Source organism: Engystomops pustulosus, chromosome 2, assembly GCF_040894005.1.
Source record: "Engystomops pustulosus chromosome 2, aEngPut4.maternal, whole genome shotgun sequence".
Lineage (NCBI taxonomy): Eukaryota > Metazoa > Chordata > Amphibia > Anura > Leptodactylidae > Engystomops > Engystomops pustulosus.
Window position 1 is genome coordinate 205,807,024 of NC_092412.1, and position 116,966 is coordinate 205,923,989.

General features: G+C 42.9%; 3 protein-coding genes across 5 annotated transcripts; 1 reads left to right on the forward strand and 2 right to left on the reverse strand.

Annotated features, from left to right (window-relative positions):
• Positions 1-5,076: 5,076 nt before the first annotated feature.
• Positions 5,077-26,596, reverse strand: LOC140117088 (uncharacterized). The gene is made up of 5 exons (XM_072133521.1): positions 26,144-26,596; positions 6,589-6,666; positions 6,446-6,505; positions 5,983-6,350; positions 5,077-5,436 (listed from the first exon to the last, which is right to left on the reverse strand). The coding sequence occupies exons 1-5, from the start codon at positions 26,594-26,596 to the stop codon at positions 5,238-5,240; spliced, it is 1,158 nt and encodes a 385-aa protein (XP_071989622.1). The 3' UTR covers positions 5,077-5,237.
• Positions 26,597-31,850: 5,254 nt separating this feature from the next.
• Positions 31,851-65,624, reverse strand: ASMT (acetylserotonin O-methyltransferase). Of its 2 annotated transcripts, XM_072137900.1 has the most exons (8): positions 65,471-65,624; positions 44,097-44,271; positions 42,970-43,099; positions 41,797-41,865; positions 38,809-38,927; positions 36,969-37,109; positions 34,685-34,807; positions 31,851-32,442 (listed from the first exon to the last, which is right to left on the reverse strand). In XM_072137900.1, exons 1-8 carry the CDS (start codon positions 65,540-65,542, stop codon positions 32,231-32,233), a joined length of 1,041 nt encoding a protein of 346 aa, XP_071994001.1. In that variant the 5' UTR covers positions 65,543-65,624; the 3' UTR covers positions 31,851-32,230. The 2 variants fall into 2 exon arrangements, with proteins under 2 accessions (XP_071994001.1, XP_071994002.1); XM_072137901.1 differs by lacking the exon at positions 44,097-44,271 and having other exon boundaries at positions 65,471-65,609.
• A 22,632-nt stretch (positions 65,625-88,256) lies between these two features.
• On the forward strand, positions 88,257-96,857 carry AKAP17A (A-kinase anchoring protein 17A). Of its 2 annotated transcripts, XM_072137903.1 has the most exons (5): positions 88,257-88,402; positions 89,516-90,292; positions 92,324-92,472; positions 92,547-92,787; positions 93,391-96,856. In XM_072137903.1, the coding sequence occupies exons 2-5, from the start codon at positions 89,531-89,533 to the stop codon at positions 94,219-94,221; spliced, it is 1,983 nt and encodes a 660-aa protein (XP_071994004.1). In that variant the 5' UTR covers positions 88,257-88,402; positions 89,516-89,530; the 3' UTR covers positions 94,222-96,856. The 2 variants fall into 2 exon arrangements, with proteins under 2 accessions (XP_071994004.1, XP_071994003.1); XM_072137902.1 differs by lacking the exon at positions 88,257-88,402 and having other exon boundaries at positions 93,391-96,857.
• The last annotated feature ends 20,109 nt before the right edge of the window (positions 96,858-116,966 follow it).

A 116,966-nucleotide genomic window follows, 5' to 3' on the forward strand; every position in this document is an offset into this window, starting at 1 on the left:
CTTACAGTCTATGTGCATGAGGAGGTGCCACAAGAGCTTACAGTCTATGAGCATGAGTGGGAGACAAGAGCTTACAGTCTGAGGATGAAGGGGTGACACAAGAACTTACAGTCTATGTGCATGAGGAGGTGACACAAGAGCTTACAGTCTATGAGGATGAGGGGGACACAAGAGCTTACAGTCTATGAGGATGAGGGGGTGACACAAGAGCTTACAGTCTATGAGGATGAGGGGGTGACACAAGAGCTTACATTCTATGAGGATGAAGAAGTGACAATACAGATAACACAGGCGTGTGATGATGTAGAAAATTATTTTTATACTCGAGTATAAGCCGACCGAGTTTAATTTGAGACCCCTAATTTTACCACCAAAAACTGGGAAAATCTATTGACTCGAGTATAAGCCGAGGGTGGGAAATGCATTGGTCACAGACCCCCCCAGTATATAGCCAGCCAGCCCCCTATAATATACAGCACTGCCCACAGTAGTATACAGCTTGCCCCCAGTAGTATACAGCCTGCCCCAGCCTGCCCCCAGTAGTATACAGCACTGCCCAGCCTGCCCCCAGTAGTATACAGCACTGCCCAGCCTGTCCCCAGTTGTATACAGCTGTGCCCCCAGTAGTATACAGCACAGCCCAGAATAAAAAGATAAACTTATATACTAACCCTCCGGTGGCCCCGATGCGCAGCGCTGCTCCCCCGATGTCATCGCGGCTCATCTTCTGACTTCCCGGCTGCTGTTCTTGCTTCAGCGTGCTGTTCGCCGCCATTGTTCTTTCCCGGGCGGCGCCTAGTATAAGAAGAGCAGCTGGGAAGCCAGAAGAGGAGCCGCGCTGACATTGGGGGAATAGCACTGCGCATCGGGGCCACCGGAGGGTGAGTATATAAGTTTATTATTTTTTTAGTCCATTTTTAATAAATTTTTGGTAGTATTGACTCATGTATAACCGAGGGGACGTTTTTCAGCACATTTTTTGTGCTGAAAAACTCGGCTTGTACACGAGTATATAGGGTAATTACTTTTTTTGCAGAACACGGTGATGATAAAAAATATATATAAATAATAGCATATTGAATTCTACAGAATTATCTTTTGCAATACGCAGTATTAGGTTCTGTCCTGTCAAGACCAACGTTTTTTACTTTTTGCAGACCTTTGTGCTCACCACGTTGGTGCATTTGGCGATTCAGACAGTTTTTTCCGTCATCTGATTCAGAAAATACGTCAAAGAACTTGAAGACAGTTTTCAGGTAAATGGGAAAGGATAACAGATATTGCCTGCGCTGCACTCTCTTCTCTGTGTCTCTGTCCGTATAGAGTAGGGGAAATAAGTATTTGATTACAGGCTTGTTTAGCAAGTGTTCTCACCCACAAAGCATAGAATCACTCTGTCAGACACTAGCCTTCCACCGCCACTAGATATAAGCTCAGTCCATGCCATCATAATGAAGACCAACGGTTTTTTACTTTTTGCAGACCTTTGTGCTGTTTGTGATCACCACGTTGGTGCATTTGGCGAATCAGGCAGTTTTTTCCGTCATCTGATTCAGAAAATACGTCAAAGAACTAGAAGACAGTTTTCAGGTAAATGGGAAAGGATAATTGCCTGTGCTTCACTCTCTTATCTGTATGAAAAAACGGAGCCGCAATCCATTGTGCAAAAAACTATTTATTTTATTCCACCATAAAAAAACATCAATAAATATTCCACCACAAAAAACAAGCATTGAGTATTGCTTCTTTTTAATTTTTCCAGAAGTTCATTTGTGCTTTGGCACCCACCAATAATTTGTTCAAGAGACCTGCTCCGTTTTTTCTATTGTTTGACGTCTATTTTCTCTGTGTCTCTCTCTCTCTACATAGAGTGAAGAAAATCAGTATTTGATCTAATACTTATAGTAATACAAATAAACATGTATTTCATGCAATAAAATGCTTATTATTTTACAATAATACAATGTGATTTCTGCATTTTTTTTAGATTCTGTCTCTCACACCGTTGAAGTACACCTAAAATAAAATCGATTGCTAGATTATTTGAAGGTGAGAAAACTTGACATATATTGCATGAATTGTCAAAATTATTAGGATTTAAGTTGGTTATAAATTAATAGGGTTCTAATATATTTTTTTTGCATTCTAGTTATTACATTGCAGAATGCCATCCTGCATTGTGAAGGGTTGTAGAAGAAGTTGGAGAAAACGAGATCCCAACGTTAGTCTTCATGTGTTTCCAAGACAACCTGAAAAAATAAGGCAGTGGCTCATGCAAACTGGACAATATGCTGACGATCTTGAAACCATGGTCAAGAAAGTCCATGATGGCAAAATCTATGATATATATAGAATGTGTTCGTTACATTTTGCACATGATGCTTATACTTACCATGAAGATCGACGTACCCTAAGGCCTAATGCACTTCCGACAATATTTCCCACTGCTGAATATAGACCTCAGCTTACAGAAGCAGCCAATGTTTCAGAAAATATAATGGTAGATCACCATAAAGCTTATTTCTCCAAAGTTGATCTAATTGCACCATGTGTAACTGACATGACTGTTTCCACCACCAGCGTGTCATATACAACATCCTCATTATCAACCAATGTCACTACAACAACAGCAGTGGGTTCACAAGTGTTCTGTTCGACAATCAATGTCGTTCCAAGGCTTCCTGTCCCAGAAAGCTCAGAAATTGTTTTTGGCAAACGTAAAAATAAAACACATCACATTGTGGAAAAAAAGAGATGTGAACTCTCTACCGGAGCCTTTGCCAGCACCTCTCATTTGGGTGTCCCTTCTAAAATATTTTCAGACAAAGGAACCAACACTGAAGAAATCATAAAGAAAAGACACTTTGCTGTGAACACGGATCATTGGAAACACAAAAAAAATAGTCACACTCAAACCCATATCAACAAAAGGCATAGGAAAGTGCAATGTGATATAAAAACAAAACTGGAATTTGCTGTGGATCACGAAGCTACAATTTCAATTTTCAACCCATCTAATCTTACCTGCGAATCCAGCAGTAATTCTGAGGATGAAGATAATGTAATGGAAGTCAACACTACTTCACAACTTGAAAGTGGTCCAATATGGAGCTCTACTCCAATCAAAAAAACCAAAACAGCATCCATTCCCAGTGCACTGGTAGATCATGATTATGCCTGCCAAAAACATCATTTTAGAGAACATCCAAGTTCAGGTGAAGAATGTCACGATATACCTTTATCTCCAATAGAAGACAGCATGGCTCCAATTTTAGAAGAGTCTGAGCAGCCATCAAAAGGACCATCAAATGAAGCATTACAGGAGGTTTCACAAGTGACGGAACCAACTACCACAATAGGAATGGAAACGTCAGATGAAACTTTTCAAATATCAGAAAGTGAGGAAGAGGAGGATGAAGATTTAAGTGACCAAGAGTTGCTAACTGAAAGAGAATTTCAACCGTTATACTTTGGCTGCAGTGACCATGCAACAGAGGAGAAGTTTATAGTGTTTGAATGCTCATTTAGAAAACTGTTAGCTCTCATTCCGTGTCAAGCCCGAAAAAATTGCAAAGCTTCAATTGTGGCATACAAAAAACTGTATATAGGAAGCATGATCTCTTTTCACGTAAAGTGTGAGAATGGCCACGAATCTAAATTATGGGAAACACAGCCGAAACAAGGAATGCAGCCATTGGGCAATCTCCTAATTTCTGCTGCAGTTTTGCTAAGTGGATCCAGCTTTTTAAAAATGATGTCGTTCTTCAGGATTTTAAACCTGAAAGCAATTGGTAAATCAACATTTTTTAAAAATCAAACTCGTTATTTATTTCCAGCTATTGAATACACATGGAAAAAAGAGCAAAGTATCGTTCTTTCTGAGATAAGCAATAGACCAGTTTGTTTGATAGGGGATGGTCAAATGGACAGCCCAGGCTTCTCTGCCAAATATTGTGTTTATTCCCTAATGGATCATGACAGCAAAAAAATTGTTGCTTTTTCAGTGGAGCAGCTTGTGCCTACAGTGTCATCAGTGGGATTAGAAAAAATTGCCTTTGAAAAAACACTTCAGTTTTTGCTGCAAAGCGGAATTAACATTGAGATAATTGCAACTGATCGCCATGTCTCGATTAGGAAGCTAATGCGGGAAAAATATGGATCGATCATGCATCAATTTGATGTCTGGCACATGGCAAAATCCATCGGAAACAAGCTTTTGAATGCCTCCAAGACCAAAAACGGGGCCATTCTTTCGCACTGGATACAGCCCATTAAGAACCATGTGTGGTGGTGCTCTCGTACATGTAATGATGATCCGGACCAACTTGTACAGAAATGGAAATCAGTCATCCATCATGTACAAAATGTCCATGAGTGGGAAACAGAGGAGCCATACCAGGCCTGTCTCCACCCACCATTAACCCCTGAAAAATTACAGGATACAAAATGGCTTCATCCACTTTCCCCAGCTTTGGATGATTTGAAAGATATTGTCCTTAACAAGAATTTTTTGAAAGATTTGCGTCAAATAAGCAAATTCTGCCACACTGGGGAGCTAGAAATATACCACAGTGTATGTTTAAAATACCGTCAAAAACGTATTCATTACTTCATTGATGGGATGGTGGCCAGGAGTCAACTGGCAGCTCTAGACCACAACCGTAATGTAAATCGAGTGCATGCCGTGGTCAAGCAAGCCACCATGTCCGGAGCTCCTGTGGGTACACGTCGTCACAGAATTGAATTTTCAAAAGCAAGAAAAACTTGGGTGGTGAAAGCCATCTACGAGCCCACCACAAATGAATTTTCTAATGAAATTCTCATGGAAGTGATGAACGTACTTTATATTAAAACTCACCCATCTTGGAAGTCTCGTAGGGATTCTGTACCTGCAAATATTGCCACTGTTCCAAGACCACCACGAGAAGAAATGATCCGTGAGCATGAAAGCCGTTTCTAGGGAGACCATATCAACTAACCTACTTGGGACGATCGTACAGGATTTGCTATATGTTATGTTTGTTCCTGTTAATTGTTTTGTTAAACTGTTAAAAAAAATTTTTTCATCCACATGTACATGACTATTTGTGTTTTTTGGTCTCTTCAATTTTTAAAAAAAATGAAATACGATTTTGTTTATTATGCAAAATAACTTTATAACTTACACAAGAATACAAACAATATACATAACAACATTGTTCAAAATAGTGCAACTTGAAGTGTTTTCAGTAATCCGATTAGAAGTTCAAATTGGTGGGCAGGTCTCCAAACACATAATCAGGAAACCATTTAAATCCAGTATATGTGGCATTGGGGTCTGGATAAATATCTCTAATTTTATTCACCACACAAGATGGTAAAGGTATCCTATTTCCTTGTCCAAGAAATCCATAAACCAGATTGGTAACCTTGACATAACAGGCCCAACGTAAAAATCTGTGGAAAGATTAATGAAAATATTTATATTGCTTTCATTGGACCTAAAACCCTAAATTATCTACTACAGTATTAGCGCAGAAATAAGACAGTGCCTTATATTTATTTTTGCGCTTGCATAGGCACTAGGTCTTATTATCTGGGAATGTCTTAAATTCCCATTAACAAGAATACACATTTATTGTTGATCAAAAAATCTACTTCTAAAGCATCCTAAAATAACTATACAAACTCTGAATTTCATGCTGTATTCCTTATGACGCCATTTCTATTGTAACCATTGGCCCCAATCTCTCATGTTTAGTAATCCCACTTTCCTTCAATGATTCCTTTTTGTCCGACTAGCTTCTTGTATTTGCAGCGCAAAAGTCAGTGAAATCAGCATAAGCGTAAATGGGGGAGAATAAATCACAGCTGTTTTCAGGCATAAGAGATGTGATAAAGTTGGTACAATATTGAAAAAAATATAAATATAACCTATGAATAAGTAACAAGAAGCTAAAGGGCAACTAATGTTTTGAAATAGCATGTACTTGATTTACTTACCTATTTTCCTGTCGCTCAAACTGGCGTTGAGTCACGCGTAAGGAGAACTGTAGCAGTTCGATAAGAAAATCTCTAGAATAAATCCTTGAGGTAAAGTCAGGATGCTGAGTAACGCAGGTAATATTGTGGCGCAGTCTATCCATTGCCTGAAATTCACAGCAACAGATGCTTTCCTCAACTGTAGTCATCTTCTTGCAACTGCCACATTTGCACCACTGATTATTTTGTAGCCTGCCCTCTGTGTCCTCCATTAGTTGGGGACGTTCCTCGTCAGGACCCCACTGAGGGTCGTCCTGAAAACACCACGGGTTAAGACGATTCTCCTCATCAATAGGCTCTCTTAAGCGTTGCAATAGGGCTTGGAAACTCTAGAAAGAAAAATGGAGAATAGCTGTGAATTATGATGATATATTTGAGTTGCATTGCTATGTACATAAGAAATAAAAAACACCCTCATACTTACCACTGGGTTGGTACTCACAGCTGCAGTAGCACCATCTGCTGATTCATCTTCTGAGCTTTCCTAAAGTAGAGAATAAATCTTTTTCATTTACCATTTCTAAAAAAAAAAGCATGCAAAGAGTGTAAAATTGTAAAGAGACTAACCTCTTGATTTTGTTCGAATTCAACATCAGACTCTGGAAGCACAACTTCTTCATAAAGTAAGTCATCTACTTCATGGGCCTAAGAGGATGAATATAGAGTAATATATATATATTATATAGAAAAAATCAGGGGCATAAGTACAGTAGTAGTAGCCATAGCAGCTGCTATGGGGCCAGCTGTGTCATGGGCCCCAGCATCTGGCCTGGCACATGGTCTTGCTGCGGCAGGGTACCACCAGGTCGTTCCGCAGATGCGACTAGCCAGTGGTGGCTGCCAAGGTAGTAATGCAGGAGACAATCTGTACCCGAGGTGATGGCAGGAGAATAGCACAGGAAGGCACAGTAGGACACTAGGAATCGCAGGAGCTGGAACATGGATCAGGAATACAGGAACGGAGGAACGCAGGTCGGAGGAACGGACTGGCACACAGGAACGCAGGTACAGAGGAACGGACTGGCACACAGGAACGCAGGTACAGAGGAACGGACTGGCACACAGGAACGCAGGTACAGAGGAACGGACTGGCACACAGGAACGCAGGTACAGAGGAACGGACTGGCACACCGGAACGCATGTACAGAGGAACGGACTGGCACACCCGAACGCAGGTACAGAGGAACGAACTGGCACACCGGAACGCAGGTACAGAGGAACGGACTGGCACACCGGAACGCAGGTACAGAGGAACGGACTGGCACACAGGAACGCATGTACAGAGGAACGGACTGGCACACAGGAACGCAGGATACACAGGAATGGACTGGCACACGGGAACGCAGGATACACAGGAGCGGCCTGGCACACAGGAACGCAGGATACACAGGAACGGACTGGCACACAGGAACGCAGGATACACAAGAAGGACTGGCACACAGGAACGCAGGATACACAAGAACGGACTGGCACACAGGAACGCAGGATACACAGGAACGGACTGGCACATGGGAACGCAGGATAAATAGGGGAGCTTTCTCTTCAGGAGAAGGCTTGAAGATCCGACAAGGGTCACAGGAAAGGGCAGGAATTTATATGAGACCAGCTACAATTATCCTAGGAGACGGACTTGGCATGATCAAAAGACTATTGCGGTGCCAGGGACAGAATGCATCATATCATGGAAGATGATTTCTGCTTCACAAAATGTTGCAGAGGCAGCACTAGAATGATTAGAGTGTCAGCTCTTCTACAAATGCATCAGATATTGAATTCTGTCCCCGTTAGTGCATTTAGCACTTTACACTGCACTTTTCACGTTCTGTCCCTTGATAAATAGAATATACATATACATAATTTGATAAAAACAGCAGATTGATATACAATACCTAGATATAAATATATAGGAGTCATCAAGACTCCTCTTACATAGATGTGTAGTAGGATGCATATCATATAGCAGTGATGGCGAACCTTTTCGAGACCGAGTGCCCAAACTACAGTCAAAATCCACGTATTTACCGTGAAGTGCCAACATGGAATTTTAAGTAGTAACTTATTGGTCGAGCAGGATGACCTCCAAAGACATTGCAGTTCTTTCAACAGTACTCAGTTTCCCCGCAGTTCTAAACAGCCAATCTAGTGTCGCTGTAAAATAGCACTGAGAGCAGCATTTCTTAAGTTGCCTGGGACTGCAAGATTTGGTGGATTTGATCCATATTCTGTCCTGGGGTGATGGCCCGAGTGCCCACAGAAATGGCTCTGAGTGCCACCTCTGGCACCCGTGCCATAGGTTCGCCACCACTGTCATATAGCATAGAACTAAGAGATAAAGCCCTGCAGTTACAGATACTAATTTATAGTATAGTATTACAGTATCATTCATAACACTTTGCTATCATTACCATTATTTTATTGTGTGAGGGATCTATTGCCTTTGCCTTGAAAATCTGACTGACACTTTGCTGAGGAGAGAGGCAGTAGCTGGACAGGATGGAATATTCTCTGTGCACTGTGTAGGAAACAGGAAGGTGTAGTGGGCGGGATGCAGCAGAGCCTGGAAGGTGTAGTGGGTGGGGTTGCCAGCACCGTGTAGGCTGGAATGGGTGGATACATTCCCTGCTGTGTTTACAGTACAATGCACTGTGGGGAGTGTAGTTTCTGCAGCACAAAAAACGTCCATACAGGAAGCTGAGATTGTAAACATTTGCAGGCTGATGTGTAACCCCATATGCAGGGGGGATTCAAAGTTTGAATAAAGGTAAGGCATGGTCATTAGGGTGATGATTGATGACTACTGGGAACATCTGGTGAATTTTTATAGTCCCGGATAACCCCTTTAATATTGTTTGTGTAATGAAAAGTTATACAATTTTCCAACATACTTGATCATTTCCTCACAGTGTTCTAGATCTCTGCTTTCTGTCATTCTATTGAAAGCTTCTTGGTTTACACCGTACTTCCCATGGATAGAAATCTATCCATGGTCATGTGATGTCACACACTCGTTATAACACACAGCTCTGATTACTCTCTGTGATACTGATGAGACGACCACCTGAGAATCTGCTGCTCTTTCTTTAATAATAAGATTCAACCTCTGACAACTGGACAATGTGGACAGTCACAATACCATAAAAAGTCTTCCTGGAGGGATTCTAACATAAACATTCCTTTATGACTTCATCAAATACATTTGGGAAAACTTTACAATACGTGGATTGAGAGCTGCTAATTTCCAGCTTCCCGCTATGGTGAATTGAATAGAATTCAATACTGAAAACATCAAACAATATCAGAGCATAGAAATAAACTGGAATTGTGTGGGTGTGCTAAGAAAGATGCATTTAACTTTCAGCTCTTCTCATTCTTCCGCAACCTGTTGTCCTTTCCGTTCAATAGAAAGGAAGCATGAGGATGGCTAACCGAGGAGAAGGCATACAATAGAAAAAATAATATGCAGTAATTTGGCAGTGTCCATTAGACAGGAAATGTACTGGAAATCACATATATTTGCTGGCGCTGTTCTTATCAACTGTTTTAGTCCTAAAATCCATCGTTTTATAGCAGTGTATTTAAGCATTCCAGAGGCTTTTAGTAGCACATCGAAATGGTTCACAGGCATATAGAAAACTCTGCTATCCAAATCTGAAAAGCCAAGAAAATGTAGCAATCAACACTAATTGCTCCGTAACTTTTATAAGAGGCCTGTGCCTAACACATAAGCCAAATATTTCCTCAACACCTGGTCTAACAGGGCACTGAAAGTACAGATTGCACTCAGCTAACAAACATACATGACATCTTGCAATAAGCTTTGTAATATTTAGTCTCAATACATGAGAATATGACCACTGAGATGAACAATATATTTCTTTGTGTATTTCTCCTTTTTAAAGCAAAACAACCACTTTGTTTAACAAAAAAACAAACTATAAATACTCAACTGCACCCCTCTTTATCCCGATCCCGACAGTGTTCTTCTTTAATCTTAAAGAAAAACAACCAAGAACAAAAAACAAACTAAAAATACTCACCTACGCTCCACTTCATGTTTATCCCGGTGGTGTTCTTCTTGACACACCGGAATCACCTAGAAAAGAGACTTATAATTAGCAGCCAGGACAGTGGGGACGAGATGTTGTTCAGTGCTCTCAGCTACTAATTATGCACACCCATGCCACCTCCCTCTCCCGCACTGTGAGCATGTTTTTTGATTTTGCTGGGAGCATTGGAGAGGCAGGTGCAAGGGACGTACATAATTAGCAGCCTGGAGAACCGGACATCTCGTCCCCACTGTCCTGACTGCTAATTATAAGTCTCTTTTCTAGGTGATTCCGGTGTGTCAAGAAGAACACCACCGGGATCAACATCAAATGGAGCGTAGGTGAGTATTTTTAGTTTGTTTTTTTGTACTTGGTTGTTTTTCTTAAACTGTGATGAGATGAAGGGCAGGGATGTTAACAGAAAAGACATTTTATTGGTGGGTAACTATAAAGATGGCAATTTAATTTTCCTGCTGGTACATTCCTCCCTTGATTGGCTTCTCAGAGGGTGGAGATTGTGCTGGGTTGATGGAATCACTCTCACATTTGTCTTGTGGAGATTCTTTCATCTGAAATTCCAGCTCCTCCTCTTTATCAGAACAACAGGAAGATCCATCTCAGTCACACAGGACACGGGAACATACGGGAACACAGGATACACAGGAACACACAAGTACGCAGGAGACACAGGAACGCAGGAGACACAGGAACGCAGGAATATTGCTGGGAAGCTTTTTCTAAGGCAAGAAGTACAAAGATCCGGCGGGGAATGCAGGAAGTGGCAGGCTTTTATAAAATTCCTGGAAATGGCCAGCATCAATTAGTGGTGTGCTGGACCTTTCAATCTTCGAGCGCTGACGCGCGGGTGCCGTAGGTGGAGGGTACATGCGAGCAGCACTGCTGGATGCTTGAGTGTGGAGAGGTAAGACAACAGGGGGGGAAGCTGGGGGCCGTGTAGGAGCCGGGGACCAGAGCGAGGCACCCATAACTTACTGCACATTGTGCATGTATTGAGTAAGGTAAAGTCAATTAAACGGTTAAATAAAGATGAACATTTGTCCCAAATTTATCATAGTGCTATCAAAAGTGCTTTCTGTTTGTTAGGTCTATTTCTATTTAAAGGGGTCTTGCAGTAAGATTAGGGTAAAAAGTAGTCTGCATTATACCCAGTCAAATCCCTGGATGAGACCATGGCCCTGTGACCAGGAAAATCCCATATATATGTTGGAATATGTCAGTTTCTGGATTTAATACAGCATTTTACACACATAAAAATCTGCAAAATTCCCTCTGCACATTTCTGCTATGCAAATTGAAATATGTTCTAATTATGAACACATAGAGGCACACTTACTAAGAGCTTTGCGCCAGTTTTCTGGTGGACTTTGCACTTTCTTTTAGGTTTAAACTGCTTGCACAGGTATTTAAGAAGTGTTTGCACCACAAATGTGTTGCACGCAACCGTTTTGTGGTGCAGCTGCAACACAAATTAGGGGGCGTTCCACTACCGCCATGTAGTATAAAATACATACAGGGTGCTGCCATGTAGTGTAGAACGCATGCAGCGTACCGCCATGTAGTATAAAATGCATACAGTGTACCACCATTTAGTATAAAATGCATACAGTGTACCGCAGTATAGTATAAAATATATACAGGGTGCTGCCATGTAGTATAAAATGCATACAGCATACCGCCATGTAGTATAAAATTCATATAGTGTACCGCCATGTAGTATAAAATGCATACAAGGTACCTCAATATAGTATAAAATACATACAGGGTGCTGCCATGTAGTATAAAATGCATACAGCATACCGCCATGTAGTATAAAATGCATACAGCGTGCCGCCATGTAGTATAAAATGCATACAACATACCGCAATATAGTATAAAATACATACAGGGTGCTGCCATGTAGTATAAAATGCATACAGCATACCGCCATGTAGTACAAAATGCATACAGCATGCCGCCATGTAGTATAAAATACATACAGGGTGCTGCCATGAAGTATAAAATGCATACAGCATACCGCCATGTAGTATAAAATAGATACAGCATGCCGCCATGTAATATAAGATAGATACAGTGCACTGCCATGTAGTATAAAATGCATACAGCATACCGCCATGTAGTACGATCATACATACATCCCCAATACCTCAAATTCAGCAGCACTTTACAAATAAACAAAAAAACTTTACAAGAAAAAATAATATAGTTACTTGCTCTTTTGGTGTCCGGGTGGCAGCGCTGGTGGCTGGCAAAGTCGTCAGGTCGCTGAGTCGAAGGGTGGCCGGCCAGGCTGCAGCACCGGCGGGCAGCCCCGTAGCAGCCGCTGCTGCACGATCAGGCGCACTGCCGGAGGCGAAGTACTCAACTCGTATCAAGGCAGGTGCGCTCCTGGATACAGCTGTCCAAATGAGACCATTGATTGACTGCAACAGTGACCTGCCACTCCTACCTACAGCATAACTGGCTCAGACTGGCAGTGCAAATATAAAGGGTTGAGGTGTCATATTTTTAAACCCGCTGATGTACATTTAAGACAACTCCTGTAAGAAAGAGTTCTAAAAATGTAATAATATGATGTAAGCTTCTTACAGTAATTTTATTTGTGCAATTTGTGGATTTCATAACAGCTTTACCAACACAATAAGTGACTAGTTAGAAACATTCAATTACGCAGCTGCACGTATTCTTTATAATGTTAAATCCCTGATTTATTTACTTGTAAAATAACATGGCATTAAAAGGAACTATAATTAACGGCTTGGTTTCAGATAGTGAGTTACACATTACGTGCACAAGTTTGTGTGAATGGTAAGTAAATAACTAATAACAAATTATGATCATTATACTAGATGAATAGGCATGTACAATCTTATGACACTGAATACATCCTGCTACAGGAGTAGGAAGCAATACGGTACCTCATGAAACAGAGCAATAACTACACTTCAGTAGTTTGCATTGTAATATATTTGTCCTATACATTTCAGAGGCAGGTTCCAAAATGATAGAATTCCTTAGAATTGATTTAAAATATGTGTCGTGACTATTCTTGACATAGCACATAGGGCCACATTTACTAAAAACAATGTGCAGTTTGCCTTTGTATTGTGCAGGGGGCGCCAGATTCAGGAAATGTTGCGTACATTCTGCATATTTCTGGCTCTCCCTGCACTGCTCCGACAGAGTGCACCACCTTTTTTAGATGCACCTTTAACAATGTGGTGCATGGTCTGACTGATCACCGGAACACCCCTTTTACTGACGAAATATGTGACTCGCCAGGAATAGTGCAGCCTTGACACAAATGAGTCGCGCATGGACACTTTTTAAATACATGTGCAAGCAGTTTGCACAAAAAAATAATGTGCAAAGTCGGACCGAAAACTGACACGGGGGCTTGAGTAAATCTGGCCCAGTGTGATTATGAGGCCTGAAATGCCCTTTTTGCACTTGACTGCTGCATATTAAGGCAGGGAATAGTTACCTAGCTCCTTTCAGTGAGTGGTGAGTCCTGGGAAAATGGGGGCCGCTGCAGAGGCTGTGTGCCTATGTCTCAGTCTCCTCTCCTCCACAATCATGTGTCTTCCTTCCTACTTCCTGTCATGTGCAATGAGCAGGCAGGGAAGGATGGGGGATGGTGTGGAGTAGAGGAAGAGTGCATGAGGAGAGTGAGACACATACTCCTGGCAGGGAGCCAGGTAATGCGAAATAAAGTTTTATAAAGTGCTAAAAAGATTCAGAATGCTGACAAAGGCATTTTTAAAATAAGAAAAGCATAGGATATTGGAACTTGTCACCAGCTAAATATCACATTCCTGGTGACAGGTATGCTTTAAAGTATTACAGGTTATCAACTCCCATTTTATGCCACTACTAAAAACATTCCTGTGTTGGGAACTTTTTCAGCTTTACCATTTCATTTATCTTTAATTTTAGATAAAATGATTCAAATGAGCTGGGTGTTTGGCTTTCCCACTGGTGCATTTGTTTAGTTTTTTGTTTTTACTTTTCTACATGGTGTATCAATCATCATGTAAACTGGCCTATGTAGAAAGAAGATGAAGGGCAAGATCCTAATTTAACCCCTTAGCGCTCTGCGCCGTAGCTGTACTGCGCTGAGTCCCGCGAATAGCGCTCAGCGCAGTACAGCTACTGCGCAGAGACGATGCCGGTTCAGCGCTGCACAGCAGCCGAACCGGCATCGTTAGCCGCGGGATTTCAGCGGTAATTTACCGCTGACATCCCCGGCTAACACCTGCGGTCGGAGTGGGCTCCGATCGCGGGTGTTTAACCCGTTAAATGCCACGGTCAACGCGACCGCGGCATTTAACATGCCTTCTGGGGGTCTTTACCCCACGATCGCCCCCCCCCCCCCCCCCCCGGACCGTATTCGGCTAGGCTGGCACTGCCGCATAGGCTGGCACTGCTAATACCCTGCAATACATTAGTATTGCAAAGTATTATCAAGAACAAGCAATCAGATGATTTCTTGTTCATATCCCATGGTGGATCATGTAAAAAAATGTAAAAAAAAAGTTTTTCAATAAAAAATTACTTTATAAATCACTAAAAATGCCCATAAGCCTCAAAACATATAAAGAGACATATAACGCTCAAAAAAGTCTAAATCATAACACAAACCCCACATATATAGTATCACCGCGTCCGTAACAATCCATAGAATAAAACTAAATAACTATTGAACCCATATGATGAACGCCGTAAAAAAAAAACGTTAAAAACCCCCCAAAATTATTATTTTTACCTATTATATCCCACTAATAAAAAGTGATCAACAAAACATATGTACTCCAGAATGATACTGTTGCAAAGAACAACATGTCCCGCAAAAAACAAGCCATCAACCAGCTCTGTAGCCAAAAACGTAACAATGTTATGCCACTTGGAAGGCGGCGATGCAAAAATGATAGATTTTTCCCCACATTAGGGTTTTATTTGGCAAATTTAGTAAAACATAAGAAAAAATATTCATGTCTGGTATCCCCGTAATCGTATCGACCCATAGAATGAAGATAATATGATTATTAGTCTATACGGTGAACACGAAAAAAAAAAAAGTAAAAAATCCAGTACAGAATTGATGCTTTTCTACTCATGACCTCAAAAAAAGTTCCTAAATTTTCAACAATAGGTGATACCAACCCCAAAATGGTAACACTGGAAAAAGCATCTCGTCCCGCAAAAAAAATACCGTCACATGGCCCAAATAACGGAAAAGCGAAAATTTTATAGCCTTCAAAAGGGGGCAACGAGAAAACTAAAATCCTGGCAGCTGCAGGGTGCTCCTTCCCTTCTGCGCCTCGCTATGCCCCCATAACACAAGTAACGGCCACGTGTGGGGGGTCGCTGCACTCAGGAGAAATTGTAGAACAAATTTTATGGTGAGTTTTCTCTTTTTATCTTTTGGAAATGTGTAAATTTTGGTGCTAAATGAACGTATAACCGACAAAATTTGACCATTCTGACCATTTGGCCATTTTGATTCAATTACTATGAAGATCTCAAGGGGTTAACAATCTTTGTAAATGCTGTTTCTGATAGTTTGAGGGGTGCAGATTTGAAAATGGGTTGGTTATATAGGGTTTTTTTGTTGCTAAATATGTAAAATTTGATTTCAAACAGTATTTATCCCCAAAATAGTCAATTCTGAAAATACGGAAAATCGCTATTCGATTTGTAGGCCGCGTGACGTCAAAATAAATTATCCAAACATTTCAAAAATTATGAAAATGTAAAGTAGACAAATGGGAAATGTTATTCTGCAAGTTATTAAGGTGGTAAATCGATCTGCCTGAAAACGCGGTGATTTTGAATTTCGAAAATGGCAAATTTTTCTAAAAATTCATCATTTTTTTCTTTTTTTTGTAAATAAATGCAAAACTTATCAGCCAAAATTTACCACTAAAATGAAGTACAACATGTGGGGAAAAAACAATCTCAGAATCGCTTTGATAAGTAACAGTGTTCAAATGTTCAAAAGTTATAACCATATAAAGAGACGCAGGTCAGAATCTAAAAAATGGGACTGAGCCTTAAGCTGTAAAATGGCTGCGTCCTTAAGGGGTTAAAGACAAAATAATTGATAACAAAAAAGGAAAATGACTGGAAAGCTTTATTATTTTCTATTTTTTTAATAATATATTAAGGAGTTTCTCAATGAGTTTGAAGGGTCTTGTAATAGTGATGATTTAGTAAATACCATCAGTTAAATAATTTAATTACGGTATAAGTTACAGAGGTCATGTCACAGTTTAAAGTTCATTTAAAGTTCATTAAAGGTTTGTAAGGATACAGAACCTAAATCCTTCCATTATCTAAAGCTTTTGTCAGGTCTTGTAGTCACAGATTGTAAATCTCTTACTGAGAACACGATGTTACAGCCAGAACTTTTACTAATTTCGAAAAATATGAGAAATTAACAAATCCTTTGTTCTTCTTTAACTGTGCTTCTTTCAGCATTGAGGGGGCTAATAATGTCCAAAGGCCATCTACTAAGCCAACTGTCTAATTTATTACTATGCAAATATCATGGCTGCTGCCTGTAGCAAAAAGTTTAGGGGCATCTTCCTAATGTGACAGAAGTAGCATGTATTGTTGGAAGTTAGCTGAGAACAGATATTGAAGGCCTATTTTTAGGATAAGGCATCAATATTAGATCAGTGTTCATGAAACACCTGACACTTCACCCATACAAACTCGTTGAAAATCTAACCCTCATTAAAGTGGTTGGACCGTTTCTACTACCCATATCCACATGTCATTTCCAGACTTATGGATGTCACAGAAAGGAATAATACTGGGAAAGTGCAAAGAGTTATTCGATCTACTGATCACAACTATTTATTGCAGTATTGCCAATGAAGGAAAAATTAATGATTGCAAGGAGTATCTCTAGAATTATGGGATTTGTAGAATATCAATATTTGAAAGTAAATATTCCTAAGATCAACTCTTTGCCAAATAGGAATTTTCCTTCTGAGGCAGCTCCATTTAGTGGTATTAAAAATTCAGGATACTAGAAATTTTCTTTTTAGGTGACCTAGTTAATTGGGGAAAACAGATTAATGCAATTGTAGATGGATAACATTTGTTATAAAAAACAGTTACAAAGCTACAAATAAACCAATAGGCTAGCTTACCATTTACAGCTCCTCAGTTTTGGAACCAGCAGCTCAATTGGCAGTGTTACCATGTGTAATGACATCTTCTTGTGAAATAAAAGCGTAACTTTAAAGTTATACTAATTTTACCAAATTATTATACATGATTCTCCCTTTGGAAACAAACAGAACAATGTCTACCTTTTCTTTCTAAAGTTATAGCATTTTCTGTTCTGAAAGTATTTGATAAAAATTTTTCTCACCAGAGGTGAAGTGGGCAGGGACTAATATCTGTCAGTCTATGCCCTCAAGCTGAGGCCAGTTAGCTTGCCCACAGATCCCATGATGCCTTGTGTTCTTTTTCAGGATTAAATGCATTTAGTTTCCCACAAGTAAATCCACTGAGCACTGCACAGTGCACATACAGGATATGGTGACACCCTGGCAGCTTCCATCACATGGAGGAGCAGGGAACATGTAATACGTGGTAGTAATCATTAGTACTTGAAGTCTATAGCTTGTGCTGTGTGAGGACTAAGGGTTAATATTTTATCTGCACAGAGCTGATTTTGCGGATGACAAGGTGGGGGAAGGGAGCAGAGAAAGACAGAGAAATTTCTGTAGAATCACAGACTGGGGTGGAGGAACTGAGAGGGAATAGAGGAGATCTTGTACCTCACAATTCTGTGCAGGAGACATCTGTATCCACAGTCTTGGACACATCCAGCTCTGCTACATTCACTGTAACATGACCTCCTCCTCTGTCAGCAGGGAGCAGCAGGCCCTCGCCTCCCATGAAATGAACAACAGATAAACAAATCTATGGACTCCAGGGCTTATCAGCAGAGAGACAGGAAGCAACTATTGCAGCTCTGAGGTAATCTGAGGTAAAGCAACTGCTGGATATATGTAACAAAGATAATAGGCAAAGTTGTTTTACATCCCAAGAACTCTTTTTAAATTTATGAGCAAGTCAACACCACAGCATGTCTTTGATGAAACTGCATGTGACCAACTAGCCTCAGCAGTGCCGGGCCATCAGTTAAGAGGTGCAGTTGTCACTTCATATAGTGACATGGTTATTTTTACATTAAAGCAAATATATAGTTTAAGGTAAAATACAAATAAATTGGATAACAATTAATATCTTCTTATATTAGCCACTGTGCACAACATATAGAAAATTTACAGGAGAATGGAAGTGTCTATTTGTCTATTTTTGACAATTACCAAATGACAAAACGCCCCGATGCAGAGAACCTTGGAGATCAGCTGTAATCAAGAACAAAGTCATTTATCTAAAATATGGAATACAATGAAGAGAAATGTGAAGAGAAAGGTCCTAAAATATAAAAATTGTCTGAATAGACGCTAAATTTGAAACAAGATAAAAGAGTGACCTTTGTGTTATCTGTGTGAGATTTAATAGCTTGAAACCACAGCTCCATCACTAGTAGAAAGGAAGGAGAGAAAGGCGACAACCTTCACCTTTACCATTGAACACTCAGTACAGGAGAACATTTGAGCCCAGTTTGGTGTAATATGTTTTTGAAAAGTCCAAGGAACTTGCCCTGATTTTCTGATATTTTCTATATGTATTGCTTCACGTACTCCTGCATAACATAATCAAATGTCTTTTCAATGTCAGGGTTTGATATTAAGATTCAGATCCTAATGTTATCAGCAGCTTACCTAATGTGAATAAATCCTGTTTGTTCCGGGGACATAAAGGAAAGCAGATTCCTAGCAAACAAGTTTTTAATCTGTTTAACACAGATATAAGGATCAGTGCTTGTCTTTTCTATTTTCCATGTTACAGGATTGTTAATAAGATGTGATATTGTTATTCCTGGAATGGAAATGGAAAAACTCAAAGGTAGAAAAAACTTCACTTTAGCACAAGTGTGAAAAGGGCCACAGTAACAGTAAGTAACACACTGCACACACATCTCTGTGTACATATGTGATCTCTATAACGCATGCACTGATTAATCCTGTGATGAAAGCACTTTTGTTTCTAACTAGAGATGAGCGAACATACTCGTCCGAGCTTGATGCTCGTTCGAGCATTAGCGTACTCGAAACTGCTCGTTGCTCGGACAAATACTTCGCCCGCTCGAGAAAATACCCTCTTTGCCATTTTTGGCAGCCAGAAACAGAGCCAATCACAAGCCAGGAGACTCTGCACTCCACCCAGCATGACGTGGTACCCTTACACGTCGATAGCAGTGGTTGGCTGGCCTGATCAGGTGACCCTGGAATAGACTAGCCCCTGCCCGCGCTGCTCGGATCATTCTCTGTCTGGATGCCGCTAGGGAGAGAGCTGCTGCTGGTCAGGGAAAGCGTTAGGGTGTTCTATTAGAATAGTGTTAGGCAGGAGTGATTCTACAAGAACCCAACAGCCCTTCTTAGGGCTACAATAACGTCTTATTTTACTTTTTTTTGGTTTGCCTGTGGCTGGGCCTGCTGCCATTAGTAGTGCAGCTAGTACCATATTGTGAGGAATTTGCAGGGGGACTTGCGACCGTTGTGTTTAGCTCTTAGTGACACACATATCCACCTCAAACACCGAAGTGGGACAATTTATTAGGGGTTTGATTTGAATTAGGCAGAGTCTGCTGATTTATTTTTGTTTACGTTTATTTCTTTTTATAACTCAAAGTAATCTGGCAAAGCAGTGTGCTTTCAATGTAGGCTAGAAAATAGCCATAGCAATAGGATAGCATCGTTTTGTTTAAAAAAACTAAACAAAAAAAAAATTTAAAGTTTACACTTTAATTTGGAAAATGTTTAACCCAAGGGCTAGGGGTAGAAGACGAGGGCGTGGACGTGGGCGTCCAACTACTGCAGGGGTCAGAGGCCGTGGTCCTGGGTGGGGTGAGACACCACCTGCTGATGAGGGAGCAGGGGAACGCCGCAGAGCTACACTCCCTAGGTTCATCATGTCTCAAGTTACTGGGACTCGTGGTAGAGCACTGTTGAGGCCAGAACAGTGCAAAGAGGTGATGTCGTGGATTGCGGACAATGCTTCTAGCCATTTGTCCACCAGTCAGTCTTCCACGCAGTCCACCCATGTTACCAAAATCAGCACTTCTGCAGCTCCTCCACCTCAGCCTCCTTCCCCCCAGTCTGCCCCCTCCCAGCAAAATTTGGCATTTGAACCGGCATACTCTGAGGAACTGTTTTCTGGACCCTTCCCACAGTAACAAACCACTTGTCCGGTTGCTGCTGAGCTATTTTCCGATGCCCAGGTTTTCCACCGGTCGCAGTCTGTGGGTGATGATGACATTATTGAGGTAGTGGAAGAAGTGTGTAAAGAGGTGTCGGACGATGAGGAGGCACGGTTGTCAGACAGTGGTGAAGTTGTTGTCAGGGCAGGAAGTCCGAGGGGGGAGCAGACTAAGGGATCGGAGGATGATGAGGTGACAGACCCAAGCTGGGTTGATAGGCCAGGTGAACACAGTGCTTCTGAGACGGAGGAGAGTCCTATAGCAGAACAGGTTGGAAGAGGCAGTGGTGGGGCCAGGCGGAGAGGCAGGGCCAGAGCTGGTGCATCAGCACCAAATGTTTCACGTAGTCAAGCTCCCGTGGCGAGGGCTAGATTTTCAGAAGTCTGGAGGTTCTTTAAAGAAACACCATATGACCGACGGACTGTGGTGTGCAAACTGTGCCAAACCAGGATCAGCAGGGGTTCCACCACTACCAGCTTAACTACCTCCAGTATGCGCAGGCATATGAATGCTAAACACCCCACTCAATGGCACCAAGCCCGTTCACCTCCGGCCGGGCACACCACTGCTCCTTCCCCTGTGTCATCTGATAGTCAGCCCCCTGCCCAGGACCCCGGCCAAAACACCTCCCGTGCGAAAACCCCATCTTCGCCTCCACGATCCTCCACAGTATCCACCAGCGTTCAGCTCTCCATACCCCAGACGCTGGAGCGCAAAAGGAAGTATAGTGCAACCCACCCACACGCCCAAGCCCTCAATGTCCACATCTCCAAACTGCTTAGCCTGGAGATGCTGCCCTATAGGCTGGTAGAGACCGAGGCCTTTCGAAACCTTGTGGCGGCAGCTGCCCCTCGGTATTCGGTCCCCAGCCGCCACTACTTTTCCCAATGTGCCGTCCCAGCCCTGTACAAGCACGTGTCAGACAACATCATCCGTGCCCAACGCCGTTTCTGACAAGGTCCACCTGACCACGGACACATGGACGAGTGCTGCCGGGCAGGGCCACTATATATAGCTGATGGCACATTGGGTTAACTTGGTGGAGGCTGGGACCGAGTCTGACCCTGGGGCTGGTCATATACTGCCGACGCCGAGGATTGCGGGGCCTACCTCGGTCCAGGTCTCAAAGGCCTACTATGCCTCCGACCTCCTCCCACCCCTCCTCCACCTCCTCCACCTCTTCCTCCGAATTACCATCCGTGGGCATGACACCATCAGTCGGTAGCTCTAGGCACAGCAGCAGTGCCATCGCTAAGCTCCTGGCAGTGGAGTGCCAGCTCCATCCCAAGATCCAACTAACATAGTTTTAATTGCAGCACCTTTAATCTACTACTACTTCACTGCCTCCATACATCATCCCCTTATCAAACGAGCTGTGTCAGGCAGAATTTTGGGTTGTTTTCATGGCTTCCACATCAAACTTGTTAACTTTGTCGCCACCCTGCTGTGTAATCCACAAAATATACTGGCAAACTTTTATCATTTACCAATATTATTTCAGCGCTTCTTGCGCATCTGTTTACATTCCCCTCACCCGCCATATCCCAAACTTATAAGAACGCTACTACACTTGATCTTATACAAAAGGTTCTTAGAAGTCCTGTTTGGGGAGGAGCCGAGAGACAGGGGCTTGAATTGGCGAAAGTTCGCCTGGCAGCGGAGCGCCAGCTCCATCCCAAGATCCAACTAACATAGTTTTAACTGCAGCACCTTTAATCTACTACTACTTCACTGCCTCCATACATCATCCCCTTATCAAACGAGCTGTGTCAGGCAGAATTTTGGGTTGTTTTCATGGCTTCCACATCAAACTTGTTAACTTTGTCGCCACCCTGCTGTGTAATCCACAAAATATACTGGCAAACTTTTATCATTTTCCGATATTATTTCAGCGCTTCTTGCGCATCTGTTTACATTCCTCTCACCCGCCATAGCCCAAACTTATAAGAACACTACTGCACTTGATCTTATACAAAAGGTTCTTAGAAGTGCTGTTTGGGGAGGTGCCGAGAGACAGGGGCTTGGATAGGCAAAAGCTCGCCTGGCAGCGGAGCGCCAGCTCCTTCCCAAGATCCAACTAACATAGTTTTAACTGCAGCACCTTTAATCTACTACTATTTCACTGCCTCCATACATCGTCCCCTTATCAAACGAGCTGTGTCAGGCAGAATTTTCAGGTGTTTCACCAGATACATAGTGGAACTCGGCCCATCTGTCGCCGCCATGCTGGAGACCTGAAGTTGCAATCATAGCAGCGCAATATGGATGCCCCATACTGTCGCTCTTAATCATGGAACCATTTCCGAAAAAACAATAAAAAATAGAACCACTATGCTATTCCATTATTCCTAGGTGAAATATTCAAATGACCCGGCCTGCTTTGAAAATTATAATTTTTTCAAAGTAAACGCTTCTGGCCCCCAGGCCCATTTTGGGTGGGGAGGACCCGAGAGACAGGTGCTTGGACAGGCGAAAGCTCGCCTGGCAGCGGACCGCCAGCTCCATCCCAAGATTAGGCAGCCTCAGAGGCATCCATGCATGCTGCCCCTGCTGTTTCCTGTCCATTTTGCCTCCACAGCGTCCACCAATGTCTCCATGCGCAACTTTTAACTCTCTATACCCCAGACGCTGGAGCACGAGAGGATATGCAGCACATCATCCCCTTATCAAACGAGCTGTGTCAGGCAGAATTTTCAGGTGTTTCACCAGATACATAGTGGAACTTGGCCCATCTGTCGTCATCATGCTGGAGACCTGAAGTTGCAATCATAGCAGCGCAATATGAATGCCCCATACTGTCGCTCTTAATCATGGAAGTTGTCTCCATGGCTGCCTCCACATGTCGTCCCCTTATCAAAAGAGCTGTGTCAGGCTAATTTTTCGGGTGTTTCACCAGATACGTTATGGAACTTGTTCACTATGTCGCCACCATGCTGTGTTATCGACTAAATATACCGTCAACCTTTTGTTCACATAGGAAATCATTTCAGCGCTTCTTGCTCACCTCCTTTGGTGAAGCCTGAGTCCATTTGGGGTATGTTGCCATAACATTCTCTAGCCTGCCACTGCTGCTGCTGCCTCTCCATGCCATCCCCTATAGTGTCAGGGTCAATTATTGCATGTTTTAGATGCTATCTAGCCTCATTCAGTCACTCTGTCATGGCCATGCTGTTGCCCATAATTTTGGCATAATGGTGCGATTAAGCAGCCTCAGAGGCATCCATGCATGCTGCCCCTGTTGTTTCCTGTCCATTTCCATGGTGTTTCCATCCTTTTCTGAGGTTCCCAGGTGTTTGGCCAAGCTTCCCTGTACAGAGCCTTGGTCCCCTTGAAAAAGCATCGGGAAAAGTTTGTCTCGAATAACGAGTACCCGAGCATTTTAGTGCTCGCTCATCTCTATTTCTAACCCATCCACCATCAGTTTCATTTCAAGTGCCATGTTGCATTCAGAGTGCCTTTTTCCTCTGTGCTGTAATGCTCGAGAGCTTGTGACACACCGGCTGAGAGATGTGGTGTTCTGAAGTGTCCTGTGAAGTTGTTTCCTCCGTCAACAGGCTGGTCTGCAATGGTTCCTCTCATGGTCACCAGCACCAAGTCACTTGAAGCTGCGGAAAGATGATGGCAAGAAATACTGAACAATCATTTATTCTACTCACAAAAAAACAATATAAAAAGCCAAATATAAAAATCAGTTCTCCTACTGGGTGGTTGGAATAACGGGTGCACCAGATGAAGCCGACAAGGCAAAACTCGAAAGAAGAACATATTTTAACTATAAGGCTGTTTTATATTGGATTTTTGTGCGTAATTTTATACTTATTTGGATTTGCACAGAGTGCACTATTGTTTTGTTGCCATCATCTTTCCTGATCTCTGACTCTTGCAATGTAGGTATTGTTTCTATGTACCAGTAGGGTGGGCCCCCATCATTTTCTCCGGGGGCCCCAGGCACCCCAGTACGACCTTGCAGGCTATTTGCCTTCTAATTTTACATGAAAAAGTATAGATGTTAGCGGTGAAGATTGGAGTAAGTGCCAGGGTGCAGGTGAGAGGGGCTTTACGCACTTAACTGTGAGACTCTCTAGTGTAAGTGCAAGTGTGGTTTAATCACAGGCCCCACACACATGACTGTATGGAGGCCGGTGATGCAACCGCATAATTTGGGCCTTAAATTAGTCTATGGTACCGGATCATGGCACAGTGCGCTCTGCCACTTGGGTATCTATGGAGAGGGGAAGCGCTCACCACTCCTTCTCCTGGCTGTGTGCTATGCCTGAGTTATGGGGTGTATAAAAAATCTGGAGATATGACTTTGTCTTGAATTTGTCACCTTAAAGCTACATTTATGTAAGTGTAAGGCCCGTTACACACTTGTGAGTGTGATGCGATGAACTTGCATCATGCTCACAATGCGTGCTGCCGGGATCTCCCGGCCCGAACTCTGCAAACCGGGACTGAACTGACATGCTGAGTTCAGTTCCGGTTTGCAGCGTTTGGGCTGGGACATCCCGGCAGCACGCGTTGCTAGTGTGATGCGAGTTAAGATTTTCATGTTCATGTGTTACTATTAGCCTCAGTGTTTCCAAAGAAAATACCCTTGAGATTAACAAGGTCCAAAAGTATGTTGTGTGAGGAAACTATATTTTGTCTGTCATTATATGAAAATTCCAAATGCATTTGCCAATGACAGTGCCCAACTCTTTCATTTTACTTGTTTCCTGAACGGCAGACAATTTTAGCTGTATAGATCGAATTGCTTCTTGTTGCCTTATAACTAAAATGACAGAAGACAAATTCTTCATATTTATGTTAAAAAAGGAAACCGGAATCCTTCCACAAAAATCAGTCAAATGTAAATCTGACATTTCCCTAAGGCAAATAAAATGCAATGGGCACAATTCCTGTTTATGAAGTTCAAATTTCATACCAAATCTGACTCAACTGATTTACAAGGGCTGTAAAGTTCTATTCTTACAACTCAATGCAAGTCAAATAAATTCAAAAAATAAATGAAATATAATTCTATATAGAGCATTTGACTTCTTAAGCCTGTCATGTACCTAAAAAGTACAAGATGTTATGATTTCAGCGAGATAAACAGAGACCAAAGGGAAATTATAGGGTCAGCGGCACAACCAATATGACCTTTGCTTTTATGTGCAGGTAAATCAAATCTGGTTACTTTGACCAAGTCTTTGTTTAATCAGTTTTATTTTTATTTGTCTATTGCCATCATAGTATATTGCAGAGCTCATTAGATCACATTTATAAAGGAAATTAATCATGAAGTAAATATTTATCATTATAGTCTCTTTTATTTGTGTCGATCTGAATTCTTGAATTGTTAGAATTCTGCATAAGTTACATGTTTAAAGTATAACTTATATACCAGATACCCAACATATCACTCTTATTGTGCAGATTTTTTTCTTTTTTTGTTAATAAACGCGAAACTTATCAGCCAAAATTTACCACTAAATGAAGTACAACATGTGGGGAAAAAGCAATCTCAGAATCACTTAGATAAGTAACAGTGTTCAAAAGTTATAACCACATAAAGCGACGCAAGTCAGAATCCTTAAAAATGGGGCTGAGCCTTAAGCTACAAAATGGCTGTGTCCTTAAGGGGTTAAAGAGAAAGAAAAATTTGTTGCAAACAAAACACAGAAAAACAAGGAACAAGAAACAAAAAACAAAATCTGGATACTGGATAACAGATAATTGGATGGTGCAGAGTCTGCTGGTGGGATGGTGTGGGTGCAGAGTCCCAGAGCCGCTGGTGGGATGCTGCTAGTGCAGAGTCCCGGAGCTGCTGGCGGGATGGTGCTAGTGCAGAGTCCCGGAGCTGCTGGCGGGATAGCACGGATGCAATGTCTCGGGGCTGCTGGCCGGATGGTGTGGGTGCAGAGTCCCGGAGCCGCTGGTGGAATGGTGCCAGTGCAGAGTCCCGTAGCTGCTGGCGGGATAGCACGGATGCAGAGTCCCGGAGCTGCTGGCCGGATGGTGCCAGTGCAGAGTCCCATAGCTGCTGGTAGGATAGCATGGATGCAGAGTCCTGGGCTGCTGGCGGGATGGTGCCAGTGCAGAGTCCCGTAGCTGCTGGCAGGATAACACGGGATAACATTGGGTTGTTTTCTGATTGAACTCTGGGGTCCAGCATTGGGTTGAACCAGGGCCCACCAGAGAATCCGCTAAAACTCTGGTGGGCCAGTCTGACACTGCTGACAACATACCTAACAATAGGCCACAATCAAAAGATAGATGTGGCGCTATTTCACAGTCTAGAAGGTTAATCATTGACTACAATTTAACAGTTTCCTTTCCATATCCAGATCTTTCCATGTCTTGATGTTTTGTACAATATATATGTAATTGTCGTTGGGGGATGTTGAATCCATAGTTGCAAATTTATATGGTGAATAATCTGTTTCACTACTACTTATAATGACAAACTTTTTATATACAGCTTTATATAATAATTACTGAATACCTGGAGCCTTCCCATCAGGTGACTTTGCTTCCCCTAAATTTTATTTTATCTTGTTTCATGTAGAGGGGAATACGCTCCCTTATATTACTCAGCCCACCACTGAAGAGTTATTAGATCTATGAGCAGAACATGGATATTTAACTCCTAGTTAATATAAAGCACCCATGTTTTCCTTTGACTAATCTGATTTTCAGCCATGTGTTAAATATGGTCAGATAGACGGCTGATGATAAACGCTCAAAAAAATTGCTATTTGACCTTTTCATGGCACAACAAATGTGCATCAGCTAATGACATGTTTCATAACAATAATAAGACTTGTCATATAACGCAGTGAGTCATAAGATTTTAATGTTTTTACTTTTATCTTTCCTTGAGATAAATAAAAAGTTTTTGAGTCAAAATTCTATGCAGTAATTTGAGATGATTGTATAATGTGTTAGAAAGAATCACTGTAAACAGCAATAAAATATGAAAAACAAAAATGAAAAGCTCTCCTTCTGTTCCCCTAATAAACCATTACCACTATGGTGTCAAGCAACTTGACATCTTCCAGATCATGTTTGGCATCATCTAGAAAATCAATTTTGTAGTAACATGTAATTTGTTTGCATGAAGTCACAGAGGTGGAGAGTTCTGTGGGGAAGTCATGTCTTGCCTTGCCTTTTGCTTTATTTGTGGCCATTACAAAAGTTTCCTGATATACCTCAATAGTTTCATGAAGCCTGATCACCTTGCCCCATACCTTTCGTCCTCGGACGGTGAGAGGTTTTAGGAGGACTTGATGGTTAATCCCATATATCTAAACAGTGGCTATTGCTGCCACCCTATGGATGGTATTGTATTTTGTTGAGATGTGTTTTACAAGCTTGCTTTTACCAACACTGCAAAGTTTAGGGTGTCTACGCAATTATGGAATTGTTTTACTTCAGCATTATTGCAAAGATTGATTTCTGCACTGGCATCTGCAGGAATAATGACATGTAATTTATTTGCTGTGGATAAAAAAACAGCAGCAGAAAGATGTTTCTGCTGCAGATTATTTCTGTAACACTAATGTAAACTGCTGCGGGTTTGAGATGTGAAAATCTGCAAGTAATACGTGACCTGTGCAGTTATGCTTTGCCTATTCAGAATATAAAAGGAAACCTGTGACCAGGTTCCAATAGCCTATTGCATATTCATTTAATGAATACATTCAGTGTTTTTAATTGCTTATTTTACATTACCTGGCTCCCTGCCAGCAGCTCGTGGTGAGTCCCAGGGAGGTGACAGTTCAAATTCAGTCGTCTTCTCAATCCCTCATCTTCTCCTCCTCACTCAGGGAGCACGGGAGAGAGTGAGGGAGGGTCAGGAGGGAAAAAGGAGCCAGGTAAGTAAAATGATTCATTAAAAAGCACTGGATTTATATATATTGCTGGCAAAGGTATTTCCAAAATGAACATGCCATAGGCTATTGGAACCTGTCTTCAGGTAAAAATTACCTCCCTGATGATAGGTTCCCTTAAATTATAAGTGTGGATTATGTAGGCGGAATGCACACATATAATTTCAATGATTGCAATACAAAGGTTGAGCAAAGGTTGAGCTCCTATTCCCTGCTGCTGCAAAATCGCATGCACACAGATGATGTTTTTATCCATGTACTATCTGCTCACAGCCTCTAGTATTTCATATTTTTTTAAGATTTCTTTATTAAATAGTGTTAACAATTTAAAATGCCAGTTGAAAACATTCAACAAAAGAGGAAGGGGGGAGGGAACAGGGTGACAGAAAAGGGGATGGCAGGACCTATAGTTGTGTACAAAGAGCAAGTAGGAGTCAAAAGTCCTACGGGTATAGAGGCAGGCCAGTAGGAACACGGTAATAGGTCCATACAGCATAGTCAACACATAAATCTGGTTCTGATTGTTGTACAGAAAGCTGCAGATATGCTGAACAATAGATTCTTGTGTAGCAGAAGTACTTCCTGAGCAGCAAACTAAAGTATAGAGCAGGTCCTATTCCTGCTATTGTTTGCGGCTCAGGCAGTCTCTTTCTATTGTCATTGGTGCCTAAGTGGACCTCACACGTTGATGACACACAGGCTGCAAACAATTGTTGATCCATTGACAATTGATCCATTGTTTGTGGCTTGTAATTGCAGAGTTCATGTACAGGTAACCTCAAGCTGCATGAGAAATGTGCTGTTTTGGCTGCTTTCTACCGCTCTTGGAATCAATCTACCTACATGCTGAACTGTCTCCCTCTGGCCAATAGTGTATTATGAGTATTGTTTTCTTTAGGTGCAAAATGTTAGAGGAAATCCAAACTTGGCCCACCGCAAAAATGTACAGTATAAATTGTTTGCAGATTTTTTATGGATTACACAGATGAAATATACTATGCTGCAGTTGTAAATTGGTTACTCCAAACTAACCCTGTGCCTTAGTAAAGGAAAAGCTTCAAACACACATGACAGATGAAATATACATGAACTGGATTTGAATACATGAAGGATATAGTACTATATTAGTCTTCTGAGGCAAACACTTATTATAGAGAGGTTAATCACCAAACATCTCACAATATAGTTTTACAGCTAAAATTGTGATTTCAAGGACAGATATTGTATCTTTGCTGAATCAACACTTCTGACACATGTGAAAGGCATCATTTGTGATGTCTCTAGGTCACCTGGGGGAGGGGGTAGGTGTAAACGCCAGGAGGTATATGGACATTTGGGAATTCATTTAAATGGTGAATAGAGACGTAAAGCAATATACAGTAAAACTGATTTGCATAGAGAGTGATCTAGGGTGAAGTGAAAATTGTCCTTGAAAATGTGTCTAACCTGATGATTGGATTTGCCAACAAAAAGAAATCAGTTTACAAAAAAAAAATAAAAAAATCATGCTGAAATATATGTTAAGGCTAATACAGATGGCTGCAACATTCACATATTTTACCAGTGGAATTCCATTGGTGTTATTGGTTCAACCATTTAAAGGGAGCGTCATCAGGATAACAAATTCTCACCTAATAAGAGGTTCCAAAAACCTTTTAAAAATGAATTCCCAATGTGTTTTTATAATTAACATAACTTCATCTGTATCCCCTCTGCTCTGGTAGCTCTCTCCCTCCTACAGACGTGATCTAGTGATGGGTTGTTGAAGAGCGATCCAGTTCTTAGAGGACAGAGGAAGGAGGGAGAGAACTAGCAGAGCAGAGAGGAGGAGATGATGATGATGATGATGATTGCAGTCTTATACCAGATGCCCCTGTGACCCGATGCAGTTTGCTGGAAGGGAATAAGGTGAAAATGTGTGATCTTGATAACAGGTTCCCTTTACTTTATTTCAGGAAAAATTCAGGAAATTTACAAAAATTTGAATGGTTAGGATCTGACTGCTGGGACCCCGACCAATCTAAGAATTACACCTCCAGAAATGTTGAAAATGGGAGTTCTAACTAACTGATGAAGTGGCATGTCTAGCATGAATCCTGACACTCCATTGATACTTTGAACACTGTACTCTTTCTCTGGCACTCCCATTGGCGTCTACTGGAGAAAGCTGGGGGCTGTGTCTGAAATTTGCAACACTCCCTTAAAATTTAATGGAATAGTACAATGCTATTTTTTCTGCTATTAACCCCTTACCGGCATGTGACATATTAGGCTGAGCCCTCTCCATACAAGGTAGGTGTTTGCTGCAAAACACCCACAAGTAACACCTGCATATGGTTGCCGCCATCTTGCCTTAGATGCCCATCACGGCATCGGGGAGCCGCAGTCTGTTGCTATGACAGCCTAGGGCCAGGCTGTATAGTTTCTGATCATTTGTTACAATGTGCCAGTGGCACATTTTAACACATGATAAGTAAGGTCCCCATATACTGCCATATTGTAGTACGGCAGTAAATGGTAGGATCAATAAGACAACCTAAAAAGTACCTAAAAAATGGCAAAAAAAAAAAATTCACCCCTTTTCCTAGAACTGATATAAAAAAAAAATACACAGTAACAATCATAAACATGTTAGGTATTGCTACATCCCAAAATGTCAGATCAAAATATAATAACAGTTATTCCGAACATTTAACCCCATAACATAAAATAGCTCCCAAATGTCCAAAACGTAACCTTTTCGCAACATATAAAAATATTTAGTAAAAAAATGATCAAAAAAAGTCATACAGACCTCAAAATGGTAGTAGTGAAAATCAACTTGCAAAAAATGTCACACGGCTCCATACACCGAAGTATGCAAAAGTTATTAGTGGCAGAAGATGGCAACATTTTTTGTACAGAATGTTTACATTTTTCTAAATTTATTAAACACAATAAAACCTAATTTCACTGCATTTGGATTTTTTTCCTGATTCCCAGTACATGGCATGGAATATAAAATACCATCACTATGAAGTGCAATTTGTTAAGCAGAAAATAAGCCCTCACACAGCTCTTCACATGTAAAAATAAAAATTACATATTTTTGAAGATGAGGTGTAAAAAATGCAAACGCGAAAACGAAAAAGGGTCTGGTCGTTAAGGGGTTAATACGGGAAATTCATAATGGTACCTTCTGGATACAGATGTAAACTTAGCCTTAGGGGTCGTAGCTTCGGTTACACATTATTTTTCCACGGACAACGGATAAGTGAAAATACAAGCCAATGTGACAACTACATAGAAATTATTGGCTTAGTAAGACATCTGTGGAGATCAAGGAATCACGGACGTGAAAAACAATGCCAATGTGAATGAGCCCTTAGTCTTAGCCATCAGTTATTGTTAGAAATGAGATGTAATAGAACACAAGTGTGTTTACATTTGTTATTGTTAGAAAAGTTACAATGTGAACTTGCCCTTACAAGGATGGCCATTTATCTAGGTGATGGCATGTAATACGATTCTGGACACACAGTAACATTCTAATCATAATTGCTTCTTTACTTTAAACATTTAGTCAATCCTTTTGATATTCGAATGGAATAGTGAAATGTGACAGAAAGATATGTATCATATGTATGCAAATGGCTGTATTCTATAGCTAGATAATAGCAATACAACAACACTAGTGACACCTACTGGATATTTCCAGTAGGAAATCAGAAAAAATAATTGGACTGAATTGAAAGCGATAAGTTTTATTACCAGAACAAGCCATTAGTATCATTAGTACGATTAAAATAGGTCGCAATCTAAAAGTAATAACATAGAGGAATAAATGTTCCACTATTAATAATCAGGCAGCACTAACACCATAAGCGACTCATTAGTAATAAATGGCAGTCAGTTTCATAAGAAAATAAGACTGCAATCTACTTTCTGGCTAGTATTACATCATACAGCTTTCCAGTTACTTTGGCTTCAATGTCCCTGAAGCCAGAATCTGCAAGGAGCTTGGTATATTCTGTTGGCGTCCGCTCTCTGCCTTCTGTCTGGATCAACATGTTCAGGGAGAACAGCTGGGAAGTCAGTGGACCACTTCTGTCTTCATTTAAGAGGACTTCAACAAGCAGCACTCCACCTCCTCCATATCACCAAGAGAAAAGAATATATGTTACAATTAGAAGCAGGAATCTTATGATTTTCTGCATGAATCTGATAGTAAGCCTTTTAAAACTTCCCAAACCATTCATATTATTGATAAAATATCATTTTAAACAGTGCTAAAACATTGCTGCGAGAGTTGAAGGTTGAGAGCGGTAATGGTCAGCCGTAATTCCTAAGAACATAAAATGACTGCAATAACAAATCACCGTTATGTCACAGGGAATCCCATTGTGTATGTCCCTGACTAATAAAAATGTTGATGAATGCTCAGGATATCTTAACAATAGTGTAACTTATGTGTCTATATTAGTACCTCCTTACATTCCCCATGAAAATAAAACAACTGTGCATCATGTTTCATCACATTGTGCAATTCTTATTGGAAGTGTCTGAATAATTCTACAAATGGATATTCCTCTTGCTAAAGCAATTTGTTTGTCATTGGTAGTTCTGAATAATCCCTTTTATTCTTAGAGGACCTGTCACCCCAAAATAGCCCCCCACCAATGTGCCCGCCCCATAACCCTCTCCTTAGCCCCTTTCTCCCCAGCAATTTTTTTTTTAATTTATGGTCGGAATGGTGGTTTAAACAGATCCGAACTCTTACAAAATAAGCGGTCGGATCCTCATATCTCGTGGGCTGCAGTTGGTGTTATTCTTAAGGGGGGGCGACACTCCCCCAGTACGCCCCTGTCAGCTAGGACCTATAGGAGAAGCCGGCAGCATCGCATATATTGCGTTATATATTCATCCAGCACTGTCAATAAGCCCGGCGCGGCCGCAGCCGCTGTCAGTGCAGCACGGCGGGGCCATGTAAATAAGCCCCACGCCTCTGTTAGTGCGGCGCGGCCGCATCGTGGACAGCCGACAGCGATTATGCAATATATGCGATGCTGACGGCTTCTCCTATAGGTCCTAGCTGACAGGGGTGTGCTGGGGGAGTGTCGGCCCCCTTATGAATAACGCAGACTTCAGCCTACGAGATCCAACCTCTTATTTTGTAAGAGTTCGGATCTGTTTAAACCACCATTCCGACCATAAATTGAAAAAATAATTGCTGGGGAGGAAGGGGCTAGGGAGAGGATTGTGGGGCGGGCACATTGGTGGGGGGCTATTTCGGGGTGACAGGTCCTCTTTAAGAATAAAAGGGATTATTCAGAACTACCAATGACAAACAAATTACTTTAGCAAGAGGAGTATCCATTTGTAGAATTAGTCAGACACTTCCAATAAGAATTGCACAATGTGATGAAACTTGATGCACAGTTGTTTTATTTTCATGGGGAATGTAAGGAGGTAAGGGGAGAAAGGGGCTAGGGAGGGGGTTATGGGGGGGCACATTTGGTGGGGGACTATTTTGGGTTGACAGGTCCTCTTTGAGTCTAAAACATTCATAGAGATAGTTTTGTTATGTCTATGTATAGTTTTTCCCAGATGCTTCAGATGTAGCATCACAGTAGTGCCCTCTCAGTCAATGTGTCAATGGAGGTTGAGGAGGCATACATTGGGGCTCATTTACTAAGGGTCGCGCTGCTCACTTTCGTCGAACTGTATGCCTTTTTGGGGGGATTACGTGGCTTGCACAGGTATTTAACAAGTGTCTGCGCTGTGATTTTGGCACACCAATAGTTTTTTTACGCAGCTGCACTGGCTTCCATGCAACACAAATTAGGGCATGTGCATTGGGGTCGGACAATGCACTTTCGGTGAACTCTGGGGACTGGGTAAGTAAATGGTCGCCATTGTGTTATAATATGCCAAACATTAGAGTTTCGGGTCCCAGAGTTTAGCCAGAAGTTAGGGGTTTCATTAGGCTCAATCCTGCCTGAACACTCCACCAGCAAGAGCCGCGATCAGCACTGGCACTGATCATGAGTGTTGACTCTATAAATGTCGACGGACATTTTTCTCTGGATGGTCACTCCCAGATAACGTTACAGCATTTATATGGTAACACCTGAACCCGAGCTGCAATGGGTCTGCTCATCCATGGTAATGATTTTTTTTCAGGACAAGCTGACATTTATTGATGTAATGTGCATGAGCTGACTGCCCAAGACGCAAAACTCAGAAGGTCCTTTTCCTGCCCAAGTTTATGTTGCAAGCTTACACTCTCATGACACACAGGCCACAAGCAAACATCGGGCTCCTTATTTGCAACCTGCAAAATACACATGTGCAAGAGGCTTTAGACTTTTTCCTACAAATGATGAGCTCACCAGGTCTACAAGACTGGTAAATCTTCCTCAACAGATTAAGGCATTTTTCTTCTGTCCAGTCATGAATAATCCTGGCCAAAACAAATAGATCTGCCTCAGGAATGGGATCATTAAAGAAGTCTCCTTTATCAAAGAAGTAAAAAGACAAATTAAGGTCACACAAACATAAAATAACAATAAATGTCAAAATGAAATAATATTCTAATGGAAAGCATTACAGTAATTACAAGTAAACAGTCCACGGTTCAATGAATCATAGCACATTCCGGTGATCACACTAAAGAAGATGTCAGTTCATTCCCAACAAGACATTTTAAATTTTAAAGGAGAGTTCACATTGGAACCTGTTCACATTGCAGAGAGATGGTGACATCAGGGACCAGGAGGGACTGGAAGAATGAATAAATTATCAGCAAGGTGCACCAGTGACAAGTAATTATATTTATAACTCTATATTGCCGAAATTGCTGCATACAAGGTTAGAATAAAAAGTCCTAAGAAGAAGGATTCCTTAGGATCTTGTAAGAATGCAAATACATTTTCGAAGGGGATACATGGAAAACAATGGGGCACATTTACTTGTCGACATGTCCTGTCGCAATCCCCAATCCGGACTGTCCGACGAGGATGAAATCTGGCACGATTCCCCAAGATCTGGCGCCCGATATCCTGTATGTGTCGCTTCCCCGCTGAGGTCCGCCAAAGTTCACGTTCTTCTTCCCGGTGCATGTGAGTGCATTGTCTTGCGACACAATTTGAATTTTAAATCCTGCGCTCAGTCCGAATCAGTCGGGTTATCCGACGGCCACGCCCCCCGATTTGTGTCCCATGAAAGTTGGCACGATTCCATCAAAATCCGATCACGTGCACCAAAAACCCCTGTTAAATGTGCCGCAAATCGGAAATAGTCGGGAAACCAGACGGGAATGCGGTGTGCGGACCCTTAGTAAATGTGTCCCAATGTCTCCTTTTGCTACCTTGAAAGGCAGCCCCCAACTATGACCTACAAGACGTCTAATAACACTATGTGGGATTAAGCCAAACCAGTATATCTATTCCAGAAGGAGCAGACTCCCACATCATCTTATTAGATTTGTTGTAGGTCATACTTGGTGTTAAGTGGCTGCCTTTTAAGGTAGCAAAAGGAGGCATTGTTTTCCATGTAATGCCTTGGAAAACGTATTTGCATTCTTCCCAGAATTCACTGGTGAAGCATCTAAGGCTTTAAGTCTCCACACGCCTATAAGGCAGTCTTAATTGGCAAACTCTCCATAAGGAGAACTCTTACTTTCTGACCATAGGAGCTTGTAAGAAAGACTAGTCAGCCATCAGTAAACCTGATGGTAAAGGTCCTTCAAAGGCTACTAAGCATCTCCTAAATCACCCCATGAGTGACACCATCTTTGCAAGGGCACTTTTTAAGCTTCCTTGTCTCCTAGCAATCTGGTATTTGAGAGAAAATTATACATTTTCTGAAAACAAGCAAATAAGTGCTAAAAAGAATTAGCTGAAAATACTAGGAAACTGGTAGGCTCCAAAGTATAAAGATTTCTCAGAAATTTTGTATGGTCTTTGAAGCGCCATCCAGTAAAACATTAAGCGAGGTTCTCAACTGACTTCAAATTGTCAAGTATACCATGGTCATTCTCAGTCACCAATATATTATATTAATAATTCTTTAACAGTATAAAACTGCATGAATCCTGGAAAACCCTGGCTTGTCTGTCAGTGCCAAGGTCTCAAGACCTACTTTGAGAAAAATCAGTGGACTATGTGTCATAACTTCCTCTTATTTCCCAAATGGTGTCCTGTGGTCCAACGAGGCCACAGGTCGGATGACCCTTGGCACTTCCATCCATGCTTAAGTGCAGAAGACTGGCAGATCTGCAAAATGCAGGAACCAGAAGACAGAGTGGGGCAAGTACAGTTTCTGGCACCCATGCCCTGGCTCCCACAGGATTTTATTTAGGATTCCTGCAAAACTCACATAATGTGACTCATTGTAGGTTATTAACACTGTGGCACAGAGTGTTAAGGCGGCCCTTATAATACATTTTTAAAAGCTTTTGTTACTGTTTTGTACACCAAAATCATGTCGCATAAGACATCATGATGCAGAAAGTCTGGGTGCTACATGAGAAAGTTAAGGTGCTAGATCAGTAAATACAATATATACTAGAGAACTACATTACCAGCAAATACATATGAAGAAAAGGAAAACAATACATATTTTGATCTTTGCTCATGCTTTATCCTTTCTATCATCATTACATTTTTCATGCACCTTCAAGGAAATGTATACGTTGCTCCTCATCGGTTACAAATTTTTTCTTAGCTGTTTGTACAACTGAAGGCAGGTCCATAATAGTGACTGTTGTCTCGTTGTATGTAGATACAAAATGTTTTGCAAGACCTCCAGTGCATCCTAAAATAGAAACAAATCATTTGTTTTATGTAAATTGACTAGAAAACAACACGAAAAATAAGCAATGCCACTAATATTCAGGTACAGAAAATATCTGCATTGGCATTCAATAAAAAAGGTTTTCACAAATAGGCTGACTGTTTTATCATACAACTTCCATTATTTCATGGGGAAATTCTTAAGCTTAGGGCTCATTCACAAGAACATGAACATTTTGCGGGTCGCAATCAATGAGATGCGTGCTGTTTCTTGTGGCCCGTTTGACATCAATGTCCAAAGTTAATGAGGGGCAGGAAAAAGGACCTGCACTGTCTTTTGTAGACCGCAACATGAACGTGCCCTATAGAAACGAAGATTTCTGGCCAAAGCAGGCAGTCATGTGCATGAGGTTTTACACATATACTGTGCATCACTGGATACGTATTTAAAACACTGAACACCCAGGAGGTTACTAAACACATTAGCGACGAATTTATGAAAAGTGTGCTAAGGTTAGACAGTGCAGAGTATGACTAGACAGTCTTATTCTTCACCAGATTTATATAAGTGTCTAACCCTTGATGATAAATCTCTCCTAGTATAAGACGGTCTAGTGGTACTCTGCACCTCCTATTAGTTGGCTTATTTTTCACCAGAAAATTAGGACAAAATACTGTCGGGTCAGCAGTATTTTTGGCGAATGGACCTTTTTGGTGTGGAAAATAACTACCAGTCATCCAATGGTAGTAAACATAGAAGCTTTTTATAGAATTCCAGCAAGCAGAGATCTAAAAAAAACTGTGAAGAATTGATACAGAAAGAATATTAGAAAATCGTATAACTTTTTATAATACAAACAATAACATGAATTTGCCATAATGGGAATACCCCTTTCAGTGACCTTACAAAAGCACACTACATCAGTCATTTATAATAGACAATACAATATTCATAATAATAGCTGCTGCAGAACTTGATTAGAGAGATGATTTAAGTTTAAAATTAAAAAAACAAACAAAAAAACACTAGTATCATGGCTCACGTCACTGGGCTGATGCAAACAATACAACACAAGTTTGCTGCAGCCCACCGCACTCTGCTGCCTCTCTGCAGGGCAGGACTATAAGGGAGAGCATGACCGGCTGAATCAGGCGGTCGCATAAATGCTGAACCGCCCGCGGTATATTGGGATCCGGCTCTATGGTCTATGTGGCGGCGCTACCATCTTAATATACCTCCCATGGTATCCTGACATTGCGAGGGAAGAAGATTAGGTCAGCGCACATCAGAGGAACTGAGAAATGTGAGTACAATTTTATTATTTTACCAAGGACTGGATATAGTTATTATGAGGGATGTATATAGTTATTGTAGGGGGCCTGTATATAGTTATTATCGGGAGGCTGTATATAGTTTCTTTATACAATAGGTTGTAAGAACAACAGAAGTGCTGCACTAGCCCTAGTTCATGGCAAAATTAGGGGTTAGTATTTATGGTTAACTCACAGAAAAACTTCCTGTAGAAGCAATTAAATGAATATCTACATACATAGAGGGGCTACCTGTACAAAAGCTTTATATTGTATTTGAGTATTGTCTTGTACGTTTCTCCCATTTCAGACCTCTATACAATGTGAGTTTTATAGATATAGTAAATACATGTATGTAGATACAATTCTATAGGTCTGTGAAATAAACTATTACAAACATTTTGTTTTACCTCCAAGATCATAGACTGAGCGGAACACAGAGAGATCAAAAGCTTGGATGATATCTTTTCCACAAATAGTCCATATTGTATCCATATGGTACATAAATTTCAGCATCTCCTCTTCTGATCTAATATAATAAAATCAAAGAAATTGGTTACCTGAAAAACAGCCTAAGTTTTTTCATACATGCAATTTTAGGGAAACCTGTCACCAATCTGAGGCCAAAAGGAACTAGCATAATGGTGACCCCAAACCTCAGCTGCATAATGACCAGTCAATGACCTACCAGTCAGTCTTGTTGCATAGGGATTGTTTACCACTGTAACAGATGCTGGCAAAGATCCAGTTACTGTAGAAAACTAGACACTAGAATAAAAAATGTAAAATTTGAATGCCCATTGGGCTCCTTCATGCAAGCAGTCACAATCTCTTTACACTTAGCTCCCCCAAGTGGCACCTGCGATGAAGTGCATGGATCTATGTAGCAGAAGGAGGCTCTCGTCAGTGCTCCTCATACCCTTGACGGTTGTGTGGTGGCTGCTCCTTTGTTTAGCTATATAAGTTAAGTGGTTATTGCATTAGATTATTTTTTATGGGATATGATTAATATTTTTTACGTTAGCATCCGGTTGCACCAATGCTGTCTTCTATTGTATAAGAAAAGAAAATTGTCCAATTGGGACATAAATAACCACTTGTCACTACAATGTAGCTTTTATTAGTACATATAAAAGATGGATATAACTTCATCCAAGATATATCTGGTTTTAAACTAATAGACAGTGATAAACTGTAGCTTCTAATTCACAGAGGGGGATAGTTTATATCACTATAGTCAGTGTTTGTCTTTACATATATATTCTTGGTGCTGTCAGAGTGTTATTATAGCAGTAGGACCAACATTAATTGTTCCTGGACTCAAAAAAGGAGAATACAGGCAGTCCCCGGGTTACATAAAAGGCAGGGTCCTTGGGTTTGTACTTAAGTCAGAACTGTATATTTTATAATTGGAGCTCCAGACAATAAAGCTTCATTACACCTGACAGCTGATCACTGCAGCATGGGACTAAAGAAAAGTATCCAGAGAGCTTCACCAGAGGTCCACCCTCAACAGATTTGTAAGGGAAGTGACTTTATACAATACTAACATTCAGACTGATATTTTCTCTATCCACCATCCACTGACTAAATAGGTGATATTAACTCTCATTCCCTAACTGAGCTCTTTGTCACCACTGCTGATCTAAAAACACTAACACAGTAGCCCCCCGATATGTTTCGCCACATATCCTCAGGGGTACCGGGGTACAATAATTATTGTAGACTTTGACACCCTTATGACCCACTAATATACCATTACCCACCACGCCTCCACTTTTGTAAACATATGATCCCCATCCCTCCACTCCTATACATTATGAGACACCTCTGAGTAAAGATAAGTGGGTTGGTCAAAATTCAGGCTTGATGGGTTCATCAGAGTTTTGCATTAAAATTTGGTTGGAGTCAATGGGCACCTGGAATCTACACCCAAAATGGTTGTAAACTAATGGTAGTAAGGATTAGAGGGAAGGAATATCAGGGCAGTTACCATGCTCACAGTGGGCTACAGAAAGTACTTAAAAAAATCTAACATTTTATTTGATGCATTATGAAGCCAACAAACATTGAGAATGCTGTTCGTACACGGATGCAGTAACATAGCTTGGTTAATCCCTGAGCTGAGTGGTTTTGCTTATAAAACAATTATAAATTTATGAAGCTCTGTCGCTCCTTTGCCTGGGATCGGCACTTTCCTAACACATTAGCTATGCACTGCTCACAGGATGATGTCATCACTGTTTTGTGCCTGAAGGCAGAATAATCAACTGCTGCACCATCCCCCAACTGCTGTGCATGAGTGACCCAGTTCAGGTTGATTAGTCATGTCTTGACTAAACTCTGTGTGTAATGTATTTATCTAGGAATCCAGCCTGACCCAGCTTTCCCAAGGTCCTGAATTTTATAATTGTTTTTTCAGCCAAACTACTCAGCTCAGGGATTAAACAAGATATGATCCTGCATCACTGTAGCTACAGCATTCTCAAGGTAATCAACTCCATAAAGGGCGAAGACACAGCACTCACCGATGCAGGTAACGTAGACAACTTTATTTGGACGAACACAGGACAGGGGCGATGCACGCTACGACTAGGCGACGGGGTATGTCTACGTTACCTGCATCGGTGAGTGCCATGTCTTCGCCCTTTATGGAATTGATTGACTTACTTCGTTATTGCATGGGCACCTCTGTGGAACAGATGTCTTGATGCCAGTTCACACACACAACCGTTACTGGGTCGGAGCCCTTGCCGTGTGGAGCTGGTGGTGCCGGTCCTGCTGCTTCTTTGCATTCTGAACGTATGTTTGCTTCATAATGCATCAAATCAAATAGTAGGTTTCCTTTAACAACATTTTGCTTTAACTGTAGTGAGGAAGGGTTTGTGGTTTTCCTATTGTTTCTTTAACCACACAGAGAATAACTGATTTTAAACACCCCATCTCTCTCTCTCTCTCTCTCTCTCTCTCTCTCTATATATATATATATATATGTATATTGTCATAGCCCTGAATTAGGTCCAAATACAGGTGTGAACTGGGCCGTAGCGCTTGGACTTTCAGGCAGGTTTCCAATGCTGGGTTAGTATACCAGTTATAGCAGAATATTTGCATAATAAATTTGCACACTTTTTCAGATTTTATACATGAGAAACATAGAATAGAGTTGTATATTTATTAATGCAATAGAATAATGGTCAGGCTTGTTTACATCGTCTCTTAAAATTTCTGATGAGTTTAAAGTTTTTAGAAATGTTCACACAGTTATCTTAGAATATTTACATAACAAAACCAGGCTCTCGGTGTTTATGCAACTTACATATACAATAGACTGGGAAGCTTCAATTTATTTCAAAAGCCTCATTCTAAAATGCTGAAAAGCAATGTTTTCTACTTACCTGTAAATAGCTTCAAATACTTCTTTAGAGGATATCCCAAAACCCCTTTCATACTGACTTTTTCCTTCTCTGAAACACAATGAATAACATAATTTCGTTATTCTAGAATTATTATTTTGTTAGATCTATGGTTGACAAAACATTTCATTATTCACATTTTTCATGTCCAATTTTTCCTGGCTTTAATTCCTGTACCATTGCTAGATTGAAGTTTCATCTTCTGCACAAAATAATGAATGTTCTCAATAATGTGACATTATTTTGTATAAACATTCTTGGAACTGCTAAAAGTAGTTTTAGATAGTAATGTCCTTTAAATAGGATAGGTCAGTGGTGGCAAACCTTTTACAGTGCCCAAACTAAAACAAAAACCCACTGTCAACATGGCCGTTTAAGCGATAACGTATTGCTTTCTGCTTTGTCAAAGCTTTCAATCTCATTGGCGTCCTGAGGACATCAATACAGTAGAAAGATGAGAAATTCAGATTATTATTGTAGTTTCCCTCCAGGGTCCCTTGTACAGGAAGAATTGCCCATGGCAGGAGCTCAAATTATTATCCATCAGTATCCACATCTTCTCACTTCTCCTGCAGTCCCAGGCAGCCAAGGATGCACTGAGTGCACAATGTCCTGTGTGGCTTGGGACTGCAGGAGGAAGCCATGGGTCCTGTCTTATTAACTCTATGCTGAGGATCTGGGTGCCCACAGAAAGGGCTATGAGTGCCACCTCTGGCACCACTAGGTTTGCCACCACTGGGATAGGTCATCAATATCCATTAGGAGAAAAATTCCAATTTAGGATGAACTCCACTTAGATATTTATAAGATATTTATATGTTTCTTTTCGGAAAGTTTACTTTCTTATGATAACTTAATGTTGTTTAGTAAAAATAGAATCTGAATAGATTTAAGGGGAAAGTATTGCTCAATGTAAACCTGCACCAGATATAACTAGCTGCTCCATCCTTCTGATGTACTCAACTGCTGATGTGCAGCCAGAAATTCTACTACAACAGGCAGGACCTTGCGAATTGCACTCTAACCGATGTTAGTTCATAGAAAAAGAAGGTTCAGGGTGGATCAACATCAACTTGTACAACAGATCAGATTCATACTATTCATAAACTAGCACAAATTTAACATTATAAAAGTGAATTCTTAACCAGACAGTACCTTACAGCTTCTGGCAAGAAGTGCCAGAGCTTATAGGTGGTTTGCGAGTAGTATGTGATCATGTGATAAAGCGTCTTAGGGCTGGACTTTACCAAGTATAGAGTGGAAACATCAGTATTGGAATAATGACCTTAAAAGAAAAATAAAATCAATCAGTATGACAGCATCAGACATGGGAAATATCAATCATATACAAAACAGATGCATTCTGAAATGAGAAAAGCGAAATTAAGGCCCCTTTCACAATTGCATTTTTCAGGTGCGAGTTCTGCGCATGTTTTTGATGTCAAAATTCAAATTGCATTCTGACCCATTGGGGCTCATTTACTAAGGGTCCGCACTATCGTTGGAATACATGATTTCTGATGTGCGCAGCATTTTGAAAGGGTTTTGGCGCATGCGATCGGATTTTGCCGCATCAGCACCGGCTTTCATGTGACACAAATCGGGGGGGCGGGCATCGGACAATCCCACGGATTCGGACTACACATCGAATTTAACAAAGCAATTTGTGTCACAAGACATGCACTTACATGCACCAGGAAGAAGAAGGTGAACTCCGGCGCACCTTATTGGGGAAGCGACACATGCAGGAACTCTTAGTGATCTTAGTGAATCACGGCAGATGTGGATTCCGGAGGACAACGCACCTTGGGGATAGGTAAGTAAATGTGCCCCAATGTATTCAATGAGTTTTTACAGGCACATTTTTTTCACACACACTTTTTATTGCAATGCCCATGAAACTCTTTGCATGTTCTACTTTTGCAATTCAACAAAGACGCATCAAAATACATTGCACTCTGAGAATTCACTGATCAATTGCAATAGAAAAGATGCGATCATTGGAGCGCATGAAAAACACATTGAAAACACCCCAAAACACAGGTGAAAAACAGACACTGAACAAACAGACTAAAAACTGATTGAACTCTGATAAAAAATGTCAGTTTTTCACCGACCAAACCCTTATTGCTCTCTGATAAGACTCTGACGTGATCTGCAACACAAGTGTGAAAGAGGCCTTAGAATTGGAAAGTTTGGAGAAGTTGAACTGCACAAAGCAAAATAGATGTGGATGCCTGGAAGAAGAGGTGAGTTTGCATTGTAGGTTTTCTGGAAGTTACCTTCATTATTTTTCAATTCAACTTTCAAAAGCTTCAGTCCAACACAGGCATCAAGCAACCGCTCCATTCCGTCTACACTGGTACTCAAGCGAGAAGCAATGGTTGTAGCCGCAATTGGTTCCTGTACTTCATGTAGCAAATCAAAAACTCCCAGTTCACATGCCGTAAACATGGTCTACAAAGAGTAAGCAATAAATTGTTTTACAATGTTTACTACTAGAGATGAGCGAACACTAAAATGCTCGGGTACTCGTTATTCGAGACGAACTTTTCCCGATGCTCGAGTGCTCGTCTCGAATAACGAACCCCATTGAAGTCAATGGGAGACTCGAGCATTTTTCAAGGGGACCAAGGCTCTGCACAGGGAAGCTTGGCCAAACACCTGGGAACCTCAGAAAAGGATGGAAACACCACGGAAATGGACAGGAAACAGCAGGGGCAGCATGCATGGATGCCTCTGAGGCTGCTTAATCGCACCATTATGCCGAAATTATGGGCAACAGCATGGCCATGACAGAGTGACAGAATGAAGCTAGATAGCATCTAAAACATCCAATAATTGACCCTGACACTATAGGGGACGGCATGCAGAGGCAGAGGCAGCGGCAGCAGGCTAGAGAGTGGCATGGCGACATACCCTAATTGGACTCAGGCTTCAAACCAATGGGTGTCAGAGAGGAACCAAAGGAGGTGAGCAAGAAGCGCTCAAATAATATCGGTACATGATAAAAGTTTGCCAGTATATTTTGTGGATTACACAGCAGGGTGGCGACAAAGTTAACATGGAAGCCATGAAAACAACCCAAAATTCTGCCTGACACAGCTCGTTTGATAAGGGGACCATGTATGCTTACAGTTCATGCCAGTCGCTGCACTGGCTGCCAGTCTCCTTTCGAATACAGTTTAAAATAATAATAACCCTCATCCATAAAGCTCTGTATAATGCTGCACCCCCCTACCTCTCCTCTCTTATCTCAGTCTATCGCCCAACCCGTGCTCTTAGATCCGCCAGTGATCTTAGATTAACCTCTACCCTAGTGCGGACCTCCCACTCGCGTCTCCAAGACTTCTCTAGAGCTGCACCAATTCTATGGAATGCTCTGCCCTGGACTATCAGACTAATACCTAACCTCCAAAGTTTCAAACGTGCTCTTAAAACCCATTTCTTTAGGCAAGCCTATAACACTCATTAACTGCATGAAGTTTTAACTCTTCTACTAACCCGTCCTGTGTCGTCCTCCCATCTGTTATCCAGCAACCAAGAGGCACCAGACTTCTCTGCAGTCCCATTCACCCTGGACCTGGTATATAAGATGACGGCTGAGTGGTTCAAGCGACAGCAATTCCATTTATTATATTTTGTTCTATTCCCTAAGAAGAATGGCTTGACCGTTAAATATTCTTTTACCTCGTGTTACCCCATCATCTTCATAAACCGTAAGCTCTGGCGAGCAGGGACCTCACTCCTGTTGTTCCATACAAATGTTGTGCTCTGTTACAATACATTTGTATTTGTTTCCTATGATTTGTAAAGCGCTACGGAATATGATGGCGCTATATAAATAAAGATTATTATTATTATTATTATGGAGGCAGTGAACTAGTAGTAGATTAAAGGTGCTGCAACTATGTTAGTTGGATCTTGGGATGGAGCTGGCGCTCTGCAGCCAGGCGAGCTTTTGCCAATCCAAGCCCCTGTCTCTAGGCTACTCCCCAAACAGCACTTCTAAGAACCTTTTGTATAAGATCAAGTGTAGTAGCGTTCTTATAAGTTTAGGATATGGCGGGTGAGGGGAATGTAAACAGATGCGCAAGAAGCGCTGAAATAATATCCCTAAATGGTAAAAGTTTGCAAGTATATTTTGTGGATTACACAGCAGGGTGGCGACAAAGTTAACAACTTTGATGTGGAATGCCCTGTAATAGCTCTTGGGCGGTGTGCCTTTTATCGCCTAGGCTCAGCAGTTTCAGCACCGCCTGCTGTCGCTTAGCGACGGCACTGCTGCTGTGCCTAGAGCTACCGACTGATGGCGCCATGCCCACGGATGGTAATTCGGAGGAGGAGGAGGTGGAGGAGGGGTGGGAGGAGGTATAGTAGGCCTTTGAGACCTGGACCGAGGTAGGCCCCGCAATTCTCTGCGTCGGCAGTATATGACCAGCCCCAGGGTCAGACTCGGTCCCAGCCTGCACCAAGTTAAGTGTAGTAGCGTTCTTATAAGTTTGGGATATGGCGGGTGAGGGGAATGTAAACAGATGCGCAAGAAGCGCATGATGCGCATGGAGCTGGCGCTCCGCTGCCAGGCGAGCTTTCGCCAATTCAAGCCCCTGTCTCTAGGCTACTCCCCAAACAGCACTTCTAAGAACCTTTTGTATAAGATCAAGTGTAGTAGCGTTCTTATAAGTTTAGGATATGCCGGGTGAGGGGAATGTAAACAGATGCGCAAGAAGCGCTGAAATAATATCCCTAAATGGTAAAAGTTTGCCAGTATATTTTGTGGATAACACAGCAGGGTGGCGACAAAGTTAACAACTTTGATGTGGAATCCATGAAAACAACCCAAATTTCTGCCTGACACACCTCGTTTGATAAAGGGACGATGTATGGAGGCAGCTATATGGACGACTTTTGGAGGTAGCAATGGAGACAACGTGTGGAGGCTGCTATGGAGACAATTTAATTTGGATAGTGCCTGTATGTGGCAGTCCCAAACATTTTTCAAACCAGAGGAGCAGGTAGGTGGCCCTCCAGTAAAATGGAATAGATTGAGTGCCTGTATGTGGCAGTCCCAAAAATGTTTCAAACCAGAGGAGCAGGTAGGTGGCCCTGCAGTAAAATGGAATAGATTGAGTGCCTGTATGTGGCAGTCCCAAAAATTTTTCAAACCAGAGGAGCAGGTAGGTGGCCCTCCAGTAAAATGGAATAGATTGAGTGCCTGTATGTGGCAGTCCCAAAAATGTTTCAAACCAGAGGAGCAGGTAGGTGGCCCTGCAGTAAAATGGAATAGATTGAGTGCCTGTATGTGGCAGTCCCAAAAATTTTTCAAACCAGAGGAGCAGGTAGGTGGCCCTCCAGTAAAATGGAATAGATTGAGTGCCTGTATGTGGCAGTCCCAAAAATGTTTCAAACCAGAGGAGCAGGTAGGTGGCCCTGCAGTAAAATGGAATAGATTGAGTGCCTGTATGTGGCAGTCCCAAAAATTTTTCAAACCAGAGGAGCAGGTAGGTGGCCCTCCAGTAAAATGGAATAGATTGAGTGCCTGTATGTGGCACTCACAAAAATTGTTTCAAACAGAGGACCGGGTAGGTGGCCCTCCAGAAAAATTAAATGCATGAAGTACTATAGCAAGAGCCAGTGGGCCCTGTCAAAAAATAGCCATTTTCCTCTGCTTTACTGTACAAAGAGGAGGAGAAGGAGGAAAATGAGGAGGAGGAGGAGTGGATCAATTATTCAGGTTGAGCTTCCTTCACCTGGTGGAGATTGGAAATTCTGAGAAATCCAGCCTTTATTCATTTTAATAAGCGTCAGCCTGTCAGCGCTGTCAGTCGACAGGCGTGTACGCTTATCGGTGATGATGCCACCAGCTGCACTGAAAACCCGCTCGGACAAGACGCTAGCGGCAGGGCAGGCAAGAACCTCCAAGGCGTACAGCGCCAGTTCGTGCCACATGTCCAGCTTTGAAACCCAGTAGTTGTAGGGAGCTGTGTGATCATTTAGGACGATGGTATGGTCAGCTACGTACTCCCTCACCATCTTTCTGTAAAGATCAGCCCTACTCTGCCGAGACTGGGGACAGGTGACAGTGTCTTGCTGGGGTGACATAAAGCTGGCAAAAGCCTTGTAAAGCGTACCCTTGCCAGTGCTGGACAAGCTGCCTGCTCGCCTACTCTCCCTCGCTACTTGTCCCGCAGAACTACGCACTCTGCCGCTAGCGCTGTCAGAAGGGAAATACTGTTTCAGCTTGTGCACCAGGGCCTGCTGGTATTCATGCATTCTCACACTCCTTTCCTCTCCAGGGATGAGAGTGGAAAGATTTTGCTTGTACCGTGGGTCCAGGAGAGTGAACACCCAGTAATCGGTGCTGGAATAAATTCTTTGAACGCGAGGGTCACGGGATAGGCAGCCTAGCATGAAATCTGCCATATGCGCCAGAGTACCAACGCGTAAGAATTCACTCCCCTCACTGGCCTGACTGTCCATTTCCTCCTCCTCCAACTCCTCCAACTCCTCTTCTTCTGCCCATACACGCTGAACAGTAAAGGACTCAACAATGGTCCCCTCTTGTGTCTCACCAACATTCTCCTCCTCTTCCTCCTCATCCTCCTCCACCTCCACCTCCTCCGATATGCGCTGAGAAACAGACCTGAGGGTGCTTTGGCTATCAACAAGGGAATATTCTTCCCCTGTCTCTTGTGACGAGCGCAAAGCTTCCGACTTCATGCTGACCAGAGAGTTTTTCAACAGGCCAAGCAGCGGGATGGTGAGGCTGATGATGGCGGCATCGCCACTGACCATCTGTGTTGACTCCTCAAAGTTACTCAGCACCTGACAGATATCAGACATCCACGTCCACTCCTCATTGTAGACTTGAGGAAGCTGACTGACCTGACTACCAGTTCTGGTGGAAGTTGACATCTGGCAGTCTACAATCGCTCTGCGCTGCTGGTAAACTCTGGATAACATGGTCAGTGTTGAATTCCACCTCGTGGGCACGTCGCACAACAGTCGGTGAGCGGGCAGTTGGAGGCGGCGCTGCGCTGCCCTGAGAGTGGCAGCATCTGGGCTGGACTTCCTGAAATGCGCACAGATGCGGCGCACCTTCGTGAGCAAATCAGACAGATTGGGGTATGTCTTGAGGAAACGCTGAACTATCAGATTTAACACATGGGCCAGGCATGGCACATGTGTCAGTCTGCCGAGTTGCAGAGCCGCCACCAGGTTACGGCCGTTGTCACACACAACCATTCCCGGCTTGAGGTTCAGCGGTGCCAGCCACAGATCAGTCTGCGCCGTGATGCCCTGTAATAGCTCTTGGGCGGTGTGCCTTTTGTCGCCTAGGCTCAGCAGTTTGAGCACCGCCTGCTGTCGCTTAGCGACGGCACTGCTGCTGTGCCTAGAGCTACCGACTGATGGCGCCGTGCCCACGGATGGTAGTTCGGAGGAGGAGGTGGAGGAGGGGTGGGAGGAGGAGGAGGCATAGTAGGCCTGAAACACCTGGACCGAGGTAGGCCCCGCAATCCTCGGCGTCGGCAGTATATGAGCAGCCCCAGTGTCAGTGTCAGACTCGGTCCCAGCCTCCACCAAGTTAACCCAATGTGCCGTCAGCGATATATAGTGGCCCTGCCCGGCAGCACTCGTCCACGTGTCCGTGGTCAGGTGGACCTTGTCAGAAACGGCGTTGGTCAGGGCACGGATGATGTTGTCTGACACGTGCTGGTGCAGGGCTGGGACGGCACATCGGGAAAAGTAGTGGCGGCTGGGGACCGAATACCGAGGGGCGGCCGCCGCCATGAGGTTGCGAAAGGCCTCGGTCTCTACTAGCCTATAGGGCAGCATCTCCAGGCTAAGCAATCTGGAGATGTGCACATTAAGGGCTTGGGCGTGCGGGTGGGTTGCACTATATTTGCGTTTCCGCTCCAGCGTCTGGGGTATGGAGAGCTGAACGCTGGTGGATGCTGTGGAGGATCGTGGAGGCGACGATGGGGTTTTTGTGGCAGGGTCCTGGGCAGGGGGCTGACTAGCAGCTGACACAGGGGAAGGAGCAGTGGTGTGCACGGCCGGAGGTGAACGGGCTTGTTGCCACTGAGTGGGGTGTTTAGCATTCATATGCCTGCGCATACTGGTGGTAGTTAAGCTAGTAGTGGTGGAACCCCTGCTGAGCCTGGTTTGGCAAATGTTGCACACCACAGTCCGTCGGTCATCCGGTGTTTCCTTAAAGAACCTCCAGACTTCTGAAGATCTAGCCCTCGCCGCAGGAGCCCTCGCCACGGGAGCTTCACTAGTTGACACATTTGGCGCTGATGCACTAGCTCTGGCCCTGCCTCTCCGTCTGGCCCCACCACTGCCTCTTCCAACCTGTTCTGGTCGAGGACTCTCCTCCGTCTCAGAAGCACTGTGTTCACCCGGCCTCTCAACCCAGCTTGGGTCTGTCACCTCATCATCCTCCGATCCCTCAGTCTGCTCCCCCCTCGGACTTCCTGCCCTGACAACAACTTCCCCACTGTCTGACAACCGTGTCTCCTCATCGTCGGACACCTCTTTACACACTTCCACTACGTCAAGAAGGTCATCATCACCCACAGACTGTGACTGTTGGAAAACCTGGGCATCGGAAAATTGCTCAGCAGCAACCGGACAAGTGGTTTGTGACTGTGGGAAGGGTCCAGAAAACAGTTCCTCAGAGTATGCCGGTTCAAATGCCAAATTTTCCTGGGAGGGGGCAGACTGGGGGGGAGGAGGCTGAGGTGCAGGAGCTGGAGGAGTGGCGATTTCGGTGACATGGGTGGACTGCGTGGAAGACTGACTGGTGGTGGACAAATTGCTCGAAGCATTGTCAGCAATCCACGACATCACCTGTTCGCACTGTTCTGGCCTCAACAGTGCTCTACCACGAGTCCCAGTAACTTCAGACATGAACCTAGGGAGTGTAGCTCTGCGGCGTTCCCCTGCTCCCTCATCAGCAGGTGGTGTCTCACCCCGCCCAGGACCACGGCCTCTGACCCCTGCAGTAGTTGGACGCCCACGTCCCCGCCCTCGTCCTCTACCCCTAGCCCTCGGGTTAAACATTTTTAAAATGAGAGTTATAACTTTATTTTTTTTTTTACTTTTTTTGTTTTTTTTTGTGTTTTTTTTTTTTTTTTGTGTTTTTTGTTTTTTTTTGAGTTTTTAAAACCAAACAATGCTATCCTATTGCTATGGCTATTTTCTAGCCAAGTATCAAAGCACACTACTATGCCAGATGAGATGACACTGAGTTAGTGCCTAATTGAAATCCAACCCCTACTAAATTTTCCCACTTCGGTCTTTGCTATGGATATGTGCGTCACTAAGCGCAGAACACAGCGGTCGCAAGTCTCACTACAAATTGCTCAGAATTGGCTAGTACATGCACTGCAGAAAGTACAGCCACCAGCAGATCAACCAGAAATCAAATATATAGAACGCTACTGTATGCGTAAGTAAGCTCTTTGTATTCTCCTATGGCTATTTTCTAGCCAAGTATCAAAGCACACTACTATGCCAGATGAGATGACACTGAGTTAGTGCCTAATTGAAATCCAACCCCTACTAAATTTTCCCACTTCGGTCTTTGCTATGGATATGTGCGTCACTAAGCGCAGAACACAGCGGTCGCAAGTCTCACTACAAATTGCTCAGAATTGGCTAGTACATGCACTGCAGAAAGTACAGCCACCAGCAGATCAACCAGAAATCAAATATATAGAACGCTACTGTATGCGTAAGTAAGCTCTTTGTATTCTCCTATGGCTATTTTCTAGCCAAGTATCAAAGCACACTACTATGCCAGATGAGATGACACTGAGTTAGTGCTTAATTGAAATCCAACCCCTACTAAATTTTCCCACTTCGGTCTTTGCTATGGATATGTGCGTCACTAAGCGCAGAACACAGCGGTCGCAAGTCTCACTACAAATTGCTCAGAATTGGCTAGTACATGCACTGCAGAAAGTACAGCCACCAGCAGATCAACCAGAAATCAAATATATAGAACGCTACTGTATGCGTAAGTAAGCTCTTTGTATTCTCCTATGGCTATTTTCTAGCCAAGTATCAAAGCACACTACTATGCCAGATGAGATGACACTGAGTTAGTGCCTAATTGAAATCCAACCCCTACTAAATTTTCCCACTTCGGTCTTTGCTATGGATATGTGCGTCACTAAGCGCAGAACACAGCGGTCGCAAGTCTCACTACAAATTGCTCAGAATTGGCTAGTACATGCACTGCAGAAAGTACAGCCACCAGCAGATCAACCAGAAATCAAATATATAGAACGCTACTGTATGCGTAAGTAAGCTCTTTGTATTCTCCTATGGCTATTTTCTAGCCAAGTATCAAAGCACACTACTATGCCAGATGAGATGACACTGAGTTAGTGCCTAATTGAAATCCAACCCCTACTAAATTTTCCCACTTCGGTCTTTGCTATGGATATGTGCGTCACTAAGCGCAGAACACAGCGGTCGCAAGTCTCACTACAAATTGCTCAGAATTGGCTAGTACATGCACTGCAGAAAGTACAGCCACCAGCAGATCAACCAGAAATCAAATATATAGAACGCTACTGTATGCGTAAGTAAGCTCTTTGTATTCTCCTATGGCTATTTTCTAGCCAAGTATCAAAGCACACTACTATGCCAGATGAGATGACACTGAGTTAGTGCCTAATTGAAATCCAACCCCTACTAAATTTTCCCACTTCGGTCTTTGCTATGGATATGTGCGTCACTAAGCGCAGAACACAGCGGTCGCAAGTCTCACTACAAATTGCTCAGAATTGGCTAGTACATGCACTGCAGAAAGTACAGCCACCAGCAGATCAACCAGAAATCAAATATATAGAACGCTACTGTATGCGTAAGTAAGCTCTTTGTATTCTCCTATGGCTATTTTCTAGCCAAGTATCAAAGCACACTACTATGCCAGATAAGATGACACTGAGTTAGTGCCTAATTGAAATCCAACCCCTACTAAATTTTCCCACTTCGGTCTTTGCTATGGATATGTGCGTCACTAAGCGCAGAACACAGCGGTCGCAAGTCTCACTACAAATTGCTCAGAATTGGCTAGTACATGCACTGCAGAAAGTACAGCCACCAGCAGATCAACCAGAAATCAAATATATAGAACGCTACTGTATGCGTAAGTAAGCTCTTTGTATTCTCCTATGGCTATTTTCTAGCCAAGTATCAAAGCACACTACTATGCCAGATGAGATGACACTGAGTTAGTGCCTAATTGAAATCCAACCCCTACTAAATTTTCCCACTTCGGTCTTTGCTATGGATATGTGTGCCACTAAGAGCTAAACACAACGGTAGCAAGTCCCCCTGCTAATTCCTCACAAAATGGTACTAGATGCAAATTAAAATAAAAAAAGTAGAACGTTATTGTAGCCCTAAGAAGGGCTGTTGGGTTCTTTGAGAATCACTCCTGCCTAACAGTAAGCTAATAGAACACCCTAACGCTTTCCCTGACCAGCAGCAGCTCTCTCCCTAGCGGCATCCAGACACAGAATGATCCGAGCAGCGCGGGCAGCGGCTAGTCTATCCCAGGGTCACCTGATCTGGCCAGCCAACCACTGCTATCGACGTGTAAGGGTACCACGTCATGCTGGGTGGAGTGCAGAGTCTCCTGGCTTGTGATTGGCTCTGTTTCTGGCCGCCAAAAAGCAAAACGGCGGGAGCTGCCATTTTCTCGAGCGGGCGAAGTATTCGTCCGAGCAACGAGCAGTTTCGAGTACCCTAATGCTCGACCGAGCATCAAGCTCGGACGAGCATGTTCGCTCATCTCTATTTACTACACATCAGCACCTGAATTATGGCCTCAGATATTGCCCTTAGAAGTTATATCATTATATAATTAACCTTTTCAACAACTAACCAACATAAAAATATGTAGTTGAAGTGGTATGTGTGGTTGGGTGCCACACTGAAACCTGACCACGGTATGTAGCAGCACTGCAGATGTGTGCAGAGGGCGTCAATGACAGTTGAGAAACAATATTGTGACACAGTTTACAGTTGAGATGCAAATAATTGGCCATTTTAGCCTGGGACTATATATGTTGTGTTTGGTGGGTTTCCTCTGGGTCGTCCGGTTTGCTCCCCCACTTCAAAACATACTGGTAGGATGATTAGATTGTGAGCCCCATTGGGGGCAGGGACCAATTTGGCAAGCTCTGTGCAGTGATGTGTTATCTGTGTGCTCTATACCAGTGAATTTCAACCAGTGTGCCGTGGCACACTAGTGTGCCGCGACACATGGTCGGGTGTGCCGCGGGGAAAGTTCCCCAAGCTATGGTGCCCCCTGTGTTTTGTTTCCCGGCAATGCGCAGCGATGCGCAGTCACGGCTTTTTACAATGTAGGAGACGTTTACAATAACACATGCGCAAGCTTTGAACCTTGCACAACAAAATGACGTCACCGAGGCCGGCGCATCATCCTGAGAGCGGAGAGACTCTCGCATTTGCCCACCGCCAAGGTAATGCCCACCAATAATGCTGACTATATGAGCATGCAGGATACTCAGCATATGAGCTGGTACTTTTAGTAATCCAGCAGTATACTGCATATAACAATGAGAAATGTAAAATGAGAAATACTATAGTTATGAGGCTGGAGTACTACAAGTACCAGCTCATATGCTGAGTATACGAGCTGGCATTTGTACTCTGGCCTCATGGCCATAGTACTTCTCATTGTACCTCTTTATATTGCAGTATATGAGCCACATAATAATCAGCACCATATACTAAAAACAGGGAGAAACTGAGAACTGTTGAGGAAGAGCTTCGTGTGTGTCTTTCCACCATTCCTGCCAGGATTTCCCTTTTGTGTTTATCGAAACAGGCCCAGGTTTCACACTGTGAGTGAGTAAAATAAATTTAGAATCTATATTATTAACTATATGTATAATATGACTGTTTTAGTGTCATTTTGTGCTATTTTGGTTGGTGGTGTGCCCCAGGATTTTCTAAGTATAAAAAGTGTGCCGCGGCTCAAAAAAGGCTGAAAAGCACTGCTGTATACAAATAAAGGAATTATTATTATTATAATAAACTGTGAAGTAGAGAGCTTCACCAGAGGAAAAAGTGGGCAGAGAGGTCCATTTGTATGTTTGATGTTCCACAAGTCGGGGACTGCCCGTTTACTGCCTCCTTTTTGTTCCAGTGCATTAATGCGGCTATAGGAATTGCAGGCTGAATGCAGGAATGTGACCTCATTTTTTTTTTAATTTGGGGGACTTTGTACTCTAGGAGAAGTTTAACAGAATGCGGATGTAAAAATGCTTTTTGGCAATTGCTAAGACACCTATTACTAAAGTAATGGAGGAATGCCAATGGGTGGACTTCTGGAAGAATACTCCAGAGGGTATTTTGTAGACACCAACCGAGTTATAGGAAATGACCAGGCATATTAGATGACAAGAAACATTGTATTTGAGAAGAGATTTATATTTGATCACAAGGTCATAATTTCAGAGCTAATAACAAATGTTTTAACTTCTTTCAAGTTAACAGTCACATGTTTCGTTTATTAAACATGCATAAGGATGTAAAGAAGGAGTTAAAAGGGAACCTGTCACCATATTTTCACAAATACAGCTATGGGTTCCCATAGAACCCTATTAAGTATCTGACACCCTTCTTTTAACTAAAAATGGTTTCCGTCACATCCTCAAAAATCATCTTTATCTTATATTACCTGTCATCAGAGGGGGCACGTCCTGCCATCCGGCCCCTCCCATCTACTCCTCCCTATGTCCCATGCCTCTTCTAAGCATGTCATGTGACCAGGGTGATGTCAGCTAGAGTCCTTTATCCAGTTACGTTTGCAACATCTACCCCATGTATGCATCTGATCACATGGCAGTTTTATGGCATGGTCACAGCATGCCGCTATGGACTTACTCCTCCCCATGCTGTAATTTCATGTGATAAGATACATACAGGGGGTGAACATTTCAATGTAACAGGATCTTAGATGACATCACTCTGGCCACAAGAAAAAGTACTCAATGATGTAACAAAGCTCTCTCTCAATGTTCCACATAGCAGCTTGTCCTAGCAGTGAGAAATGTCAATCAGGAACAAGGAAGCAGGGTAATGCAGTGATTCATATACAGTGAGTTTCATATATACGTTAACAAACTGAGTTTAATAACATTCCAGCCATAGAAGGAACCATTTAGGGATATGGGCAATGTTTTTCATCATAGTTTTTTTTTTATATCATATTTATTTTGGGTGGGTCTAAATGGCAGATTTTGTTTTTAAGCTGAATAACCATCATGTAGAAATTGTTTTGGAAACTGGTAAGCCTTTCTTGAGGGAAATTATGCTGAGAGAAATTAAAGATAAAAAAAAGTTTGCTCTGGAAAAAGTTGGATAGGGGAGAGAGAAACTAAGAACGGCAGTTTAGATGGGAATAGAATATCTAGGGAACAGGACAAAAATAGAATTGAAAGTATATACAGTATGGACAAGAAAAGTATGTACCTTATATACTCGAGTATAAGCCTAGTTTTTCAGCACAAAATTTGTGCTCAAAAACCCTAACTCGGCTTATAATTGAGTCAACTAAAAAAATAAAGACAAAACTCACCTTTCTGACGTCACCCATAGGTCCTCTTCTGTCTGAGACAGTCTGAGACAGAAGAGGACCTATGGGGGACATCGGAAAGATGAGTACAGTGTTATTTTTTTTCCTACTACAGGGGTTGGGCAGGCTGTATGCTACAGGGGCTGGCAGACTATATACTGGGAGGCATTTGCATTTCCCACCCTCGGCTTATACTCGAGTCAATAGGTTTTCCCAGTTTTTTGTGTTGAAATTGGGGGTCTCGGCTTGTACTCGGGTCGGCTTATACTCGAGTATATACGGTAATAGTGTCCAGGAGCTCTCTAACCTCTCCGGATATAGGGATTATAATAATAAAGATGGGACAATTGTTAAAACTAAATGAGAGTAAGTGTCAGATTTTTCTTATTAATGGTGAGACAAATTTTTTTTAAAAATTAAAAAGTTAATAGTTAAATTGTACTATTACTTACTTACTATTAGTAAGTCAATTTAAAGAGATCCAATAGTGACCAAATTGTGTGGATCGTGGTTAGAAAAAACTTCCACCGATGCCCTTTTTTCGTTTCCGCGTTTCCATTTTTTGTTACCCTTCTTTAAAAAAAAATGTACTTTTCCATGTAGAGCTGTATGAGGGCTTGTTTTCTGCATAACAAATTGTACCTCCTAGTGAGAGTAGTTAAAAGCGTAAATCCAAAGTCATAAGGATTTTACCAAATTCTCTTATGCGATTTCCCCCTTTTACAACAAACAGAATGATGCCCATATTGTGTTACTCGCAATGTTCTTTCCAAATTGATGGAATTTTCTATGCTGAAAAATCTTTCTTACCAGCGGTGAAGTGGGCGGAGACTAACCCCTGATGATGTCACTGGGAGTGCCAATTGAAGCCAATATGCCGTGCACACATGCCACTGGGTTTTAAATGCCTCTGGTAGCATGATATATGCTACAAATGTATACCAGCAGATCAGGAAAATGAATCCACATCTAGCAATCTCAGAGAGGGAAAACAAGAAAATATTTTAGGCAAACAGTCTATCAGTACTAGGTCTGTATTTTATTGGCAGTTAGTGATATAAGTGAATGGCACCCTAAGCTCCTTGATAACCCCCCTTCCCCAACATTTCTCTGAAACGCGTGTGGTCAGTATTATCTTGGCATGCCAGCTGTGGTCAGTATTATTGGTTGCTCTCATTTCTTTTTTCTTGATCGGCTAGTATCTATTTATTGCCGGTATCATGAGTGTAGTTTGAATAATCCAGGCATGTTACTTTGAATATTAATACAAATGATCTCCCAATCATATACCACTGGGGGGGGCTGCTGTTTTTTTACTTTGCTTTGTTTTTTATGCAATATATTAGTAATAAAGATTGGAAAATATACATTTGCATCTGAACATCTCTGTTGCTATTCATGCTAGAACAATCCAATAATTTGGTTTGTTCCCTCTAATAGGATATCATGTACTTGGAGAATATGTAATTAGCATTGGTAGTCTGTATTGGAAGAAATTGGGATTATGGTACACAACACAATTTTTGTAGGATGGAGAGTTCTAAAGTAGGTAGCATTTGGCACAAGAAGTAAGAAAAGAAGTTAGTATCGAGAAATACAATCAATTGCACAGGCTATGTAACAAAATAAAATCCAAAGAAAAGACAGTAAGCGAACATGTCACAAGGAATGTAATTTTTAGCTGATGACAGATTTCAATATCCTATCCACTGCTGATTTAAAAAATGCAAAAATGCCTTTGCCAGCATTCTGAATATTGTCACTTTTTTTTAAATAAAACTTTATTTTACATTATCTGGCTCCCTGCCAACAGCATGTGGGAAGTAACCAGGGGTGGGGTAGGAGTGGGGGTGTATTGTCATGTGCATTGAGCAGGCAGGGGTATGGTGTGAAGGAGAGAAGAAATGCATGGAGGAGACCGAGACACAGGCTGCTGAAGCTGTGCAAACCTCACTACACACTGCTGGCAGGGAGCCAAGTAATGTGAAATTAAGTTTTATAAAGTAGTGACAGTATTCAAAATCAGCATAGTATAGGCTACTGGAACCCATCAACTAAAAATGAAATTTCATGGAGACAGGTTCACTTTAATAGTGGAGGATAACAAAATGGTGCTATTCTTAAAGGCAGTTTCACAGGGAAGGAAAGGTGAATAAAATAATGGCAATAATTTATTAAAGCACAAGAAAGGTCTGGGTTCAAATGATTAAATTAAGGAAAGTTTATAAATGGATGGAAGTAATTAGTAGTAAGGAGCAGGATTTTTGGGGGACAACTTAGCTAAATGGGGCAAAATACCTTATTGTGCATAGGGTCACACAATGGGGCAAATTTACTTATCTGGTCCATTCGCGATCCAGCGGCGCGTTCTCTGCACTGGATTCGGGTCTGGCTGGGATTTATTAAGGCAGTTACTCCGATGTCCACAGGTGGCGCTGCTGCGCTGAAGTTCCCTGGAACGCACTGGAATACACCGAGCCGGGCTGAGTGAAGGTAAGTGCAAGCTCCGCGACACATTTTTTGTTTTAAATGCGGCTGTTTTTCCGAATCCGTCGGGTTTTCGTTCGGCCACGTCCCCCCATTTCCGTCACGTGCATGCCAGCACCGATGCGCCACAATCCGATCTGTCTGGGATCACATGTGGTGGGATTATACTTTTCGGTTAGAATTAAGGGAAGCAATCCTATAAGCATACAGTTGGAGTTGGAATATGGATATAGAAATGCTGATTGTAGGTCACACACCAGAGCCCATTAAACATTATGAAGTGAGAGAGAGGTTGTACAAATTACTATTTGCTGCCAGATTATTGTCAGAAAATGAAGAAAAACCAAGCATAAATGAGTGGACAAACCTAGTGCCACAAATAGGATTATATGAAAAGCTAAAAGGGAAGAAAAAGGGGAAAAGTAAATGAAAACTCTTCTCAACTTGGGACCAACATATATGGCTGTCCTAGATCAGTGACCACAGGTAGGGAGAGTGGGAGGGCGAGTTGGATAGAGAATAATGGGAGGGCAATAGTATTTTATTTATTTTTGTCTTTTTGTTTTTAGTCTGTTTTTATGCTGTTATAAGTCCCCATGTTCCAGAATTGGCTTTATTTATTATTTGAGTTTAAGTGGCTGATGCCATTGTCGGTGAGCCGCCAGCACACACGGACCCATTACTGCTGCACAGAGGAATCAAGAGAACTTGCATGGTGCTTTGGAAAAGCTTTTTTATGTGATGGGCATACTGGGAGCAAGGGGCTGACAGGCTATATACTCATGCCAGGGGGATGGCAGACTATATACCAGGGGCATGAGCTGGCTGCCAGGGGGCTGACCGGCTATACACTGGGGGCAGGCAAGGGGCTGGCCAGCTATACATTGAGGGAAGGCAAAGTGCTGGCCGGCTGTACACTGGGGGCAGGGAAGGTTCTGGCTGGCTATACACTGGGGGCAGGCAAGGGGCTGGCCGGCTATACACTGGGGGCAGGCAAAGGGCTGGCCGGCTATGCGCTGGGGGCAGGCAAGGTGCTGGCTGGTTATACACTGGGGGCAGGCAAGGTGCTGGGCAGCTAAACACTGGGGGGCAGGGAACTGGCTATATACTAGGAGGCTAGCCAGCTAGGCACTGGGGGCGCAGGGAACTGGCTATATACTAGGAGGTTAGCCAGCTATACACTAGGGGGGGCAGGGAACTGACTATATACTAGGAGGCTAGCCAGCTATACACTGGGGGGCAGGGAACTGGCTATATACTAGGAGACTAGCAGGCTATACACTGGGGGCAAGGAACTGGCTATATACTTGAGAGTAGGCTGTGACCGATGCATTTCCCACCATAGGCTTATGCTTGAGGCAATAGGGTTTCCCACAGTTTTTACTTTAAAATCTGATACATGTATGACAAAATGTCTTTAAGAAAAGTGTAATCTGGCACATGAATGTGCTGAGCTTTTTGCTTTTAATGTAAAAAATGGAACCTGAATATGATACTTGATAAAACAGGAATTAAGTTAAAGGGGTATTCTCATCTGGGCATTCACATTCAGTTTCATTAATTTGCCATTTGTAAACATTTCTTCAATTGGATGTTATTAAAAAAAATGTTCCTGTGTGAAGAAAATTTCCCATAAATGTAGTCATATGGTCCCTTAGAAACGAGATAGCTTCCTCGGATATGGCCACCTCTGCTGGAGGGATTGCACAAAGAAACAAAAGGTTATTGCATATGAAATATCCGGGAGTTACTGCATGTCGCACAGCCGTCCTGTGGTAATGATTGCGGAATCCTGGTGGTCCGGATGGACTCTATAGCGCAAGTCTGGCCACCGCTGCCAGAGTATGACGTGGTCGTATCCGAGGAAGCCATCTCGTTTCTAAGGGACAACATGGCTACATTTATGAGAAATTATCTTCACACAGGAACATTTTTTTAATTAACATCCAATTGAAGAAATGTTTACATAAGGCAAATGAATTTATTTTAATGTAAATGCCCAGATGAGAATACCCCTTTAAGATGTGTAAACATGTCTATTTTCAGCTAGGATAACACTTGGGTATGATTTTTTCCTGTTATATGCACATTTTTTATAAATGGTAGTTGAGAATATAGTCAATAGCTAGTAGACATACCGGTACTAGCAATATGTACTTGTTTTCTTTATCACTTTTGGGGTAGATTTAGGCGACAGCAAGTTATGTGAGGATTGCTTGAAACATGACTGTGATGCACCAGAGGGGTACCCTAAAGAAGGCTCCCTTTCACACCCCTCCTTGGCATTGAGATGACATAAGGAGAGGCTTAATTCCTAGGGGCTTGTATGCCAGTTTTCGAGTGTAAAAGCCCAGATAAATATGGCCCTTTGACTCTTTTCCATGGTTTTGGAGAGACTTCAGTCCACTTTATTATATTACTGGGTGTTTAGACGGCTTACAGGCTAAGCTCCCTCCATACAGAGGAGTCTGTTTTATTTTACAGCAGTCACCTTCCATTTACTGCAGCAGTTTACCTGTTAGGTCAAACCAGACAGTGGCACCTAAACAGCAGTATTAGCACTAGTGACATCATTAAGGGGGATATTGGTTGCCGTGGTCAGCAAAAAGTCTGCATGACAACATAATGGTTACGTTCACCACCGAGATTTCGGCTTATACACGAGTCAATAAAAATAATAAACTTATACTCACCCTCTGGCGTCCCCGATGGTTTGCGCGGCTCTCGATGTTTGCGGCTCCTCTTCTATCTTCTGCAACAGCCGACTGGGGGCGGCCATGTTATCTCCCAGGAGGCGCTTACTATGATGCGGCTGCTGCTGATGTCATAGTATGCGCCTGCCGGGAGATTACTTGGCTGCGCCCAGCCAGCTGTTACAGAAGATAGAAGAGGAGCCGCAGGGAAGAAAGAAGCAGATCCGCGCCGACATCGGGAGCCGCCCTGACCATCGGGGGCCCCCGGAGGGTGAGTATATAAGTTTTTTTTATTTTCAAGTGCTGGCTGGCAGGGTATATTCTACAGGGGGGAGGCTGGGCTGGCTGTATTCTACAGGTGGCAGGCTGGGCTGGCAGGGTATATTCTACAGGGGGCAGGCTGGGCTGGCTGTATTCTACAGGGGGCAGGCTGGGCTGGCAGGGTATATTCTACAGGGGGCAGGCTGGGCTGGCAGGGTATATTCTACAGGGGGCAGGCTGGGCTGGATGTATATTACAGTGGGCAGGCTGGGCTGGCTGTATAATATTGGGGGCAGGCTGGGCTTGCTGTATACTATTATGGGCAGGCTGGGCTTGCTGTATACTATTGGGGGCAGGCTGGGCTGGCTGTATACTACTAGGGGCAGGCTGGGCTGGCTGTATACTACTGGGGGCAGGCTGGGCTGGCTGTATACTACTGGGGGCACGCTGGGCTGGCTGTATACTACTGGGGGAAGGCTGGCTGTATACTACAGGGGGCAGGCTGGCTGTATACTACAGGAGGCAGACTGGCTGTATACTACGGGAGGCAGGCTGGTTTTATACTAGAGGGGGCAGGCTGGCTATATACTGGGAGGCTTTGACCAATGCATTTCCCACCCTCGACTTATACTCGAGTCAATAGGTTTTCCTAGTTTGTGGTGGTAAAATTAGGGGTCTCGGCTTATACCTGGGTCAGCTTATACTGGAGTATATACAGTATTTATAATTCTCACAATACAACTTTGTTAAAAACATACAATCCTACTCCTCATGCATGGGAGTGATGCGGCTATAGACTTAAAGCCTGACTTAAGATCTGCCACAAAACGACTTCATCTGGCACATAGCCACATCCTATTTTTAACATTTTGAAATACCTTTTAAATAAATGTTAGTGTACTAGTGTTGGTTCCTTTTCTCTTTGAGTGATAAGCAGGACTAAGTGAACGACTGAAGACGGAGGAACTTTGGGATTAGGTGTTTCATTTCTGAGAGATCTGCTTCTTGACAGCACACTCAGTGTTGTGACACGTACAATCTTGGTGCTGTTCTGTAGCAGTGGACTTCACGATTCTTCTTTTGTTTCTCTCTAAAGTTGTGGTGCTTGAAGGTCCCAGTATCAGAAAGGTGTTTATATTTTGGATTTTAGACTTTTTGGCAATTGGGACTATTATCTACCTTTTTCCTTTCCGGCCCTGTCATATTGTAAAAAAGTTATACCTGTGATTGCACACTGCATAGTAGACTAAGTTTGTCTCTACTGTCCATTGAAGGGAGTAAAATATATGGATTTAGTATTTCTCATTTAACTGCCCTCACCCCTCACAATTGTTACAATTTTTCATGGGGAATACAAAAATGTAATAAAATAGATATAGATATCTCACCATAGTAATAGGTGACTACATTAAGTACAGTCTAATGACCAATATGTCTAGATTGTATATTCCTGTTGCACTATGGTCACTCCTGTATTGGGGTATTTGGATGGAAAAAAATTGTGTTAAAAATATTGAAAGAATTTGAATGTACAGGTGGTCCCCTACTTGAGAACACCCAACTTACAGGCGACTCAAAGGTAGTGAATTTACTGTTTTGTTATATGGAAATTTGATTTGGTAAGAAACAAGAACATAACACAATTGAAGTGACATCCTGAGGTATTTATTATTTTCTAATAGTTTTTTTTCTATTATTAAGATAGACATTTTCATTTTCGAGATCTGCTGAAATAGAGAACATTTTTGAAACTGCAAAAAAATAAAATAAAATTGTGTATATGCTTATAGACTGTGGAAGTGAGGGGCATAAATATTATGGGATATCTGCAGCTGAACAGCCGCTATCTTATAGAGATTTTACACTGCAGTTCAATCATTCCACCACATTGGACTTGCACAACGTTGGCATCATGGGCCAGGGATGCTAGGGGATCAAATTTTTAAGGTTGCGTTAACAATGTGTTCACATTGTAGTCATTTTACATTTATGTAAACATTAATGTGATGTAAATGCAATGTTAACGTTGTTTACATTTTGTGAAAGCAACTGAATTGCATTTATAATGGGTTAATAGTCACAATGGGGGATATTTATCAAGACGAGCGCCAGCGTATGATAAATATCCCCCAATGTGTGAATGCACCCACAAAATCTCCTAGAATATGTGCAAGTCATTAATGAACAGCAAGGCTGTGTTCAGCTTTTTAGATGCAGTCTATGATGTCCAAACCAGGAATGGAGGGAGAGGAGCAATGATATGTGCTCACCTGCTTTTGGCTTCAAAAATTGCATCTGAACATTTGCACCCGTGTTTTTCCTTGTTGGAAGAGGAGGTGGTTGAGTTTGTTTTTAAGATGCAGTTTTCAACTCAAAAGCAAGTATGGATAATAATGGGTGCGGTCACATGTGGCATTTAAAACTGCATCGCAATCAGTTATGAGGTAGTTAATTGAGTAGTTGTTAATTTAACATGTTAAAGACATGAAATTAATGATTTATTTGATTTTGAAGGGGAAACTTGTTCCACAAATGTCTTTCACCTGTTAAATTAACAAAACTGCACCTAATACCCCCTCAAAACTGATTGCGATGCAGTTTTAACTGCAACGTGTGACCACAACCTGAGGGTGCAGTCACACGTTGTAGTAACAACTGCATCGCAATCAGTTTTGAGGGGGTTTTAGGTGCAGTTTTGTTAATTCAACAGATGAAAGACATTAACTGAACGGGTGAATTTGATTTTGAAGAGGAAACCTGTTCCACCTGTTAAATTAACAAAATTGCACCTAAAACGACCGCAAAGCTGATTGTGATGCACTTTTAATTGCAATGTCCAACAGCACCCTCAGGGTGCGGTCACACGTCGCGTTTACCGCATGCGTTAAAAAACGCATTGGAATAGCTGGAGAGTGATTTGCCTAATTAAACACCTCTTAACACTTGTGTTTACAAAACGCATGCGTTAACCGCGATGTTAACGCATGCGTTAACAACCGCATGCGTTAACCGCGATGTTAACGCATGCGTTAACAATGCGTTAACGGTTGCGTTTTGTAAACACAGGTGTTAGCAGCTGTTTAATTAGGCAAATCACTCTCCAGCTATTGCAATGCGTTTTTAAACACATGCGGTAAACGCGACGTGTGACAGCACCCTCAGAGGTGCTACCCCACTCCCGCTTTTGTTTTTTACTCCACTCCTGGTTTGGACATTGAAAATTGCATCTGAAAATCTGCATGTGTGAAAGCACCCTTAGAGGATCTTAAATCGGGTATACGAGTGTAAAGTTGTACATCAACGTATCTTTTTCCTATGCCTGCAGGGGAGAGGAGTTTTGTGCAAATATTTTCAAATCATGGTAACAATTCTAGGATTCCAAAGATAAATTGGATCCACCAAAATTGGATTTAAGATTGCGTTCAGTTTTTGAGATGCAGATTTTGATGTCCAAACCAGGAGTGAAGTGAAGAAACATAGAAGTTGCACACTTCTCGATTATACGTATATGTGTTATAAAAATCAGCCAGAGGTTAGACTAATGTTCCATGAAATTGAAGAATGTACATCAGTAAAACAGAGCTCTTACCTTGGAGACTAAAAATCCACATTGATAGTCAAGAAGTTTTTGTGGATATTCGAGTTCTTCAGAGGAGCACATGTTGGTGTGATATGCAAAAGCTCAGTCAGCCCTTATAAGCTGCTTTCCTACGAGAGAGGTGTTACTCCAGAGGACTTATCAGGGCTCAGACAATTGCTTTCTCATCTGACCTACTTATGAGGCACTTGGAGCTTTAAGAACCTTTAGCATATGGGATATATAAATTACTTGATTACTTTTAGATGAATTCATTTGCAATTAAATTATAAGTACATGGGGGACATTTATCTTAAGTCTGGGAACGTTTTGTGGTATTTTTGTAAGGCTGCATTCAGATGTGGCGTTTTTTTATGCATTTTCTGATACTTTTTTTTTTAGATGCGTTTTAGACGCTGCCCTGTTTTTTACTTTCAAGGTATGGTCACACATACCACTTGTGCTGTGTTAACAAGCCCAACGCTAGCATAATGGGGTCGTGCCTCAGCCCAAATGCATTTACAATTGGTAAGTAATTGCATGTGTTCCCCTGGAAACGCTAATGAGATCTGGCCTAGGCATGGCACCCTGCACTAGCGTTACGTGCGACCATACCCTGAGGCTACATTCACATGCTGCGTTTTGTTTGCGTTAAAGCATGTGTTTTAAAATGCATCATGACAGTTGAGAAAAGGAGATTTGCCTAATTACATTGCTGTCAACGTTAACATTACGCATGCACGTGTTAACATTATTTTATAGTTTTCTTTAGTTGTTGTTATTGTTTTCTGATGGTAGGTTTCCTTTAAGCATTTTTTTCCTTTTTGCAGCCTAAATGAGGCTTTCATTTGGTTTACAGACAAAGGAGGTTGTACTGGTTTCGGACGCCATCTCGACCACTGTCCGCCATTTTAAGTATTAGCCAGGGGTCACACCGGGGTCAAGCACTGTCCAGTTAATGTCAGGATTCAAACTTAATTTTATGTAACTGGTTTGCTCGACTGCCTACTAATTCCCTTTGACATTTAATGAGAAGCCAGTCTGTCCTTCATCTTTTGTTATCTATCTTGGTTCTACCGCCAGCTTATCTTCTTCTTCTCAGGGAAATTAGTATAAACATGTCTGTGAACAAGGCCTATTAACCTTTTCTGAGAATTTGCTGGTAAATTCATTATGGCCAATAGCATTACAGTATTCTTATCTCCTTTTCCACGCCTCCCCCCAATGCTGCTTTTTCTGTTTTTTGATATATGACTGTGTTTTTGGAAATAAACTGTGTGATTTGAGTGCAGCTGAAGACGGTGTCTGTGTATTGGGTTTGTTCTCTCCTCCCTGGTACCGGGAGCCATGAAAAATTTAATTTGAAACTCACCATGCAGTTGGGGGGGGGGGGGGATGGTTGAGCCCCAGATAAAAATCTCTAACATCAATTGGCCTCCCTTGGGTTGGGCATGCTATTATGGACATCTGACCATCGAGGTGACCTCCACAGCAGTCCAGGCGGCCAGTGACCAGAACTGCCAATGAGCGTTCGGGGTCTATTTTTTCTATTTTTTTGTCTGCCTTGAAAGTCACTTCTGTTTCACTGGCTGGATGGATTGGGGTAAGGTCATCTCCTTGTGTGATATTATGTACTTTGCCTTTAAATGTCCATATATAACAGTATGCTTAATATGTGGCAAAGGATCACTTGCATGGTGCCCGACAGTGACTGGATAGTGACGGATGGTCAGACAGTCTGTGATGTTAGCTGAAGCTGTGAGATGGGAAGGATTAACCCTTAGATGTCTGCAATGCTAGAGTGGGGAGTATTCTGTTGCGATTATCATAGTGTCAGTGATACAGTTTTGTCATTAAAGGTTGCCCACAGAAGTGAGTCTCAGAGATTTGTAGAGACTCGCCCTGGCCAGGTGTGCATTCGACTCCCTCCGGGGAGTGTAAACGGTCTCGTATGACTGCAAGAACTAGTCGAGTCTGAAGGAGAGCGACTTGGAGACTCAGTCTGAGGGCAGTGACTTGAGAGTCAATCTAGTCAGGCAGTGATCCAGTGTAGAGTCCCTTGTGGACTTGGAGGGTCAGCCTGAGGGCAGTGACTTGGTGTAGGGTCAGTCCAGTCAGGCAGTAACTCAGTGTAGGGTCCTTTGTGGAAGACTCAGGTACCTAGTTTCTTTGGGGTCAGTAAATTGAGGTGTCGGCATCTGTTGTGAAACCCTCTTGAGTCTGTGGGGATAGGTTCCTTTGACATTATTGTGGTTGTGGACACTTATGATGAGTAGTGAATTGGAATTGAGCCAAGTTTATTGCAGACAAGGAAGGAGATTGTTTTTCACATGAAGGGAAAAGAAAAGTAGTAGTGAAGGTTTTGGGATGTGTTAGATGATCTTATGATTGTACAAGTGAGAAAACGTGATCAGATTTGCAAACAGACACTTAGAGCCTCTGACTTTGACGGACGGACCAGGACAGAGTGACAGAAATCCTTCAGAGTGCCCATTGAGAAAGAGACAGGCGATATGGGACATTTCAAAGTTTTTGATGTGGAAATAATTTGAGAAAAAGAGATTTTATTATATTTAATCGGGAGGGAAAGATGACGCCTGGAATGCAGACTCCACCCCTGTATCTGGTGGTTAGAGAAGATGACACGCCCTACCATCCTTCAGTGGCAGCCATATTAAGACCATTATATTCCCTTCAAGTCCCTGAAAGTTAATTGCCTATGACTCTACTCTTTTGGCAGCCATAAAGGCTGGTTGAGGATAGCAGCAGAGCACCCTTGAAGCGTCTTGGCAGATGTCTGAAATAAATGCCGGCTTAAGGTGATATTTCATCTAGATTTCAGACTTCTGCTAGAGATCTTGAGAGTGAGACGTTGTTTTTTGGTTTATTATGGTCCAGTTAAAACTTATTTGATCCTGACGATTAGAGAAAAATTACTAGAAAAAGTGTTGCAATGTCTCTGGTACCTGCTCTCTGGCGTTTAAAGGGTTAACCAGGTAGAGAACGGGTGGGGGATAAATCTGCGTTTTGCTGTGTACAGAACTGACATGCAAGTGGCTCTCCACCTTCAAAAGTCCATAACTTTTTCATTCTTCCGTTTACAATATTGTATGAGGGCTTCTTTTCTGTGTAACCAATTTTACTTCTCAGTGATGTTATTTATTATTCCATTCTGTGTACTGGGAAGTTGGAAACAAAAATTCCAAGTGTGATAAAATAGGCAAAAAATGTTTGCGCAGTATTTTCCGTTATGGAGTTCACCTTTGGCAATAACCATTTTGATAGATAGGTATTGTCACATCCCAAAATGCCCTAACATGTTTGTGATTTTTACTGTTTGTCAATTCTAGGCAAAGGGGTGTGATTTGAAATTTTAGTTTTTTAAAATTATATATTTCTTTTGAGACTTTGAAACTTTTTTTTTATTACTATTTTTAGACCCTCTAGGGTATACATTAACCCTAGATGGGCTGATCGTTCCTACCATATACTGCAATACTACTGTATTTCAATATATGCCATTTTTACATAGTATTCTTTACTGTCATGGCAACCGATAGCTGCCCCTGATGACGTTCTAGGAAGAGATGCTCAGAACCAAGATGGCAGGGCCCACACAATGCTGTCTTTTAAATGCCACCAGTGGTTTCAGGTTAATACCCGTGATCAGTGCTAACATAGACCGCAGGAATTAGCGGTGGGTGTTTGCTGCAATATGCAGCAAACCCCACCCTTGTATGAAGAGGGCTCACTCCATGAGCCCTCTTCATACAGCACCTGCACCTGTGTGCCGTTATGTACGGCGCTGAGCGTGAACGGGTTAAAGTTATCATTCTTATTCAATTCCCCCAATCTTTTGGAAATCTCACATGTTTTAATATGTTACTTCCTGAATATTTCTTGCTTGAGTGTTTTCCCAGCAAAACTTGCCTTGTTAGCACATCAAGTAGCACGTCAGTATCATAATGTGAAAAACACTCAGCAAGAAATATTCGGGAAGTATCATGTAGAAATTAGCTTATGACATAACAATGTATCCAAAATATCACGTTTTACCACCGAGATATATGAGATCAGATTAAGCTTAGTAACAGCAATTATATGTAATTTAGTTTCAGAGAATGACAGGTCGGTTAAAGCCAAATGCGATAAAATATGATAAAAGACAATCTGATTATGTGAAATAACACACATCATATACAGAGTCATTCCTTCTGGAATTTCTGATTTATTTGAATTTTAATTAAATATTGCTATTTTCCCCACACATACTGTTTATAATTCAGACCATCTAACAAATAGAAATGATAAATTATAAAATAGTTTAAACATATGTTCATTATACTATGACACTTGATATTTTTATATATATATTATTCAACTTTTTGTTATCTTTGTTTATCTATATGTATGGTAAGTGTTTTCCCAGTAGGGTTTATTTTCAGACTTTTTTTTCATGACATGTTGTACTGCACTTTAAAGCTATATTTTAGTTTAAAATTTTAAAAAATTTGAGATTTTTTGTTTTCAAAATGTTATGCTCATCATACAGTTATCATCAAATCAGGGCTGGCGTCAGCATCCGACATATCCGGGCAAGTGATAGGGCCCACTTGTGCTGGCAGGTCCCACTGGAGGCAGGGGAGGTGGAAGGATATAATAATGATGCAGAGAGCAGTCACTCTCTGCGTCATCAGTGCATGTGCAGTGTTTGCCCGGGTTCCTGAAGGAGGCATGCACATGCAAACCTCCACCGTTCAGGGGTCGGCCGGCCGCAGTATAAGGAATTGCATGGAGGAAGACAGGCTGGACGCAGACAAAGGCAACATGTGCTGAACTTGTCATCTCTGTACACTGCGATGTAGTGACCCTGTGTGAGAAGGCTCCGGAGGACAGCATGGTAGGAGCCAAGCCGCTGTCTGTTCAATTAACCCTTTGCTGTCTTGTCCCTGACAGTCAGTTAAGGTTCACATGCCATTTCTTAGCTTCTTACTTTTGTAGTCCATCCATGCAAGGTAGTCTAAAAGGGTTTGTGTCATTACACCCTGCTGATGTCTGCCAATCATTTTCTTGTAAAATATTGCCCACTTTCTGCTACCTGCCATTTTAATTGTGTGTCCACCTCTTTTCCAATGTCTCCCTTCCTGTTCATCCCCTCCCTCTCCTTTGAAACAATAACCCTGAAGGTGCGTTAACACATGGGCCACATATATTAAAGCGCTTACGCCAGTTTACTGTCTGAACGTCAAAACTGCTTGCACGTGTATTTATAACGTCTGCACCAGTTTTGTGCGGCAGCTGCTCTATGTCCGCCGCACCACAAAATTCTGCACATAAAAGGGCGTTCCAGTGCATAGTCGGACCCTCCACCACATTTATTACTGCAACTCGACAGAATTGCGTTGCATGCTCTATGTTAACAGTGCACCAAAAAAAGGTTGGTGACACTTCCCGAAAAGTGCAGGGGGTGCCAGATTAATGAAGACCGTGTGGCAGCATTCTATAATATGCCGTATATTGCACTCTCCACAGGCATAAATGTGGCCCACAGTGTTTTGGGCATGCGTTTGCATAACAACACGTGTGTTTGGCTGCTTAGAAAACATTTTCTTTCATTTTCTTTCATTGCTAGAAGTGTAAGCAGGTGTGAAAATATAAACACAGCAACTTCCATCACTGAAGAAAAGGGCTTTAAAAGCAGCCAAACACATGGTAACATGAAAAACATATGGTGGGGTAACAGGAGGGAGCTAAAGCAGGCCGTAGGTTTCTCTGACTCAAGGAGGCATAGCAAAGGGGCCCACTGAAGCACTGGCGCCCAGGGGCGTTCTTAAACCTGGAGCTGGCCTGACCAAAATGTTTGCTTTATGTTGACATAATTTTTATATGTTAATTTATTTTCTTAGGACGTTAGGAGGTTTATAGTTTGCACTGTGATTTTTCATATTTGTAAGTAAATTTCAGATCCATTTTTTTAGATGACGATTAGAGATGAGCGAACATGCTCGTCCGAGCTTGATGCTCGGTCGAGCATTAGGGTACTCGAAACTGCTCGTTACTCGGACGAATACTTCGCCCGCTCGAGAAAATGGCAGCTCCCGCCGTTTTGCTTTTTGGCGGCCAGAAACAGAGCCAATCACAAGCCAGGAGACTCTGCACTCCACCCAGCATGACGTGGTACCCTTACACGTCGATAGCAGTGGTTGGCTGGCCAGATCAGGTGACCCTGGGATAGACTAGCCGCTGGCCGCGCTGCTCGGATCATTCTGTCTCTGGATGCCGCTAGGGAGAGAGCTGCTGCTGCTCAGGGAAAGCGTTAGGGTGTTCTATTAGCTTACTGTTAGGCAGGAGTGATTCTCAAAGAACCCAACAGCCCTTCTTAGGGCTACAATAACGTTCTACTTTTTTTATTTTAATTTGCATATTTTACCATTTTGTGAGGAATTAGCAGGGGGACTTGCTACCGTTGTGTTTAGCTCTTAGTGGCACACATATCCATAGCAAAGACCGAAGTGGGAAAATTCAGTAGGGGTTGGATTTCTATTAGGCAATAACTCAGTGTCATCTCATCTGGCATAGTACTGTGCTTCCTTTGATACTTGGCTAGAAAATAGCCATAGGAGAATACAAACAGCTTCTTGAAGCCTACAGTAGCGTTCTATATATTTGATTTCTGGTTGATCTGCTGGTGGCTGTAGTTTCTGCAGTGCATGTACTTGCCAATTCTGAGCAATTTGTAGTGAGACTTGCGACCGCTGTGTTCTGCGCTTAGTGGCGCACATATCCATAGCAAAGGCTGAAGTGGCAAAATTCAGTAGGGGTTGGATTTCTATTAGGCAATAACTCAGTGTCATCTCATCCGGCATAGTACTGTGCTTCCTTTGATACTTGGCTAGAAAATAGCCATAGGAGAATACAAACAGCTTCTTGATCTTGAAGCCTACAGTAGCGTTCTATATATTTGATTTCTGGTTGATCTGCTGGTGGCTGTAGTTTCTGCAGTGCATGTACTTGCCAATTCTGAGCAATTTGTAGTGGGACTTGCGACCGCTGTGTTCTGCGCTTAGTGGCGCACATATCCATAGCAAAGGCCGAAGTGGCAAAATTCAGTAGGGGTTGGATTTCTATTAGGCAATAACTCAGTGTCATCTCATCCGGCATAGTACTGTGCTTCCTTTGATACTTGGCTAGAAAATAGCCATAGGAGAATACAAACAGCTTCTTGAAGCCTACAGTAGCGTTCTATATATTTGATTTCTGGTTGATCTGCTGGTGGCTGTAGTTTCTGCAGTGCATGTACTTGCCAATTCTGAGCAATTTGTAGTGAGACTTGCGACCGCTGTGTTCTGCGCTTAGTGGCGCACATATCCATAGCAAAGGCTGAAGTGGCAAAATTCAGTAGGGGTTGGATTTCTATTAGGCAATAACTCAGTGTCATCTCATCCGGCATAGTACTGTGCTTCCTTTGATACTTGGCTAGAAAATAGCCATAGGAGAATACAAACAGCTTCTTGATCTTGAAGCCTACAGTAGCGTTCTATATATTTGATTTCTGGTTGATCTGCTGGTGGCTGTAGTTTCTGCAGTGCATGTACTTGCCAATTCTGAGCAATTTGTAGTGGGACTTGCGACCGCTGTGTTCTGCGCTTAGTGGCGCACATATCCATAGCAAAGGCCGAAGTGGCAAAATTCAGTAGGGGTTGGATTTCTATTAGGCAATAACTCAGTGTCATCTCATCCGGCATAGTACTGTGCTTCCTTTGATACTTGGCTAGAAAATAGCCATAGGAGAATACAAACAGCTTCTTGAAGCCTACAGTAGCGTTCTATATATTTGATTTCTGGTTGATCTGCTGGTGGCTGTAGTTTCTGCAGTGCATGTACTTGCCAATTCTGAGCAATTTGTAGTGAGACTTGCGACCGCTGTGTTCTGCGCTTAGTGGCGCACATATCCATAGCAAAGGCTGAAGTGGCAAAATTCAGTAGGGGTTGGATTTCTATTAGGCAATAACTCAGTGTCATCTCATCCGGCATAGTACTGTGCTTCCTTTGATACTTGGCTAGAAAATAGCCATAGGAGAATACAAACAGCTTCTTGATCTTGAAGCCTACAGTAGCGTTCTATATATTTGATTTCTGGTTGATCTGCTGGTGGCTGTAGTTTCTGCAGTGCATGTACTTGCCAATTCTGAGCAATTTGTAGTGGGACTTGCGACCGCTGTGTTCTGCGCTTAGTGGCGCACATATCCATAGCAAAGGCCGAAGTGGCAAAATTCAGTAGGGGTTGGATTTCTATTAGGCAATAACTCAGTGTCATCTCATCCGGCATAGTACTGTGCTTCCTTTGATACTTGGCTAGAAAATAGCCATAGGAGAATACAAACAGCTTCTTGATCTTGAAGCCTACAGTAGCGTTCTATATATTTGATTTCTGGTTGATCTGCTGGTGGCTGTAGTTTCTGCAGTGCATGTACTTGCCAATTCTGAGCAATTTGTAGTGGGACTTGCGACCGCTGTGTTCTGCGCTTAGTGGCGCACATATCCATAGCAAAGGCCGAAGTGGCAAAATTCAGTAGGGGTTGGATTTCTATTAGGCAATAACTCAGTGTCATCTCATCTGGCATAGTACTGTGCTTCCTTTGATACTTGGCTAGAAAATAGCCATAGCAATAGGATAGCATTGTTTGGTTTTAAAAACTCAAAAAAAAACAAAAAACACAAAAAAAAAAAAAAAAACACAAAAAAAAAAAAAAAAAGTAAAAAAAAAAATAAAGTTATAACTCTCATTTTAAAAATGTTTAACCCGAGGGCTAGGGGTAGAGGACGAGGGCGGGGACGTGGGCGTCCAACTACTGCAGGGGTCAGAGGCCGTGGTCCTGGGCGGGGTGAGACACCACCTGCTGATGAGGGAGCAGGGGAACGCCGCAGAGCTACACTCCCTAGGTTCATGTCTGAAGTTACTGGGACTCGTGGTAGAGCACTGTTGAGGCCAGAACAGTGCGAACAGGTGATGTCGTGGATTGCTGACAATGCTTCGAGCAATTTGTCCACCACCAGTCAGTCTTCCACGCAGTCCACCCATGTCACCGAAATCGCCACTCCTCCAGCTCCTGCACCTCAGCCTCCTCCCCCCCAGTCTGCCCCCTCCCAGGAAAATTTGGCATTTGAACCGGCATACTCTGAGGAACTGTTTTCTGGACCCTTCCCACAGTCACAAACCACTTGTCCGGTTGCTGCTGAGCAATTTTCCGATGCCCAGGTTTTCCACCAGTCACAGTCTGTGGGTGATGATGACCTTCTTGACGTAGTGGAAGTGTGTAAAGAGGTGTCCGACGATGAGGAGACACGGTTGTCAGACAGTGGGGAAGTTGTTGTCAGGGCAGGAAGTCCGAGGGGGGAGCAGACTGAGGGATCGGAGGATGATGAGGTGACAGACCCAAGCTGGGTTGAGAGGCCGGGTGAACACAGTGCTTCTGAGACGGAGGAGAGTCCTCGACCTGAACAGGTTGGAAGAGGCAGTGGTGGGGCCAGACGGAGAGGCAGGGCCAGAGCTGGTGCATCAGCGCCACTGTCAACTAGTGAAGCTCCCGTGGTGAGGGCTCTTGCGGCGAGGGCTAGATCTTCAGAAGTGTGGAGGTTCTTTAAGGAAACACCGGATGACCGACGGACTGTGGTGTGCAACATTTGCCAAACCAGGCTCAGCAGGGGTTCCACCACTACTAGCTTAACTACCACCAGTATGCGCAGGCATATGAATGCTAAGCACCCCACTCAGTGGCAACAAGCCCGTTCACCTCCGGCCGTGCACACCACTGCTCCTTCCCCTGTGTCAGCTGCTAGTCAGCCCCCTGCCCAGGACCCTGGCACAAAAACCCCATCGTCGCCTCCACGATCCTCCACAGCATCCACCAGCGTTCAGCTCTCCATACCCCAGACGCTGGAGCGGAAACGCAAATATAGTGCAACCCACCCGCACGCCCAAGCCCTTAATGTGCACATCTCCAGATTGCTTAGCCTGGAGATGCTGCCCTATAGGCTAGTAGAGACCGAGGCCTTTCGCAACCTCATGGCGGCGGCCGCCCCTCGGTATTCGGTCCCCAGCCGCCACTACTTTTCCCGATGTGCCGTCCCAGCCCTGCACCAGCACGTGTCAGACAACATCATCCGTGCCCTGACCAACGCCGTTTCTGACAAGGTCCACCTGACCACGGACACGTGGACGAGTGCTGCCGGGCAGGGCCACTATATATCGCTGACGGCACATTGGGTTAACTTGGTGGAGGCTGGGACCGAGTCTGACCCTGGGGCTGCTCATATACTGCCGACGCCGAGGATTGCGGGGCCTACCTCGGTCCAGGTGTTTCAGGCCTACTATGCCTCCTCCTCCTCCCACCCCTCCTCCACCTCCTCCTCCGAACTACCATCCGTGGGCACGGCGCCATCAGTCGGTAGCTCTAGGCACAGCAGCAGTGCCGTCGCTAAGCGACAGCAGGCGGTGCTCAAACTGCTGAGCCTAGGCGACAAAAGGCACACCGCCCAAGAGCTATTACAGGGCATCACGGCGCAGACTGATCTGTGGCTGGCACCGCTGAACCTCAAGCCGGGAATGGTTGTGTGTGACAACGGCCGTAACCTGGTGGCGGCTCTGCAACTCGGCAGACTGACACATGTGCCATGCCTGGCCCATGTGTTAAATCTGATAGTGCAGCGTTTCCTCAAGACATACCCCAATCTGTCTGATTTGCTCACGAAGGTGCGCCGCATCTGTGCGCATTTCAGGAAGTCCAGCCCAGATGCTGCCACTCTCAGGGCAGCGCAGCGCCGCCTCCAACTGCCCGCTCACCGACTGTTGTGCGACGTGCCCACGAGGTGGAATTCCACACTGACCATGTTATCCAGAGTTTACCAGCAGCGCAGAGCGATTGTAGACTGCCAGATGTCAACTTCCACCAGAACTGGTAGTCAGGTCAGTCAGCTTCCTCAAGTCTACAATGAGGAGTGGACGTGGATGTCTGATATCTGTCAGGTGCTGAGTAACTTTGAGGAGTCAACACAGATGGTCAGTGGCGCCATCATCAGCCTCACCATCCCGCTGCTTGGCCTGTTGAAAAACTCTCTGGTCAGCATGAAGTCGGAAGCTTTGCGCTCGTCACAAGAGACGGGGGAAGAATATTCCCTTGTTGATAGCCAAAGCACCCTGAGGTCTGTTTCTCAGCGCATATCGGAGGAGGTGGAGGTGGAGGAGGATGAGGAGGAAGAGGAGGAGAATGTTGGCGAGACACAAGAGGGGACCATTGTTGAGTCCTTCACTGTTCAGCGTGTATGGGCAGAAGAAGAGGAGTTGGAGGAGTTGGAGGAGGAGGAAATGGACAGTCAGGCCAGTGAGGGGAGTGAATTCTTACGCGTTGGTACTCTGGCGCATATGGCAGATTTCATGCTAGGCTGCCTATCCCGTGACCCTCGCGTTCAAAGAATTTATTCCAGCACCGATTACTGGGTGTTCACTCTCCTGGACCCACGGTACAAGCAAAATCTTCCCACTCTCATCCCTGGAGAGGAAAGGAGTGTGAGAATGCATGAATACCAGCAGGCCCTGGTGCACAAGCTGAAACAGTATTTCCCTTCTGACAGCGCTAGCGGCAGAGTGCGTAGTTCTGCGGGACAAGTAGCGAGGGAGAGTAGGCGAGCAGGCAGCTTGTCCAGCACTGGCAAGGGTACGCTTTACAAGGCTTTTGCCAGCTTTATGTCACCCCAGCAAGACACTGTCACCTGTCCCCAGTCTCGGCAGAGTAGGGCTGATCTTTACAGAAAGATGGTGAGGGAGTACGTAGCTGACCATACCATCGTCCTAAATGATCACACAGCTCCCTACAACTACTGGGTTTCAAAGCTGGACATGTGGCACGAACTGGCGCTGTACGCCTTGGAGGTTCTTGCCTGCCCTGCCGCTAGCGTCTTGTCCGAGCGGGTTTTCAGTGCAGCTGGTGGCATCATCACCGATAAGCGTACACGCCTGTCGACTGACAGCGCTGACAGGCTGACGCTTATTAAAATGAATAAAGGCTGGATTTCTCAGAATTTCCAATCTCCACCAGGTGAAGGAAGCTCAACCTGAATAATTGATCCACTCCTCCTCCTCCTCCTCATTTTCCTCCTTCTCCTCCTCTTTGTACAGTAAAGCAGAGGAAAATGGCTATTTTTTGACAGGGCCCACTGGCTCTTGCTATAGTACTTCATGCATTTAATTTTTCTGGAGGGCCACCTACCCGGTCCTCTGTTTGAAACAATTTTTGTGAGTGCCACATACAGGCACTCAATCTATTCCATTTTTCTGGAGGGCCACCTACCCGGTCCTCTGTTTTAAAAAATTTTTGGGACTGCCACATACAGGCACTCAATCTATTCCATTTTACTGCAGGGCCACCTACCTGCTCCTCTGGTTTGAACAATTTTTGGGACTGCCACATACAGGCACTCAATCTATTCCATTTTACTGGAGGGCCACCTACCTGCTCCTCTGGTTTGAAACATTTTTGGGACTGCCACATACAGGCACTCAATCTATTCCATTTTACTGCAGGGCCACCTACCTGCTCCTCTGGTTTGAACAATTTTTGGGACTGCCACATACAGGCACTCAATCTATTCCATTTTACTGGAGGGCCACCTACCTGCTCCTCTGGTTTGAAACATTTTTGGGACTGCCACATACAGGCACTCAATCTATTCCATTTTACTGCAGGGCCACCTACCTGCTCCTCTGGTTTGAACAATTTTTGGGACTGCCACATACAGGCACTCAATCTATTCCATTTTACTGGAGGGCCACCTACCTGCTCCTCTGGTTTGAAACATTTTTGGGACTGCCACATACAGGCACTCAATCTATTCCATTTTACTGCAGGGCCACCTACCTGCTCCTCTGGTTTGAACAATTTTTGGGACTGCCACATACAGGCACTCAATCTATTCCATTTTACTGCAGGGCCACCTACCTGCTCCTCTGGTTTGAACAATTTTTGGGACTGCCACATACAGGCACTCAATCTATTCCATTTTACTGCAGGGCCACCTACCTGCTCCTCTGGTTTGAACAATTTTTGGGACTGCCACATACAGGCACTCAATCTATTCCATTTTACTGCAGGGCCACCTACCTGCTCCTCTGGTTTGAACAATTTTTGGGACTGCCACATACAGGCACTCAATCTATTCCATTTTACTGCAGGGCCACCTACCTGCTCCTCTGGTTTGAACAATTTTTGGGACTGCCACATACAGGCACTCAATCTATTCCATTTTACTGGAGGGCCACCTACCTGCTCCTCTGGTTTGAAAAATGTTTGGGACTGCCACATACAGGCACTATCCAAATTAAATTGTCTCCATAGCAGCCTCCACACGTTGTCTCCATTGCTACCTCCAAAAGTCGTCCATATAGCTGCCTCCATACATCGTCCCTTTATCAAACGAGGTGTGTCAGGCAGAAATTTGGGTTGTTTTCATGGATTCCACATCAAAGTTGTTAACTTTGTCACCACCCTGCTGTGTAATCCCCAAAATATACTGGCAAACTTTTACCATTTAGGGATATTATTTCAGCGCTTCTTGCGCATCTGTTTACATTCCCCTCACCCGGCATATCCTAAACTTATAAGAACGCTACTACACTTGATCTTATACAAAAGGTTCTTAGAAGTGCTGTTTGGGGAGTAGCCTAGAGACAGGGGCTTGGATTGGCGAAAGCTCGCCTGGCAGCGGAACGCCAGCTCCATGCGCATCATGCGCTTCTTGCGCATCTGTTTACATTCCCCTCACCCGCCATATCCCAAACTTATAAGAACGCTACTACACTTAACTTGGTGCAGGCTGGGACCGAGTCTGACCCTGGGGCTGGTCATATACTGCCGACGCAGAGAATTGCGGGGCCTACCTCGGTCCAGGTCTCAAAGGCCTACTATACCTCCTCCCACCCCTCCTCCACCTCCTCCTCCTCCGAATTACCATCCGTGGGCATGGCGCCATCAGTCGGTAGCTCTAGGCACAGCAGCAGTGCCGTCGCTAAGCGACAGCAGGTGGTGCTGAAACTGCTGAGCCTAGGCGATAAAAGGCACACCGCCCAAGAGCTATTACAGGGCATTCCACATCAAAGTTGTTAACTTTGTCGCCACCCTGCTGTGTAATCCCCAAAATATACTTGCAAACTTTTACCATTTAGGGATATTATTTCAGCGCTTCTTGCGCATCTGTTTACATTCCCCTCACCCGGCATATCCTAAACTTATAAGAACGCTACTACACTTGATCTTATACAAAAGGTTCTTAGAAGTGCTGTTTGGGGAGTAGCCTAGAGACAGGGGCTTGGATTGGCGAAAGCTCGCCTGGCAGCGGAGCGCCAGCTCCATGCCAAGATCCAACTAACATAGTTTTAACTGCAGCACCTTTAATCTACTACTAGTTCACTGCCTCCATACATGGTCCCCTTATCAAACGAGCTGTGTCAGGCAGAATTTTGGGTTGTTTTCATGGCTTCCATGTTAACTTTGTCGCCACCCTGCTGTGTAATCCACAAAATATACTGGCAAACTTTTATCATGTACCGATATTATTTGAGCGCTTCTTGCTCACCTCCTTTGGTTCCTCTCTGCCACCCATTGGTTTGAAGCCTGAGTCCATTTAGGGTATGTCGCCATGCCACTCTCTAGCCTGCTGCCGCTGCCTCTGCATGCCGTCCCCTATAGTGTCAGGGTCAATTATTGGATGTTTTAGATGCTATCTAGCTTCATTCTGTCACTCTGTCATGGCCATGCTGTTGCCCATAATTTTGGCATAATGGTGCGATTATGCAGCCTCAGAGGCATCCATGCATGCTGCCCCTGCTGTTTCCTGTCCATTTCCGTGGTGTTTCCATCCTTTTCTGAGGTTCCCAGGTGTTTGGCCAAGCTTCCCTGTGCAGAGCCTTGGTCCCCTTGAAAAATGCTCGAGTCTCCCATTGACTTCAATGGGGTTCGTTATTCGAGACGAGCACTCGAGCATCGGGAAAAGTTCGTCTCGAATAACGAGTACCCGAGCATTTTAGTGTTCGCTCATCTCTAATGACGATTCATCTATATAAGCGTTTTTGACTTATTAGAAACTCCCCACAAATCACCCCAATTTTAAAACTGCACCCCTCAAACTATTCAAAACAGCCTTTGTTAAGCTTGTTAAAGGAAACCTACCACGTGAAATTGTACTTCTAAGCTTCAAATACCGAGCACCATGGTGGTACCATGCACGCGAGTGTGCGTCTAAATAGGAAGTGCCTGAGAGCCGGTGACGTCACACGTACACGGTCCCGTGCATGGTGCGCCGAGCATGTACCACCGTGCGGCGAAGTTCCTTCACATATAAAGATTACAACATTGTTTAAACCGCAATACATCAGTTTATGAGAATAACGAAAATATGCTCCGGCACCAGCTCACCCTGACCTAGCACTCAGTATTTGAAGCTTAGAAGTACAATTTCACGTGGTAGGTTTCCTTTAACACTTTAAGCTTCTCACGAGAATTAAAACAAAATGAATGGTTCTATTTGGACTGTGTGACAAAATGATTATTATTTTTCCTAAAATGTACACGTTTATGCACAATAAAATGAGAAATGCTCCACATGTCCATGTAAACTACTTTAGGAGCCCACAGCAGAACGGAAGGAGCCATTATATATTTGAAAAGTTCCTGAGGTACGAGAACAGTGAACTCCCCCCACAAATGATCCTATTTGGGAAACTACACCACCCAGAGAATTTATCAAGGTTTATATTGAGCTTTTTACCATCACACTTGTTTTATAAAAAGTATTTACTTTGGCTCCTGTAAGTGAAAATCTTTTTCCAAATAAACCTTGCGTTGGCCCCTGAATTTTTAGTTTTAGAAGGGGTTAAAGTGAACACACCCCATAGTTTGTTACCCGGTTTCTCTAGAATGCAGGAATATCCCACACTTTATCATAAACTGCTGTAGTTTCGGAAGGCTCGGAAGATAAGGAGCGTCTATTGGCGGATTTTGCTGGGACAGATTTAAGGTGCTATGTGCCATAAGAAGCTATGTCCCCATTGACTATTTTAAAGGCGTCCACTACAGGTTTAGTAATGATTTTATTTTGTTGTACGGGTTATTATGGACGTGGCAATACCCAATATGTGCTGTTTTTGTGATGATTTTCACGGTTTACAGGCAGTCCCCGGCTTACGTACAAGATAGGGTCTGGAGGTTTGTTCTTAAGTTGAATTTGTATGTAAGTCGAAATTGTATATTTTATAATTGAAATTCTCAACAATTTTTTTTTTTTGCCCCAGTGACAATTGGAGTTTCAAAATTTTTTGCTGTAATTGGACCAAGGATTATCAATAAAGCTTCATTACAGACACCTTACAGCTGATCATTGCAGTCTGGGACTATAGTAAAGCATCCAGAGAGCTTCACCAGAGGTCACAGTGGGCAGAGGGGTCTGTCTGTAACTATGGGTTGTCTGTAAGTCGGGTGTCCTTAAGTAGGGGACCGCCTGTATTGTCTTTTGGATTTTTACACTATATGGGGCATTTAGGGGACTTTTATTTTCTATTCTTTTTTTTTTTTTTTTTAGACTTTTCTTTTATCACCCCCTGGGACTTGAACAAGTGGTTATCTCAGCAGGTAGTCATGTTAGGCAGCCCTGGGGTCTTTCATTGCCGTGCCAAGTATAAGTGTGCTGATCACCGGGAAATTATGTGGATGACACCTTTAGGTGCTGCAGTCATGTTTGACGGTGGCACCTAAAGGATTAAACAGCCGGGATTGCGACAGTCCAGAGGCTTGGCTGTCACATATAGCTTCTCTGCTTCTGAACCTGTGCAAACCACATGACGCCAAAAACAGATGCTCACCGCGATGTTCCCCAATGTCGTGGTGGCTTAAGTGGTTAAATACATGTAATCTTAACAATACAGTCCACGTTTTTGGTACAGTTTAGACTTAGACCCATATTAAGCCTATAAATTACACATACACTTACATGAAAGGCACATATTTAGGTTACTCTAGAAGAAGCAACACTTCAAAACTGACTTATCTCCTTTTTGTCAAAGTCTGTTGAATGCCTTGTATTGATTTCCAAGGCTCTCAGGTTCAGCCATTCCAGGACTTTTCTTGGGTCACACTGCAACGTCACAGAAACGTGATGCCTCTTCAGGATATACTGCAAGACCACATTGTGCCTTATAGCTGGAGTTTTCATTTCAGTCAATGGCAAGGAGATCAGTCTTCCTCCTGTGCAAGGAGCGCTGCAAGCTTTTGGAGGACTCCATGGCTCCATCCTCCCAGGTGCCATTGTCTCCTAGACCATCTTGATGTGATTTCCTCCAGGAACTTAGGGAGGGTATGTTTGTATCTCCCTTCCCTGACATCCTGGCCACTACACAAGACATTATTATTTTGTTTCGTTACCACCATTTCTTACTACTGTTTATAGCTATTAATGTTACTGTCATTACATCTTCACAATTACACTACATGGTGTCACCATATGTAAGGAAGCAGCCGGGCACTCACAATATTCCACTAGCACTTACTACAATCCTTGTAATAAACAGCCTTGTCATCCCTGTATCCCCTTTTCTCCTCATATCATTATCCTGAAGTTAATGTCCCTTATTGTGAAGTGCCGTTTACTGCTGCAGGAACTAAATAGACCATGACTGGATATAGCCTTTCTCCAGGAGACTCTTCTTTTCCTCCGGTTTCTTTTCGATTGGCCAAAAGTTGGTACCCTCAGGCTTTATTATGCTTCTGTAGCAGTGAAAATGGCAGGCGCAGCAATCTTCATAACAAAGTATTGTCCTCTTAAGGACATCTACCACCAGGATAAAGGATTGTGAACCAAGCACACTGACATCCTGGTGTGTGCCTCCTCCGGCAGAATCTGCTCTTCTTTTATTTTCTTATTCCCTGGTTTTTACAAAAAAAAGGCTTGTAAAAAATGATTCAAACCAGCCTAAGAAGCTTAAAAAGGTGGCAATGGAACTTGGAGCCCCTAAAACTCATTTGCATTATTTTTAAAGCTTTTTTTCCCTTAAAAATAAGGGCATAAGAGGATAAAAGAAGAACAGATCGTGCCAGAGGAAGCACATACCAGTATGTCAGTGTCCTTGGTTTACAATCCTTCATCCTGGTGGAAGATTTCCTTTAAAGGAAACCTACCACTTGGGATAGGGCTTATAAGCTGGACATGCCGTGCACCAATCAGGGTGAGCTGGTGTCGGCGCTTATCTCCGTTATGTTTTTAAATAGTTTTAAAGTGTTTTAACAGTTTATTAATGTTTATATCCTTACTGGCTTTCCCGCACCAGGGTCCGCGCTCGGCGCACCATGCGCGCTACCACTTCCTATTCAGATGCACGCACGGTCGCGCGCATGGTGCGCCGAGCGCGGACCCCGGTATGGGAAAGCCAGTAAGGATATAAACATTAATAAACTGTTAAAACACTTTAAAACTGTTTAAAAACATAACGGAGATAAGCGCCGGCACCAGCTCACCCTGAGCTGGTGCACGGCATGTCCAGCTTATAAGCCCTATCCCAAGTGGTAGGTTTCCTTTAATATGATAATAATCTTTACATAGTGCCATCATATTCTGCAGAATATATTTACAAAAAGGCCTAAAGATGGCCTCACTGAAACTCATTTGTCAACCTTATATTAAGACTTGACTTTTATTTCATCATATTAAAATCTTTCTTACAATCTGACAACTAATAGTATGTCCTAGAGTGGGTTAAAAATCTACAATCTTTGTGGAATTATATGTACAGACGATTATCCTTTCATAATGGCTTGGGGACGTATTTAGACAGCTTTCATCTCCAATATCAAGTCTAGCCTTTTGTTTTCACTAGTGGCTAGTTTTTACATTTCTATGGTTCACTTTTCCATTTTGTAGGTGAAATGAGAGATGGGACACTTAAAGGGCATCTACCATCAGGATGAAGGGCTGTATGCAAATGAGCCCGAGGGGCTCCAGGCTCAATTGCATTCATCCTGGTGGTAAATGTCCTTAAATTTCACCACTAGATGTCAGTATAGCTCCTCGTAGAAGAGTAGATTGTGCAAGTATATTGTTTGATACTTTATAAAAATGTTGCCAAAACAAAAGTGTTACACATGACCATGATTATCTTGTATCTCTCCTCACCCAGGGCCCAGGGACTGTCACATTATATACCAGTGTGTATGAATGTAGCATGTAAAGGTGTATTATTTTCAACAGTTTTTTAACTGTATGATGAAGAGAAGCAGTCCCGAGGCATAATCCAATTTCACATCCAATCTCAAAAGTTATCTTTAAGGATATCCATCATCAGGATGAAATGCTATATGCAAATGAATCTGGAGGGGCTAAACCGTTCTATCTAAAAACGCAATAATCTACAGCCCCCTGACATGTTTTGTTACAACAGTGGCACCCTCAGGGGTTCCGGGACTAAGTGTAGTTAGGTAGTAACTATTGTGTCAAAACATGTCGGAGGGGGTTGTAGCGTGTTGCGTTTTTAGATAGCACTCTTGAGAAGAAACAAAATGATCAATTGAAGACAATATATAGGTTAAATAGGGACGCAAAGTCAGAGATATTGAGCAATTACACCTAAATAACTCCTGTAGAAGTTCACTACATACGGTTTAGACACTTAAAGGGGTATTCCAGGAATCAGCATAATTCATATACAAGTGGGCACTCAAAATATAAGCTAATGTGTAATTTGTTGTTATTTAAAATTTTGCTCCCCTTAGCAGAAAATGCTGGTGACATAGACTGTAATGAAGAATTAAAATGCTACTGGCCCTTTAATCAGTCCGTTAATTTCCTCCGCGCGGTCCGTCATAGAAAAGAAGATGGCCGCTGGTCACATGTCCACATTACATGTCCTGCACCTGTCTGGGCAGGTCATGTGATCACCACTATGTTTGGCTGTAGTCGGTTGGTTGCAGTGCATCCAGTATAGTCAGTGTTGTGGTGATGGCAGTTACACATCATTACTATGGTAACAGAGCAAGAAAACCTGTTATATAATCACTGGGGGCAGAGCACAAGAGGTAGGAGGAGTTACTGAGAACTAAAGGATCATAGAACTTGTAGTTTCCAGTGGTGGCCATCTTAGTGATAACTCCACCTACTTTAGAGAGGCCATACATTTTGTAAATCATAAAATCATATTATTTTAGCTCCGTTTTGTGACTAATGACATTGAGTATTGTTGTATTTATTTATTGATATCATAAAGGGTTTTTGTGTCAGACGTTCATATTCCCGGAATACCCCTTTAAACTAACTTTAGGGATAGGATGTGAGATTAGGATTACGCTTCAGGACTGCTTCTCTTCATCATACAGTGAAAAAACTGTTGTAAATATACAACTTTACGAGGCACATCCATACACTCTGATGTGTCCCCCTCTAAGTGAAGAGAGATACATGATTTAAGGGAAACCTACCATTTGAGTTGATGCATTATGAACCAAAAATACCTTGAGAATGCTGTAGCTACACTGATTGTGGCACATATCTTGTTTAAACCCTGTGCGGAGTGGTTTTGCTGAAAAAAACAATTATTAATTATGATAATGAAGCTCTGTTGCTTCGGTGCCTGGGCTCTGCGTTTTTCCTTTCACATTAGTTATGCACTGCACCAGAGGATGATGTAATCACTGTTCTCCCTGACAGGCAGAATAATCAGGTGCTGCATCATCCCCCAGCTGTTGTGTATGAGTGATCCAGCTCAGGTTGATTAGTCCCGTCTTGGCCGTTCAAAAAGCGTGTGTAATGTGGATCCAGCTTTCCCAAGGTCCTGAATTTTATAATAGTTTTTTTTCAGCAAAACCACTCAGCACAGAGATTAAACAAGATATATTACTGCATCAGTGTAGCTAAAGCATTCTCATAGTATGTTTGGTTCATAATGCATCAAATCACATGGTAGATTTTCTTTAAAGGCCATCTATCACCAGCAGAAGGGTTATAAACCAAGGTCACTGACAAACTGGTATGTGCCCCTTCTGGTAGGATCTGCTATTCTTTTAGCTTTGTATACCTGTTTTTTCTTTTTTTAAGGCTTTCAAAATTATGCAAAAGAGCCTGAGGGGCTCCATAGGAGTTAATGGAGCCTGGAAAACGGGCGCATGCGCAGTGTATCCTCGGCATGGTGGCCGTAACTAAATCAGAATTGCGCATGCACAATGATCCTAAACTGCTCGCACATGGCGGGAGCAAGTAAACCTCTCATATAATTGGCGCATGCGTATTGTTATGGCTCGCTGATACCTAATGATGTGTGGATAGTAAGTATGGAAATTTCCAAGTGTTCCAAAAAACTTTCGCATGAATTGTGCCACATGCAGGTGGAAGAAAAACATTATCATCAAGTGACAAATACACAACTATACCTGTAATGTATATAGGCTGTAATGCTTACCACTAAGCTACCGAGCTGCCCCAATTTATAAAAGATCTTAATGTGATGAAATAAAAGTCAAGTTTTAATATAAGGTTGACAAATGGTTTTCAGTGAGGCCAACTTTAGGTCTTTTTTTTTTTTTAAATATATTTTGAGATTTATGGACCCAGTCATATGAATAGTTAAGACTGTGCTTAGTTTATTATTTTCCGTACATTTTAAAAATCACAGGGGACATAATAACATGAGACATTACAGAGTACAAACAGTCATATGGAACAATAGGAGTGAGGGCCCTGATCGCAAGAGCTTACAATCTATGAGGATGAGGGGGTGACACATGTGCTTAAGGTCTGTGAGGATGAGGGGATGACACAAGAGCTTGTATAATGGTCCGGCCATTCTTTATAAGGGAACAGAATAAAATAATTTACTCAATATTTTCTATATAATTTACTAAATAAAAATACAGGGTACCCTGGGAGTTTCTTCAGTAGTGCTATGCGTGTGACTCATGGTGGACATGCATCTTTATGCTGATCTGTTTTTTCTCTTTGCAAGTTTTTTTGAGCTTGAGACTTTTTAGCTGCATTTTTGTGACTATGCCAGGGTCTTAATAAGTTAGTGGGTGGTTGTTTCTGTTGCAATGTTCCTAACTGTATCTTTCCAAGATAGATGTTTTCTTTGTTCTGCAACTTTTTAGGTGAAAAAGTACAACTGACCCCATGCTTAGTTCCATACATTCTTCTAAAAAGTTGCAAATCATAGACAAAGAAAATAAAACAGACATGTATCACAAGGGTAAATTTAGAAAGCTGCGTGGCACTGCTAAATTTTAGAGACCTAGGTGTTTTTTCACTTTTTTTATGTGGGAAGCTCTGAGCATGCTAAAGTTGTGCATGAAAAAACAAAAGGCTAAAACAAGGCTACAGAGAGCCATATAACAAGCATAAACGCCATTGCAATGTGATATTCTATAACCCATCGCTACAGGAAACACAGGGCCACATTTATCCGTTTTTTTTCCCTCGAGTCATGCGTGAACAACTGATGCACTCCACAAACTGACAGAACACGGATTTTCTCCACAGAACGCAGGTGAACAGAATGCTGCGTTATAGCGCCTAGCACTGGTCTCCTCCGGGCAGCAGGCTATATTAGCTGATATTACATGACAGTCACACTGGATTACTCCTCACAAGATTCAAAAAGTTTACAAATCGCTTCAGCGCTCGCAGATAACACAGCCTTGCCCTGAACCAAAATGGCGATTCATCAGCTTCCGGTAAACAATAACGTCTTTTAACTATAGGCGATTTAACCAATCTCTATGGAAACCATAGTAATGACCAATCACCTTCACCGGAACTATACCCGGCTCTTTAGCGCCGCCCACATCCCAGACTGCACAGCGACTCGGTGATCTTCCTGCCCGGATGTGTGTGTAGCGGCTGAGCTCTCGGTGCGCGCTGCAGGTATGAGGGGGGCGGGATGTGGCTCTCTAATACGTCCTGTGCTGGTCCTGCCAGTCTGCAGGGTGTGACCAGCGTTATAATGCCCAGGTATCACCTAGTAGTGTGCAGAGCTCCATGCCAGACAGCTTGTGCCCAGATATCCTTCATCGCCTGGAAGGATGCCCCCTCCCTGTGCCAGGCTGTGCAGTCCTCCATGCACCCCTGGAGTCAGCGAAGGGTTAACATAGTTAAAGGGATCCTGTCACTAGGACCTGGGCCCACAAAATGCCACCAACCTGTTTATCCAGGACAGTGACAGGATGACAATAATGTCCTCCTATAATATAGAAGATGCAGAGAAAGAACTTTGATTGCAGTACCTGAGACCTGTAAGGAGTAACAGGGGTGGAGATGAGTGTCGCTAGGACGTCCCCTTCTCTTTTCTATTATGTCCAACATGTCATTATATACGTGACCTTCAGCAGCTGCCACCAATATTATAATGATGTACCCGGACATCGGTCTACTCTGGCAGGGACATCCTATTATCACTGATCTCCGCCCTCATGACTCCTTACAGGTCATTATACTACTTTATTCTTAGATCTTTTTCTGCATAAAACTGAATTTCCCAGAATATAACTGTACATAACACTTTCCTGAATAAGAGCTTAGTGATGGCGTTGGCCTAAAAGTTCCTAACCCCTCCCCTACATACACGGACATACTTGTGGATGAGTGATCATGAGATTGGTAGTCTGTAAATGCTGGAGCACTTGCTTAGGGTCATTTTTAGGTGTCCCTATGCACTGGATATATGTCAGTGACCCTTCGATGTAGGGAGTGACGTTCGTAATTTAGAACTGTTATAGGAGCGGAGTGGTCTGGGGAGCCCCTCCAGCACCTGAGCGCTTGGGGCTCTCCCATGCATAGTGTGGCAGTTACATTTAATACTGTAAATCAACCCTAATTTCTTCAATAGGATTAAGCTGCAAACAGCACACGTGAGGGATAGACATGTGTATCAGATTTTGTAACCCCGGACAACCCTGTTAATTTCCTATTTTTGATAAACGGATTTCATCATTTTTGTCTACTAGTCCAAATTTTTATTATTTTTTTTTCATTTGACAGAGGGCTGTACCCATAATGGCTGCCGCGACCATAGTGCATGATACATCGGAAGCGGTGGAACTATGTCATATTCATGGGCTGTATCTCAAGCCCATCTCAAAGATGGTCATCAGCGTAGCGCTCCCCCAACTGAAACAACCTGGAAAATCCATCTCCAACTGGGAAGTCATGGAACGTCTGAAGAGCATGGTGAGCAGCCACCAGTTTTCCACGTTGCGCATCTCTAAAAGCACCATGGACTTCATACGATTTGAGGGAGAAGTCGAGAACAAGAACTTGGTCAAGGCTTTCATCGCAGCTCTGGATGGGAAAAGTATAAAGTTGAGCGGCTTCTCTGATATTCTAAAAGTCCGAGCTGCCGAATACAAAATCGATTTTCCCACGAGACATGACTGGGACTCGTTCTTTCGAGATGCAGAAGACATGAATGAAAACCTGCCTGGTGAGAGACCGGACACTATTCATCTAGAAGGCCTTCCTTGCAAGTGGTTTGCCTCTAAAAATTCTGGTTCTGAGAAGCCAAGTGAAGCCGTCCTGGTCAAGGTCTTTAGTGTGTTTGGAGAGATTAGGAACGTGGACATCCCTATGCTTGATCCCTATAGGGAAGAAATGACTGGTAGGAACTTCCATACTTTTAGTTTTGGAGGTCACTTGAACTTTGAGGCGTATGTACAATACAAGGAGTATGTTGGCTTTGTGAAGGCAATGAATGCTTTACGTGGTATGAAGCTCATGCATAAAGGTGAAGATGGAAAAGCTGTGGCTTGTAATATAAAGGTAGGTTGTGTGTATATTCTGTAACTTAAGAACTCTCTAGATACCTGTGCAGGCGTTGTAAACAACGGTCCCTGATGGGACAATTAGCGAAGATGTGTTTTATCGTTCTGGTCTTTAAGGGATTGTTAAAAAAATACTTAAAGGGAACCTTTTTGCATAAATAAACCTAATAAACCACTGCAGTGCCTTATAAAGCAGTTTTACACCTTGTGGACCAGGTTCTAGAATGGTGTCATCATCCAGAAAATTAAAGTGTTCTTGCCACTTCATTAAAAAAAAAATCTAGACAATCCTTTCCTGTTCCATAGGGAGTGGATAGCATTATTTTTTTTAAAACTCCTAATTTCCTACCTCTTCGGCCCCCATGGTAACCTCCTTTCTGAGCTCCTTTAGAAAAGTCTTCCTTTATGAAAAGCAGGAGTGGGGAAAGTAACATCGACATCTGCCAGAGAGCATCACATAGGCTGGCCTTAGTTTCCATGATGCTGTGGGTCTGCTCAGGGGGATATGATACTTAGTAGTATCATATGATTTGCAGAAAGAGACAGTGATGTGATCGGCTCTCTGTACGCTATGCCAGAGACCTCAGTGCTGAAGTCCAGCTCTCTTACCTCCGAATACTCTTTCAGCAACAGTTGGCCAATGTCTTCCCTTGAAGCATGGACAGCATTGAGATCTTCTACACCTCAGGTATTTCTATTTTACTTAAAGGGCATCTACTACCAGTATGAAAGACTGTATGCAAATGAGTATGAGGGGCACCAGGTTCCATTAGCACCTGTGGAGGCTGGAGCCCCTAAGGCCCAATTGGATACAGTCCTTCAGCCTGCTCGTAGATGCCCTTTAAATGCTTTTCTGGATGATGCCACCACACTGGGCCATAAAGAGAATGTGATCTTGAAGCTGTTAAACCTACTTGATAGAGTAATTGTAGAGGTTTGTTTGTGCTGACAGGTTCCCTTTAACCCACTATATAAGTTCAGAGATTCTTTAGAAGAAATAAACTCTATATGTTGCCATTCCTCTATTATCGGAGGTCACTGGGTACTTTTTTTGCAGCTGTAGTACGTACAGAATGGGGTTTCTTTCTACGTCATGGGTGGATCTGTGGAAATCTAGAGATGGCCATTGAAAATGCCACAGCCTGAAGGAAATATAAATGCCATTTTTATTATACAAATTCCATAAGACACAATGGTGAAATGGTGTTGACTTGCTGAACACTGCAGAGATCAATATTTTGAGTAGTCACAATGGACTGCAATAACTGCTGCTATAAACCTCAGCATCTATAGAAATAATGTACATTTGTTTTTGGCTTTCAGTTCATACTTCTTCCCCACATTGACCGAGTTCATCTGTGGATAGACTGTGGTGTTCCGGTTGTTAGGCAAACATCCACCATGCATATTCAGTGGGTGACAGATCTGATGGGCGGACAATGGAAAAAGCAAAACTCACTTTTTCCAAACCCCTTCTGTTCACCAGATCTGTTACCCATCAAATACATAGTCGGTGATCTCCCTACTGTGTCTGGTGACCCATTGCCCCATACCAACCTCATGTCAAGTGGGAATGGCTTGGCGCAGCTGGTGTAGGTGTGGCCCGACAAATTAACTATAGCCAATAAAAAGGTCCTGCCTGGTATAGAAATAATCTAGGCCCTCTTGCTATACACAGTGCACCATGCGCTGGTGAGGGGAACATCAAGGCTATAGCAGGATGCACCAGCTCTTAATAAATTCCCCCAGTATCTCTTGTCCTTCGTGGTGTTGCATTTTTACATACAGTGTACAGAGAGAGTGCAATCCTTCCTTCATGTGCTCCTACGGCACTGCTAGCACTTAGCCTTCAGTATTCGTCGGCTAGTGAGGTTCTGGTTTAATTTGCACCTTGGGGCCATCATCATCATCATTTTTTCTGTATTTATTGCCGCTAGCATCTGCTTTTCTCTATCTGACAAGTATATGGAGAAGTATCTCTGTTGTGATACAATAAGAAATGATTCATGGGCTTTATTATATCTGAAAGGTCTCATTTGACACAACCAAGCATCTGAGTGAGGTATCTATTAAAAAGCGACAACTTGAGCGTCAGAAGTTACAAGAACTAGAGCAGAAGAGAGAGGAACAGAAGAGGAAAGAGAAGGAAGCAGAAGAGCGACAGAAAGAGGAGGAGCGGTAAGATCATCTCTAAGCGCTTGTGTTATTATACCAGTTCATACTTTTACTGACATGGACTCTTTGTTTTACAGCAAACAAAAAGAACTGGAAGAGTTGGAAAAAGAGAAAAAGCGCAAGGATAAGATAAAAAAGAAAGAGGAGAAGCTGAGGGAGCGGGAAGCTCGCAAGAACAAAAAGAAATTACAAAAACTGCAAGCAGAGGAACAAAAGAGATTGCAGGAGAAAATCCGCTTTGAGGAGAGAAAGCTTCTTCTGGCTCAGAGGAATTTACAGTCCATCAGGTTAATTGTGGAGCTTCTAAGCAGAGTGAAGGTGAGCAATCCTCTAGGCTGGGACAATTTGTGGATGTTCCTACTTTGTGCATGTGGTTCCCCTAGAATCCTGCACATTTGCACTTTTTCAATCTGTACAGAACTAGGATGAGTTGTAGCATACCTTTGGCTGGAGGGAGAGGTCCTCGCCCCTCCCCTCTCCATAACGAGATGGGCTGCTGGGCTATTTATACGGCAAAAGATAGAGCATGCTCTATCTTGTTTCCGGCGACGGCTTGGTACGGTGATACGTGTGTGTTGGCCATGCCCAATGCCCTTCTATTGCAGCCGTTTGCTAGCATACGGTCTTCATATTTGTATGTGTGTATTCTAAACGCCTACCATGTGAAATGGCCCTTAAACATTACCTCTGTGGTCATTACAGGACATGTTTTTACCATTATCTCTTCATTCCCTATTACCACCACCTCATCCTGTTTTTGAAGGAATTTTGTTTTCACATGCGGTTCGGTGTTGTGTACGAAGCTGTTAGGGCAGAAGTTACTATTCGTGTCTAAAAGAAACTTGTCTCTTGTATATTTATTTTCACGTTAATTTGGAGGATATTACTTTGAACTCAATAGACTTGTACCTTGTTTTGTAGGCTGCAAAGATTCGAGAGCAGGAGGAGAAAGAAGCTGAAAGAATTCGTCTTCTGGAGCTAGAAAAACGGAGGAGGCAGCAGGAGGCAGAACTCCGGCGTGTAGAGGAGGAGAAGCAGCGAACACTTAGCTTACACCGTAAGGAGAGAGAACTGAGAGAAAAGTTGCTGAACAGTCTTCTTCATAGGAACTTGTGCTCTGCCTCTCAAATTATAGAAGACTCTAAACCAGCCCAGATTTACCCTCTGAAACCCAGTGAAAATCTCCCTCGTGACTACCCTGTGAACTATGTCACATCTACCTCAACACAAACAGCCCCAGACTACGAGCCGCTCAGGCCTTACATTCACTATGCAAATTCAGCTCTTCATGCAGTTAATGGAGTCTGTGTACAAGACTCCCAACCCCAGGAATACAAACCGATAAATGTCATTAATCCAGGTCGACCTTTGTATCCACTTACCAGCATCCTAGGCAATAATATGCATCATGAAAATTCTGATTTACCGGTGACCGAAAGCGGAGCACGTCAAAGCAAATCTGAGATCGCTGATACTCACCGACAGCCAAAAGCAAGTAAGTACAGTCACACTCAGGAAACCGAGCACATACATAAGACTAAACTCAAGCGGGACCCGAGTAGAGGGGACGATGATCACAAGAAGGTGAAGAAATCCCACAAGAAGCATTCTTCTAGAGATCACAGCCCACAAAGAAGCATCAGCTCTGAACATTACAAGAACAAAGGTAGAGAAAGGAATAAATCCAGGCATAAAGAGAAAAGGCGTCACCGAAGATCTTACAGCAAAGAGAGGAGATCCTGGAGTAGTTGAACATGAAGTGTCTTCAAGGGAATCTTTTGGCTGTTTTAAGAACCTGCAGAGCCTGTAATAGAGCAGCCATGGGCATCTCTGTAACCATAACTTTGTGTTTTGGCCTGAAGAGCTTTCTGCTCTTTCAAGTGTGCCCCACAGTCCCTCCCCTCTGCTCTCAAGTGGAACTGAATCAGAATTTTGATTGGATACTCAGAACAAAGGGGAGGTGTCGAACAGTTCATTGCAAAGAGCAGAAAGCTCCTCGGGTTGAAAGCACCCGCAGGAGCTGCAAAGTTGGATTAGAAAAAAAAAAATCATTTTTCACAGCTCTGCTTCTACTTACTATGTACACAAAAGTTTCATTACACACGAAGGGCCTATACCTAGCACTGTCTGCAGTTTACTATGGTCAAAACTAACAATGGATTCCCTTTCTGCATGCTCCCTCAATATATATCTAAAAAAAAATATTTCAGACAGGCTACATAGGCTCTGATCTGCATATAAAAAACGGCTACGAGGCCAATGCTCTCAAAGATCAAGGGTATAATTAAAGCATTTCCTCTGCCCCTTCCCCCCCCAAAAAAAAACTGCAGGAAAGGTTACAAGTGTCTGATCATTGGGGGTCCCAGACCGCTGCTGATTATGACTATTTTGTGCCGCTGGTCAATGTAGTGACTGATGCACTTGTGCTTCCCATCCATATAAATATATGCAACTAACGAAGATCGTTAAGAAGCCAACTTGACTTCCTCAGTGAGTGTCGCAGTGGCTGGAGAAGCTGGGGCGGGACCATCACTTCCTCCAGATAAGGGACATGGGGCTTCTTTCCATGGGCGGTATTCCCAATGACTAGATGCTCGTCACCTATACGGTGGAAAAGTGAGATATTATTTTGGAACAACCCATTCAAATTCAAATCTTTTGTTCTGTTATTCTTTCTAAACGTGATGGTGAACTTGGTGGCCTTTCCGCTTTTACCTTCACACAAAGCTGCAGAACAAATTCAGAAGAGTGCAGTCGGTTATTTGTTTAGTTATGGTTATGACTCAGATCTGAAAAAGTTTCAGCGGTGTATCTGGAGCATCCAGTATACCACAGTGATCCAGCGCCGAGCTGGACGGACAGCAGTCAAACAATAGCGTTCTCTATCTTGACTTCTCATGTTGATGGATTTAGCTGGAGAACAACTGTAAAACTTGACGTTGATGTGACTTGTTTCCCTTTAAAATTGTATATATCGCTACATGAATATTTTTTTTTTCCAACTTTAACAGAATGGTCCATTTTAGTTTCATTAAGTACATTTCAAGCAAAATGTTTGTACAAATTACACACGTTGATTTTTATGTGGGAATTTGGACTTTCCTAATAATGGTCTAGTCTTGGGATTGGTGAGGGTCTGGTTCATGGCACTTACCGATCAGATGTTTGAAGGGGTTGAGTGCTGCGGCCTCCTCATGAACAGACGCAGTACTGTACAGTATATGGTGCGGCGGCTCCTTCCCACACAAGTGAATGAAATGGTATGTGTAGTACAACGAACAGCCACTACATAATGTATAGCGCTGTGTCTGCCAGTTCTTTCAAAGATCTTATTGGTGCTGTTGCTAGGAATCTGACCCACATCAATATTAGGGGATGTGTATAGCAGTATTTTGCAGCTGTATTTTAATGCTAAAACCGGGAATGGAATCTACAAGGAGAAGATATAGTGGTAACATTTGTACTAGTAAATCTTCTGGGTACGATGGACCCATAAATGGTTTGGCTGATACATACTGAAAATACTATGCTATAGCTTTAGGGACCATGTAGTGTTGCTAAACTAGGTGTCAGGGATGGTTAATAAAATATTTATTTTTTTTTCCTTTTATGTAAAATGACTTTGACTCTGGTCTGTGTTATTTGCAATAATGTTTATACTTTATATAATTGTATTTCACCTCTCATACATACGTCATACAGATAACATATCTCTACCACCTCCCTTAGGGACAGTAAACTATACCAAGAGTCTTGCATGGTACCCTTTTACTTTAATTGGGCATACCCTTATATTACCAGGGGGTCCCGGAGCACACCCATCGCCGATGAGCCCCTACCTCCTCCTCTTGTCCTTTTCATATATATCCTGAACCGTCTTGTCTGCTTCTCTAATCTGAGATTGCAACTACTTATGCCTGCACATGTGCTGTACGACATGCTTTCCACTGATGTCTTCTTGGGAATTAAGCAGAGATGGGAGGAGAGAGGGTTTAGTGCAGTCCAGACAGGTAAAGGGGTCCAGGCGGAAATTCAAGAATATTTCTAAAATCAATGTAAAAAACTATTCTATATGCTTTTCTATCCATTAAGGGCGATGTACCAGATTTATTTTTGTAATCATAAAACATTTTTCAATTAAACCTACAAATACAATCTAAAAGTAGATCATCAGTACAGTGATGGCACAAGATGAAAATAAACTGAGAGATAAGTAGGACCAAAACTCCAAAATCTGGTGTACCGGGTCTCTAGCCTATATATCACATATGCACAGCACAGGGAGTAATTGTTTCATCAGTGGGACCTAATATAAAGGCGCCCTTTGCCTGTGTGATGATACATACTGTTGTTGAGGTTAGGATTGCGTTTCACTTGAAATGTCCTTCCTGATTACAAACGTTTTAAAAATTGAAATAAAATTTATTTCGAATTTCAATAAAATGTGTAGAACTAGTCTCGTGAAATAAGTATGACAACTTTATTTCTCAGACGTTGGCCAGCATAATGAACTAGAATAGCGGTCCCTAGTCGGGACAGAAGCTTATTGTGTTTGCAACTGTCCCGGCAAGCAAGCCAAAAAAAAAGAGTCTAATGAAACGCACTTTTCATAGTACCATTAGACTAAATTACTAGGCATTGGTGGTAACTGCAGCCTGTTCTGCATCTTGTCATTACCACCTTAGGTGACAGAAATAAAGTTGTCATACTTATTTCATGAGATTAGTTCTACACATTTTTATGAAATTTAAAATAAAGTTTAGAATTGTTTTAAAAATTGAAATAATCAGGCAGGACATTTAGCCCTTTGCCTATGTGAGCTGTCGCTTTATTCACTTTAGGACTGTTGAGTGCTCCACTATTTTTAGCTGTTCCACAGAGATTATTGGAGTGTCACATAATCATATGCAATCCCTGAAGTATTGACATACATGTTACGAAGACCAAGTTTCTTCCTGAAAAGGTGATGAGAAGTTTGCAGTTGTAGTCCATTAAGCCTAAAGAACAACCAGGGTAAGTACCCGCTCTCATAGGCCTTCTAACTATAATCTCATCACTTCCCAGGCTTCAGCTGGAAACATGCAGTAGGGACGTCCTTGTCACCAGTTTCCTAAAACTGTCTCACCAAATGTATTTGGTAAAAATCCAAAAGGGGAGAAATCTACATACTGCACAGGGTAAAAGCCACCATCTTACCAAAATCTAAATAGTTTCAGAGCTCACATCCTAACAAAATGTAATAAAAAACAGAACTTAATAATAAACAGCCTTCATACAACTTGTGAGTAACAGCAAAAATTTAATAAAATTTGCACATTTACACTAAAATAATTGTACACTAATACAATGGAGATGAAAATTAGAGAGCAACACACATTTCCCTAAATGTCAAGGTCATGGTTTAGCCCTATGTGAATATATTGTATACCGTATATACTCAAGTATAAGCCGAGACCCCTAATTTTACCACAGAAAACTGGGCAAACATATTGACTCGAGTATAAGCCGAGGGTGTAGTATACAGCCAGCCAGCCCCCATGTAGTATACAGCTAGCCCCACGTAGTATACAGCCTGCCCCCATGTAGTATACAGCCTGCCCCCTTGCAGTATACAGCCTGCCCCCTTGCAGTATACAGCCTGCCCCCTTGCAGTATACAGCTTGCCCCATCAGTATACAGCCTGCCCCTATCAGTATACAGCCTGTGTAGCATACAGATAAAAAAATAAACTTAATACTCACCCTCCGTTGTCCCCGATATTCGTCGCGGCTCCCGGCGGCCTCTTCACTCTTCTATCTTCTCTGGCCGGGCGATTGCGCCGGCCGTCGCACACTGTGAAGCGACGCTGTCGCCGCGGATGAAGTCATCAGCGGTGACAGTGCTGCATCACAGTGTGCGACGGCCGGCAGATCGCATGGACGCGACTCTGCCGGCTAGAGAAGATAGAAGACAGAAGAAGAGACACGGGGAGCCGTGACAATGATCGGCAGCCGCCGGGAGCCGCGACGAACATTGAGGACACCGGAGGATGAGTATTCATTTTTTTATTTTTATCATTGACTCATGTATAAGCCAAGGCGAGGTTTTCAGCACATTTTTCCCCAGCACCACGACGGCACCAACCAGAGAGAGGGATCCGCCCCCAGGGACAGGAAACCTGAGCTTAAAATCGTGCTCCTCCTATCCTGCCTCAGTGGTTTCCTGTCCCTGGAAGGGACCTGAGCTCTCTGTTTGTTTTTTTTAGAACCGCTGGTTGGCGGTTCAGTTTTTAGTTCCTTACCAGCGGAGGCCTCCATTCAGGGAGTCGCACCCGTGGTTGTTCATCCCCGTCCGGGACCGGGCGCACGCGCGCATGTGCTGGTGCAGGATGGAGCGCGACCGGAAGTAAGGATGTTGTACTTCCGGTTCGCGGGGCCGCGTTCGCCGACACGCGGCAAGATCCAGGAGGAGCCCAGGGATTGTAGCACTCCTCCTTGGGTGAGTGAAACGCCGGCAAAAGTTAGTTTTGGCCTTGTTTTGGGGCTCTTAAAGAGTTTTAATAAACCCACAAGAGCCAGGACCATGCCGGAAGGCGGGGGGCGGAGCCTTCTTGAATAAAAAGACCAGGGCTTTCACATGGACGGCGCTCTGACACTCTTTCAACATGGCGGAAAGACGTGATGCTCCTGAGCCCCTGAGGACCCCGACTCCGGTAATTCAGGGTGGTGAGTGTTCTTACTGTTTCTGTACTGTGATTATTCTGACACTGATGCAAATTTTCTAAAAACTGCTTTTAGGGAGAAGAGGTCCCCAAAAAAGCCACTAAAAAAACCCACCACAGGGATTGTAAGATCTGTAGTAGAAAATTGCCTGTGAACCATGAGAAAAGTACATGTCCTTCATGCATCTCAAAAATTATGGCAGAAGAGTCTGCTTCTTGGTTGGAATCTTTGCGGACTGTCATTAGAGAGGAAGTGCAGGTGTCGGTTAAAAATATCATTGACCAACAACCTGCCTTCATAAGTAAAGACCTCCCAGGTCCTTCCTCAGCTACTCCCATGGAAATGTTATCCGTGTCAGAAGAGGAAGGAGAAAAAGGAGATGATTCTTCAGCCTCAGAAGAAGAATTATCGGGGCGTCCTTTATTTTTGGCAGAGGATACGGAAGGGCTATTGAGGATGGTTAGATCCTCCATGGACATAGAGGAGAAAAAACCTCATAAATCAGTGCAAGACATTATGTTTGAGGGACTGACGGAGAGGAAAAGGCGTACCTTTCCTATCCATGATACCATTCGTTCCCTGATTTCAAAAGAATGGCAGAGCCCCGATAAAAAATCCTATATCCCTAGGGCTATTAAGAGGAAATACCCCTTTGATGAGAACGCTACGTCCGGCTGGGGTCTTCCACCAAAAGTGGATGCCTCCATTATTAAAATTTCTCGTGGTGCCTCCTTACCCTTTGAGGATATTAATGCCTTAAAAGATCCCATGGATAGAAAAGCAGAAGGTTTTCTCAAGAAATCATGGGAATATGCGACCACTTCCTTCAGACCAGCAGTGGCGGCAACCTGTGTGGCTCGTTCTCTCCTGTTATGGTTAGACCAGCTTGGGGGGGATATCCAGAACAAAGTCCCTAGGGAATCCCTTAAAACCTCAATAGCAGGTATCCAAAAAGGGGCGGCTCTACTGGCCGATGCCTCTGTAGATGTGTTAAGACTTTCAGCTAGATCCGCAGCCTTGTCTAACTCAGCCAGAAGGGCTTTATGGTTAAAAAACTGGTCAGGGGATATGGCCTCTAGAGGTAAACTATGCGGCATTCCCTGCGATGGTAATTTTTTGTTTGGGCACATCTTGGATGATTTGCTGGAAAAAGCAGGGGACAAAAAGAAGGGTTTTCCCACTACCTCTACCCCTAATAGACCCAGATCCTTTCGGTCCTTTCGGAGATCAAGGTACCAAAGGAGGGATAGGGAAAGCAGACCAGGTCCACCCAGACCCACTCAGCCAACTAGGGGTTATTTGTTCGGACAACAGCACTCGCAGTCTAGGCAGTCCACTTTCCGACCACAATGACGCGAGGCCCCAGGTGGGGGGAAGATTGTCCCACTTCCTACCTGCCTGGAAACACATTTCATGCAGTCGGTGGATTCTCAATACCATATCCTGGGGGATAAAGCTAAACTTCAAGAACTTTCCTCCTCAGAAGTTCAGGATAACAAGAATCCCATCGGGGGAAAAAGGCAGCATGATGATGGCGGAAGTAACCGAATTGCTCTCCAAAAAGGTACTGTGCCCAGTCCCATTAGGGGAGGAACAGATAGGATTCTACTCGACCCTATTCTGGGTAAAAAAACCAAGTGGGGCCCTAAGAACTATCATAAATTTGAGAGAATTAAACAGTTTCTTACAGGTTCCAAGCTTCAAGATGGAAACGCTAAGATCTGCGGTAAATCTGTTATATCCGGGGTGTTTTATGGCGTCAATCGACCTTACAGACGCCTATTACCATGTACCTATTCACCCGGATTATCAGAAGTACCTAAGATTTGCGATTCAGTTAGGTCAAAAGATAATACATTTCCAGTACAGAGCCCTCCCTTTTGGTATCGCCATCGCGCCAAGGGTGTTTACAAAGATTGTCTCAGAGATGTCGGCCTTCATCAGACTAGATCAGGGGCTTTTTATACCTTACCTGGACGATTTTCTTCTGGTGGGGCCTTCAGTAGAAGCAGTAGAGGGTCAAGTGATCAGGGTCCGAAAAATTCTGAATTTTCTGGGCTGGCTAGTAAATGTAGAAAAGTCAGAAATGATCCCATCCCAACAGAAACTCTTTCTGGGGGTTCTCCTAGACTCAAATTATCAAAAAACCTTTCTTTCCAGAGAAAAACAGGGGAAAATAAGGGAAAGAATAATGTACATAAAAAGGTCCTCACAGACAACCATCAGGGAAGGTATGTCCCTTCTGGGGAGTCTAGTGGCCACCATCCCCGCAGTTCCCTGGGCTCAGTTTCACACAAGAACCTTACAGTATTTCCTTCTTCAAGTTTGGGACAACAATCCTTCTTCCTTAGACAGGGAGATACACATTCCAGAATTAGTAAAAGAATCTCTAAGTTGGTGGTTGAATCGGACAAACTTAGAGCAAGGCCTCCCCTGGGCTGTAGAGTCGGAAAAAACCATTACCACAGACGCAAGCCCGGGGGGTTGGGGGGCTCACATGGAAGGCAGAATTTTTCAGGGCCATTGGAGCACTCAGGAAGCAACCCTTTCATCAAACAACAAAGAATTACGGGCTATACTAAAGGGGCTGGAAGCAGCTCTTCCATTCCTGAGGGACAAGAACGTTGTAGTAAGATCAGACAACACTTCGGCAGTAGCCTATATAAACAAGCAAGGGGGAACAAGGGGTCCACAACTCATGGAGATAACCTCTCACATTTTTCACCTAGCAGAGTCTCACCTAGCATCCCTAAAGGCGATACACATAAGAGGGGTGGAAAATACCCAAGCAGACTTCTTGAGCCGCAATGTCATCCGACAGGGAGAATGGGCCCTCAATGGGGAGATCTTCAACCTGATAACCAAAAGATGGGGGGTCCCAGAAATAGACCTTTTTGCCAGCAGAAAAAACCGAAAAGTGAATCGTTTTTTCTCCATAGATTACAGGGATCGTCCATTAGCAATAGATGCCTTCTCCCAAAATTGGGGAGACCATCGCCTATTATACGCTTTCCCCCCAATGATCTTAATTCCCAGGACTCTAGGGAAAATAAAACGGGAAAGGGCGAAAGTCATCCTCATTGCCCCCTTTTGGCCTCGCCGTGCCTGGTTTTCGAGTCTGAGAGACATGACAGTAGCAGATCCATGGGTCCTGCCAGAATGGAAAGACTTGTTATACCAGGGTCCTATCTGTCATCCGGAAGTGAGGGGGCTTCATCTTACGGCATGGCTATTGAGAGGTTGATTCTTGAGAAGAAGGGTCTGTCAGGTCAAGTCATTTCGACCCTTCAAAAAAGTAGAAAACCCATCACCTACAGGATTTACTTAAGAACATGGAAAGCGTTCTTTAGGTTTATGGGTCAGAGACCAATTGATATGTGTAAGCCAGATTTCGGTAACATTCTGGGGTTCTTACAGCTAGGACTAGAAAAGGGGCTGAAACCGTCCACCCTAAAAGTCCAGGTGTCGGCCCTTGCAGCTCTATTTGACCAGGACATAGCCAACCATCCTTGGGTGTCTAGATTTGTTAAGGCCTCCGTAAGACTCCGCCCTACTGCTAGGTCAAGTTTTCCACCCTGGGATTTATCCTTAGTATTAAAGGCTCTGTCAGGTCCTCCTTTTGAACCCTTAGAAGAACTCTCTTCAAAACTACTTACCCTCAAAGTGGTATTTTTAGTAGCTATCACATCGGCTAGGAGGGTAAGCGAGATTGCTGCACTATCCTGTAGACCTCCATACTTTAATTTATTCCCAGATAAAATTGTATTGAGACCTGATCCCAAGTTCCTTCCGAAGGTAGTCTCAGACTTCCATAGATCTCAGGATATAGTGCTGCCTTCCTTTTGCTCAAAGCCTAAGTCAGATAAAGAAAAGTCCTTTCATAATCTGGATGTCAGGCGTAGTGTACTTCAATATTTGGAGAATTCAGAATCATTCCGTAAGACAGATAGTCTGTTTGTTCTCTTTTCAGGGAAGAACAAGGGGAAAAGTGCATCATCAACGGTTATCGCTAGATGGATCAGGGCTACCATCCAGTTAGCATATGAAGTAGCCGAAAGAGCTATTCCAGAAAATATTCATGCCCATTCTACCAGAGCTCTGGCTACATCATGGGCAGAGTTCAGACATGCCTCATTAGAACAGATATGTCAAGCTGCATGTTGGTCTTCCCCCCACACCTTCTTTAAACACTACAGGTTGGATGTGGCGGGTTCTCTCGACCTTTCTTTCGGGAGGAAGGTTCTCTCCTCTATTATCCCTCCCTAAAGTTTTCTTCTCTGAAAATCTCTCTGGTTGGTGCCGTCGTGGTGCTGGGGAAAACAGAAGTTACTCACCGGTAATGATGTTTCCTCGTACCACGACGGCACCTGGTATATTCCCACCCGGGTGTTATTTCCTACTTTTTTCTTGGTGTCGGTCAACTGGGTGTCGCAAAAAGAAAAAAAAAAAAAAAAAAAAAGTGTTTATATACGTTTAATATTCATATACGCACGTATATGGGTATATATCCACATACTACGCATGCATGGAAAATGTTTTTCTGATGTATTAACGACGAATCTCTTCCAAGTCTCTGTAACCCACTGAGGCAGGATAGGAGGAGCACGATTTTAAGCTCAGGTTTCCTGTCCCTGGGGGCGGATCCCTCTCTCTGGTTGGTGCCGTCGTGGTACGAGGAAACATCATTACCGGTGAGTAACTTCTGTTTTTTGTGCTGAAAAACTTGGCTTATACACGAGTATATACGCTACTTGCGTGTAAAATAGAAGTATTTTGAGCTTACTTCATAAATTGTATATTCACGTGCTGGGACTTGCCATATAGTGAGTGAGTGGGCATGTGCTGGGACTTGCCATAAACTGAGTGAGTGGGCACATGCTGGGGCTAGCCATATACTGAGTGAGTGGGCACGTGCTGGGGCTAGCCATATACTGAGTGAGTGGGCACGTGCTGGGGCTAGCCATATACTGAATGAGTGGGCACCTGCTGGGGCTTGCCATATACTGAGTGAGTGGGCACGTGCTGGGGCTTGCCATATACTGAGTGAGTGGGCACGTGCTGGGGCTTGCCATATACTGAGTGAGTGGGCACGTGCTGGGGCTTGTCATATACTGAGTGAGTGGGCACGTGCTGGGGCTTGCCATATACTGAGTGAGTGGGCACGTGCTGGGGCTAGCTATATACTGAGTGAGTGGGCACGTGCTGGGGCTTGCCATATACTGAGTGAGTGGGCACGTGCTGGGGCTTGCCATATACTGAGTGAGTGGGCATGTGCTGGGGCTAGCTATATACTGAGTGAGCGGGCACGTGCTGGGGTTAGCCATATACTGAGTGAGCGGGCACATGCTGGGGCTAGCCATATACTGAGTGGGTTCCTGTCTAGCTTGTCATGGTGTATAAATGTTTTTGTAAACAAATATTGTGTATACAGTGTTATGTATCAATGTGGAAATGGACGGCGGTGGGGATGAGGGGGGGGGGCGGTGAACCACAAAAATCTTTTAGTCATGGGCTCCAAAATTCCTAGTGGCAGCCCTGCAGCCGCCCCCCATACGATTGGGTGAATGTAGCCTGACAGCAGCATCCTGTAGTGTGACAGGGGACACATATTATCAATCCCCTAAACTGTGCCCTGAATGCCGAGGATCCTCTGACATTAGGAATGATGTCACCAGAGCAGAGCGGGCGAGAGACATGCAGGGAAGATGTGATGTGCATAATCCCTGTGTGTCTGTGGATACGGATCACTAATAACAGTGATTCTACAGGCTGTTTCCATTAGATCACTGTTACCGTATATGTGATCTATATGAAAGAACCCCCTGGTCTGAGTCTGTGTTATTATTTATTTTTTGGGGGGTGATGCTTAGACCCTCAGACTGAATAAGCTTGTGCATCCCTTAGTGAATTCAAGGTTATTTGATTGGCTATATGAGCACAGAAAACAGTGGTAGTCACAATTTTCTTGCATAAATATTATACATTACTACAAATTTGTCATCTTACTAAAAAAAACTTGTTGATAGATTTTCTTCCTTTATCTACTCTCTATCATAGCAGTACATGTTGCCTGCCGCTAGATGGTGCTGTTATCTTTTCAATTGAAGTGATATTAGTGAAGAATCCAAGCAAAACATGAAGATCCTCTATCATTGTCTCTTTAATTCTGACTTTTAATTTGTGTTGTAGTTAGCTATAGTTTGTGTATAACTCAAGTGCCTTTAGTGCATATTAATTTTCCAGTGGCATAACTCATTCAAGAAGTAAAGGACATCTACCATCAATCATATACCAGGGACACTCACTCCAGGCACTGTGACTGTGGTAATCTTGTTATATTTCTTATCCATGGCCTCCTTCCTTCTAAAATCAACTTTTATAATTATGCTAATGAGCCTGAAGGGAAAGTGCTGCGGGAGTAGGAGGAGGGTGAGACCGTAAAACAGTCTGTGACGCTACACCAAGGAGAGGTTCTGGTGAACCTCCGTAGTAGCCTTTCAGACTCATCAGCGTAATTTTGAAAGTCCCAATCCTTGGATCTATGAGTAATTGTCCCTTGTTTATTATGCTTGATTTTCATTTAATTTAAATTGTCATTAAATAGGACCTGTCACCTGTAAAAACAGCACTAGTTTTAAGTAAAAGTAAGCGGCTCCTAGTGCTACAACAGACGCAGCAGTGTTACACTGCTAAAGTTATCGGAAACTTCTGATAAAGCTAGCAGACACTGATGCAATGTACAATAAGAATCCCGGACTATGCTGTAAATGGTCAGGCGTATTTATGAGGGGGCGGGATTAGGGGCGGTGACTGCCGCATGGAGATCCACCACTGGCCTTTGGAGTAGGAGGGGTGGTCAAGGTGTTAAACAGGCACCTCGGACCGCCCCCTTAATGAATACGCCCAACTGCTTACAGCACGGACCGGCGTTTCTATTGTACAGCGCAGCAGTGTTTGCTAGCATTATCAGAGGTTTCCAATAGCGCTAGCAGTGTAACATCTCCTTGATAACTTGACTTTACATGTGAAATTTCTGCTGAATTCCATGTTTAGCTTGCGGATAGCAGCTCACTGTGCCGTCAGATCACAGTTGTGCTCACAGTTGCTTTGGTCTCTAGCAACTCAAATTATAGAGAGACTTTAGGAAAGAAATTAGCTTCAGGAAAGATTACAATTCCCATAAAAAACCATGTTATGTCAGTGTTATGTCTCACGTACACACTGGATTACATATTTGTGCAAAAAAAATTAATGTACGCTTAATTAAGAACACTTTTCTCTCTAATGTATCTGCATTGTGAACTAAGTTGTAGTGTTATATTGTTTGGTTATAAATATTGTAAATATAGATACAGATAGATTCTATATGTAGACACTTTGCACTGCTCAGTGAATTTACTCATAGGAATTTCACTAGATTTGTTTTTAATTCACTATATACAGTAAGAGTACACAAAGGATCATGTGAAGTGAGCAAAGCATATAATGTGCTTTCACAGGCGCATATAGTCGCTGAAGCTGGCAAAGGAGCATGCCAAGAGCTCCACAGAAGCTGGTGGTGCTGACGCAGCTTGTGCACACACGCAAGCCGAATGCAGAGATTGATGGGATCAAGCAAGGAAGCGGAACTGCTAAGGCTACCGGTGTGTGGAGTAGCCAAAGCGCCTAGTGCTTGGCAAGGCTACTCCACGACCCAATAGCATCTGCATGTACCACATAATGTTGCTTTGCAGTAAGATCCGATAAGAAACTAGACTGTAGATATCAGTAGACAGGTCTGCATCACAAATGAAGATAAATGATATATGCCCTGCAAAGCTTTTGATCTTGATAGTACATTTCAAATTATAATAACTACAGATGAGCGAGTATACTCGAGTATTAGCATACTCGGAATGGCTCGTTGCTCGGACGAGTATTTCCTCTGCTCGAGATCGAGCATTTAATTAAGAAAAGACAGTGAAGAACAGTGCAGAATACAATGAAAACAGTGAACACAGGATCATTTAAGTGAAGAACACATTGAAAGAACACAATGAAGAACACATTGCAGATGTTCCGTAAATCTGCTGACTTAGCCGAAGACACAAGCGCCGAACGGTGTTCTTCACAATAGTATGTGAAGAACAATATGTGTGAAGAACACATTGCAGATGTTTCCATACATCTGCAATGTGTTCTTCACTGTGTTCTTTCAATGTGTTCTTTCAGTGAAAACATCTGCAAACATCTGCAATGTGTTCTTCTTCAGTGTTCTTTCAATGTGTTCTTTTAGTGAAAAATGCTCGAGTCTGCAATTGACTTCAATGGGGTTCGTTATTCGAGATGAGCACTCGAGCATCGGGAAAAGTTTGTCTCGAATAATGAGCACTCGAGCATTTTAGTGCTTGCTCATCTCTAATTATAACCATTAGTTCTATTTTCCGTGTGAATACTATTTCTGCAATAACTAAACCAAATACAGATCTGACATGATTGCTGCCATTTTGGCATTACGTCCTATACCTCCCTTAAACTACCTTTTTTAGGGGAATATGGACCATGAATGATAAAGAATATCCTGGCAATCAGTGGCTTAACTAGACTCCTCTGGGCCCGCCTGGACTATATTTTTAACAGGGCCCCTCTACCATTTACAATTGATTTGCGCCATGAAAACGTACCTTTAATCATACTTCTGCTATAATATATAATAATAAAACTGCAGTCTGTAATTTTTTATTTGTAATAGTAAAAGAATCTTCAATGCATGGACGTCTATCATAAATAATGGTGAATGTCACATTGTAACAGATGTTCACAAATGACACATAGATTTCGCTCCCTGATGACATCATAGGCAGCAATGATCTAAGCTTGTCCCATTACCGATCGTGGGTGTTACCAGTGGGCAATATGCAGCAAACACTGGCTTGTATGAAAAGGATTTAGCTCAGGGAGCCCACTCCATACTTCTGTAACCGATGTGTTACATACTAATACGTCACACGTCGGTAAGGGATCAAGTTATAAGTGAAGTTTTAAAGTTATACTGTTATATATATATAACAGTATAGGAAGATAGCAGTGCAGCATGAACCATTTACATTGTATAGTCAATAGCGACCATTACATCTAAATGGTTTTGGTACGAAAATGGGTCTTTATTTTAGGTATCATCCATACAAAAAGCACAATCACAGGGTTTACCTTCAGTAGGTTCTAGAGGCACAACCTAATAGCATCAGTTCCTGACAGCATTATACATTGCTCTATATAAAGGATACACTGTATAAGAAAGACAATGAAAAAATCATGTTACATTCCGTAAATGTTTTTTTTCTAAAAAAGGAGTAAAAAAATACATTTATGGAATGTAACATAATTTTTTCATTGTCTTTCTTATACAGTTTATCCTTTATATAGAGCATATAATGCTGTCAGGAACTGATGCTATTAGGTTGTGCCTCTAGAACCTACTGAAGGTAAATACTGTGATTGTGTTTTTTGTATGGATGATACCTAAAATAAAGACCCATTTTCGTACCAAAACCATTTAGATGTAATGGTCGCTATTGACTATACAATGTAAATGGTTCATGCTGCACTGCTATCTTCCCACTCACTAGCAATCTCTGTACTAGCAGACAGTAGTAAGAGGGGATGAGAGAAGAAGCAGGGGGTGTTTGCATCACGTCACCGTCCCAGCAGTGGCGCAGCAGTGGTTGGGGCGGCACCGATGGCCTTTGTAAACAAATAGTTGTTGGCAATGATGGATTGCGCAGCAGGAGAAGAGGAGCACCAGAGGAGGGAGAATAAGGAGTTTATTGTTTTTTAAGTCTCCCATTCCCTTTAAAATTAGAGACTGTGTCACATGATTGTTTTCAGAGCTGCTAACTGGCTCAGTGGATCATGTGATATGCCATATAATGTGCCGTAAGATACTTGAGAGAGTAATTGTACCTGATAAATTTATTAATCATACTGGTGTTAGTCGCAGTGCCAGGGTTTCTTAACAACTGTTTGTAAAGAAGAAAAAGGATTATCTTCATGAAATAAGTGTGTCTACAAATTATAAACACCGTTATCTGATCTTTAGGTGGTAAGATGAAATCTGTAACCAAGCAAAGAAATGCAGACTCGCTGTTTCATTTCAACACCATCAGTTATGCAATTCCTCATTTTATCTTTGTAACTGAAATGAGCCCTCACCCTTCCTGTCTGAGAGGTGTGGACCTGTCAGAACTTCCTGAGCTGGCAGAGAGGCAGAATTTCTTGCTTCTGTAATTGCTAAATGGATTGTATCTATAGATTTAGATGTGCAGATGACTTCATAGAAATGTAAATTACATTGATTCCTTTACATTACATTACCTTTACTCTTTAGGAATTCAAAGATTTAAAGAAATAAGAAAAAGCAACAAAGTAAAAAGATCAAGTTTTTTACAACAAACACTGGTTTCTTCTCGTTTACATAGTGGTCAACGGGAACTTTAAGGTTCCAAAGAGGCACATTTTTACCCCCACTTTACATGCATAACTTTAAAAAAAACATTTTTTGACAAACTCCAACAGACAATAATGAGTACATTAGACTTCCATACCCATTTTAATCAACAATAAACTTTACTAAAGGGAATTTGGAAAGACAATTTTCACAGTGAACAAAACACATGCAGGGTGGTCTCACAGGACCCTTTAGAGAGGGAACAGAAGAGAGTACGAGTCCAAGATAAATATACATGGTCAGTTGCAAACAGAGAGTCATCTCTACAAAAATCCTTAAGTATAGATATCCTTAATTTGAGCATAGAAGCAGAAGTGCATCAGACAGAACATCAATACAATCCAAGGTATAACAGGGAACAATATAAAATAAAGCAAAATCAATTTAATTTAAAATTGTGGAGTCACCCCCCCCCCCACTCCTCCCAGGAATGAAACAACAAGTGGATGGCTTCCCTTACATTATGAAACCGCAAAATAAAATAGGTAACACAACGATGCAGTTTCTGGTAGAAAGGAAATGGTATAACAATTGGAGACTGCAGCAGGACATAAGGATTTTGGGTAAAACGATCACTGGCCAAGTTCACATGGGCAGGAAGGGAAAGGTGGAGTTTTGAACACGCCCTAGTATGCTGGGAGGCTACCTCAAAGGTAGGAACTGAGAAGTCTATGGGCAGAATGTGAAATTTGGACCTATTGATCTTAAGGCCTGAGTGGAGACCAAACTCTGTAATCACCTCTAGGACCGTGTTCAGGGAGGTTTCCAAATCCTCAAAGAAGAGTAAGGTGTTGTCAGTATACAATCTAACTGTCTCCATTACCTCACCCACCATCAGCCCACGAACACCAGGGGAGCATCAAAGTCTTGCTGCCAGCAGCTCCACAGCAGTAGCATAAAGGAGAGGAGAGAGGGGCAGCCCTGGCAAGTTCCTCTGGCTTGCGAGAATTTTCTAAAGGAAAACCTGTTGACTAGAACCAAGGCCACACGGGAACTATAGACATAAATAAATTCCCTACGGGATCCAACACAAACCACAAATTAGGCCATTCCACAGAGTTGAAGGCCTGTCTGTGTCCAGAATCTCCTCTGTATTAAGTACACAGTAGAGTTTCAATATTTGCAGATGATACTAAACTCTTTAGTATCTAAAGTCTTTTCTGTACCCCCTCTTTATAGTGCCCTCCTTTCTGTAGCCCCACCTTATAAGAACAGGCCACAGTAAAGGGCCGTTATAAAAGCCTCTTTTCTATAGCCCCATCACCTATAATGGCCCCCTGTATAAAGCTCCCAATTTATGCCCTCTCAATTCAAATCAACAACCACCCCCCCTTTTCAAAGTGGAAAACAAATTAAAAAAACATACATATACTCATACACATGGAATTTTTTAAAAATTAAATCCTGGAGTGCTGCGTTTTTTGTGCCCCTTTGATTCATGGACTGTTTTTAGGTCCTGGACTGGCAACTGGGTAATGCATTTTTAGGATGATCTTCCCCCCTCTCCAGCAGACAGAAAAGGTATGGGCTGGAGCTGCCCATGTAATGCTCTGCTAAGGTATCATGAGAATAATAATACAAGTACAGAGAAAGAAATCTATAATAATATAATCTCCTTATATTTGTTATCTATGGCCTACTTCCCTCTAGAATCAACTTTTAAAATAATGACAGGGCCTGGCATAGAAATAAACGCAGCCGCCTTAAAAGGGAAAGTAATGCCCCACGCCCTCCGTTCCACTGGCCGCTAGGCTATACGAGGAACACCAAAAAAAAGGAAAAATCCAGTACAGAATTGATGCTTTTCTACTTCTGCCCTAAAAAAAAAGTTTATACATTTTCAACAATAGGGGATACCAACCCCAAAATGGTAACAGTGGAAAAAGCATCTCATCCCTTAAAAAACATGCCGTCACATGGACCCAATAATGAAAAAGCTAAAATTTCATAGCCTACAAAAGGGGCCAATGAGAAAACTAAAATCCTGGCAGCTGCAGGACACTTCTTCTGTGCCTCGGTGTGCCCCCATTAAACAAGTAACAACCACATGGGGGGGGGGTCTCGGTACTCGGGAGAAATTGTAAAACAAATTTTAAGATGGGTTTTCCCTTTTCATCTTTTGGAAATGTGTAAATTTTAGGGCTAAATGAACGTATAACCGGCACAATTTGACCATTCTAAATTTCACCTCCATTTTCATTTAATTACTATGAAGATGTTAAGGGGATAACAATCTTCCTAAAAGCTGTTTCTGATAGTTTGAGGGGTGCAGATTTGAAAATGGGATGGTTATATAGGGTGTTTTTAATGATAAATATTTAAAATTTCATTCAAAACATTAATTATCCCCAAAATAGTAAATTCTGAAAATACAGAAAACCGATATTCGATTTGTAAGCCGCGTGACATCAAAATAAATTATCCAGACATTTCAAAAATGTAAAGTAGACACATGGGAAATGTTATTCAGCAATTTATTTAGGTGCTAAATCTATCGGCCTGAAAATCCGATGATTTAGAATTTCGAAAATGGCAATTTTTTCTAAAAATTCATCACTTTTTTTTGGTAAATAAACACAAAACTTATCAGCCAAAATTTACCACTAAAATGAAGTACAACATGTGAGGAAAAAACATTCTCATAATCATGTCAAAGAATCACAGAAAATAAAGAATGAGTGATGGTAGGAGAGAAGGGGTGTCGAAATACATTTTATAGGCTCTGAAATAATTTTTACTTCTAGTTCTAAAAATAAAAGTTGCATGAGAATGAAGAGAAACATGTAACAGCTACATTTTCGTAACTAACACTCATCCTGCGTAATATTTGGGAAAATTAAGAAAAGATTTCTCAATCTGCATCAGAACAACAAACAACATGTTTGTAATATCAGTTATTTTAATTATTGTAGGGTTCTTATCTTAAAATCTAAGCAAAGAAGCTAATCGCCAGCTGGAAGGACCATTTCAATAAAATAGCAAATATAGGAAATAAATGTCACACAGTCTGGAATGACTCTACAAATAATCTTTGATGTAGCAGAGGTGATAGCCTTACATTGTGAGAGAAAAGAACTGGAGCGCATATCCACACACTATACAGAGATGATGGCCACGTTTACTAAGGCTCTAACTTTTCTGTCAGACTTTGCACGTTCTACCACGTTCTGCTTGCACATGTATTTAAGAACTGTCCATGCCACATATGTGAATATATCTGCACTATACGCGACGCAACACAAATTTCTGCTACTAAAGGGCATGTTAAAGGTGCACCCCAAAAAATCTGGTGTACACTATTGGAGCAGTGCAGGAAGCGGCAGATTCGTGAAGAACGTGCACCACAATTCATGAATCTGATGCACCCTGCATATAGTGCAGTTTGCGCAGTTTTTTCGATAAATGTGCCCCAATCACTCGAACACCGCATTTCACCACCTTCAACAGTTCCATTTCAGCCATTAACCCCTTGCCACGCCCTAACGTCTCCCAACGTCAAGGTGCGCTAGCGGGTTTATGAAGAAGGCTCATGGTGCCAAGGCCTCTTCATACACACTGGGTGTTTGCTGCATATTGGTGCTGGCATCAATTGCAGGTGTTCCCCCTCACGCGTGCCGCCATCTTGGCTGTGATCATCGCTCCACATAACATCATCGGGGAGCGATGATAAGTTGCCATAGAAGCTTGGGGTCATAACAGCTTTATAAGACCCCAGGACTTGTAATTTCTGAAGATCTGTTACAATGTGCTAGTGGCATGTATCAGTCATGATTAAGAGTGGCAATCCGCTTGAACCGCGTAGACCTTGATGTAATCTCACTGTTGATTTGCGAAATAAAGATGTGTGTTTTTGGGAACTGGCTGGACCATGATTTTATCATTGTTTGGATCCCAATTTACCTCAGCAGCGAGGTGGCCCATGCCTACCCCATCACACAATACTATGGGAAGGTGAGCTCACTTTTTTCATGTTTATTTCTTTGTACCCTTTGCTTAATCCTTTCTTTTTTGCTTCTTTATTGTGAAAGAAATCACAAAATTCTTGATTTATTTGCTGCTATATTTGTGTTTTGTATAAATCCCCTTAGTCTAAGATATTTAAAGAATATTTTATATTTGGAATATTTTATTTTTCTTTATGTCTTGAAATGTGTGTAAGGAACCATTGGAGTAAAAATCTTTAAAGGGGTATTCCTGGAATAAGCATAATTCATGTACAAATGGGTCATTAAAATATAAGCTAATATGTTATTAGTTGTTATTTTTGCTCCCCTTAGCAGAAAAATGCTGTGGACATAGACTATAATGAAGAATTAAAATGCTACTGGCCCTTTAAACAGTCCAGAGCGGACAGAGGACAAAAGATGGCCACTAGTCACATGTCCACATCACATGTCCTGCACCTGCCTGGTCAGGCCATGTGACTATCACTATGTTTGGCTGTAGTCAGTTGGTTGCAGTGCATCCAGTATGGTCAATGTTGCGGTAAGATGTCATCTCAGTGAGGTAAGGTGCAGTAATGGCAGTAACACATCATTACTATGTAACAAAGCAGAACAGTCTGTAAGATTATCACTGGCAGCAGAGCATAAGAGGGAGAAGGAGTTACTGAGAACTAAAGGATCATGGGACATGTAGTTTCCAATGGCGACCATCTTGGTGATATCTCTTCTTACTTTAGAAAGCCCATAACATTTTGTGAATGGGTTTTTGTATCAAATGTTCATATTCCCAGAATAAGCCTTTAATTGCAAGTATACCAACTGGTATAGTCAATTTAATGTAAGGGCTATTTATCCCACCTTTATTGAGGGGTAAGAATAGTATTTTGGCAGCTACTCCTTAGTTTCCAAATAAATGTTTATAATATTTGTTGAGTTCGTTTAGTGTTTTGGATGGAACATTGACGAGTACATTCCTAAAAAAATAAAGGATATTGGGTAACAATAACATTTTTGTTGCGAAAATTTTGCCTTACCAGGATATGGGGTATTTAGAGAATGATTGGATATCTTTTTGTTGCTTATGAATAAATGCAGAACAGATAGTTAATATTAGATTTTTAGTTGGATAGGTTAGTGTTACACCAAGACATGAAATTTTTGTATAAGCCCATGTCACGGGCAATGGGTGCCTTGCGACCCATATCCTGGGTCCCGGGCGCACACATGTGCCTTACTCAGCGGGCAGCCAGGCTCTGGGGGCTAACTTACCTGTCCCGGCTCCTGCAGCGTTTCCAGCTATGTCCGCAGGCCAGCGCGCGTGCTCCCGCCTCCTAAGGCGCGCGCGCTCTGTAAAATTTAATGGCCCAGCGCGCCGATAATTGTTGCCTGGCCAGCTGCCTTATCTGTTAAATTCCTTCCCCTTCCTGTGTCCCCAGCCAGATCTTTGTGCCTCACAACCTTAGAAAAAGCTCCCCAGCAAAATTCATGCGTTCCTGTGTATCCCTGCGTTCCAGTGTCTTCTTGCTCCTCAGTCCTGTGTTGCAGTGTTCCTGTGTTACCAGAGACCCTCCATGTTCCTGTGTTACCAGAGTTCCTCCGTGTTGCTGTGTTCCTGTGTTGCTGTGTTCCTGCCTTGCTGTGTTCCTGTGTCTCATGTGCCTGTGTTCCCGTTCCCATCTGCCCAGACCTCCCGTTGCTGACCCCGCATTGGACTTGACCATGCATCTCTGCCGCCTGCCCTGACCCTGTGCCTGGACCCTACCACGAGACTGTCTTCCATTAAGGTACCTCGACCTCGGCTCCCAGCACGGGCTAGTCGCACCTGTGGAATGACCTGGTGGTACCCTGCCGCAGCAAGACCATACCGCTTTGCAGCGGGCTCTTGTGAAGACAAGGTGCTACATAGACTCCGGTCCCAGGTTTTGGTTAGTACCACCTCCCGCGGGGGTCCAGTGGATCCACACATCTCGAATCCTGACAGCCCAAAAGAATGCATTTTTGTTTTCCAACTTTTTTTGAGTGGTATGCCCGTGTTTAGAAATAGAGATTTGGAATCATTTACTTTGTATTAACTTTTTGAGCTGAATTCTCTGAGGATTTTAGTTAGTTGAGGTAATGGGGCACATTTCCTAAGGCCCTTGCGCCAGGTTTTCCGTCAGACTTTGCACGTTCTTTTAGGTGCAAACTGCTTGCACAGGTATTTAAGAAGTTCCTGCACCAAAATTGTGTCCCTTTTGTGGTGCAGCTGCCCTAGTCTTCATGCAACACTATTCTTCATGCGACTTCATGTCTGACCGTACGCCAGATTTAACATGAAAAGTCACACAGAATTGTGTTGCAAGCCCTATGTTAAAGGTGCACCAAAAAAAATTTGTCGGGGCAGTGCAGGGAGTGCCAGATTAATGAAAAACATGTGCCATATTTCCTTTATCTGGCGCACCCTGCACACTACACAAGCATACTGCATTCTTAGTAAATGTTCCCCAATGTGTTTTCTGGAGAAGATAGACATGTAATCACATCATCTGCGAAGAGACCTAAATGGTGGTCTGTGGTACCTATTTGTATTCCTTTTATATGTGGAGAGTTCCTTCCAGGTATTTCTAGTGAACTCTTTTAAAGACCTTCTCTGCATCCAGAGTCAGGAGCAGAGAAGGTGTTCGACTCACCTCGGCTTTGCAGATATGGTTACAGAAGCGCCTAGTGCAGTGGTGGCGAACCTATAGCAGAGGTGGCTCTCAGAGCCTCTGTGGGAACTCCGGCCATCGTTACCGCCATCGCTCAGGCCATCGCTCACCAAACAGGACCAAATCCACCGAATCTTCCTGCATTCCCAGGCAACTGCTCACAGCGCTATTTAAAAGCAATACTTCATTGACTGTTTGGAACTGCGGGGAAAATGAAAAGGTTTTGACAGAAGATCTTTGGAGGTCCTCCTGTTGGACTCACCATTCTTCCTGTACAGAGAGACCCTGGAGAGAAGCTACAATGATGGTCTGAATTTTCCCTCCTTCTTTCAACTGTATTGGTGGCCTCAGGCAACCGATAGAATTAAAAGATGTGGAAGAACAGGTAACAATGAGCTACTGCTTAAAATGCCATGTTGGCACTTCACGTCTCTAAAAGCTTCGCCATCACTGGTCTAGTGGAAGGAGATTCCTCCTGTCTGTCTCTGCCCTAATCTGTAATTTTTTTAATCCTGGAACCTAACGTATATTGTTAAAAACTTTATTTTAGTAATATGTAAATTAACTGCGAGGCTACTGGGGCATGGAGTAGCCTTAACTCCCAGTGCCTGGCCTATATCTCACTCATCTTCTTACAAAGTCTTCCTTTTGCGGCAGGAGACTGTGATCCATTTGTTTG

Bases quoted from the DNA above. Each gene is read 5' to 3' on its own strand.
- AKAP17A (XM_072137903.1), top strand. From the start codon at position 89,531: ATGGCTGCCGCGACCATAGTGCATGATACATCGGAAGCGGTGGAACTA. The intron at 92,473-92,546 runs GTAAGATCATCT...TTTGTTTTACAG, and splicing joins CGACAGAAAGAGGAGGAGCG to CAAACAAAAAGAACTGGAAG. The intron at 92,788-93,390 runs GTGAGCAATCCT...CTTGTTTTGTAG, and splicing joins AGCTTCTAAGCAGAGTGAAG to GCTGCAAAGATTCGAGAGCA.
- LOC140117088 (XM_072133521.1), bottom strand. From the start codon at position 26,596: ATGCTGGACCCCAGAGTTCAATCAGAAAACAACCCAATGTTATCCCGT. The intron at 6,351-6,445 runs GTAAGTATGAGG...TTTTCTTTCTAG, and splicing joins CTGTGAGTACCAACCCAGTG to AGTTTCCAAGCCCTATTGCA. The intron at 5,437-5,982 runs GTAAGTAAATCA...ATCTTTCCACAG, and splicing joins TTTGAGCGACAGGAAAATAG to ATTTTTACGTTGGGCCTGTT.
- ASMT (XM_072137900.1), bottom strand. From the start codon at position 65,542: ATGTGCTCCTCTGAAGAACTCGAATATCCACAAAAACTTCTTGACTAT. The intron at 43,100-44,096 runs GTAACTTCCAGA...TTTTCTTTTAAG, and splicing joins TGAATTGAAAAATAATGAAG to GTCATTATTCCAATACTGAT. The intron at 32,443-34,684 runs GTGAGCTCATCA...GGTGATATGGAG, and splicing joins TTACCAGTCTTGTAGACCTG to GAGGTGGAGTGCTGCTTGTT.